Genomic DNA, 121,896 nt, shown 5'->3' on the forward strand with positions numbered 1-121,896 from the left:
AACCAGAAAAATTTAATTATATCATACAAGAATACAATGAAATGGCTAATGACGAAAAAACAATCGAAGCTGTTTATAATTCCAAACCTAGGTTTATAGATGGATTACAGACCGACAAAAGGTCTACCTTTTATGAGTATAAACCAACCTCTCAACAAAAGAATGTAGCTTCTAGCCCGCAAACGAAAAAAAAGAATACGAAAGTAAAAAACGACGATAAAAACGTTGATGAAGATTCTGTAAGTAGCAATGCAGACAAAGTATTGGTGTCTATTTCTGTCATTGGATTTACATTACTACTAATCGCGTTATAAATAAATTCTTACAAGTGATTTTTCTATTTGTATATATTTTATTTATTCTACATTTTTTATAAGACTATTATTTTTTTTGAAGAAATAAATATTAATAATGTTTTTCAGTTCTTATACATATAATAATAATTTTGGAACAAAAATCTTCCATTGTAAATAGTCAATTAGTTTTGGTGCAATAAGTCGGCATTGTTAAATGATGTTATGTGATGTTTTTGTATTGAACAGTTATAGGCAAACTGAATTTAATCTATATGTTGCTGCATGCAGATTCACATTTTTTAATAATAAAAAACTGAAGATTTTTTAGTGCAAAAAGTCCTACCAACATCTGATAAAATTAGAGCGGAAATTTGACCAAAATTAATATTTTTTTTTCATAATAGTTTAGATTTTGTAATTACAAAAAATTATCGAATATCTTCCACAAATATACTACGATACAACATCAACTTATAGCTAAAGGTCCAAAACTTTTAAACCGGAAATATTAAATCGACGTAAAACAATTTATTCAAAAATCTGGTTCTAATCAGTACACTTTTACATAAAAAGTCATAGATTGGCGTTGTATCACATCAACATTACAAAAAAAATTGAACGTATTATATCACTAAGTTGAATCCTATCTACTCATAATCCAAAAAATACATAGAAGATATTGGTGAAATAAAAACACAGAGCAATGAATTTTTTGAAAACTTTCAACAGAAAAGGTATAATATCAAATCTACTAGTCTCTGATGTTTTTTCTTTAAAGCATTTAGTACAGATTAAACAAAAATAAAGCTATTTTTAAATAGTAATTTATTATTTCATATGAAGATATTTGGTCAATAATATAGCTTTTTTTACAAGTATGTGAATGCACAGTTTACAATACGATTATGTGTATTTTTTTCTGTCGTTAATGACAAAATGGTTAAATTGCGATGTTACCCCCCACCCCTAAAAAAATAAAAAAAAAGGGGAAAAAATAAAAAAAAGGGGAAAAAATAAAAAAGGGGAAAACTAAAATTTATTCAATTAATTCAAAATCAAATCCAGGGGTTAAATCGTAATTTAAAAACCATATATTTTGAACTTCAAAAAAGCATAACATTCTTTCAAGTAGTGATTCTCTATAAATTAACTTAAAACGAGCTATATAAAGTTTTCGAATTAAATTCATTAAAGAACCATGGCTTGTTCCTTCTTTGCGCAATTCCCTTTTAATTACAGACCACATTCCCTCAATTGTTTGGGTGTGGGCGCCTGTTGTTGGATTTACAAAATTTTGGCTATGATTTACTTTTAAATGTAAATAGTAATAATCCGGACATAGTTCCGAAAACCCTTCATAACCTCGCCAACAATCAGTAATATTTGTAGATCCAGGTGCGATTTTTCGTTTTATTAATTCGACAAGAGTATTTCTTGATCGATTTTCAACAATTTCGAAAAAAAAAGAATTGCTGTCTCCTCTTACAACTCCACCAACGGCCCAAACTTGGTATTGAAGGATTCTACCGTTATGGTTTTTACTTTTAACAAGCAATGTCTCGTCTATTTCAACTACGCAGTTTAAACCTCCTATGATTTTGTTTTTTATGTAGTTGAAATAGGATAAGAATACAGCGTTATTAAAACGCGTAAACCAGCGAGATACGGTACTACTATCTATATCCAATTCGATAGTAGCCGAAACATTGCTTACACCTTTAACCCATTCACACAGCAAAATTAAAAGATCTTCGATATCTAATCTAGAACTTTTAAAAATGCTTTCTTTGTAAATGTTACCCTTGTTTGAGCATTTTCTCCCATTTCGTCGTAAGTAACAACGATATTTGTCCAAATTATTTCTAATTTTGGTCATGGGAGTCATGCACTTATTGCACATTGGTACCTTTAATATATTTTTTTCAAGAAGAAATAATAATAATTCCTCTTTTTTATATATTAATTTTCTAAAATTCTTTATGTTCATTTTAGGGGTATAATTTTTCCTCTTTTTTTTTATTTTCCCCCTTTTTTTATTTTTTTCCCCTTTTTTATTTTTTCCCCTTTTTTATTTTTTCCCCTTTTTTTTATTTTTTCCCCTTTTTTTTATTTTTTTAGGGGTGGGGGGGTAACATCGCAATTTAACCGACAAAATTTATCAAATTTAGGAAACGACTTTTTTATATCAATTCCCATTATAACAGCAGTAAAACCTCATTATTGTCTTATATTGTCAACTTATCTCCATATTTATATGAGGAAATTGAATTCTAAAACGTCGCACTTACTTAATTGTTGACTTTTAACAGGATTAATTGATACAATTGCTTAAACTAATCATGAATTTTTCGATTTTAAATCCAAAATTGCATTTGACCTCTATATTATGTATTTATTTTAAAATTTGTGTCGATATTATTTTTTTCATGTATATATATATTTCAAAGTCCAAAAAAAAATATGTTCTAATCTTTGTTGTCGTTTAGAATATGAACAATGCCCTGATAATAGTGTTCGCCCCGAAAACCAGGTACCGATATATATATATATATAGCAATAACTTGCCGGATTAGGACATATCTTGAAAACTCGCTCTCAAATCTCTTATTAAATATTATATAATTTTTCAAAGACGATTATAATATCATAACCACATAGTAATGGGCGCGAATGTTTTTTTTTCAAACGAATGGTTAGCAAAAAAAATATATTAGAATCTTACTTATTAAATCACATCCTGATTATATGAGAAAATTTTTGAAGAAATATATTAAAAAATTTAACTTCTTTTTAGAGCACTAAGTGAAATAAATAGGACAAATTTGTGAATTTCCAATAAATTTACCCTTATAAACATCATAAAGTTAATTTGGGGCTGTATTGTGTACTGCCTAAGAATAAAAGGCATCAATTTAAAAAAGAGTAATGACCACGATACCTCTTAAATTTTAAATCTTACTAACTCATTTATGTGTTTTTTAAAAAATTGGAATAAACCCCAATTAAAAAATGAAGTAACAATGTTCTATCGACTTGAAACCAAGGACTAAACACATAAGATATTATATACCTTTTATGATACTTCTAACTCTTCTTGGATCGTATAAAAAATTAAATGGAATATAAAGCGGTTGTATCTGTATTTTTGGACAAATCATCTTTAATATAACATTAATATTTCTTGTTAAGGTACAATTGTATATTTTATTCTATTCATATTAATATTCCGGTTGTAAAGTAATTTTGGACTTTATCTTATTCTTCAACAAGCCTATAAAATATTTTTGTTAAGACATAAAGTACTTTTCATATATATATTAGAAAAACTGTTTTAGCTAGGGGCGTTTATTAGAAATGATTAATATATTATCAATTGGGTTTATAATTGAAAAAATCTATTCTTTAAGAAACTATAATAATTAAAGATTATATTAGTACAAAAAAATTGTATTTTTGTAAATAAAAGAAACATCTAGATTGAAACCGCACAATTAAAACTTAATAGCTATAACAATTTAAGAAATATAAATGTGAAATTTAAACCTTTCTTTCACTCTGTATTGTAATCCACCTGATGGTATAATTTGTAATATATTTTAGCATGAAAAAGTACTTCGTACTTGTATTTCGTGAAAAGATTTTAGATCTAACATAAAGCATATATTCGTAAAAAGTTCTTGTGAACTATTGCAAGCATCAGTTTTTTTATTTTTTCTATAAAAAATTACTATATTTCAAAGGTATTCTCATATAATTTCTGGATAAATACATCATTATAAAGATAAACGAAATAATATGCACAGAAGCGACTTTTCTATAAATCCATGATACTTAACTCTATAACAACTCTTGATTCATTTTTACACAAACTAGTAGTCCGTAACGTCTGATATAAAATCGATCTCGACCTAACTAATATCTTTAGAAATATGAAATTAAGCAATAATTGAACTAATTTCAGACAACTAATGATATCAATGGTGATGAAAACATTCATATCTTTATAGCATTATCCTTGGATATAGTAGACACAAGTTTGTTTATTCGTGCAGCTTTCAGACTTTTAGGAATTTTTAAATATATATAATAGTTAAATAAAATATTGTTTTCCTGAAATAAGAATAGTAGTAGAATTAATAATTCTATTTAGCTAATTTACAAAGCCATCGTTACTAGAGAAGAGATGTTTAGATGCCTTTATAATATATATACAAGATATAAATAGATTCTCGATGTACACAAACCATATTACTGATAATTATTTAGAATTCACAAAATAGAAGAGATATTAAATATTATTTCAATAAAAAATCTAAAAATGCTTTTTCGTCATTTTTATAGTACTGTTTTGATTATATCAAATTATAATACAAAAACTATATACTAAAGCGTAAGTATTTCTCTTTTGGCGTAAAGTTTTATAATTAAATGTTACTTATAGACTGAAATTCATCTCTAATTTAATATGAAAAGTTTGCAGCTAGTAAATTTTGTTTATGTTACAAAGCTATATCTTATGAGAACATAAAAATGAAAATGAATGAGTAAAGATAATCATAATTTAGATTTGAGTAACTTCTATGCAACTGCCAAATCATGAAAGCGGGAATCTCCTTATGAGCTAGATATATTTGACGAGAGGTAAGACATCTTATATTTTAAAAAACAAATTTCATATTATATTTAAATTATCAAAATTATACATAGAATTTTTAAAACAAAGCGATATTTTCTCACATAGATAATCCTTTTTGCCACAAATAAAAAGATAGAATATTGTTAGGAATGACAAATGAAAAAAAACAAAAATACTTATCTAAGATGACAATTCCACGTGTTTTCAACAAAAATAACTATTTTAGAACTAAAAGTTGATAATATGTTACATAAAAATTAATGAATAAAAAACATGCGGAAGAATATTCGATAAGCCCTTTATCTACTTTTAATCAAAGTATTTATGAGTTTTTTATGTTTGTCTGGTTAAATAATGATTTCCCTTCGTTTTATTCGTTAGAGACAAATACATAAGTTTCAAGGGCATGGAATTTAAAATACATCGTACTCTTTTTTACCGATATTTCATCATAAATTCAGGCGACCTTTATAAATGAAATAATGATTGCAAAGTTCTTTTATAAAACTAATAAAATGAAATAGAATATAACAACGTGTTCATATTTGTGAGACTACGATAATATCATGGGAATACGGAAATATAGCGTGAAGTACTTGATTTTAATCTGGGTATTTATCAAAGGGGATTTAATATGTAACTTACATTCTTACATTGCTTTGTAAGTGGCCATCAAATTTTAAAATTCCAGAGTTGATTAAAAAAAATATACAATAAAACACACAGAAAAGCAAACAAGGCAATTAGATCCCGTAAACGATATAAGCTTTTGTTAAAGATATTTTCCCCGTGATTGTAATACAAAATCAAAAAGGAACACGCCAACGAAGTAATAACAGATACTAAATTACAATTATTCGTATCACAATATCAAAGATGGAGAAGATGATTTTTTTTGTATTAGACAAGTGATAATTTGAGAAATTAGAGATATTTGTTAAGATTTGAATAGTTCAAAATTAATATAAATGTTCTTATATAGTATAAACAACCCGCATTATATTAGAGATTTGAATATAAGACGCAATCTGTGGCAACATGATAAACCCCCTATCGCTGTTTCAACTCCCAAATTTATAATGATGGAATATGCTTCTATTTCTTTGAATCTAATGAAATTATCTAAGAATATACTTTCTAAGATTTTTAACATAAAAACAGAAAGATCAACATTTAAAAAACTAAGACACCTCTACTCTGTATGTATTTATGTCGTTACTCGAACATATAATGGCCAATATGCCGAAGTGTTCTTTAGAATATTGTTGTTAACGGATAATTTTAATTATTCCGTTTGAATTCAACCCAGACACTATCGCGATTTGGGCAGGAGGAATGTAAAATCTTGTTTTGATGAGCTCCCGTCATATATTTGTATAAAACAGATAGATATTTAATAAAATCGGTAGCAAAAACTGACAATCTGTGTAAAGGCAAGAAAGCTATTCATTGCAGCAATAATGTTGGGCTTAATATAGAATACAATAACAGTAAACGTTTTAATAAAAATCATAACTATTACTTTTGATCGACATTCATAAAAATGCAACAGCCAAGAGACTACAATGCAATTGTGAGAAAGAGAACCCTTTCCTTGCAAAAAAACCTTCATTACTATTAAATGCCAAATTTAATGTTAGTATATGAAAAGGGCTGTGACATATCTTTTTTTCAAATGTAATTATATGCAATCATCTTGTTTACAAGGCTACAAATAATTTTTATTTAAACGATTTTGTATGTTTTTACAACTTTTACTTTAAATTCTTATGGGTATTCTGCCACAATTTTTTTATAAAATATTTGTACTTCATTTTCGGCAAATATCACTTATATTTTTTTATAATCCTTTCATTAGTTTGTTTCAACTTTTATGATTGCATGTTCGCATAAATATTAGTGCATAAATCAATATGCCCTACGTATTTTTAACATATTGAACAAAATCAGTCCTACAGAAATATTCTAAATATCTATGTATTCACCAAAAACAAAAAATCAATAAATTATTGAATATTCTTATTCGATCATACAACTATACCTAAACATAAATAAAGCAGGCATAATTTACAATATATACTATATGTAAAATCTTTTTCTTTGGGAACAATTCATTGAACTTTGAATTGAACCTAAAAAAACTAGCACACTAATAAAACATCTTGTGCAAATAAGTTAATATATAATTAAGTCATGTTTAAAAATTAATTACATTATGTAATTCACCTTTAAAACAGACATAAAGGTATTATAGTATGCTTTTGGGGTTTTAACTTGTGTTTCGACTCTATGCTTCAAATATTTACTTTGTTGTTTTTGTTTTCATGTAATTTTTTACTGTTTTGTAATTTTAGAATCAAAAATCAAAGACAATAATTAATTCTGTTTAAGTGTACACGATCATAGTTTTTTGAAATTCTTTTACAAGAATATTTAAGTATCATTTTTTTTTTTTGCAATCCATCCTAATTTAACTAGCAAAAAAAACCTCGATTTTTATATTAGAAGAACCCCCAGATTCCATTTTTTTCTATTATCATTCAGGAAATAATGTAAAACAAATTGATAGATAACTATATTGTAAAAGAAGGTACGATATTCTTAATTTTGTAATATTTATGAGATACAGCCCTTACTTTTTTATTAGCTCTTGAAAAATACATATATAATTTTTTATCCTGTGTAAGGTGTGAAACTAATTTCTGCAATATCATGCATTTATTGGCTTAATTATGTTTTTTTAGTACTTATAAAGAATTATGATATAGAAATGGGCCAAATAAACTCTTACGGCATTTTTATTATTATCTATGAAGCACGTTGGTGAATTATACTTAACAAACAGCCCCTTGTAAAATAATTACAGATGAGTGTAATGATACGTAAAAATGAAGCACTGAAAAGAAAAATTCGTCATATTAAAAACAATAGGCAGGAGGAATTATGTGGATAATATCGATATTTAAATGATTTTGAAATAAGGCTCGAATGTTTTAAAGAAATGCAATATTTGAAGGTCTACATAACAGTTACAAAAAATAATTATTGGTGCCATTACTAAAGGCTTATTCGTAGTTAGCTGCTATTTCTTGGATGTACAAGAAAATAAATGAAAGACATTATGTACGATATTGAGTATTTGTTTGGAAAAAAACATAATTTTTGAGCTATAACTACATCTAACGTTCCACAAGAATATCACATAAATATATGATGATCTAAAATATCACGGAAAATAGTTTTTATGAGTCCTAAATTTTTGATGAGTTTGTTTTAAATAAAAGAAATTCAATTACTCTAATTTGAAAAATGAATTGGAAATTGATTTTAAACATTAAGGGGGAAAAAGATAATTATTCAAAGACATAAACTGGATAAATTTTGAAAATCTAATACAGAAAAAAAGCAACTTTCATAAATCCGCATAAGTTGATTTTTTATATTTAAGAATAGTTCTAAAGTTTTCTAGGCTACCAACGACGCATAAAGAGATAATCTGATATACATGAGAAATTGAAAAAACAAGACATATCTTAATATGAACTGGTTCAGATTTCATTTGTAGTATACATTGCATCATATAATAGCCTCATGCTTTTACCGTGTCATGAACATTGATATCTAGACTCTGGCCCTTTCATAATTTTTAATAATTTTTTTCTTTTTATATTTTTTAAATTCATGGAACGTTCGTTAAACAACAAAGTCCTCGAAAAAAACCACTTAACAAAATTTTTAATTATACTTTTAAAACTAAATTACCAAAAAATAAATAAAAATAAAAATGTTTATTGTAAAAGAGACGGAATTGTAAAAAATAAAATTATAATATTTATGCAAAAAAGACACAATCAGCTAAGAAAGAAAAGCTCCGAGTAGATAAAAACTTATCCTAAAAAAGAAAAATCATTAATAATTGCATTATATGCCAGCATGCCTTCACGGCCTCTCCTGTAGTCAAAAGTTATTCCCGTGGTCTGTAATCCTAAAAATAAAATAAAAATTTAAAGTGTAAAAAACCGAATTAGCAAAGACAAGAAAACCCACCGGACATTAAAAATTCATGTTTTTCTTTGCTTGTAAGAGGTAGATATAAACCATGCCCTGGACCAGAATTATTTGAGTGTGACCCTTTCAGAACGGTGACGTTTGATTCTTGTTCACTATACATCCCATATACATGTCGGTGTAGCAATCTCCGCCGTAACCATTAGACTTGGCTTTAGGAGAATGATTCATTTAAGCCTCAAATCGCGTCTTGAATGACCTTTCGGTGAAAAACTTAAAGGAAAATATTTTAATAACTTGAATGGAGACATTGTCGTACAAGCTTAAAGGTGTATACAATTATCTGTATCCGCACACGCCTCCTATACTCCGTCACATTGCCAGCTCAGCATTTTATTGGGCTCCGTTGAACATTAGTCTTTACTACTTTTGGTCCCGTGTTACAGAATACGATAGAATGGGGTTCGGGGTAAGATTTTGCTCCACTTCGTTAAACTTTTAGGTTTACTTTGGAAACACATTTTAGATGCACCTGCCATAGTCCAAACTAGACTATGCGTTGCAGATATTTTTATGTATTGATACTTTATCACAAGCGTAATGTTGTTTTTGGTCGTAAGATTGTTTCAACACATGATTATTATCTCCTTATTGCTATAAGCATTTAATTTCATTAAATAAATTAATTGTTGTCGTGTACATTTTCTAAATCCCGACTGTTCCAACTGCATCATATTAAACCCCTTAAAGCCACATGTATTCGAACCTGACACGTCAATGGCGAGCTCCGCCTCTGACCACTAAACTAAAGCTCTTTTAAAGATAAAATACTTTGTTGCTTCTTATTTCATTTTATTCAATCTTCACTTTATGTTATACACTTAAAGACAATATTAACATCTGTTTCTATTAAAATGCTCTGTATCTATCTGTGTTATTAATTTAAAATTTAGTTTAATAGACAAATACACATATGCCTGCATTTTTTATTAATTCAAAATATGAGATAAAATAAAAAATAAAAATGTTTATTGTAAAAAGACAGAATCAGCAAAACGAAGAAAAGCCACCAAGCCACCAAAAACTCCACCAACCAGAAAAACATCAATAATTGCGTTTACACGCCAGCATACCTCAACGACCTCGCTTGTGGGAGAAAAATTTGTTCCCGTAAGTAACAGATCCTTAGTCATTTCTGACTAAAAAAAAAAAAAAAAAAATTAAAATAAAATTATTTATTGTAAAAAGACAGAATCAGCAAAACGAAGAAAAGCCACCAAGCCACCAAGCCACCAAAAACTCCACTAATAAAAAAAAAATCATCAATAAGTGCGCTTACACGCCAGCATACCTTAACGGCCTCGCTTGTAGGAGAAAAGTTTGTTCCCATAGGATACATCCTTAGTCATAATATGACTAGAGACCCACTTTCATGGGTAAAAAATTAAAATTGTTTATTGTAAAAAAGACAGAATCAGCAAAACGAAGAAAAGTCACCAAGCCACCAAAAACTCCACCAACCAGAAAAACATCAATAATTGCGATTACGCGCCAGCATACCTCAACGGCCTTGCTTGTAGGAGAAAAATTTGTTCCCGTAGGTAACAGATCCTTAGTCATCTCTGACTACATATTTCGCGGACCTGACGAAAACACAACGCCTGGTTCAATACACCATTTAAGAACACGACTCAGTTCAGCGGAACAATACAGCTTCAGTATCATGCAGCATCTCCCAGGTTAAAAATATGAAGAATGACTCGAAAGTTAACGGTGTCCTTCTCGCCAGCAATGGGTCTCCCACCCCTAGAGTATAGCTGGCCCTACTTACCAACCAGCAGCCGAAGGTTGGTAAGACTTAGAGATCTGCACCAAAAAATAAAAAAAATAAAATTGTTTATTGTAAAAAAAAGACAGAATCAGCAAAACGAAGAAAAGCCTCCAAGCCACCAAAAACTCCACTAATAAAGAAAAAATCATCAATAAGTGCGCTTACACGCCAGCATACCATAACGGCCTCGCTTGTAGGAGAAAAGTTTGTTCCCATAGGATACATCCTTAGTCATAATATGACTAGAGACCCACTTTCATGGGTAAAAAATTAAAATTGTTTATTGTAAAAAAGACAGAATCAGCAAAACGAAGAAAAGTCACCAAGCCACCAAAAACTCCACCAACCAGAAAAACATCAATAATTGCGATTACACGCCAGCATACCTCAACGGCCTTGCTTGTAGGAGAAAAATTTGTTCCCGTAGGTAACAGATCCTTAGTCATCTCTGACTACATATTTCGCGGACCTGACGAAAACACAACGCCTGGTTCAATACACCATTTAAGAACACGACTCAGTTCAGCGGAACAATACAGCTTCAGTATCATGCAGCATCTCCCAGGTTAAAAATATGAAGAATGACTCGAAAGTTAACGGTGTCCTTCTCGCCAGCAATGGGTCTCCCACCCCTAGAGTATAGCTGACCCTACTTACCAACCAGCAGCCGAAGGTTGGTAAGACTTAGAGATCTGCACCAAAAAATAAAAAAAATAAAATTGTTTATTGTAAAAAAAAGACAGAATCAGCAAAACGAAGAAAAGCCTCCAAGCCACCAAAAACTCCACTAATAAAGAAAAAATCATCAATAAGTGCGCTTACACGCCAGCATACCTTAACGGCCTCGCTTGTAGGAGAAAAGTTTGTTCCCATAGGATACATCCTTAGTCATAATATGACTAGAGACCCACTTTCATGGGTCTGATGAAAAACGAAAACGCCTGGCTCAATACACCATTTAAGAACACGACTCAGTTCAGCGGAACAATACAGCATCAGTATCATGCCCGACCTCTCCCAGGTCAAATATATTTATTATATAAGTTTTCTTGTTAATAAATCAACGTCTCTTTCTTCTATTTCTAGATCTTCATTTTTTTAATTATTCTATATTAATTACCTTGTTTCGTTATCTCCTTAAGTTTCTTTTCAAATATAATTCTTCTAGAGACAACCATTCTATCTAAGAACTCTATAGTCCAACAAAGTTCTTTTATCTTATCTGGGTTATTTTTTAGTCCGATTTTATTACCAAGGAGTTGTTTGGTTTTTTCTCGGATATTTGTTTTTGAACAAGTCAGTAGAGGCAGTTTATTTTCAAAAGATGTTCTAATGTCAGTAAAACAGACGCACTCCAACAGAAAGTGTTCTAAATTTTCTTGTGGCCCATCACACAAAAAGCATTTGTTTCTATAACTCATTGTTGTGACATTCTCATGTCATTGTTTACTTTATATTTTTATTATTAAATACCCCTTAACTTGGATATGTCTAACATGGTGGAGAATATTTCAAAACAAGACATAGTGAAGTTACTGGCTGATCTCACCATACAAATAACTGGTAAAGATCTGGAAGCCACTTTAAAAAAACTAGAAAGAAAGAAAGTTTTCAAATCCTTAACGGATGAAGAAAAAATTGAGGAAATTTTGGACAAAGCAGATGTGGCTATAATCGAAGCCCATGAACGTTTAGAAAGGGATAAAAAACTAAGAAAGATTTCTTACGAAGCATGGAAGGAAATTATGTTTTCCATTTTTAACAAAAAAATATCTAAAAGAGAATTCTTGAGAGAATTCCAGAAAAAGGAAGAAACCTGTCATGAATTTTTTATAAGGATGAGAAAATTGGGAGAGGCTATTATTGATGATGATGAGCTTATATTAGAGATTAGTTACCTCGGATTGAGGAAGTTGAGAGAGGAGTGTGAACAAGCAACACTTAAGTTTAAAAAAATTGATGAAGAATTCCTAGATACTATAAGGAAAATGGAGGTAATTAAGAGAGAAGCTTATTTCAGAAGACTAAATACAAAACCAAGCGGCGCAACGAGAACAGACCAAAAAAGACAGCTGAATAACGTCGAACGGTCGATGAAATTATTAAAGAAAATTTAGTTTATATCAAGGGTCTTCAGTTTAGGGCTATTTTTGATACAGGATCGGAATATAGTTTTATAACAAAACCGATACAAGCACTCTTGCAGATTAGAGCATCTTTTTTGAAAACGCCGATAACTTTATACACCTGCCTATTAGAAGAGTTTACGATAGATAAATATGTGGAAATAGAATTTGAGCACAGCAAAGAACGCTACAAAGAGAAGTTTTATATTTTACCAAAGCGGAATGATAAGACGGTGATAATAGGACGTAAATGGATGAGAACACCAAAGACCTTAAATCCTATCAGTGTAGTAACCGATTTTAATGAAGAAATAAATAAATTATGTGCGTGGAAGAACGAAGGAATAAAGGGATTTGAATGTAATATAGATACTGAGGATGGTAAAAAGGTTGTAGATAAGTCATACCGAATACCCCAAGCATGGGAAGGGAAAATTGAAAAAGAAATACAGAGATTATTATCCAACAACTATATTAGAGAATCTCACTCTACGTGGTTAAATAACGTTAGACCCGTCGAAAAAAAAGATGGAAGTATAAGGCTTACAATAAATTTAATCAAACTGAACAAAATAGTGGCTCTAGATAGTTATACGCTACCAAGGATAGAAGAGCTTATTTACCGCCTGGGAAAAAGCAGATATTTTACTAAGATAGATTTGAAGGAGGCATTCTTTCAGGTAAAGCTAAAAGAGGACGACATGATGAAAACGGCTTTCAGGATAAAAAACAGGACATATGAATACACTAGGATGCCTATGGGGTTCAAGAACTCCCCAGCAATATTTCAAAGAATAGTTGATAAAGTTCTTAAGCAAGAAATTGGGAGATGTTGTTTCGCCTATGTGGATGATATTCTAATTTATACTGAAACAATTGAAGAGCATAAAAAGGCTGTGGGAAGAGTTTGTAAACTACTTAACAACGCAGGATTCTCAGCAAACAGGGAAAAAATGGAAATAATGAAAAAAGAGATAAATTTTTTAGGTCACAATATAACATATAATAAGATAACTCCATTGACAGATAATACTGAAGGTATAAAAAAATATACAACCCCGAGGAATGTAGATGAGGTACGAAAATTTTTAGGCATTGTTAATTATTACAGAAAATTTATAAAGGATTGCGCAGAGATATGCTACCCACTAGTGATATTATTAAAAAAGAAACAACCGTTCATTTGGGAAAAAGAGCAAGAAACGGCATTTCAAACTTTGAAAGATGCATTAATATCGGATTTATGCTTGTATCAACCTGACTTTACACGAGACTTTGTTTTAACAACAGACGCATCGAACACGGGATTAGGTGCCGTACTTAGCCAGGAAATAGACGGGCAAGAAAGGCCAATTGCCTTCGCCTCAAGGCAATTACGGCAGGCTGAAGGAAATTATACGATCACAGAAAAGGAAATGTTAGCCACACTTTGGGCAATGGAACATTTTAAATATTTCCTCCTCGGAAGGAAATTTACAATTTACACGGATCATAAGGCACTGGAAGCCTTAAACTGTAAGGGAGAGATAAATTCTCCTAGGATAATAAGATGGATAGAACGATTACAGATGTACGATTTTATAATACGATACAAAACACCTACCGATTTGGAGCACGTTGATGCTCTCTCGAGGCATTACGGGACAATAAATGTTATTGAAGAAAAGGAAATTGTTGATATGATCATGAAGGTACACGAAAAATTAGTTCATAGAGGCGCAAAAGCTACTCATGAACAAATAAATAAAGAACAATGTAATCAAAGTATAACACTAAAGAAGGTAGGAGATGTTTTAAAAAGATGTTATAAATGCAAAGAGTATAATCCGGCGAGAATTAAAGGATTCAGGCATGTGGAAGCATTTGAACCCGGAGAAAAAGTCGCTTTTGACATCATAGGACCGATAGAAGATAGATTTATATTCACGGCTATAGACTATTTCTCAAGATTCGCATTTGCAAAAGTATTCAAGACGAAAAGTAGTGATAACATATTGATGTTTTTGGAAATTGTACACAAAAAGGTGAATATACAGACACTGATATCAGACGGCGCAAAAGAAAATATAAGTAAAAAGATACGAAATTGGTCATTAGAGAATAAAATAAGACAACATATTACCTCGCCCTACCATCATTGTTCAAATGGTAGAATAGAGAGATTTAATAGAACTGTGGGCGAAGGAATAAATAAGCAGGATAAGAGCACCAGACTGTCTAAAAGAGTCGATAAGATGATTAAGGCGTATAATTGTATAAGTCATAGAGCAACGGGGATGCCCCCAATAGAAGCATTAGATCTAGAAAATATCCCAGAAGTTAAAAGGAAACATTTTGAAAACCGAATAAATAGATACAAGAGTTTATTCAAGAAACCTAAATATAAAAAGTTAGAACTTAGAGATTTGTTCATTATACAAGACCATATACACAAATACAAAGGACAACCAAAGTTTGTAGGAACAGGAGAAGTTATAGGCATTTTGACTAACGATACATATGAAATCAATAGTAAAGGGAAAATAAGTAAAAGGCACGCTACGCAGCTGAAAAAAATCGACGAAGACGATTATTTCTTATAGAGGGAGGGATGTTGTGACATTCTCATGTCATTGTTTACTTTATATTTTTATTATTAAATACCCCTTAACTTGGATATGTCTAACACTCATTGGTATTCTTTTTGAATATGCTATTGCTGAGGACCACTTTACTAGATTACATCTCAATCTAGTATATGTTCTAATTTTTCTATTGTTTATTTTGTTCATGACATATTTTATTTGTGAATTTCTTATGTCATATTGGTTTGCTATTGATGCAGCTAAAGAAGTATTTAGAGTTCTTCGACTTCTTAGTACATCAATTATTTTTGTAGTGATAAATCTACTATCACTTGATTCATAATCGTTGCCGACAAATCGTTTTAACCATCTTTTGTTCTTGAACACCAGGAAGTTTTTCTTTCTTTCGGATTAATTGAAATTATATCCAATATGATTGTCTTATTGTGTTTCCACTTGTTGTATGCTCTAAATCTACTTAGAGCTGCTTGTATATGAATTCGTTCGATACTGAACTCGTCCATTACTCTATCTAGTGGAACTAATACTCTTTTGAATATCATTCTGATAGATTTTCTTAAGATCCTGTTAATCTTACCTGCTCTTGTACTTGACATTCCCCACAATTCACTGCCATACATTAATGTGGGTACTAGTACACATTTTATTAAGATCGCCTTGAAGTAGAGATTGATGCTGCTATTCATCAACTTGGGCATCACTGCGTCTAAGGCTTTCTTGCCACGCATTGCTGCGTCTTTGACCAAGTGTTCTTCTAGCGTGTTTCTTTTAATTAAGACACCTAGATATCTGTATTCAGTGACTTCCTCAATCACACCAAAGTCTGTACTGAGAGAATACAAACTTCGGAATTCTTGTATGTTAGAATGAGCATTCCATTCTAATATTCCGCTTTTTGTGCAGTTAATCTTCATTCTGTTATTAACCGCCCAATTAGAAATTCTATTGATCTTATTATTAAGATCATCAATGTTGTTTCCGAAGACAACAATATCATCTGCGAACATCAGTCCCGGAACTCTAGTATTTGGTCTTGGGATCAAAACTCCTTCTCTGCCGTCAAAAATATCATTGATGAATATATTGAATAGCATTGGAGAACAAGGGCACCCTTGTCTCACTCCTTTTTTGTAGCTATAACCACTTGACGTGTCACCACCAATTTTCACACGCATGGTGGTATATTTATAAATATCCTTTATTGTATTGATTAAATACAATGGGATATTAAGTTTTGTAAGCTTCTCAAATAATAAGTCATGACTTACATTATCATAAGCTTTTTCAAAGTCAATGAAACACATTATTGTGTTCAGGCCTCCGAATTCTCTTCTTCTCACTATTTCTAGTAAAGATGTAATCTGATTCATACACTCTTCACCTGCTCGGAATCCTGCTTGGTATCTAGAGAGTATATCTTGTTCTTCGACAAATTGAGTTAACCTGTCATTTATTATCTTGAGATAGATCTTACTAATTGTGTTAATTAAAGAGATTCCCCTATAATTATTCAGATCTGTCTCATCTCCTTTTTTGTGAAGGCAAATTATGTTTGCCATGCTCCAATATTCAGGAGTACTATTTCCACAAATATATTTATTAAATTCATGTAGCACGAATTTAAAGAATTTATCTTCTACTGCTCTAGTCAGTAAGTGTTTGTATAGCTCGGTTGGAATCTCATCAGGACCGGCTGCTTTGTTATTTCCACATTTCTTCAGTGCGGATAGAAATTCTTCATCTGTTATCTCTGGGGGAAGATCAACAAGATCTACTTTATCATAGACATTGACATCTATATCATTCTCTGACGCCAATTCGGCGTAAAATTTATTCGCTATTTCTAGCTTTTTTGCTCGGCAAGTCTGAAGAAGCTTATTGTGGTCAATTAGAGCCACTTGATCCAAACGAATGGAAACACTTCTATTTTTCAGCCATTGCAGAATTCTCGGGATCTGTTACTTTTAAAGAGCTTTATTCCTCTTAAAGCCCAAAGTTTCGATCTATCTTTGCGAATCAACTTTTTAGTTTCGTCAACTCTCTTTTTGAGATATTCGAATCTAATTGAGTTGATTTCATTGTAATTTTTCATAACAGCTCTTGCTGCTAGACGTTTTTCTTTGAAGACTTTTAAATATCTCCATCTCATTGTAAGTCCAGTATGGACTCTTCTCTTTTTGTAAATCTTCAAAGATGTACAAACTTTTTGAATAATCTCAGGAAGATTATTCATGTTTAATTGTTGATTACACAACTTCTTTTTAAGCTTTTTAATCACTTTTGGATTTTCCAGCATCTTCTTATCATAAACTAGTTGATCTGAGATCTTATCAACGGCAAGTTTAATTTTTCTTTTGAGCACTAAGTGATCACTTAATACCCAAGACTTGGATATAATGATCTTCTCATTATCATTACTTTTTAGTCGAAAGATGGTATCAGTTTTCCTCTTAGATCTTTTACCATCTTTGAGGATCCTTGTACCATCGTTGCTGTTATATTTTATTGTAACTGGCAAACCAACTACATTTAGTTTTTTCTTGAGACTAGAACTCTGCATATTCATATCTCCCATCACTATGATCTCACTATAGTTATTTCTGAAATTCTCTTTTTCTAAGAGAAATAATAATCTGGCCAAGACTTCTCTCTTGAGATCCTTGTCTTGTGGTACGTAGACATTTAAGATTAGATACTTAATCCAATTGCCTGCTGACCTAAACTCAACTTCAGTTTGCAGAATATTTGAGTCGGTGCCTTTTTTGGAACATCTGATTGCTCCATTATTTCTAACCAGAGTTATTAATCCTGGTTTATTTTTCCCACCACTAGGTGTTTCAACTGTAGCGTATTTTTCAAGTTTCAAAGGTCTTGTAGATTGTCTCCAAGTTTCTTGTAAACACAAAATTTCTGGTTTCTCCTTCTTAAGAAAAAACTCAAGTTCTTCTCTCTTATTAGAGAGATGATTAATGTTTAGACTTAAGAGTTTTATGTTATCTTTATTCTTTTTATTTACTTTACTAGATTTCATTAGTTCTTTTCTATTATCATTTAAACTTTAAAGCCTTTAGCTTCAACTGTCTTAATCAATAAATTTGCGTATAGTTTTTCAACTATTATTTTTGTAAAAGAAGTGTCTCTTCGTCTATACTTTCTTGCTGTAATGATGGAATTCTCCAAGGAGAGTTCTTCTTACATAAGTCTTTAAGGAGATCTTTCACTCCATAAGGAATTCTTTGTATCTTGACAATACAATATTGTTCTTGTACTTTCTTCCACCACATATTCTTTCTAATAGAAAAATATTTGAGACTATTTAGTCTTGTTGGCGTTTTAAAAGTATTTTTAATCTGATTAAATCCAATTGAATTATGAATTTTTTTATTTAAAGATTTAAAAATAGATTTTCTGTTATAAGAAAATAGTTTCCTATAATAGCAGGACTTTAGTAAAGATACATTATTCATTATTAAAGTCCTTGGATTCTCGGGCAGGCTCACCCATCATATTTTCTAAATAAATGAAAGATTCATGGTTTGGTTTTTCTTTATTTAATTCTTTAGTTATGTACCTACATGCTTTCACAAGTGGTACAAACTTTTTATGTGTTCCGGAGAGTCTCAGTAGTTCTCCTAGAACAATTTATTTATTAGAAGATAAGAATCCAGCGAAGAATTCTTCATCATCGCAGATGTCGGAACCTACAAATCTTTATTTAATTTTTTTAAGTACCTTTTGGCACACGTTTTCTCTAATCATCATGAGTACTACTTCTGACTCTTTAAATTGTTTTATAAGAGTGATATCTTTGCTTTGCACTTCCATCATCGCTGCCCAGGCATCTCTAGATTGGGGTTTCCCGTCCAAACCGAGTCCAGACACAAGAGCTAACTTGAACTTGCATTTAGAGATGTATCTACCACCCTTAATAATTTTCATGAGAGCTTCGTCTGATAGCCCCTCAGCCCAGTTTTTCTTTGGTAAAACTGAGCTTCCCCTTTTCTGAGATTTCTCACCTTTTTTGTTCTCCATTTTGGGGGTATAATTTTTTTTACGATTTTGTAATCTTTCTTTTTTCATGATCTTTTTTAGGAATGATAAATTTTCTCCTTAAAACTTCATAAATAGTATTTTTGGGCACTTTTAAATTGCCACTAGTTTCTACTTCAAGTGATTTAAATCTATTAAAGTTGGTTTTATTTGTGGTTTTACCACTTCTGTTTTTCTTCAAGTCTATCTGGACTTTGGGCTTGAATGTGTGTTTGACAGATGTCCATCCGTCTTCATTTGTATGGTAAAGTTTTACTCCATTCTTAGGAGCTTTTCTTTTACCAGCTATAATAGCAGAGATAGTTGACAGATGTCTAACTACTGCTTTTTACTTAAAAGAAGCTATATCTAGCTTAACATCTTTTGTTTTAATATTTTTATTAATTATAGTATTTGTAGATGTCTTTGAAACATCTATACATTTTCATTTGCCATCTTCGGACAATCGATCTTCTTCTTCTACTTTGACAGTAGAGTCGATGTTTTTGACATTAATCAAAAAATCTTCCTTTATAATTTCTAATTTAGAAATATCATTATTTCCAGTAGCTAACTGAAAAGTTTCGCTACTGGTATCATTTGGAACATCGGAGTTATTATCCTTTTGTTCTACACATTCTTTTGAGTGATTCTCAATCATTATGTGGTATAATGGATCATACCACATGATTGTTAAAAACCAATAAATACTTAAACGCTGATGCTTCTTCGGAACGATCAGTTATGGTCGACTATTATTGGTCAGCCAAATCTTATTTCTTCCTATTGGTTACCATGTATATAAATAAAGAAATTCCATGAACAAACATGGTACAACTACAAACACTCTTCCTTCTACAAATCAGATAAATAAAACTCTTTCCATAACAATAAACAATCCTTTCACTCTAACTCTTTTAACTCCGGTTTTCACGGCTCCCCAAACCGTAGCATCATTGAATGCTTTCTTTCTACAGGCAAGCTCCCCGGTAAACACGCCACATTATCTCAATTTTATTTTTTGATGCTTCAGTAATTTGATCACTGTCATCCATCAGATTATTTTTAATAAAATTTTTTAGTTTGATGTTTAGTCTTTCTAGCTCGTCATGGAAGAGCTCTGTTGTACCTCCTGCGGAAGTACAACTCCAATAAAGATAAGTTAAACCTATAATGTTTATTTCTTATATCTTCCATACCCCTAAGTATGGAATTTTCTTTTATATTTTTTTATTGTTTATTTACAGGGCAAACAAATCAAGAAATGTCAAAAATGATATGTTTGACATGTGGGGTACCACATCCTACCCTCTTCTTTTAATGTCTTTTATGTGGATCCAATTTCCTCCTTCGTTCACTCTGGCCCAGATTCCCTTGTTTCCAATTTCTTTGATTGTGTGTGGTCCTTTATACTGTTCATCCATCTTACCTGCGTTGAATTCTTTAATAAATACTTTTTCGTTTATTTGTAATTTTTTATCATTATTAAGGTTTGGTATAATGGGAGTTGTTTTATTTTTAGGCTCTTTGTTGGTGGTTTGCCTTTTGAATGGGTCAAAGAAACTGTATTTTTTCTCCAGTTCGAATGGTGAGCATCCGATTTTTCTTTTATAATTGACGTTTAGCTTGATGTTGATTTTATTTGTTGTTTCTCTGATGTTATTAGATCTATTCATTCTTAAGCACTCAGCTATTATGCTGTTTTGTCTTTCGGCCATTCCGTTACTTTGTGGATGATATATTGGGGTGTTTATAAGTTTAATTCCCCTACAGTTTCCGTATTTTTCTTTTAGTTTTTTGCCTGTGAATTGAGTGCCGTTGTCCATGATAATTTTTTCCGGCTGTTGGAATTCTTGTATCCATTTATCTATACATTTTATTATGGTATCTTCCGTGATGTTTTACAGTAGGTATACCCTTGAGACTCTTGAATAGACATCTGTTATGGACAGATAATATGCCTTGTGATGAATATCTTCATAAATGAAGTTTTCGAGTTCAAATGGTCCAAATATGTCCATTGCAACCGTTCCGTACATTTTATCGGAGGTTATTTGTAATTTCTGAATTTTTACTTTTTCTTTCTTGTTTAGGTTGCATATTTTGCAGTTTTTTGTTACATTAATTATCTTGCTTTTTATTCCGTTGATGCTGTAAAAGGGAGATAAATTTTTGTTCAATACGACTATTCCTGGGTGACCAGCAATTTCATGTATCTTTTTTAGAAAGTTTTCGGATTCGGAGTTTTTAATTATTATTTTATCATCTTTGTTCTTTTTCCAGTTTTTTGTCCCAGATTTATTTTCAGATATTTTCTCTGCATATAAGTCTATTGTATTTATTAGATCGTTTTCGTACTTAGCTTTTTCTGTTCTGAAACATCTTGATAGATGATCTGCTACGGTGTTGTCTTCATTAGTGTGATGACTTTTATTAATGAATGTGAAACATCATCACATTAATCATTTAGTTTATAATATTTTCTCAAACTAAATGTCATTCATTTGTTTGTTTGTTTACAAACAATTAAATATTTAAAATATTTAAAAATAGCCCCTCACCAAAAAAAAAAAGGATGATGAACCATAAAAATAATAAATCTCAAAATAGTAAAAATAACATGTACAAACAACAATTAAATAATCTCATTGAGACGTACCTCCGCTTGGGGTACGTCAAGTTGAATTCAACGAGTGAAATCCCAAGCAAGGTGAAACTGTCGAAATACCAAGGGAAGCAGGCAGAAAAACTAAAAGGAAAATATATTACATTTGAAACCAAAATAGAAGGTTTAGAACAAAGGTTCACTACAGACATCTATTACATTGAAGATATACGGTCAATAGATATTATAGAATGGTTAAAAGAGATCGAGAAAATCTCAGAAGAAAACCAATGGAATTCTAAACAGCTCATGATGGTAATTAGGAAAATGAGTAAAGACTCATTGATCGAGCAAGAGAGGATAGTGGAAGATTTTTTCTCCACACGCGATTATCTGATCGGTCTTAGATTTCCGATAGAACATAGCAGAAGCATATTAACAGAACTAGCTTCTATTAAACAATTAAGCTATGAAACCATCCAAGAATACATCCAAGAAATTAAAGAACTAGTTAACATTTATGCCGTAATAAATAAACTCTCAAAAACAGAGTTCAATAGACGAGTAGAAGAGACTTTTTACAATGGACTTGGTCCATATACAGATGGAGAGCTTTTCAAGCATGATTTTAAAGACTATAAAGATGCAATTAGATTTCTTTACACGTTAGAAAAGAAAATAGTATCTAAACAAGTAATACTAGAGAAGAAAGTTTTAGATCCTATAAGGAAAGAACCCTATAAAGGGACTTTAGAGGTAGTAAGCAATAACAAGTGGTGCAAATACCACAAGAAGAATGATCACGATTCAAAGGATTGCGAGACTTACCAGAAATTTATAAACGAAAAAATTAAGAATAGGGATGAAAAACAGAAAGGAGAGACTAGGAACTTGATTATTAGCGAGAAAGGAATAAATACTAAAACACCCGAACTACAAGGGGTAATTAAAAAATACCAAACGTCATTTTTTATGGACTCGGGAGCTTCAAGGAACTTCATAAAAAGAGAAGTTGCCCTTAAGCTAAAAATACCTATCGTCGAGGATTCTCCAATAACTATAAAATACGGAAATGATGACATGGAAGAGTGTACTGAGACAGTTAATGAGGAAATTAAAATAATAGGAGCTAAGTCAAGCCACGTAGTTAAATTTTACTTACTGAATAACTTACCAGTCGAATTTGTATTAGGAAACGAATTTCTTAGTAGTAACGAAGTAATAATGAATTATAAGAATCAGACTATAATAATCAACGGTGATGTGATCAGTACAAAGAACCAAGAAGACAGTGAATCAGACATCGAAGATTTAGATAAAATTTTAATTGAAAGCCTGTGTCTGTCTTTAGAAAATCTTAATAACGACGAATTAAAACGTTATATTTATTCATATGTAAAAACCAATTCTTCTTATAAACAAATAAAAATAGCACCGATAGAAATAAGGATGAGACAAGACATTAAAACACCTAAACCAAAATTCTACAGTGTTCCACATAAACATACAGTCGGAGCTAAACGAGAACTACGAAGGTTACTAGAAAATGATATAATCGAACTCTCAGATTCGCCATATGCCAGCCCGGCATTTTTAATAGAAAAAAAGAATAAAGATTTGAGACTGGTGGTCGATTATAGAGAAATAAACGAATATGTCATAGATGAGGTTGCGGCAATACCCAATATAACAGAAAATATTATGCAAATGGGAAGCGCTAAATGGTATACAAAAATCGATCTGAAGAACGGTTTCAACCAACTATACATAAAACCCGAAAGTCGGAAATTTACGGCGTTTACATTATTGGGAAGACAATACCAATACAAAAGGGTCCCATTTGGAATTCGTTCAGGACCTTAAATTTTTCAAAAAACAATCATCAAAATACTAGAAGACATAGATAATATATTTGTTTACATTGATGATATAATAGCCTTTTCACCAGACCTTAAAAGTCATATAAAAACCGTGTCAAAAATTTTAAGAAGACTCAAAAGTTATGAAGTAGCAATAAATTTTGAAAAAAGCGAGTTTTTTACTAATAATACCACGATACTAGGAAACGTGATTTGTGAAAATACTATGAAACCAGAACTAACGAGCATTCAGAAATTGTTAGCACTCAGAAACCCTAAATCAAAAAAGGAGCTGCAAAGAATAATTGGCATAATGAACTGGTACAGACCTTATGTTTCTAACTTGAGTGATAAAATTGCGAACATTACAGAACTGCTTAAGAACACAAATACAGGAATACTTTGGACTGACAAACACAAAGATATAGTAGCGCAAATCGCAGTTGATATTAGTAAAGCTACACTTAAGTTACCAGACTACACGAAGAAATTTGTTATACAGTGCGACGCTTCGAATAATGGCATAGGAGGTGTACTCTTTCAAGAAGGAGGAATACTTGGATACTACAGCAAAAGCTAAACAGTACCGAAAAGAACTATTCAATAGTCGAAAAGGAATTATTTGCTATTATTAAGACGTTAAATCATTTCAGAAATATCATATTAGGTTACTATGTAGAGGTATCTACTGATAATAAAAACTGTTTACTACCGAACAAGCAAATATCTAGCAGGATTGAAAGGTGGAAGTTAATATTGAACCAGTTCAATATCAAAATAACGTCCATATCTGGCACAAAGAACGTAATAGCTGACAGCTTATCTAGAAATTTGATATTAACGACAAGTCAAGAAGTTATAGACAAAACGAGATACTTAAATGAACTTAATCAGTTCGTTATGAAAACAAAAGAAACCCCCAATATTTGGGCTAAAGACAAGAAAAACAGAATAATAATAGATAATGATCAGTCAAGGAATTTTTTGGATTATATGCATCGAAGAACTATACACGTTGGATCTACAATTCTTTACAATAATATTAAGCATATATTCAAAGTTACAGGTGTAAAAAAGTTAATTAAAGAAATTACAAGTAACTGTATCAATTGCATCAGAACGAAAAATAATAAGAAAAAAAACCGATCTTATAATAGTATTGTAGCCTCTGCACCATTCGAAAAGATATCGAGTGACATCTATGGACCATTTAGTCTAGAGAACTACATACATAACGGTACATGTCATAAGGGATATTATATCACTATTATAGACGTATATACGAGAACGCTAAGAGTATACTTTACATATAAGGTTACAGCGGAGCGTATAATTACATGTATTAAAGACTGGATAGAAGTTTATGGAAGGCCTAAGACCTTTATATCTGATAATGGAACTCAATATGATTCAGAGAAGTTAATTAAATATTGTGCAGAGCACGAAATACAAAAGATAGCAACTCCTATATATCACCCAAGTAGTAATGGTATCAGTGAGAGGCTGAACCAAACAATCACGCAATGCCTCAGGTTATATAAAGGTAGAAATCTGAAATCAGTATCAGAAGGAATCCACATAAGACATAACCACAACTATAATACTGCACTTAAAGTATCTCCAACTACCTTTTTAATAGGACACAGTCCATATGATCCTTTCGGGATTAAAAGTGATAAATTACAAACTAGCTGTAGAGAAAATACCGAGAAGTCGGGCGGAAATAGGAAGTCCCCAGTTTTCAAAATAGGTCAACAAGTTTTCGTGAGAAACTTTAAAGCAAAGAAATTAGATGATCAATATTTAGGACCGGTGACAGTAACTAACGCAGGAAAGAAAGGAAAGTGGTATAAGTTAGAGGGATTTGAAAATGAAATACATGAAGATGACATCAAATTCGGCGGAGTGGGCAGGATGTGATGACTTTTATTAATGAATGTGAAACATCATCACATTAATCATTTAGTTTATAATATTTTCTCAAACTAAATGTCATTCATTTGTTTGTTTGTTTACAAACAATTAAATATTTAAAATATTTAAAAATAGCCCCTCACCAAAAAAAAAAAGGATGATGAACCATAAAAATAATAAATCTCAAAATAGTAAAAATAACATGTACAAACAACAATTAAATAATCTCATTGAGACGTACCTCCGCTTGGGGTACGTCAATTAGCTATTTGTTTTATACTGTAGTTGTATTCTAGCATCATCGCGTCCCATCTTTCTATTCTTCTGCTTATTTTGCTTTTAAAAAGGCAGTTCCTATTATCCGTGTGTATTTCTACATAATTTCCAAGTATAATGTTTCTACATTTGTCCATTGCGTAGACTATCGCGAAGTATTCTTTCTCTACTATTGTGTAGTTTCTTTCTGTTTTATTGAACTTCATGCTTATATTTAGTATTATTCCGTGTTCCTGTGATAATACTGCTCCCATTCCGAGTTCTGAGGCGTCGCAGTGTAGTGTAAATTTTTTGCTATAGTCTGGTAGTACTAGGTAGCTTTTATTTTTTAGTTTGTCTATTAGCTTATTTATCGTTGAATTGTCTTCTTTAGTTAGTTTAACTATCTGTTCTTTCCCTTTTAGTTTTTCTGTTAAATTTAAAATTTCTAAGCTTAAATTTGGGATGTATTTCCTATACCAATTGAATATTCCTATTATTTTCTGTAGGTCTTTTTTGGTTTTACATTTCATGTTTTCGATTAGTTTACTGTCTTTAGTGAGAGGGTACATTTTACCGTTAAAGATTCTTGTTCCTAGAATTTCTGTGTCTTTGGTGCAGAATTCTGATTTAGCGAAGTTTACAATTACGTTGTGCTTCTGTAGCCTTGTAAATAATTCTTTGAGTGTGTTCAGATGAGACTCGTAGTCCTTCGTGGCTATAATTATGTCGTCTATGTATACCGATATATTTTTGATTCCGAAGAGTATTTTGGTTCATTGTTTTCTGGAATGCTTTGGGGCCATTTTTTAATCCGAAAGGGAGTCTTTTGTATCTGAATGTTTTGCCGAATATAGAGAATGCTGTCCATTTCCTGCTTTCTTCTGTTAGGAGTAATTGGTTAAATCCATTCGTCAGGTCCAATTTGCTTATTACTTCGCTTTTTCCGATTTGATAAATGATATCGTCCATCTTTGGAATTATTTCTACTTCGTCTTCGATAAAGTTATTAATTTCTCTGTAGTCTATTACTAGTCTTATCTTGCCGTTTTTCTTTTTCTTAAAGAATGCGGGGCTGGTGTTCCTTTCGTTGCATTCCTCGATTATATTAGAGTCCAATAGTCGTTCTATTTCTAGTATTGCGTCTTCTTTGTAGTTTGAAGGTACTGCATAATTAATTTTCTTAAGCTTTATGTTGTTTTTAGACACTTGTAATTTGACTTGATCTGTGTTTATTGGGTCGCTTTCTTTAATTTTGCTTTTATAGTCATCTATGATTTTATGTAATCTTGCTTCATCTTTTGTAATGAGTGTTTTCTCAAAAGGTTTTTGGAATTCTGTTTCTTCTTGATTAGTTTTCATACTCATGGTTGAGTTGTTCCAAATTATTTTCCTTCTTGTAAAGTCAAGTATAATTTCATTTCTCGATATAAAGTCTCTGCCAAGTAATATATTAACCGGTAAGTTTTGTAATAGATATAATTCTATTTTACATGTTTCGTTTTTCCCCTTCGGCTGTAATTCTAATTCTATTAACGTACTGGTGGTTTCGTTTGATTTATTTCCAAACATTACCTGGATCTCTTTACTTTCTCTGGTGGTAAGATTCCATTGTTCTACGAGGTCTGCTTTGATGAAGTTTAATCCTGCTCCACAGTCTAGAGTTCCTGTTGACTCGTGTTTCTTATTGATTATGAGTGGAATGTCGAGTTGTTCGACAATAGTAGGATTTTCTAAAATAACGTAGTTTAAAGAGTTTTTATTTTCTCTGGGTTCTGAAATCTTCCTCGTTGTATTCTTTAGGTTCAAGTTGGTATCGGGAGCTACTGTCTTCTTGTTGAGGTTAAATTTTTCGTTTTTAACTTTGCTAATATTTGATCGATTTGTTTCGTTGCTTTGCCCGCAATCTCTCGTTGTATGTCCCAGAGTTTTGTGGACTTTACACCACTTTTTCATGAATCTTATACTTGAGATGTTGTTTATCTTCCTCGGTATGTTAAATCTTGTTATGATGTTTTCTTCCATTCTTTTCAGGGCTAATATGATTTCAAGTGGTGTTTCGAGGTTTTGTATCTCAAGATATCTTACCGTTTCTAAGTTAAGTCCTCTGTAAATGGATTCCTTTGATCTTCGTTCGTATTCTTTCTGGCTGCAATTAGATACCTTACTGTAGATGGTTACTCGTTTCATGATTTCGTTTATGTAGTTATCAAAGAAAATGTAGTCAGTTTGTTTTAGATTATCCAGTTCTACTATTAAGTTCTCGACTCTCTTCTGTGAGAACACCTGTGAAATGATGTAGTTCTTGTTTTCTTCGTAGTTATCTTTCAAATTGGCTTTGTCTATAATCTGATCTTCAATGAGATCGAATAAAAATAGCTTTTTTGTCTCTTCGTTCCATTGATTCCTTTGGAAAATTTCTTCAATTTTCTTAAACCATCCTAGTAGATCGATTTCGTAGATATCGTCAATCATTTCTACATTTTTGGTGATTCCTAGGTCCACTTCACCTGTCTTAATTCTTATAGAGACTACTTTTGCTTCTTGAGTTTTAGAATTGTGTCCTGCGATTTCTTTTCCTCGCGTGGGTTGGAGTTCATGATGTTTGTACTCTCTTATTGAATTCAATCTGTCGTACCTCCTGCGGAAGTACAACTCCAATAAAGATAAGTTAAACCTATAATGTTTATTTCTTATATCTTCCATACCCCTAAGTATGGAATTTTCTTTTATAATTTTTTATTGTTTATTTACAGGGCAAACAAATCAAGAAATGTCAAAAATGATATGTTTGACATGTGAGATACCACAAGCTCCAAATATGTCTGCTGAATCAATACTAATTCAGTAGTGCTGGATAAAAAAATAAAATAAAATAAAATTGTTTATTGTAAAAAAAAGACAGAATCAGCAAAACGAACAAAAGCTTCCAAGCCACCAAAAACTCCACTAATAAAGAAAAAATCATCAATAAGTGCGCTTACACGCCAGCATACCTTAACGGCCTCGCTTGTAGGAGAAAAGTTTGTTCCCATAGGATACATCCTTAGTCATAATATGACTAGAGACCCACTTTCATGGGTCTGATGAAAAACGAAAACGCCTGGCTCAATACACCATTTAAGAACACGACTCAGTTCAGCGGAACAATACAGCATCAGTATCATGCCCGACCTCTCCCAGGTCAAAAGGTTGGTAAGACTTAGAAATTTGCACCTAAAAAAAAATTAAAATTAAAATTGTTTATTGTAAAAAAGACAGAATCAGCAAAACGAAGAAAAGCCACCAAGCCACCAAAAACTCCACCAACCAGAAAAACATCAATAATTGCGATTACACGCCAGCATACCTCAACGGCCTCGCTTGTAGGAGAAAAATTTGTTCCCGTAGGTAACAGAACCTTAGTCATCTCTGACTACAAATTTCGCGGACCTGACGAAAACACAACGCCTGGTTCAATACACCATTTAAGAACACGACTCAGTTCAGCGGAACAATACAGCTTCAGTATCATGCCCAACCTCTCCCAGGTTAAAAATATGAAGAATTACTCGAAAGTTAACGGTGTCCTTCTCACCAGCAATGGGTCTCCCACCCCTAGAGTATAGCTAAAAAAAAAATAAAAAAATAAAATTGTTTATTGTAAAAAAAAGACAGAATCAGCAAAACGAAGAAAAGCCTCCAAGCCACCAAAAACTCCACCAACCAGAAAAACATCAATAATTGCGATTACACGCCAGCATACCTCAACGGCCTCGCTTGTAGGAGAAAAATTTGTTCCCGTAGGTAACAGATCCTTAGTCATCTCTGACTACATATTTCGCGGACCTGACGAAAACACAACGCCTGGTTCAATACACCATTTAAGAACACGACTCAGTTCAGCGGAACAATACAGCTTCAGTATCATGCCCAACCTCTCCCAGGTTAAAAATATGAAGAAATACTCGAAAGTTAACGGTGTTCTTCTCACCAGCAATGGGTCTCCCACCCCTAGAGTATAGCTGACCCTACTTACCAACCAGCAGCCGAAGGTTGGTAAGACTTAGAGATCTGCACCAAAAAAAAAAAAATAAAATTGTTTATTGTAAAAAAGACAGAATCAGCAAAACGAAGAAAAGCCACCAAGCCACCAAAAACTTTAGAGATCTGCACCTAGTTAAAAAACATCGGTCCCACCCTCCGCGACGTGGACGCTCTCTTATAGTATACAACACCTACTATGCATACAAAAAAAGCAGTAACCTCAAAATGTCGGCATACACCTTCATTCTTACAGTTCTGCTTAAAAGAGTAGCATTCTCCTATATATATCTTTGAGCTACGCTTCAGGCTTAAGAGGCTTTCAGCCTTAATCGAAACGACGTAGCTAAGCAACATAACTTAATAGTTAATCGCACTACCAGTGGTCATCACTTAGAGTTCCTCTCGTACTATCAAAGTTCACTCAAAAATACTTACAGTAGGGTAAAACTAACCTGTCTCACGACGGTCTAAACCCATCTCACGTTCCTCATTACCGGGTGAACAATCCAACACTTCGTAACATATACACTACGATGATCAGAAGAGACGACATCGAAGAATCAAAAAGCAGAGTCGCTATGATCGCTTGCCTGCTACAAGCCAGTTATCCCTGTGGTAACTTTTCAATCACCCAATACATAATGAATGTAATTGGGATCGCTAGGCCAAGGTTTCCCTACTAAATACAGTCATATGCATAAAGTAAAGCAGATTTATTCCCTTATAATAAACTGATGGTTACCATCCATCATTCATCTACCTTAGGACAGCTGTGTTACTTTTTAACAGCTGTACCGCCCCAGCCAAACTCCCCATATATTCTAATAAATAAATATTCAAACATACTAGTGGTTTCACAATACTTCTCCCACCTCTCTACAATATACCGAATATTTATTAAAACATACTAAAGTCAAGCTCAACAGGGTCTTCTTTCCCCGCTGATAAATAACAAGCCCGTTCCCTTGTCTCGTGGTTTCACAAAATTGTAAGTAGGGACAGTAGGAATCTCGTTGCTCCATTCATGCGCGTCACCAATTAAATGACGAGGCATTTGGCTACCTTAAGAGAGTCATAGTTACTCCCGCCGTTTACATTCGCTTACACAACTTTAACAATAAATGCACTGGGCAGAATTCACTTCTTGTAAATACAAAAAGCTATGTTTTTAATAAACAGTCAGATTCCTTACATAGTAAAAGTTCTAGCATGCTAGAGCCAATCTTTATCCCAAAGTTACAGATCTAATTTGCCGAATTCCCTTACTTACTTTAATTTAAAATATTTGTTATGATACAAAGACACCTGATGCGGTATAGGTACGGTTAAAATTATTTTATTTTTATCAAGTATATATAATTAACTATTTCTTATCATGACAATCCATAGTTAAAATAAAATTTAATTCATTTATCTTAAATTTATTGAAATATACTGTCATTATCAAGTTGCCTTATAATAATTTAATAAAGAATTATTAATCTTTTTTGTTTTTAAAAATAACACCGATTCACTTCAATAATAATTGAAAACCCTAGTCTATATCTATACAAATATATTGTTACTGCCTCCAAGATCGGCTCATTTGTTTCTTCTATATATACTCACATATATACTTCAATACAAACAAATTGCACAGCTACCTAAATATTCATTAGAAACATCTCATAAAAGTAGTAATCTTCTTCCATTTTATACAATAATACATTCGGTAGGTACGTTGTAACACGTTTCTTAGCGGATTTCTACTTCCATAACAACCGCCCTACTGTCTCAATGTATTCATCATATTTATGGTATAATATCTACTATTTAGAATATTTAATGTTTCATAAGGTTCATCCCTTTTTGCACATCATTCTTACAATCATGTGCCCACTAGTTATACAATAGATTCATTATATAAATTTAATTTATATAATTCCATAGAATTAAAGATTTTTCATAGTTAAAAAACTATAACAGTGTCCTACATCTATGTCCTATATAATAATAACTGCTGTCCTGAGAGACATTTCGCTGTGAACCAGCTACCACACAGTTCGATTGGTCTTTCGCCACTATACACATCTTAAATCATCGATTTGCACGTCAGAATGATTATGGTCTTCCAATAAACTGTTGTTTATCTTCAACCAGAACATGTATAGTTCACTGTGTTTCGGGTCTTATAATTATAACTAATCAAGTTAATAAAGATTAAAAAATTTAATTTTTATCTTGCTATAATTATAATCTCCTTGGTCCGTGTTTCAAGACGGGTCCTTAAAAATAAGGCTAAACTCCACACATTTTCACAAGTTCCTTCGCAGTACTTATTTTCTATCGGTATACCATTATATTTAACCTTAGATATTTCATTCTACCTTTATTCAAACTGCACTACCAAGCAGCTCTACTCAAGTACATTATTCTATTCTATTAATAACGAATATAATATTCTCTATAAATATAATTAATAGAATAAACCATTTACAACTCCAATTAAGGATTACAATGGAGGGTCTTTTCTTGTTCACTCGCTGCTACTAAAGAAATCCTAGTTAGTTTCTTTTCCTCCTTTTAATGATATGCTTAAGTTCAAAGGGTTATCAATACATTATAAATATATTAATTAGGTAAATAATATAATTTCGTATTCTATTACGACCTTCATCGTTATGGTATCCTATTGATCCCATGTGTGGGTAAAGTAATAATCACTAATCAATTTAAATTTAACTTATTATGATCCTGCTAATGGTTCTCCAACAGCAACCATGTTACGACTTATATCAGATCTAATACATATTGTTCAAGTAGTTTTCACTAATTTCACAACACATATCATCTTAGATAGCGACGGGCGGTGTGTACAAAGAACAGGGACACATTCAATTCTACTTATTTAATAAAATTTACTAGCAATTCCAAGTTCAAATATCTCTTACAAAATATTATCCCATAAAGATTATATATCTATTGTATTGCGCGTGCAGCCCAAAATGTCTGAGGGCATAACGGACCTGTTTTAATCCTTTCCTTCCTACACTGATTGTGTCTGTCTATTAATAAAAGGGTCTCACGTCTTGTTGAAATTAATCAAAACTTCACAGCATCCATTGAAAACGGCCATGCACCACTATTATCATTCTCAGATTATATATCTTCTCTGAATAATAAAATATTGGTAAGTTACCTCGCGTTGAGTCAAATTAAGCCGCACAATCCACTCCTTGTGGTATTCTTCCGTCAATTTCTTTAATTTTCAATCTTGCGATCATACTATCCCCAGAGCCAAAAAACTCAAATTTCTATCATCTAATACAATTAATATCATATCACATCGTCGGCATAGTTTACTGCTGGAACTACAATGGTATCTAATCATCTTCGCTCCTCCAGCTTACGTCCTTGTTCAAAAAATACATACAAGTGTACAGCTTTCGCTTCTGTTCGTCCAGTCAGGGTCGTCACATTTCATCTCTCTCCCAACTATACAGTACACCTCATATTGCTTCTTAAATATAAACTACGGACTTTTTAACTGCATCAATCATCATACACACTCTTGGAACAAGTATTACCGCGGCTGCTGGCACTTGATTTGCCCTCCAATTAATCACCTCATATACTTTTACAATATGAAACAATAGAATATTACTTCCCATAACTGCCTCAGATAAAATCCATAGGTCAAGTTTCGCCCCTGCTGCAATCCTTAGACTTAGTAGCCGTCTCTCAGGCTCCTTCTCCGGAATATTACAAAGTAATACCGTTACCCGTCATTGCCTTGTTAAGCCATTACCTTAACAACTAGCTGATAGGTCTCACTCTTACTGTATATGTCTTATGCTACACTTTAACGCAGCTATACTAATTTAATACATTAAATAAAATGAGTATTACTGAGCAGTCCATTTTTCCATATCAAAAACATGCATGGGTTAATCTTAAGGAATAGCGTCTACGTCAGGCAGAATCAACCTGGTGTTGTGTAAAAAAATTAATATATTTGATTTTAATCAGTATTTATGAAAATATTAGAAATAAATATATTTCTTAATACAAATTCTTATAATATAAAATATGAAAACTATAATTGTTTAAAAATACTTAAAAAATGATATAATATCAGATTGGATGAAATAAAATTTTACAAGGGTAAAAAATTATTTTAATAAATCAGCAAATGATTGATTAATCACTGATTCACTGATCAAAATTGTGATCTGAGATTAGCAACATTTATAATTGTGTAAAAATTGTATAAAAAACATGAAATCTAAATGATGCTTTATAAAGAGTTGAATCTACATGATACTACAGTATTATACATAACACAACTTATACTGACAATTTATCTTAAATCATGATAATTCTGATAATTAAATGATTTAATATCTAATTCTCATATATAAAATTATATTGTCTATTATACATACGTTTTGTTTATTTGTCGACCAAACAACAAAACAAGAAACTTGACATCTATATATGATATCCCAAATATCATAAAAATGGTTTAGAAATATTTCCCGCCAAATTCTTCCAGTTTTCCCTCCAACATTTATTTAATCATTTTATCCGGAGAGGGGTACGGAGTAATGGAAAGAAAATTTAAAATTAACAATAAAAACATTTTACATACTTTCCTCAGTGGTGGATACCACACTATATAATGATAGATGCCAAATTGACGTCGACTTATACATAATAAAAATATTATATAAACTTTTCCATGGTGAGTTTGTGATGTATAATACAAATAAATGCATCATGTATAATTGTATATTAATTTATGTAGTATAAAGTACATATGCTCTTAAAATATATTTTTATTTCTTCACTTACTGATAGCTTCATTGGCCTTGTTCCTATTTGATTACATGCACTTCTTTTTTTATTTTTAATGTATGTTTTAACAAGAATACTTATTGTTTGTATTTTACATTATAAATATATTCCTAAAGTTTTTTTATTGACTTTTGCCGGTCAGTGATAAGATGTTTGACAGATTTATTTTATGTGATATGTCATTATGACATTACAGTAGACCTACAAAAATATAAAGTTATACAGGTTTATTTTGTTAGCTTTTGATAAATACAAACAAAAGTAGTGGATTTTCTTAAATATAAACATTGAGCCACAAAATTAACATATAAAACGATGAAACACATAAAAAAATTATAAATCAACATACCATCATGACCAGTCCACTTATTTGGCCGCGACAAAAAGATTAATATTTTTTTTGGGGGATAATTTTTAAGACATTTACATATAATTTTACTTAAAGAGGTGTTGTAAATGTATATAACCAACGTGGGAAATCGATGTAGCTGTTACAAGAATTGTAAATTTTTTAAAGTAATATCTCATCCTTTTTTGAAAATGTTTTTAATGATTTATGCAGGCAAACAAATCTCTACTTGTAAAAATATGTTTCGTCAATATTTGATCGGATACTATAGCAAGAAATTATAAAAAAACATATATTTCTAAAATATTGAGTTTCTCATTGATATATATGTTTTAAACTATTTAAATACTCAAGAATAACATTAAATTATTTTTTCTCTCGGTGATCTATTTAATTTGACTGTAATTAACAATATTTACAAGTAACCCCCGTTTAGTGAAAACTTCAATTTAAATTTATAAGATTATGTTTCTGAATTTGTAAAACGTCTTTGTGTCTCTCGGGATATATTGTCTCCAACAAAAAATTAGAAAATATTAACAAAATGCATTTTAATGTCTAAAAAAAGAAAACAATAATTTTTTAGAAATAGGCTCTTGATTTAATAAAGAAAATTTTTTTTGTCAAAAACAGTCGTATAAATATAAAATAAATAGATTCCGATTATAAATTAAAAATATGAAAATAATTTTTGCATTAGATTAGTGAAATAAAAAAATATACAATTGAGAATTGTCTCATGGCTTTAGGTTTTTTGCGAAGCGACCCAAAAAACTCTAGAATTGGGCTATAAGGGCTTATTTCTACTTCCGTACTTTATTTTCTAAATTTTCTCTGGGTTCCAAATTCATTTTATGTATGTTGTCTGTATCATGTCTCACTGCAGTCTTCTAGCTCTAGTTCAATTGCATATATACTGTGGTGTTTGAACAATAACATATAACGTATTTTACAGTTCATACGTTTTCTATAAGCTTTATTTATTTTTGCTATAAACAATGACAACTAAATATGGTTTCAATAGCTAAAGAAATCATTGTATCGTTAATCTTTTTGTCGCAATGTATGAGATACAGAACTTACAACCGAGTTTTGATTTCTAATAAAACACTAGTAGAATCTGATTCTATTTTCATTTAGATTAAAACCAATCCAAAATGTTTTTAGGTCTTTATTATCGTAAAAAATCTAATACTTCATTTTAAACTATAATTAATTTCATTTATGCGAAATTATTATACGCCATATAAAATGTGTAAACTTCGTGCTCTTTTTAATTTATACGTCAATATGTTACAGTATAGTAGAATTTGAATTATGGATTTTTATATTATAAATTATAATTTTTTCTGGATTATTTTTATATTGGCGATAATTATATTATAGATATTTGGCTTTTGTGTAACATATCTTTACATTGAAATACGAAGAAGTAAAAAACAATGACAGAATGTACATAGTTGTTTGTCTAAACACCCTAACGGTTTCAGGCATTTAATAGGATGCTTAAACTTCCTATTTGAGTTCAGATTTATGTGGTTCGTGTTAAAAATCTTTCCAAAATAAAAATTACTGCAATATCTTTTTTATCTAAATTTTTTTTAGACATAAAGAGCCGATTCGATTATTTTTAAAAAAATATTTGTTTTAGAAACAGGATCAATTACATTGTATTGTCCAGACAAACATAAACACCTTATGTTGGACTTCCAATATCTATTTACATATAACATTTATGCATTTTCTCATATTATAAAGTTTTTCTTGAATAAAGTAGTCATTATTCATCATATAAAAACAATAATCGTGTAAGACACTCCCGTTACTAGTATTTTAATTCCCTTTGTACAACTCGACTTTCATCATCTTCAATAAGACCTTTGCATCCTTTTAAAAAATTTGAAATATCCTGGATAAATTTTCAATTTGTTATTTTTATATTTTTTTTATGATAGTATTATTGTTTTAATTTTTAATTATTGTTTTTTCTTAATATTTTAAAAGTACACTAGCGTATGCATTCTTTTTTTTATAAAGCTATCAACTTGATTCGTTCTTCTTCTTGTTTTTTATTTAAACTTCTACCTGTGCTGGGTGAATTTAAAAAGGAAAGATCATGGTTTCTAAAAAAGTAGAAATTACATCTAAGCAAAACTTAAATAGAAAATTAAATCATACCAACCTAAAAACAATAATAAGGTATCTTTTAAATGTTTTAGGTTCAATTGTTTTATACTAATTATACACATTTTTATGAGTAATATGTTTTCGTTTTTTTTGTGGAAATGTTAAAAAAATTCTAAAAAATGTCTTTATGATATATTGGATTTAAGTTTTACAAAAACATAATTCGAATAAAGATGTATAAAAATATAATACATGCTCTTCGAAAAATCAGTTTGAGAATCTCAACTAGATTAAATCTTAATGACACAATAAGTATGAAGTTATAAAATTGGTGTGTATTGAAAGACGAAAAAAATAAAAACCATTTAACAATATTGGTGTAATATAGTAGAAGTAGATATATAAAAAATATAATGCCATCATTGACTTTATAGCCACAAAAATGGGTTTGTATAAAAATAAAAAGTTTAATCAGAGTTTGTTAATCTGAAATAGATGTGACTTATAGTAATAATGATCTAAAGGTGAAATGAATCCAAAATATATCATATCCTAATTTGTAAGTACAAAAAACTTATACCTTAATGCCGATGCTTTTAAGTCTCATGATATGATGTATACCCTGGTCCCTACGAAATATATCATAAAATATATCGTAGAACTCATTCAAAACGAATTAAAACATAAAATTTAAATTTAATTGATATATTACTGTACATAACGAACTGTCAATTACAAAATACAAAATGATGATTTAAAATAAATATATCATTTCTAAATCTTTCTAATTTCATTTAATTTTACGTCTAGTAATACGTAGACCTTTTACAACAAAAAAATGATTTTATAAGTATATAAGCCAAGAAAAAAAAATATGATTAAGATAAATTTTAGTAAAAAATATGCTAAACGAAGTTTTTATGTAGATTAGTATTATTATGTTTGTTCGAGCAAATATCAATTAGAAATAAACTCTATTAATAATGATTTTCATAAAAAATAAATAGTGCATATTTCACGCTTGTAAACGACATGAGTTCTTTACAAAGACACATTATTATAAGATTCAAATTCAAACTTTTAAGTTATTACTTTAATAGTAATATATCAGAAAAAAAAGAAGTGTTAAAGAAAAGTGTTTTTTTGTGTATTGAGAAAATATGTTACACTAAGTATTTATTTAATTTCTAAATCTTATGAGATGCAATTGAAGCATTTCCTTATCTTTATTACATACTTCTTCAAGTACTAACTTTCTACATGTTATGTCAACGTGATACATCTTATGATTTATCATCACAAATAATAAATCATCGTCAGTTATATATAGACACACGGGCATATGATGCTTGGAACTGAGTTTACTAGTAATTTGATAGAGTAGGAATGGATCATATAATTTTCTAGGAATTTTCAACAGTTTACCATCACATTTGTCAATTACTATTTCTTTTTTTGTGTGTTGATATGTGTGTTCATTTTCTGCTAAAGAAATATTATCATCTTCGACTGTCTTAAATTCAAAAGATTTTGATTTTATTGTCGTCGTTTTATTTTTTCTTTCTTCATCGGCATAAAAAAATTCTTGAAAATATTCATTATGTTCGATAGTAGGAGGTACTAAGCAATTATCTATTTTCACGTCACAATATTCTTCCGAGGTTTGAATATAAATGTCGGAAGAAGACTCGCTTTCTTGTCTTGATCCATGAGATTCTTCGTAGTGTTCATTATCACAACATGATCGTGAGGATAAGCAATATGAGCGATTATCACAAGGTCGTCGCTTATGATACTTATCATTGTATGAGTTTTTATCAATACAACATCTTTTTGTTTTAAAACAATGCTGTTTATAATCATAACTGCAGCACGGTCTTTTATTTAAATGACATCTACAATTATTTTTACGATCATTGGTGCAAGCTCTCGGTCGTGTCTGTTTACAGCACGATCTCTTGTCAATGTAACAGCATGAACCTTTATATCTTTCAAATTGACGGGGCGCTGAATCTTGAGTTAGAAAACACTTTTTGGATTCTGTCATTTTACCTTCATGATCTTTAATGTTACAGAATGATGTTGTTTCTTGCGTATTACAACACGACACGTGAGGTTGGCTTTTCATTGTAAAACCAGATTTGTTGACTAGCATCTGATTGCACGAGCATGGGCTTTCGGCAATTTTATCTGCACTACAACAGGTCTTGGATTCTATATTCTTTGCTCCGCAACATGATTTAGGTCTCTCTTCCTTAATAGCACAACATTCTTTAGTAGATTCACCTAGTATTTTAGGTCTACATGGACAATCTCCTATGCACATTGCGTATTTACTACTGATTCTGTCTTTGATGTATGGGACAAGAGCTCCATTAGAATACAATACCATGGTCTCGGGGCAATCTTCCCACCCAAATACATAGGCCTTTTCAATGTTCATTTTATTCAATAAGTTTACCATGGCATTGATATTTGTAGAATTAGCTACAACCCCTCGTCTACCTACAGCCTTACAAATATCTTCGGGTATTTGTTCGCATGTTCCTTCTGCAATGACAGCAGTAAATGGTCTTATTGTTTCAATGAAAACAATGAGCAAGTTCACGAAAAACATATTGGGGTTAAATTTTTTTCTTTATTTATAGTTTTATTTGTTTGTTTAAATAACTTTTTAATCAACAAACTTAAACAATTTTACATATAAACTCAAACAATTTTACAATATTACAAACAAACTCAAACAATATTGCAAACAAACTTAAACAATTTTACAATGGAACTTAAACAATATCGCACACAAACATAAACAATGAAACAAATTTATTAATACAAAAGATTATAATGTAGATATAAATTTAACGGGACAAATATGACAAGTCATGTTTTTAACATGATAACAAAAGTAAAATAAGTGATGTTATGAAAAACGATTCCCACCACCAAGTTGATATTGTCGGTATTTATCCTTAATTCTATTTAAAGAAATTATTGTGCTAGTTGACAACATAAATTTTAGTTAATTATTGAGTTCTGTACGTCTATGATATTTTAAAGAATAAATTCCTGATGAATCTCTATTGTTGTGACTATATGTATGTTATTTTTGTACCATACAACACACAATGAATGTTTATTGTTTATTTCGCATCATTTTTTAATTTTTCAAAGAACCAAAACAAAGAAATGATAGCTATAGATCTGTGTACATATAATTATACGAGTTAGAATTAAAATTAAATTAAACTAGAAAGATACTACAAAATCAAATATTGATTCGATGTATAAATCAAACATTGTAGAATCTGAAATATTTTAATCGATACATGACCGCCAGGAACCTGCATTTAAAATTAAAAAAAGGAAAAATAAAAAAATTTATACAAAAAGACTTGCGATTTATTTTAGATCAAAAAAAGATCTTGATTTATACATCGATTTTTGGTATTTTTTAAGACAGAAGCACATTAAAAGGTACTCATAGTGTTCGTCCTATTTATTCCATTCCTATCGAATATATTTCTTGAAACGAAAACAAATTCTTATTGTTTGGTATTGTGTCTCGGGATCGTATAAGTAAACGAAATTGACGGCGTGGTTTATAGTCCTGAGCTTATCAGCGCGATTTGTCTATGCAGCAACATATGTTCTCCATTGATCAGTAACCACAATAGAACATGATAATATATTATATTACATTACCTCAAGGAGAAAAGCCGCATTTATACAGCAAACAAAACAAGTAAGGGACCCGCCATTTATGCATTATTCAATTCTTTTAAATGTACTTTAATTTTTTTCCATGTAAAAAAACTCATCTGTTTTTCAAATATTGGTTTTTTTTGTATAAAGGGTCGTTTCAAATTTTCAATGCGGGTTCCAAACGGTAGTGTACCATTTTTTCTTCTCCTTGTGTTTTTTTGATTACATTGACAAGGTTTACGATGTTTAAGACATTGAACAATTGATTCGTTTTATTTGGGCCATTGATATTTACCTTTTATAGCATGAAGCATTGTAGCTTTTCCACCATGGTTTGTAAGCTTTTTATATGCATCCTAAGGAAGCGCTGGCCTATCTTCGACTGGCGATAAGTTCTTTGTTTTTGTGTCATTTACTTAATAATACTGTGTACTTTTAGAATCGATGAGCTCATCTTTTGGGCACTTCAAATCGTTAGTTCGGTTTGACGGTTCATAAATTCTATTTAATACATCAGCCTCAATGATTTTTGTGCCTTTCTTGTAGTGTATCGGGGAACCAAAGCTTTAAAGTTTTTACCCTATGTTCTAATTTCATATTATATAATATATGTTTAGTTTAGGAACTGTGTGGGCAGTGTATTTGATTATTAATTTAAAACCAAGTCCAAGGATATAGTTTATAGTGCTATATTCCCCAAGCCATTGCTAGATATTTTTCATAGTTAATAAGTATTTTATTCGCTTCAGGCAGTTTTTTAGATCCCCAATCAATAGTCATAAGTTCACCAACTTTTAATTCTTTAAGGCCGCACTTGATTCCGTTATTAGAAGTAATTTTTGTAAGAACAATAAGTTTTGTAAAGTCTGTTACGTTTTTTGCTATGACAGAATTTATCTATAGTTTTATGTTGCAAAATGCGTCTCACATTCTTCATTCCATTAAAATTAATCTTTGTTTTAAAGACCATCAAGTGCATCATATAATGGTTGCGAAATTGTTGCTAGCCGTACAAATATTTCGTATGGTAATTAGCAAATCCTAGTTTTTTTTGTAGGTTTTTCTTATTTTTGGTACTTTAAAATCTAAAATCTTTCTCTGATGTTCTCTTTTTGGTCTTTGAGTTGACTCGTTGATCTTAGATGCCAAAAGTTTACTTTTGTACATTTATAATGCATTTTTTTCCACAACTTATTGTAGAACTTCTAAAAAGCTCTAATCAGCTCTTTTTCGGATCGCCATATACAATTATGTCGTCTATATAGGCCTTTTATTCATTTTTCATGATATCGCATAAGATGTTGTCCATTATCTTATGAAAAATTGCATGTAAATTCTTAAAACCTTATGGCATTTTAGCACTTTGATACAAATTGTTCTTAAATAAAGGGATGTTTTAAATTTATCCTTAGGATCAATTTAAATTTGGAAAAATTTATCCGTTAGGTTTAATACTGTGAAAATCTTTTTGCTCTGTGTCATATCGATAGCATCATTTATTTTTGGGATCGAGTAATTCTTGAGTTAAGTTGCGATGTTACCACCCCACCCCCCTAAAAAAATAAAAAAAAGACAAAACTAAAATTTATTCAATCAATTCAAAATCAAATTCGGGCGCTAAATCGTAATTTAAAAATGATATATTATCAATCTCAAAAAAGCATAACATTCTTTCAAGTAGTGATTCAATATGAATTAACTTAAAACGAGCTATATAAAGTTTTCGAATGAGATTCTTTAAAGAACCATGGCTTGTTCCTTCTTTGCGCAATTCCCTTTTAGTTACAGACCACATTCCCTCAATTGTTTGGGTGTGGGCGCCAGTTGTTGGATTTACAAAATTTTGGCTATGATTTACAGTTAAATGTAAATAGCTATAATCCGGACATAGTTCCGAGAACCCTTCATAACCCCGCCAACAATCAGTAATAATTGTAGATCCGGGTGCGATTTTTCGTTTTATTAATTCGACGAGAGTATTTCTTGATCGATTTTTAACAATTGCGAAAAAAAAGAATTGCTGTCTCCTCTTACAACTCCACCAACAGCCCAAACTTGGTATTGAAGGATTCTACCGTTATGGCTTTTACTTTTAACAAGCAATATCTCGTCTATTTCAACTACGCAATTTAGACCTCCTTTGGTTTTGTTTTGAAGGTAGTTGAAATAGGATAAGAATACAGCGTTATTAAAACGAGAAAACCAGCGAGATACGGCACTACTATCTATATCCAATTCGATAGTAGCCGAAACATTGCTTACCCCTTTAACCCATTCACACAGCAAAATTAAAAGATCTTCGATATCCAATCTAGAACTTTTAAATGCTTTCTTTGTAAATGTTACCTTTGTTTAACCATTTTCTCCCATTTCGTCGTAAGTAACAACGATATTTGTCCAAATTATTTTTAATTTTGGTCATGGGTTTTATGCACTAATTGCACATCGATACCCTTAATATATTTTTTTCAAGAAGAAATATAAATAATTCCTCTTTTTTATATATTAGTTTTCATAAAATTTTTGAAGTTCATTTTAGGGGTATAATTTTATTCCTTTTTTATTTTTTCCCCTTTTTTTATTTCCCCCCTTTTTTTTATTTTTTTAGGGGGGGTAACATCACAACTTAACCCTTAATAGCCTGATTTACGAAAAAGTTTTTTTTTATATAACTGTATTTGCTTGATGGTCTAGATGAAGGGAAAAATAGCTAAAAAAATCACAATATTTATTTTACATATTTATTTAGAACAAAAAACAGGTCTCAATTTTGATACTTCAGGCATTAACCCTTAATAACAGAGAGTTTCAATTTTAAAACAAATCTTTTAAACCGAATGTTCACATTACTATTCGTTTTTTTATGGGTTGGCTGTACGTATTTTACTGTTGTTTAATATTTTTCAACGTAATTAAAAAAAACGAATAGTAATGTGAACATTCGGTTTAAAAGATTGGCATCAAATTTGAAACTCTAGATTATTAAGGGTAAACCAATTCTTATCCTCTACGATTTTATTTACACCATCTGTTGTTACAGATATTCTATATTTCCATCGGGGGTTTTTTACTGGGGGCATGATTGCATCATGGCCAGGTTGTCTTTTTATATAACCTGAATTTAGTAGCTTTGTAAATGGTTTTTAGTTACCTTCTATGTCAAATTTGGCATATTTCTTTTTTTAATATTGACTTAGGTCCCTTCTTTTGTATTTATTGTGGTTATTATTTTATTAGAACCTTCTGATGGTTCATATTAAAGACTTTTCAACATTCTTCCCAAGTTCACCTATCTCATGTTTCAATTTTTTTACATTTACAATAAATGGGTTATTAATCAAAAGAGGAACTAATTATTGGTCATAATGTTGATGTTGGTCGTTATTTGGATGTTATATAAGTTGCAAATATTTCTACGTATTCCGTTAAAATGTTTTCTTTTCCAAAAATATTTGTTACAGTATTCACTTTTATTTTGTTGTTAAGAAATCTCTTTTCTTCTACCAGCTTCCTACTACAAAAATTATAATTACTTCCTATATCTACTACTGCATTAATTTTATCGCATGCAATACATACTTTCGTTGTCTTGACTTCTCCTAGTGGTGATGGAGAATTTAATTAAATTTTTTTTGAATACATTTTAGATCTTCTTCCAAGAGATATTTGTTAATTCTTTTCTGCTTAATGCTAAACCTATGGAATTTTCATTTTTTATAATTTTCTTTTTTTCATTATGTATTCTCTCCTCCTTAATAATTCTATCTTATATAAGTAATCCTTGTATAGAGACTGGTTATAAAAGTAGCCTCTAAATGTTATAAATTCCTTTATAATTAAAAATGCCCTTAAATTTTTTAATTGGCGATCTCTTCCTCATACCCAAATCATTAGCAATAGTTATAATTCTTGCTAATCATTCACTCACTGGTTCATTTAACTTTTGTCTAGCTTCTAGTAATTTAAAAAGTGTAATTTTTCTTTGTCATTTTTTTCAATTGCCCTTTTAGTTAACTTCAATTTACGTTTATAGATTTTTCTATTTGTGTAAGTAGTATTTGGGCCTCCCTCTCAAAAATCATAAGAAGATTGAAATCTTCTTTTTGTCTTGGATAATATTATGGGGTTATACTGTAACTTCAAATATTTCAGGTCTGCCTTGGCCTTAACAATTCTGAATGTTAATCCTTTCATTTCCAGTTCCGTACCAGTGCCATGTTGAGGGAGTATACAAGCGAAAGAGGTTTATTTATTATATAGTATTGTTAAAGATAATTGTAAGTTAAGGGTTAAATTTATTAAATATATATTTTCAACATCCCCTCGCTAAATTTAGAATTGGGCGATGAAATTATTTTTACTACTTCCTACGCCTACTACTTGGCTCTCATAATTAAATTGCATTTTTATGTTAACTGACCATGGGCTGCGCTTTACTCCATCGCGTCTTACTATCCCTTCTAGTACTGGTCTTCGCGGTACTTTTTTTCCCTGTTATAATACATAAAGTCTATGGGCATGTGATTATTCTTTACACATGTCTTCTCAACAATGGAATCGAAATTTCCCCGCCTATATCATTCTTCGACTACAACACAATTTCTTTTTGATTTTCTTCTCTTTTATATCTCTCTGGATTTTTGAACATTGGTGGTTCAGCTATCTTGCCACGATAGCTTTAATGTGAATAATGGGATTACCACTACACTCAATCTCGACAATTCTTATGCCAGATCTTATTACAGTCAATACTGTTTCTCCATAACTCTTCATAGCTACTCTACGTCTTCACCTATCCGGGTTCCTCGAACGATGCAGCCATCACCTTCTCTTCTGTTAGACAACCAACCATCCCCATTCTAACCTAAACTGCATTTTTTTACGTCTCATGCCTTGACGTAACTTACAACCTCTTTTTTTGTTTTTGTTTAAATTCAATAATTTTATTCTAAACCACGCTAAAGATAATTGTAAGTTAAGGGTTAATTTTATTAAATATATATTCTCAACACAGTTGATTAAATTGTAACTGGCTCTACTTTTAATCCATTCAATCTTTCTCTCGTCATCCATATTCTTAAGGAATAATAACAACTCAAGTCTTCGTATCTTATTTACAATGTTAACTTCAAATCTTTTTATATGGGTTTTAACTCATCCTTCACCATGTTAATATGTTAATTGTTGTTATTCATCCAAAAAATCCGAGGGTACATATACAATATTTAAACTTGTAAAAACACATGCGAAGAAAGATAAAGAACATAATTATATAAAGAACGAATTGTTGCGTTTTTAAAAACTTTGGGTCTAAATTATTAATAGTAAAGTCTAATATAAAAATTGGATGAAGTTATATCATTAAGAGTTAGTGTGAATAGTGATTATAGAATAATCTAAAATTAAATGTGATGAAGTATTAATATATAAAATACCAGAAAATGTTAACGAGCTACGTAAATTTTAATTTTGCCAGGATGTTGTAGAAAGTTTTTAGGAAATTATGTTATGATGACAATAGCGCTTACGCCCCCACTGAAAAATAGAAGAAACGGGATTGGACTGAATAAACAAAATGCATATTAAATGAATTGGAGGGCGAATTGAAAAATATGAAAGAGTGAAAATTTTTTGATTATACAGGGTATTCCGCCCGAGAACTGATGCTGCAGATGCGTAAATTTGTGCAATATAATTACAAACAAAAAAAGAAGGTAAATGGGAACCTATTCAGTGGGCTTCTAAAAATTTGAGACCACCAAAAAGAAAATACGGTGTTTTAAAAAAGAAATGTTAAAGGGGGGGGGGTTAGAAAAGGTTAAATAAGAATAAGAGGTAGAAAATTTGAACTACAGAAAGATCATAAATTTTAGCTGTAATCAAATCTAAAAATTGTTTTAATAATAAAATAATCCGCTAAATGTGAAACTTCTAGATAACAACCTTACATTTAAAACATTCATAGATGAATCAATGACGGGGAAATTCTTAAGCAAACAATTTAACTATGAAGCTAATAAATAAAATAAAAGATTATTGTCGATATTTAATAGTTTATTAGATTTTTCGTCTCTTCCTCCCATCTTGCTTGGGGGTAAAATATTTAAGTTTAAAATATTAAAATATTGATAAATGTCAAACATGTCAGATAATAGAAGCCCTTGAGCTTCTACGACAATTATAATAAAACAAATTTTAGGTAAAGAAGTCAAAAATATTAAAGAAGTAAATGAAATAAATTTGTGGGAATATCATCTGAACAAATAACGATAGTCTCAACTTGGAAACAGGAGATGAGTTAATTAATAATAAACATTCGGAGCTCAATCACAGATGAATAAATGGTACTTCTCATGAGTTTAAAAGAAATGCATTTGTTGGGATAAAAACATGGGTTTAATTATTATAAAATATTTAAAGAAACGACATGTCAAATATGTCAAAACAATGACACCATATATTTGACATGTGTAGCACTTCTTACAGCATTAATTAGATATGCAAGAAAACACAAATAATATATTGAGAGCATGCGAAACGTACAGGCAGATTTACGGAAAAAACGGAGGAAAGTTAGAGTTTTTGACACCACAAGAACAGCAGAAAACTTTAGTATTAATATCATGGGAATAGGAGATTTAAAAACCAATGTTCTTATAGGAATTTTCTTTTATACGTGCTATGCGTATAATACCGTGTTTGATAGAAGAATTAGTAGTAATGTAGTAAAGACAATGGAAAACTGGTTTAAAGGTGGGGAGGGGTGTACCTGAGGAGATAATTAGTTTATGTAAAAAGCATTTATTAGTTTAGAATTTGAAAGATTTTGTAGTGTTAATAAGATATGATATCAAAAGAATAAGGTTGAAAGTCATGATAGCAATGGAAGAAATGTTTAACAGAGCTGTGCGAGAATATATACTTATGTAAACTTAAGGTAAAAAAAAGAAATTGAAAACGCAAAAATGTATATAACATAACGAACCACAGTGGGTAAAATGTAGTCAAACAATAAAATGGGGAATGTACAGTTTCGAAAAGCCATGAATGCAAAATTAAAGGTTGTGAGTATTAAAAAAGTTTAAGAAGAGATTAAAAAAAGACTTGTAGCGTGAGATGAGATTCTTGTAGCGAAGAGAGAATGTTTATCAGGCGAATAAAGATGATAAAGGAAGATAGATGAACAATTCAGTGAAAATAGAAGATGACAATGATGCGTATTTATAAGGTACTAGGATTGTACAGAAAGAAATAGTAGAAATTTAGTTTTATAAGGTCTGTGTTAAAACACAAAAAGGTTGTAAGGTAAATGTCGATGAGCTAACCGTCTTGAGATGGGGATGTGGGGTTTAACCACAAAATATACAGGTAAACATTAATAACAAAATTCAACTCTGTATTCTGTCAGGCGAACCACCCGAGTTTATTTCAACATGTGTAAAGTAGACTAAGTCCTTATACAAGAAAATTGCACGAAATTTTTATAAGGGTAGACAAAACAAAGAAAATTTCTATGGGAAGCCAATCTACAGAAGATCTTTGGGCCGAAATGATGTTTGTAAAAAAAACATAATAGCTAACAAAAAAGAATAAAAATGTAGGGTATATTAATAATAACAAACATTATAAAATTACAGTACCACCGACAGTTTAATATATCTCAATGTTAAAATTATAATGTTGTGGCAGTATAAATTTTAGATCCTTCTGTATCGCCTCATGAAAACATTCTAAAAAACTAACTTTCCTCGATCTACTAATTCGCCACTGACAGTGCCGCATACTAATTAGACACAGTTAGTTTGTTTTTAAAGATCTGTTATCATGTAGACTATCAAAAGAGGACGAACAATCAGGGGTTTAAAATAAGGCCAATTGTAGCTGAATTAGCAATATGAATCTTTAAACTACAATTGGGTTAACTATGTAATGTAATCGCAGAGAGTACTAATTTGTTACGTCTTTCGTAGGGAAACCCTTAGGCAGAATTTTCTTATATAGATTCTGTAAATAGAACCTAAAAAGCTTGTACAACAAAAAAAACTTGTCTCAAATACCTCAAATTACAATTTTTTTAAATGTAAGTCGTTTTGATACCTTTTATATGTAAAATGGACTTTTGTGCATTTTTAAGGCAATTTTGTTGTCAATTGTTGTGTCAACTCCTAAAAATTTATTTTTCACATAAATGCTGTCGGAATCGAACTAAGACAAAAAATGTTTAAACATTTCTTTGTTTTCATCCCAAAAGTGCACAATTTTTTATTATCGGCGCATCTATAAGTAAAAAACAACGAAACTGTCAAAAATATTTTTATATACGCTGTACCATTAATTGTTTTTTATAATTTTTGATATGATCGATTTGTATTGGAAATTTTCTAAAACTTTTAAAAGGCAATTTTTAATTTTATGTTGTAATTTCTAAAGCAATTTATTTTTTCGCATTATAATGTCGCACACTGGTATATCGTAATTGACTGAGAATGTAAAACTAAAAGAAAATGTTGTAAATTCTTTTGTAAATAAAAATATATTTTAAATACTTTCAGAAAAAAAGTCTGTTAATATAATAAAAAATAGCAGATTTTTCAGTAGGTCTATGTCTTTCTAGTAATTTCCATAAATAATAATAATAAATTCTCAACCAGGACTTTAAATGAATGCTAGGATCTAGTTGTTCATAATGTTTATCAAAGAATGTGATTGTGGTAAAATATAATTGTTGATGTTGCATGTAAAATTAATCAAGCATTCACTAAAGCTTCAATTGTCTTTTAACAGTAAGACATCACATTTTAAAAGATTGATTTGATTAATAACAATGGCGATAACTAGCTTATTTATTTTTTTGGTTATAAGGGATATTTAATGCAGTTGAATTATAAGCAAAGTCTTGAAGAATCTTTTTTACAAATAATTTAAGTTGTAATTAGCTAAAAGTTGTTATTAAAATTACTTATATCAATTGTAAATTTGCGTAAGTATCTCACAAATTATTTATTTGACAAAAAATACAGCTATGGTCCAAAACTAATGAGTGATATGATTTTTTGCTAAAAATTGATATTAGACTTTACTATGGCTTATTTTAACATACTTTTATTTAAATCTTTTTCCTATAATACTTTCTTTCATAACTTCAGAAAATTCTATCCAGGCACTGAATACTCCGAAGAAAAAATATAAAAAGAATATAGGAAACACGAGTTCAATATTCATTTCTAAATTTTTCATATCTTTGACTTCTTCGTCGTATTCTTCCCCGCTAAATTTTATGCCCATAAATATATCTCTTGCATGTTTCATAAAAAATTGAATCTTAGGTGGAATATTAACGACGAAACTCAATTTATATTTAGCCCAATCGGTTTCGTATTTAATATGTTCCTGAAAATAATCATAAAGATCTCCTTCTAAAGGTATAGTATACCTGTGGTCAAACCCCTTTAAACATTGTTCCAAATTTGCTATATGCTTTTTTAGCATTTCTTTCTTAATATTTGGTCTCCTGGCTGTTTTTACAGTAAAAAGAAAAAGGCATAAAGTATCCATTTGTTGGGATGATATGTCATGTCTTTTAAATATCATTTTAAATTGACATTTATGCAAAATATGATAATTACATCTGTCAGAAATATGATCATAAGGATATAGTTATTTATGAAAAGTATAATAGTATATTCTAAAATCAAAAGTAATATCTACACAATGATGGCGAAAACAATGATTAGATACATAATATTTCATTACATTTATATATGTATCTAAGTCTTATCAAGTTTACGTTCCTACATTCAATTTTTATTATTTTTTAATTCTTGATGTGCTGCTCTAAATTATTTCACAATAGTTTAAAATCATTACAATGATGTTTTTTTACTCATCGTCACGTTTGTATTTAATCAAAAAGTGTTCTTGTAAAAAAAAATCAAATTACTTGATACCATTATACAACATTTTCTTAGTTATATAAAATTGATTGCAAAAAATCGTAGTTTTGGCTTTATAATGCCTATTTAGATGATAATGTATTATAATTTATAGCTTTCGAACGACTGAAGGTAAAATCTTAAACTTAATTACAACCAAACGTTTATATAATATTAACATTCTCTAGACCTCCAATTTCTTTGTAATTCTAAAATGACGGTATGCTTGACACAATTTATACGATAATGTTGATTTTATGCAAATTTTATTGAATTTTCTAGTATGAGATGAAAATGAACCTCACATAAGGAACATAAAATTCTATAATTAAAGCCAAACAAATATACGGTATAAAAATTTTTAAATTTTTTTAACTTGCCTAGACGCATGTTTTAAGATACCACTAGACTTGGCTACATAAATTGATCGTTGTTTATCTATATAGGTTTCTGATGTGATTAAGAGCATATAAATTTTTAAGCACAATTTATATGCAGAATTGACATCCTCTTTTTTTTTAACTACATGTTTTCACTAACAACTCTGCATTTAGAGTACTTTTTTTTGCAGTCACAACATCACGATCATTTTGTAAAGGATACTATCTGTATAACACATGTTTTATTAAACTTACGCACTACAAATGTGCATATAATACTCGAGTCTTCCCATTTTAGGCAGTTGTCATAGGCACCTAACAGAGTCTTAGAATAAAACTAAACACAAAGTAATTTTATACACTAGACCGTTTTTTAGTATTTTAATTAGTCTCAATGTAAATAATTATTAATTGTGAGACGTTTTTTAGACGTAAATCTTGCGTATATGCAAGTCACATAATTTTATGATTTAACTTAATAATATTTGTAAACAGTTTCTTTTAATAAGGTTTTTTTTAAACATCATATAAAAATCTAAAAAATACTCATCAGAATATTAAACAGCTTTTTACGCTCATTCTTACTTTCGCATACGTAGCCACGAGTCTAGCAATATTCAATTTATCTTTGTTGATCATATTTTTACCTCGATTACAAAGACGAACTACTTAGGTGGTTTCAGCACATTGCAAAGATGCATTGAGGTCAAGATTGACATTCACAATCCGTATTCTTTAACCATTTTGTTACAGCCCTATTTTATGTCAAAACACAAAGATCTATTTTTTCTGGGATATGCAGTTAATAAATTGTATTTTTCTAAAAAAAAAACTTCTTCAGATTTTTATTTTTTGCTATTTTTTTCTCTGGTTTTTTACAAGCATTTCGACAATGTTTCTCTTTTATCTTAGTAAACACAATGATATTTGCTTATGTATTGTGTATTTATTTCAAAAGAAATGTTTTTGGTAGTTTTATATTGGCTCAAGCATTTTCAATGCTTCTTAAAACATTGTTAATTATCCTTTTGAGGCCATATTTATTATGTAGTAGAAAATAAATATAATAACTAAAATGTCTTTTTGTATAACTAAACCTAACATTAAACCACTTATATAGGATTTGCAGGGTTCTGGTTCTACTATTCAAGCAACCCGATTCGTGCGCCAAGTTTCGACATAAAAAAAATTTAATATTAAGCAACCGTTTTTATCAGGCAACGAAAAACTTACATTCCCGATTTACGACATGTACTCGTTTCTTTATGTAACGTTAAGAGCCCAACCCTGTATTTATAATAAGATTTACTATAAATAAAATACTATAGACGCAATACATATAAAAGAAGAGACAACAGATGAAAGGGATTTTAACACAAAAAAGCACACAATCGGCCACCAATCATATCATAAAGTGTGGTACCCTCTAGTAAGGAAGCCAAAAGAAAATATTACAAAAATAGGGATCGAAAGTAAGTTTGTGTTTTAACTGTTTTATTTATGTTGGATCATTTTTTATGGTTCCCATATTAGTTGTATTGTCATATTGATGTTTTCTGTCCTTTCCATTTTATTGTATCCTTCTTTAAATATTTTTTTATTAATAAAAAAATAATTTCTAGAAAATGGAAAAATGAGGGTAAAGAGAGAGCAGGAGAAAAAAACCAACAAAAATTTAATACAAACCTCCGAAGCAAACGGGGACAAATTAGAACAGGAAACAAAGAGCAGGGGCCAGAACACACTAGTGGGCCACTCTCTCCACTTCTGAGACTCTTGCAACAGTACTTGTGAGTACCGAGGCGAGTGAAGAAGAGTGGCCACAAAGAGTATTTCTATCAATTTTAAATAGATTTGGTAGAATGCCAAGAGGAGGGTGGAATAAAGCTACCAGGTTCTTCTGTAAAAAATTTGGGTCTAACATGAGTTCACTAGAATTCAAGGGCAAAGCGAAGAAAGCGCTCACTAGTAATAGTGGTAGACAAATGACGGCCCGGGAATTCACAGTGAACCCTACCAAAAGAAGAAAAGCCGAAACTGTCTCGAAAGAAGAGAATAGTTTTTTTGAAACCGAGCTTTTCCTGAAAGCACAAATATTGTTCTTGGAGAAACTTAGTTGTATTCGGAACACATGTGTGGACCAGGTAGAAAGAACAATAAAAATTCATTCCTTGAAGGTTGATCTGTTGAAACTTGATGCTACAGTCAAGGCGGTAGATAGTCATGTTAGATATCATCCCTCTCATAACATGACAGAGATAAAAAGGATACTGCAAGCTGCACAGATCTGCCATCAGAAATTGCGAGTAAGAAGCATAAACCTTCGTCTTGGAAAGAAAGTATCTTGAAAAAGATTACTGAGATCGAAGACAAGGTAGTGCTTATCTAAAAAGCCAAGGCTTTTGATAAACTCTCAAATGAGATAGAGCGTGAAGTCAAAAAGGTAATGCGTGAACTCAACATGCTTGCATGTTTACACCAAGATACCCTGAAGCTATTGCTATACTCAACGAGAGGAAAGCCATATACTCAAAAAAACTAGAGGGCGCAGACCGACGCAGAGAGTATAGGCGTTTAAAATCAAAACTTTGAACTATATAGAAGCAATTTCTATTGAAAACTCAAGTGTGCCAATGAGGTTACTCATAATGTAAGCAAAGAAGATATTAGCTCATTCTGGTCTACCATATGAAATAAGAAAGAGCAATCCGAAGACTGCAATAGTTTCGAGGAGTATCTTCTAGAATACATTCCCGATAGCCAAGATCAGATCACTTTCCCAACCTTGCTTAAATTTGTAGATATTATTAAATATTTACCAAATTGGAAGGCTGCACGCCGTGATGGAATCTTCAATTTCTTTATTAAGAAGTGTGAGCTCTACATCCTTTCTTTTACAAGATTGTTAAGGAAGTATGCCCGGATGGGGAAGAACCCGAAGCTTGGTTCTACAAAGGGATTACTTATTTAATACCCAAAAGTACCTCGAATAGTGGTAACGACTTCAGACCTATTACCTGTATGTCGAATCTCTACAAGCTTACAACGAAATGCACTGCGAAAGTAATGCAGCTAATTGTAGAAAGTAGAGGGCTACTAGCAGAGAACCAACTTGGGGCAGTTAGACAAGTTTAAGGAGCAAAAGAACAAGCTATGATTAATATAGCAGTTAATAAGGAGCATGATAACATGTTGAAGCCATGTGGATAGATGTAAGGAAAGCCTACGACTCCGTAGACCATTATTATCTATTAACGTGCATTAGCAAGTTAAATCTCCCCCAATGAATAAGTAAATTCTTAGAAGTCACTGTTAAAAGATGACACGTTGAGATAAAATCAGGATCGGAAACGATACTGAATAAGAAGATTGAAAAGGGCATACTACAAGGTGATTCCTTGTCGCCGCTTTTGTTTGTACTATGTATGGACCGTTGAGCAGGAAACTCTATTCAACTTACCCAAAAGTAGGAATACAGACTCACGAATTTGTTTATGTAACAAACCATCTTCTATTTATTGATGATCTTAAGCTCTTCGCAGAGAACGATGACGTTTTAAAACTGATGAAAGAGGAAACTAAAAAGGGTTTCTCATCTGTAGATTTAGAAATGAACAGAAGTAAGTCTGCAACTAACTGTAGTGATTGTAGTGAAGATGCAGTAGTACTAGAAGGGCATCAAGGATACAAATACCTTTGAATAACAGAGGATGCCTCTAGTGCTGTCAAAAGAGAGACTTTTGAAAAAGTAAGAAATGAGATCCTACAGAGGGTTGAAAAACTGTGCAAGACTCAATTAAATGGTAAGAATATGATTCGAGCTATAAACGAGCGTGCAATAATAGTAACAAACTATCATGTAGAATTAAAATTAGAACCAATAGATTTCAAAAATCTTGATTTTGATATCCGACTGGTATGTATTAAGTACAAGTTTTATCTACAGCCATTTTGCAAGGAAAGAACATGCATACTCTTATCCGAAAAAGAAAAACCCTTTATAATTATAAGAGAAAAGCGAAAATATGCTTCTGAATATTTATAAAACATTAGAGGGGTCTAGAAATAGCACACTAAGGCGGGCAGCGATACTTAAAGTAGAGGCGAAAGCAAATCCCACTTGTTTACAATTAACGAGCATCTAAGGATTAGGTATAGCTTTGTAGGAGAGATAACCCAGAAGATGCTAATCGAATTCCAAAATGAAGCGCGTTACAACAAAATTAACATAAGGACAAACCATGGAAAGTTGTCTGAAGCTAGGGACAATGATTTAGTAAGCTTTAGGGAGTTTCTACCTTTCTGGTTAAAGGAAACAATCAGGCTAGATTCGAAGCAATTTATTGCTTCCTACAGGATAAAAATATCTTCTGTGGACAAGAGGGGTAATGTCCATATTGCGGATCTCACAGGAAGACCGTATATCATTTAGCTACCAAGTGCGATCGAATGCTGGGTTTTGATTATATGAAAAGACACAATGAGGTAGTTAGATGCATTCATCTCTTACTATGTATTAAATATGGGGTTAAGAAGACAAAGAAAATACGTGGACACTTAGTACAAGAGATCATGGAAAATGATCGTGCAGAAATAAGAGTAGATACTAGAATATTCACTAGTATAAAGGTGATCCATGAGAAGCCATGATATTCTTGTGTTTGACAAGAATAAGAAAGAAATTTTAATAGTTGAAGTTGGTATAACCAACCAGGGTCGACTTACTATAGTTGAGAATAAAAAACTAAGAAAATATGACCTTTTTGCAAATGAACTGGGACTAATACATAAATTCCGGACTAGAATAGTTCCTTATGTAATGACATGGGATGGAGTAGGGGCGAAATATCACAGAAAGTACATCAGGGAGCTAGAAATCCAACCCTACCTGGAAGCATACATCCAGTCTATTGTGATGAAGAAGACTCTAGAGTCCATCTCTTTGGAACGACGACGAGGATACGATCAGGAGGATGCAGGAGAAGAAGAAGTGGCCAGAGCTGTAGCCGCACTAGCAAATATGGCGACTGTTAAAGAAATGGTGTCGGCAAAGGGGAATGAAGCTGAAAAAGTAAAGTTTGAAAACATTAATAATTCCACAGAAACCAAAGTCTATGAAGAGCTAAATCCCATGAGCGATACCGGGGAAAGCTGTGCTATAATATCTAATTTTAATGACAAATTAACTCAATAAATCTTTTATATTATCTAGAAAATGCATTATTATGCAATCTTGAAATAAATTAAAAAAGAAAAGAAATTTAACAATTATGTGGTAGAATATCACATCAAGATAGCAAAAAGAAACGATAAACATCAACCCTATCATAACTGAAGGATTGGAAATCTTGACGACGCAATCGTGCTCTTAATTATGCTTCTAACATGGCTTATCGAGCGATATCAAATTCGTTCCACTTTTATAGCCATGCGTATCTTTTTTTGTAAGTAAAAGAAGATGAGGTTTTTTGATACAATGCAGAAGTTTTTATGTACAGAGTTTTCCTCTAACTGATATTCCAAGATCTTACCCATCTAAACATCATTTATAAATATAAAATATTTTATTTGGGCATAATAATATCTTACTTACTAAGCACTTTTCACAAGATGTCTTACACGTCTCGTCTTACAGTTTTCGGAGTTTCTTCTTGAATTCCTGCAATGGACTCTCAAATACTCCTTGCTGATCAGTATCGAGCCCATGTCTGACTGACATAGCCGGGCTTTCTAAAGTCATTTTAAGGACTGAAGTTTGTATATAAGCTTCAGTTCTGGGTTCTGATATGATTTATGAAATTAATTATTTCATTCAAGTCTTGCGTATCAGTTCTAACCTCGCCGTTGAAAAACAATTAGTACCAATACTCATATGTTGATACAACTATAGACTGCGTATATATTTTTGCCGCGACGTAAATGATTCGATTAGAGTTATTATCTACATACAGAGCGTACTCGCCTTCTTCTCGCGCATACTCGTTAAGGCTCCCATAATCTACGTTTTATGTACTGAATTTGACACTAAATCTTATTAAATTTCTGCCGGTGTTCGCAAAATCGTGTAGAATAGTTTTCCTGGTATTCCGCTTGCACTTAGTCTAATACACAAGTTAAGTCGCTGATTTTTTTTTGGTGCAATGCCAAAGGTCTTTTATAACCTAAATTGTATTTACATTCATTGTAGTAGTAAAGAATTTACAATTTTTGGATTTAATTGTGTTTAAACAAAAAGTTGCCTTTAAGACTGAACGCATACAATTTAATGTACAAACGCTGTGATGTATATTACTACATCACATAGGCAGCTGTCAAAACGATCAGAGGTCAAGACTATCAACCGGCGAAATACTCAATTGGCCTGTAAAAAAGAGTTACACAAACATCCAAACAAACGAAAGTTGCATGGTCGATACTACATTCATAAGTACGCCAATGTTTGTGTTTAGTGTTGACAAAAAATAATAAATTAAAAATAAAATATAAAAGAAAACTTTCAAATAAGAGTACGCAAAAGTGAACAAAATCGACCTTTAAATAATCACAGCAAAGATTATAATAAACATAATTAAAGTAATTACATAAAAAACGATATAAAGTTTTACTATAAAATTGGCCATGTGCCCCGGATACATGACAACGTATATACATTTTTTTCATTCTAAAGTACAAACTTCCTAGTCGTAAAAAAATGAATTATGCTTGTCAGTTATCAAGCCCGTTATTTGTATTATATTAAATTGAGAACACTAAGTCGGCGTTTTAATCTACCATAAATAGTTTATATTGCTTTTTTCCAAATCACCAGGCAAATTGTAATGCGTTTTGTGTTTTAAGATGAAATGCTATTTGAAATATAGCATTAGTGTTTTGCTTTTTTTCTGTGCTTATTCTTTACGCCTTAAATATTGTCGTTTCTTCGATGATTTTTTTTACAAATATATTTCCAAATTGTAAGCTATCTTATTTTTCATGGGATACTATTATAAATAGCTATTTTATGGATCTTTGTATCTATACAGATGAACAACGAACTATCTCATAAAATTTAATGAAGTGTTAAGTTAATTCTTGTATATTAATTTTAGTTTAGAATAAACAATTCTAGTTTTGTAGTAATAGTCCTAATATAACGCACGATAGTTATAAAATACTATTTCAGATGTCGAAATTTTAAATAAAAATGGAATATATGATATGATATAGTCTTCTAATATTATCCCGCATTTTGTAAAGTTATACTATTGGCAATTAAATATGTATCGGCAATCTCTGTTTTTTGGCGCACAACAAACAACCTCCCATAATGCTTTAACTTTTCCGCTGTCTAGACGTATAAAAATTATAAAATTTATTGTAAAACTACATATTTCTAATATAATTTATTAATGGTTGCTTTCCCTCGTCTTACGTGTTACTAAATGGACTTATATATCCTCTGTCATGCGTTTTTGGTTCTTCATGTCTGATCAAAAGCTACCTTTTCTTAATACCTGTCACATTAACATTTATTAAACGCCTTATATAGTAAGTGTATTTAACTCTTACTGTTTTAATTTAACCAAGTTCAATTTGTCACTTTATCATAAAGATTGCATGTAAAAATATATTTTTTTTAAATATAATCACAACATCAACAATAAATTAAAAAATTATAAAAAACTAATGAAGTTTTTTATTTTTTGTTAAGATTATTGTTTCAAATATTGACTTTGAAAAATAAAATCATTTTCTTATTTTTTTTCTAAAATTAATTTTTTAACGAGAAGGAAATGATGACACGCAGAGGAAAATGGAAACCTTATTTGAGGTTTTAAACTATACAAAATTTGATTTCGGCCGCATGTTGAAGAAGTTTTTTGCAAGAAAAACACCATTATAAAAAACAAAGTAAAGAGTATATTCGGGATTTTTATGATTTTTTCATAATACATCAAATACATATAAAAATAATTTTAGAATACTATATACTAGATATTTTCTTTCTGTTTTGTCTAGATATCACCAGATATGCATTGCGTAAGTTATAATCTTTTTTATTCAAAAAAGAAATTTAAATGCGTCTAATTTAAAATAATTTAAAAATAGAAAAAAACTTATCTTTAAAATGAATTTACTAGACAGTTAAACTGTAAAAAAATGTTAATGAAATAATTATATAAATATATGTGGTTGAAAACTAAATCGTTGCACCGTTGTCAAAAGGAAATAATATGTGCACATATTGCTATTAGTTAAAGTTCAAAAATAATTTATGAGAAACTATGGCTTTTGCTTTAGTATTGCATATGAATTAGCTTAAAATTTGCGAAATAAAAGGTAATATCTAGTTGGAAAGTTTTTCTACACGGAGTACAACGCCGTGTAGATGTTACTTTATTTAAATTTAAAGAACGGATAAAAATTTTTCGACTTTTATTGAAGAAATCAAGTAAATTAAAAAAGCAATTTGAAGCTTGCTAACAGCTATCACTAAAACATGTGATTTATATATTTTTAAAGGCTTATGTATTTTTTACGTACCTATAGTTTTACAATCAAAAACTCTAAACATTTAGATAATTGTATAGAAATACAATTGAAATCATGAAACACTAGAAAAGGTAATTACAAAGAATCATTGAACAAAATATAACAGAATAATTCTAGTACGTATTATGTTTCAACAAATTAGAATGTTTTTTGATATCACAATATTAGCATATAGTCTGTAGAACTTCTTCAAAAAGACTATTCATTTATAAGACAAAAAATTAAGCCACTAAGTATTGAAAATATAAAAAAAATGTATATATATTGCATAAAAACTTTTGTATAAAAACAATTTGAAGACTACAGCAGCAGTGAATTTTAAAATATGGGCAAATTTAAACTTTCCACAAAATTCGAACATAAAGATTGAAGATATATTTGTTGGGAACAAATAAAAAAAGTAGTATACGTCTAAAGGCGGCGCTTTACAAATAATAAAAGTCAGAACGCCTATTGCAAATAGTTTATTTTACAGGGAATGAGCAAGTGAGCACCAGAAAGTCTTTTGTCAATTTGTCCAAAATAAACAGACATCTATATCCTAGCAATTTATTGCTATATATATATGATGAAAATCTTTGCTGTGTCCAAAGGGACAATTTTCCTACCATGGGTACCTGAATAAGACAGCTGATAATTCAGATAGCTAGAATATCAAATATGAAAATAAGATAATATGAAAAGAGACAATGTAGTATAAGAAAATTTTCCCCTTATATTATGTATTAGATATGGCCATGAAGTTTAAAATATACGCTGACACATAGTGCAGGAAAACATGGTCATAATTAGATAAGGTGAGATAGACGGGCGCAACAGTCTGGCCCGGACTTTTTTTCTCACAAAAAATGCGTCAAAAGAAAATAAAATATTTTATAACAAACTCATTTAAAAAACTATAATTAAATGAAAAAGTATCTATAACTCTAGATATTTTATAAAATGCAAATAAAAACGGCATTTAACTCTTAAAAAAATATCGGTATATTATATTCTCAGACATTTTTTACGTACACAATTCACATTAAGATGTGATCGGACTCATTCTATTAAATTAGTAGTTTTTCCTCTATGTTTTCATAACCTTTATCAAAACAACGCGGCGCTCGTCTTTGATTGATTCGACTATTTTGGGCTAGAATCAATGACTTCAAAGTCAACAAGTCAAATCATTTTTTTATATATTTTTTAGAAACGTATCATTATAAGCATAATACATTCCTATATTATTCCGGTTCTTACTTTCAATGTTCGTGCATCTATTGTCATACTAATCAAGTCAATTTTCAATAATGTCATATCTTCGGTCGCAAAACTAAAAAATTTTCACTTTTAATTGTCGTTTCGGTGTCCTTTTTCACTTCATACCTCAATTTTTAATTTTTGCTATTTTCTTTTTTTAATGATTTGTAGGTTATTTTTAGCTTCGAAGACGTTAGAAGTATCACATATGAAATTTTATAGGTAAATCAAGGGTTTTCTCGATTAAAAAATACAACCTATACCCATAAATATCAATAGCTATTCGCTAGTATAGAAATTGTTAAATTAAACCTAAACTTTATTTCTACGTCCTTCCATCCCGAAATTTGTACTTGTAGCATTCAATTTAAGAATTGTCTGCATTTATATTCTCCGCGATTATTCCGTAAATTTTAATGTTATTTTTTCATTTAATTGTATCAATTCATATTTTACCATCCATTTGGTTCTTAGGTATGTTTGACACATTGTCAAGAGATTAGATATACTGTAAGTCGAAGCTCTTTTAAAATATTTAATAACTCAAAAAAAGTTAATTTTGTGCTGATACAAATCTGTATAATATCGACTTCTAACTATATTATTCGCTAACACTTACTTACATTAGGTTTGTTTTTAGATTTGAAACATAAAAAAATGGGGAGTCTGGGCTCTGACCGTTGGGAGATGTTTACGATAAATTTTACAAGTATACTAATAAGTTATCATTAGGTCAATGCTTTTTTGTTTATGTAAAAATAAAAGAGAAATGTCGATAGTTGAAGTTACTATAACTAACTGGATCGGCTTATTTTATTCGAGAAGAAAAGCTCGCACGTGAAATTTTTGCAAACTACGCGGTTTAATACATAATCCGTACAACAATAGTCCCATATGTAATGATATAGAACAAATTAGAGACCAAATACAACAAAAAAAACATTGGTAGCTGTTAAGCCATCGGACATGTGGCACATAACCAGTCTATTGTGCGGGGAAAGATTTTAGTATCTACTTTTGGAATAAACGACGAAAATTTTATTAGAAGATGCCGGAGAGAAAAGGCTACCAGATATATAAGTGCATTAGCTTGAAGGCAACTGCAAAAATGGTGTTTGTAGAAGGGGAGACTAGTATATTATAGAGCTTGAAAACACAAAAGATACCCACTGACAAAATCTGTGAGGAGCAAAATCCAAGAACGACACCAAAAATATATATGACAATAGTATTAATATAAAAGAAAAAATGGACTTAATAGTGTATTTAAATAAAACAAAATGGTTGTGGCTATGTTCATATACTTCAAAGTATTTACAAAAAAACGTTTCATATTATGATGGAACACCTCTTGTCTTTTTTCTTTATCTTCAACTTCGCATTAGCAGCGTAGTCAATGAGATATAAGGGCTTTTAAAAATTTTATCCCTATAAAAATATCTTTAAGCCCATCACATTTATGCGCAATGGTTAAACTTTATGCTCTATATGTACATGTATCCTAGAATGGGATTTTTCCGCGGCTTAATCTACGTTTTCTGTATATATAGATGGAAGTGTGGTATTACAACCACATGTAAAATTCCATTTTCCCAAAATGGAATTTCTTAAATATTTTTTTTAAAAAATATTATTTTTCGACCCCAACAAAAAGAAAGAAGTAGATGCAGAAAAACAACAATAAACATTTTTTAAATAATAAACAAACAAGGCCCAAGGAGCCGTTTACAAGTAGTTTGCTAGAGGCCTACTTTCAACGAGGGTTCATCCCTCGTGACCACCTCAAGTTGAATTCAACGAGGAAAACTCATATCAAAGATGAAAAGAAAGAAAAAGAACATACAGAATTTGAAAAAAATATACAAGGAACTGCAGTTAAGAGCAAAGTAAAAATTTATAACATTTATGATATTCAACAAGATTTAACCATAAATCAACTCCAAAAATTTGAGATGTTAGCTAAAGCAAATGATTGGAATGACGAACAAATGGCTTTGATTTACATGGATTGTATACACGATCCAAGAAAAGATTATTTACCATCAGATTCTTATATTGCATTAAGAAAGTCACTGTTGAATTTTATTTATCCACCGGAACAAAAAAGACATGCGATACGTGAATTAGATAATACAAGCCAAATAAGTTATTTTAGTATCAAAGAATATAAAGAAACAATCGAGGAAAGACTTAACAGTTATTCATATTATAATGATCTAAAAAAAAGAGAAGCCCTGCATAAAATGGAAGAAGTATTTTTAAAGGGACTAGGAGATTTCACACATTTAGAATTAACAAGACAAAATATGATAAGTAAGGAAATTTATGAAATTTATAATTACCTTGTTCTAATAGAAAATGAAATTTTAACTAAAGTCGAGAAACCCAATACCCATTATGAAAAAGAAAATTTTGATTATAACAGAAATACTCAATTTAATAACCCGAAATGGTGCTCACTTCATAAGAGTAACTATACTCATGATACCAGGCGTTGTTACGCCTTACAGAATAAAAAAAGATTGCCTGAATTTGCAGATCACAAGGATAAAAATATGATTATTAAACAACGTAGCCAATGTCCCGAAGACATTACTGTAATAGGAAAAATAGGTAATAGGATGTGAAAATGCTATTAGATAGCGGATCAAGGAGAAATTATATTACTAAAAGCGCAGTTAATGAATTTAATTTAAAGAAAGAAGAATGTGCTAGAATTAAAACCATTTTTGGAAATAATGAAACAGCAGAATCCAATGAAATGGTCAATACTGTTGTTACGATAAAAGAAAAACCTTTTGAAGTAAAATTTTGCGTTTTAGAAAAATTACCCGTTAATTTTGTTCTAGGGAACGAATTTCTTGACATGCATTGTGCAAAGTTAGATTACGCCGAAGGAACGGTAGAATTAGATGGACTACGAATTGACATGGTACATAAAGAGGGAAATGCTGAGGAATTGCTAGATAAAGAAATAGTTAATAAATTATGTCAGGTTAGCGAAAGCGAAGAATTTAATAAACTATTAGACTTCTATATTAAAGAAAACAAAAAATTTACCTCTATGAAAACAAACCTAGCTTCGTTTAATGTAATACAACCAGTTTTAAAAACAAAGAAGATTACCTATACAGTTCCATTTAAATATATTGAAAAGGCGAAAATGGAAATTAAAAGACTTTTAGATGCAGATATAATTGAAAAGAGTTCTTCTGATATAATAAGCCCTGCATTTTTTATAGAAAAGAAAAATAAAGATTTACGTTTAGTAGTAGATTATAGGGAAGTAAATAAAGCTTTACAAGATGACCCATGGATATTGCCCAAAATTGAGGATTGTCTAACAATAATGGGATCTAACAAATTTTTTACGCAGATTGATTTAAGTAACGGATTTAATCAGATAAAAATAGATGAACAAAGCAAGAAATATACATCGTTTTTTTTATTAGGACAACAGTGGCAATACAAGAGAATTCCCTTTGGAATTAAGCCCGGTCCAAAATTATTTCAAAGAAATATTTCAAACATTTTAGGAGATTTCGATAATGTATTTGTTTTCATAGATGATATTGTGATTTATAATAAAACAAAAGAAAGTCATTTAATTTCCGTAGAAAAAATACTAGAAACTTTATATAGCAAAAATGTCCAAATAAATTTCGAAAAATCGAAGTTTTTTCAACCAGAAATTGAAGTTTTGGGTTACAAAATAAATCACGAAGGAATTTTTCCAAAAACTAATTATTTAAATAATAGAATATTCGAGAAAGAAATAAGAACGAAAAAGGATTTACAAAAACTGTTAGGAGTGATAAACTGGTACAGAAAGTTTATTCCAGATCTTTCGATAAGGATTAATAAATTAACAGATATGTTAAAAAACAAGAATGAAAATAAAATTAAAATAACGACCGAAATGAGAAAGGAAGTTGACAGAATTAAAGAGTGGATTTTAGGTAATCATATGTTATCATTTCCCGATTACAATGGTAAATTTACATTACACGTTGACGCGAGCGAAATAGGTTTAGGAAGTACACTAACACAAAAGGATAAAATCATTAGATATTATAGTAAAAAATTTTCTGGTCCAGAATTAAATTACAGTATTGTTGAGAAGGAATTTTTGGCAATTGTTTTATCTATGCTCAATTTTAAAAACATAATCCAAGGATCTTATGTAGAGATTTATACTGATAGTAAAAATTGTATCTATGAAAATAAAATAGAAACATCAAGAATCAATAGATGGAAATTGTTGTTAAATGAATTTAGTTTTTCACTAAATCATATAGATGGTAATAAAAATTGTATGGCAGATAATCTATCAAGAAATTTCATTGGAATCGGAAATAATGAAAACAATAATCACGAAGAAATTATTAAACTAAACCAAGAATGTTGTCTCAGAGACAAAAACGGTAACTTTATATTTGATAAAGAAAAGCGCTACATAGTTAAATTTAACCAAGTAAAAAAATTTATATCATTTATGCATGAATTTGGACTTCATAGAGGAATTTCTACCCTATATTACAATATAAAGCGCTATTACTATATAAAACGAATCTTTAAAGAAATAAGAAATACCATTAGCCAATGTAAAATTTGTGGAATTTATAAAAATAAGCATCCTAAAAAATATATCACTGGTAATATAGTAGCACAAAGAAAATTTGAAAAGGTAAGTACCGATATTTTCGGCCCTTTTAGTCTTGATAATTTTATTACTTCAGAAAGGAAAGAGGTAGGATATATCCTTACCATGACGGATATATATTCCCGATATACTAAACTTTATTTCTTATACACTATAAATTCAGACTCGGTGTTAAGATGTTTTGAAAATTGGATTACAACTTTTGGGAAACCAACATCTATAATTTCAGACAATGGACGCCAGTTTATAAGTAACACAACTAAAGATTATTTAATAAAAGAAAAAATACTACATACCTTGATACCCTCATACACACCAAGCTCTAATGGTGTATCGGAAGCAATAAATAAAACAATTTCATTCGCCCTGAGCTTCAACAAAGGTTTAAATATACGAGAAGTCGTTATGAAGGCAGAAAATGCGATTAATTTCAATTATAATAGAACGATAAAATCTTCTCCATTTTCAATCATTAATGGATTTAATATTTATGACCCATTACAGAGAGATTACAATCATATTAGTGTCTTAAAAGAAGAAAAAATCTATTTGGTAAAAGTTGGAGACATTTGTAGGGAAAGAATATATAATGCTAAAAAATTAGGACCAAAATGGAGCAAGAGGAAGAAGGTATTATGTGTTGGCAATAAAGGGTACTGGATTAAACTGAAGGGAAATAGTGGATGGACGCATATTAAGAACATTAAACTCTAAGGGGGCAGAATGTGGTATTACAACCACATGTAAAATTCCATTTTCCCAAAATGGAATTTCTTAAATATTTTTTTTAAAAAATATTATTTTTCGACCCCAACAAAAAGAAAGAAGTAGATGCAGAAAAACAACAATAAACATTTTTTAAATAATAAACAAACAAGGCCCAAGGAGCCGTTTACAAGTAGTTTGCTAGAGGCCTACTTTCAACGAGGGTTCATCCCTCGTGACCACCTCAGGAAGTTATAGTAAATTTATAACGTGTAAAAAATCCTTGTTAATAGTAAATCCTTAGATAAATTGTGATTGAATATTTTGCAAAAATAGCACATTAATAATTAAAATAATAATAATTTAATTTGAATATGAAAGATTAAATTCATTACGAGATGAAATTCTCAAATATAGCGCTAAATTATATTATTGTTTGGAGGTTTATGTCAACGAGTAATTTATCTCTTTTATTAAATTCAGTATCCATATGGGTACTCATATACTTTGATTTTATAGAACAATTTAAAGATCCTTTAGGCAAATTGAATTTTAATTCTTGTTTTAAATTATCTTAGTTTTATGTATCAAGAGCACGTGTTTTGTGCATTACGTATTACCATGTTTGTGTTTATTACTTTATTATTGTAATATCGATCTATGTTTTTTAAAAAACTATTCTTATTATTTAAAAAAGTCAAATTATAATTTCACCCTCGCCAATAAGATGAACTATTGTGTGTATATGTTAAATATATTTACATAATTATTTAAAGTTTAGTGCAAAAACACCAGTAAATTTTTTTTGTTCAAGCCTCAATGTTTTTCAATATAAAAATTTTAAAGCCTCAGAGAGCTTATTTTGTAACATCTAGCCTTTTATAATTTTTTGAAGTTATCAACCACTTGCTCTTAAAAATAGTACAATGGATTAAATATACCAGAAATACAAGCTAATAAGGCAGGAGAAGCCGCTTATAAAAATAAAGTGCGTGTAGAAAAATCTTTATAAGTTGATGGTGGGAAATAAGCTACAATAAAGTTGATGCTTAAAAAAGTTTTCTATTTTATATGGTAAAGTTTTTTTTTGAATACGGTTTAATTAAATGAAAATTAAGGTTTCTTTTACTAAAAAAAATTTGCTATATGTTGTATTTTGGGATTTAGTGATCATGGCGAATTTATATAAAATATTCGTATTGTATAAAGAAAAGAAAAAAAAAGAGATGTTTAAGTTATGTTTATTTTATTCGTTGTTTTATTTTCCTTAATTGTTTTTTTATCATCTATGTTTTATCAAAAAAAGTCAAAAGAGGAAAGAATATGAGATTACTAGATTTTATGAACGAGAGATTGTTTAGAAAACTTATTTTAGCAGACTATTTGGCCAATTTCTACTCATATTTAACCGTATAATATAGATTTTTTTTACTTTTCTCATGTTAATCGTTGATCGAGACGACTGTAGGGATGAAGGAAGTAGAACTACATAGTAGAAAATGACCATAATACGAGATAATTTATTTCGATATGTAATGAACATAACAGTAAATATAATTGAAAAAAATTTATTCAAATTTGCATTTCACAGATGCCTAAATTCAAAAATTATATCTATTTTTTATCTTTGCGTCATTATAATATTATTATTGTAAAAAAGGTTTTTGATTAGATTATGTGGTTTAAAACAGACTTTGATATGGTTAAAATTATTTTTATAGTATTTACATTAAATCGTCTTCAGAGGAATTCTTGATTTTTATAGACCAATGTTTATAAATAAAATGTTTGTGCTCTTTCAATCATTCTTAGGCCTTATATTACATCCCCCTTACAAGATTTGTTATGGACTTCCGAAAGCAAATTCCATCACTTTTATAATTGATTTCTTCTTCACAATGCCGTTTTAGACAATATAACTTACTAAAAATAATATGCCTAGACCAAGAAGTTAAAGGATGTCATTTCAATTTGAAATTTGGTTTTATGGTTATATTGAGTTTTTTTTTGGTTTTCGCACCTTCACATTCTTTCGCTTTGATTTATGAAAAACAGGATTAAAAACAAAAAAATCTAGATTTAAATTAGTAAGCGGGCTAAAGTAAAAATTATACGTTTTTTGGAATACTGTTTTTAAAAATATTTTTTACGAGCACAAGGTTGTACTATAATTAAAAACGCTTTTAAAAATGTTTTATGTAAATTTTAAATGGTAAATAGAAATTTGTATGGTGGTTAATTTTACAAATTGTATTGTTTTTCCTCATTTTCTTAAAAACGACCTTTATAAAAAATGTTTCATATAACTTCTATGAAAAAATAGGCATTAAACTACATTATATGCAATACTAATCAATCAGATATTAGAACGAATTTTATGTGAGATTGCTCATCGTCTAGTCTTTTATCCACTTGCTTTATTAAAAAGAAAGAAAAATTCAAAAATTAATTTTTTAAAATGATCGCACAATTCTTTTGTAGATTTTAATATGTCGAATACGTCATATAATAATTTTATGGCGCTTTTAATTAAACTACTTTTCGTTTTGAAATTATATTTCAAACATAAAGCAATAAACTATAACATAAACAGAAAATTTTAATTGCAGAGCTGTACCTTTAATATTTAGCATCATTTGAATTATTGACGTGAATATTCCTAAAAAATCTTTCTAAATCTTTTATAGAGCTATATAAAAAATTTCACCCCAAAACTTACTTTTTCATATTATTTATTAAATAATGTACGAAAAAATATTTTATTTTAAAATATTCAATATTACCCGATATTTAATCAATATTCTTTATAATTATGCAAAAATATCATATAAATTTGTCCTCATGTTGATTCATTTCTTTATTTTAAGTTTATAAAATTTAAAGAAGTTTCTGAACAGGATGAATTAAATTTAGATATATCAGAAATACAAGGAACTAAAAAAGAAATCGCTCTTCACAAGCTACAAAGTGCTTTTGAATTGCATCATGACAGGCGGAATTTGATTGATGATACTAGTATTGAAATTGGCGGGTTAAATGGATACTTGGTCCATTTGCGAAATAATTTTCTAATATTTGGTTAGATAGCATTAAAAACATTTGCAAAAGGTCGGAAGAGGATCCGTAATTAGTTGTGTTATTAGACTTGGTAATAAAAGCCGAGGAGTGTACAAACTATTCGTTAAAGATGCAAAAGGAAAGATAATATCAGAAAACAACAATGGCGAAGTCGAGTTTTATGTTTTGGTCGTATTTTTTGTCCTGATGCGTATACTAAGCCATTTGATGATATGAACACTGAATTAAAAAACAAAATAAGTCATAGGTGAGCAGCAATTAAAAGTTACAAGATTTTCTAAAAGAAAATATATTTAATTAAACTCGTTCTAATTTTTTTACACGATTTGACAATAGTTTTTGAAATAATTTCAATAACTTTACACTTTTTCGCAAAATCTCAAAATTTTTATATTTTCACTACATGCACATTTACAAAAATTTATAGACATACACAACACATGATTCCAATGCATTCTTAAAGCAAAATCTTCTCTTAATATTAACATAAAGCATGATTTAGATAGTATTGATGGTTTAGAAAATAAGTCAAGCGAGGTCTAAATCTTGTTCTATTTGAAAAAAGATGTAAAGAAATAAATGATTCATAGAAAGTTATTTTATGTTACAATAACTTTAAAAAAGTTGAAAAAAATATGATTTTTTTTCTTAATTAAAGAAATTATCACGACGACAGATTGTTGTTTTGTATTTATGTGACAATATATGCATCAAATAAGATTTAAAAAATATTTAATCCTATTCGCATTCTAAGTCCCTTTTTAGGTAAAAATGCTAAAAATTAAATGTATTTATTTATCATAATGGAGGTAAAAATTATCAAAATATATAACATCCCCCCTCCAAGACGGTTAGTCTCACTTTATCCTTAACCCAAGCAGACTTTTTAGATCATAGTGCCTTTTCTTTACATATCTTCCATTTACTAACTTAACTATATAAGAATCATTGCCACATCTCTCTATAATTTTCCCACTCTCTAAAAACCTACCTTTCGAATATTTATCCGCACCTTTCAAGTTTTCCTTCTTAGCTACTCTCACGTACTCACCTACTTTAAATTTTTCCCGTTTCCCCATGTTAAACAGTTTTCCATATTTCCCCTGTGGGCTATTTTCAATCATTACATGTCCAGTTTTATCCTCTGTCGCTTCTATTGGTGTACATTTTAGTGCCGTGTGGTAAAACTCATATTATATTTTTCAATGCTTCCCATGACCTTCTCTGCAAATGTACCTTCTTTAGTCTTCAGAATGCTCTCTCGCAGCGTACCTATAACCCTCTCGACTCTGCCATTACTCCTGTGTGATTCGACACTTACTTTTCTATGTTTAATTTCTAGTCTGTTACACAACTCTCTAAACCCCTCATTGATAAATTCTCGCCCATTATCCGTTATAATCTCTTCGGGCTTTTTTCCTTGTTCACACAACTTACTTAAAAATTCTGTCACATTCTTTCCAGTCTTGTTCTCCATTACCGTGCCCCATACTCTTCGAGTGTAATAATCTATCGCAACCAATACGTATTTACCTGCGTCTCTAAAATCAATGAGATCCAAGGCAACCTTTTCTAAATAACGTGTAGTATCTACAAACTCACATCCACCGAGTCTTTTTCTATTATATATTTGACATTGTACACACTTTCGAATTGTCTCATTTATGTCCTTCTTTATTCCGGGCCAAGAAAATCTTTCCCGCATCGCGTAATATACACTTGTCATACATCTATGTCCAACTTTTTCGTGGTATTCCTGCATCAAACTTTCCCTTGACTCTTCTGGTGGTATCTCGACTTTCCGTCCTGAATCAAATCTCCAATATTTTTTTCCTTCTGCGTCATCGACGTGCGCTTTCCATTTACCCTCTATCTGCTTGGCGGTCCTTTCTCTGATTTTCTTTTTCTTTTCATCGTCTTCCATATGTATCCTGCTTAACGCGTCAGCCACCACCATTTCTTCTGGTTTCTTATATTCTATGGTGAAGTCAAATTCCTGGATCTTTTCAATCCATCTATTTATTCTATTGTTATTAAAACACGGTTTATTTCTAATCTCAACCAAGGCTTTATGGTCCGTCTCGATTTTAAACTTCCTACCGCGCAACTCGTATTCAAATCTTTTTATCCCCCAAAATACCGCGTACATTTCTTTCTCCGATATAGTATATCTGGTCTCTGTAGGTGTTAACTTTTTTGAACTCCATTGGATTGCTACCCATTTATCTTTATCGTTCTTCTGAAGTAACACGGCTCCTATCCCTACATTGCTCGCGTCCGTTCTCAATATAAATTCCTTCCTATAATCAGGCAATCTAAGTTTCCCCATCGCTCTCAAAACATCTTTCAGCTCTAAAAACTCTCTATTCATTTCAACCGTCCATTCCCACTTCTTATCTTTACCTCTCAAGCTATCTGTCAGATGAATAGTTAATCCCGCGTAATTCTTTATAAAGTTCCTAAACCATCCTGTCATTCCTAGGAATCTTCGTGTTTCACTTACACTTGTCGGCTGCGGGAATTCCAACGCCTCGTTCTTCTTTATTTCATTCGCTTCAATATCTGTACCATTCAATGTGACTCCTAAGAGCTTAACTAACTGTTGGCTAAACTGTATCTTCTCAATATTTAATCTCATTTTATGTCTTTTTAATCTTTCCAATGCTTCTATAACTAGCTTGTCATGCCTTCTTTTAGTTCTAGCGTGTATAACGATGTCGTCCATATATACCTCCACTCCTTCTCCTTGTAAATCTTCAAATATTTGGTTCATTATTCGTTGTAAAATCTGCGGGGAATTTTTATATCCCATTACCATACTGTTCCATTCATATACCTTTCTGTTAAATTCAAAGGCCGTTTTGTGCTTATCCTCTTCTTCAATCTCTACGTGGTAAAAGCCTTCCTTCAGATCTATAACGGTAAACCATTTAGACCCCTGTGTGGCTCTAACGATGTCCCTAATATTTGACAACTCATACGGATCTTTTTCAACTAAGTCATTTAAACTCATTAGATTACTTACAAGCCTTACTCCTCCGTTAGGTTTTACTATAGCTCTAATTGGGTTCCTCCACTCGGATGTTGATCTTCTTATAATCTTTCTTTCTTCCAAACTTTTTATATATTTTTCAGTTTTTTCCATCAACGCCTGTGGGATAGTTTGTCCTCTTTTAACTACTTTTTTCCCTGGTGGCGTCTCAATTTTACATTTCTCTATCTTACAGTGTACGATCTCTTCCTGCTGCAAGTCAAAAATTTCTCTAAACTTCGCTTTTATATCTTCAATGACAAGGCCCTCTTCTATTCTATCCTCTCTCATTCCTCTCCTTTTTGAATTTTGTTTACGTTTTGCTTCTCCGCATTTCCTATATTCTTGTGCGCTAAGTTCTGTGCTTGTAGATCCACTCTCTTCATGAACAATTAAATACTTGTTAAAATGTTTATTTTTATTATCTTCTTCTTTCCTCTTCCTTACGAAGCAATCTCTTGCCATGTGCCCAAATCTACCACAGTAAAAACAATCTCTACTTCTTACTCTCGTAGTTTCTTCCCTTATTTTTCTTAATGTTCCTCTGTTTGCCAGCTCCTCTCGAACTGTTCCTCTAACCGACTCTGCAATTATTTCCATCATCTTACTTTTGTCTTCTTCTTCCTTCTTTTTTAATTCGTCCTTTCTAACCTCCTTTTCCATTTCTTCAATAATTAAGGACCAACTATCTTCTTTTTTAATTCTTTCTACCATAAAGTTCTTTACTTCTTCCGAACCCATTTCATAAATTCTTGCCTTCCATAGAGACTCATCTACTCCATCCAACTCTAGCTTATAAACTATTCTTTTAATTTCTTGTAACATTATTCTGGCCTCTTGACCACAGCCATCACTTGTTGACTCTCGATTTGGTATCGCCCCCATGTATTTATTTATCATAATGGAGGTAAAAATTATCAAAATATATAACATTAAATGCCAAAAACAAAGACGCCATGCGACTGCCGATGCGTTTTAAATTAGGTTAAATACATAAAATAACATTATGTAACATGTATTTTTATCAATCAGTGACAGAACAATCACATGTTTTGAGGATGTTTTTTACTTTTTAATTTTTTTTGTCAGTCGAACATCCAATAAAAATTTCAATAAGTTTTTACCACCTTTTAACATAAAAACATTACCAATTTAAATATTTTTTCAATATAACTACTAGTGAAGACGACATTAGCAGGTGTCAGGCATGAATAATAATAGGTTTAGAGAAGTTATATCTCTATAAAGCACTTACAGAAATATTTTTTATAGAATTAATTTTTTTTTAAATAATTAGATCATATGGCCACACAATGTGATCGTATGCTTTCACATGATTACATGAGATGGCAGAATGAGGCACTGCGATGCATCCACCTGCAGTAGTGTAAGACGTATGGTCTATCCCATGCCAAAAGAATTAGAAATCATTCAGTCCAGGAATGTGTAGCTAATGAGTATGTTGAGATACGAGTCGATAGTAGGATACATTCAAGTATTAAAATAAAGTATAACAAGCCTGATATACTAATTGTAGACAAGTTGAGGAAAGAAGTGATCGTTGTAGAAGTTGAAATCACAATTTTTAACAACCTCCATGCTGTAGAAACAGAAAAGAAACATAAATACGACTTGCTCGCAAATCATGTGGCTTCTTTCTACAAATAAAAGCCGAAAATTATTTCTTATGTGATGACGTGGGATGGAATAGTAACTAATTTTCACCGTACGCATATCAAAGTGCTCAGATTAGAACCCTGAACGGAAGCATATATACAGTCAAGAGTCCTTAAAATGACTCTAGAAAGACTAACTATGTCAGCCAGACATGGGCTTGATACAGATCAGGAAGGGGTTTTCGAGAGCCCAATGAGTGAATCTCAGAAGGAAGTCCTGGAACTGCCAGATGAGACTGCAAGCGTATCTTGTGAAAAGTAATTAATAAGCCGAATATTATACCCAAATAAATTATTTATCATTTTTTAAATAATTAATGTTCCATATGAAAGGATTAATTTATCTTAAACAATCAATGTTTCTAAAAATTATTAATTTTTCTTAAATAATCAATAATTCTTATGTAATAATTAATTTTTAAACAATCAATGTTCTTATAAAAATTTTTAATTTTATAAACAAATGATAATTTTCTCTATACTAAATGTTTCTTATTAAATTTTTTTAATTATTTTTTTGTTTGATATATTTTAGTGCATTTTTCCCTGCCACACATCCAGATGCTGCCGCTGTCACTGCTTGCCTATATTTTTTATCAAACACATCTCCACACGCATAAATCCCTTCTTCTTCAGTTTGACATTTTTCATCCACTTTTATATATTTATCATCACTTAAAATATTTGAAAAGTTTTCCTCTATAAATTGGGTATTGGGCGTATGCCCAATACCAAAGAATAACCCGTCTAGTTCTATTTTTTTATTATTGTCTAATAAAATATATTCTAATTTATCTGTACCATGGGCAGATTTCAAATTATACGGAGTTAATATTTTTATATTGTCAGTATTTTTCACTTCTTGTAGTTTATCAGGTCTACATCTAAATTCTTCTCTCCTGTGTATTAAATAAACCTTTTTACATATTTTTGATAAAAATAAGACTTCTTCCATGGCCGAGTCTCCTCCTCCAATTACACAAGTTATTTTGTCTTTATAGAAATATCCATCACATACGGCGCATGCACTAATTCCTTTTTGCCATAGTTCATTGTCTCCTGTTCCTTCCACATAGAGTCTTTTTGCTGACGCCCCAGTGCTTATTATTATACATTCTGTTTTGTAAGTAATCTTCTTAGTCTTGACTAAGAAGATCCCTTCTTCTTTTTGTATATTGATGACTGTCCTGTCTATTTGTCTTATTCCTAGTTTTTCTACTTGTTCGTACATTGTAGTCATGAGATCTGGTCCTTGTACTCCTTTAGGGTACCCTGGGTAATTATCAACATGTGTTGTAGTAGTGAGTTGCCCTCCTGGTCCTATGCTGCCTATGAATCCACCTCTTAACATTAGTGGGTTCATTTCTTGTGTGTAGATTGCGGCGGAGTATGCAGCTGGTCCACTGCCAATTATTATTATTTTTTCGATCATATTAGGGTAAGAAAAATATTTTAATTGTTTATTAATGAGTTTTACATTTTATTAGTTTTCATATGAATTTGTTTGCACTACCTATAAAATCGTATACAAATGAAAACCTCGAATATATAAAAACTCATACACATATAAATTATATTTACAAACTCATACACATATAATTTATATTTACATAATACATCAAATACATATGTTTAAAATATGCATTAAATACATATATCTAAAATATACATATAGTTAAATATGATGAAATATTTTAGAAGTTTTTAAAATATTTTGTTTATTATTCAATCCTCTTTAAATGTTCATCCGTCTTTTTTATTACTTTCTCACTCTCTTCTGTTACTTTATTTATATCTTTTATTACTGACTTCTGTTTCTTTGCTTCTTTACTCTGTGACTCCGCCTCTTGTTTTATTCCTCTTACTGTATTCAATATATTTACTAATTCTTTATCCGTCTTATTCTGTCCTGGTACTAATTCGTCTATTTCTTTATATTCCTCATTTTGTATTTCTTCATTTTCTTCTACTTCATATTTCTTATTTTTAATTTCTTCTACTTCTTTACTCCCATTATCTTTTTTAAACCATTTACATATTGTTTCTATACATGCGAATCTACAAGTGAATATTGACCCTTCTCTTTCTATTTCGTCTGCTAGTTCTTCTCCTTTTTTCGCTTCTTTATGAATATTCACTGCACTTGTTTTTGCATTTTCTAGTACTTCTCCTTGTCTTTTAAATTCTTCTGATGCTTGTTTCTGGTCTATTGCTGCTTGTCCAAGTTGTTGTCTTATATCTTTTGCTTGTTCGTAGTTTTCATCTTTTATTCGTCTTGCTTCTTCTACTATACTGTTGTCATCTTCTTGTAGATTCTTTTCTTCTTGTTTCTTCTGTTTTTGTTTCTGTGCTTTTGTAGTGTCGTAGATGTCGCCCATAAAAAAACAAAAAAAAATCCAAAAAATATTATAAATCCTAAATAATAAAAATATGTATAAAGTATGAATATTATAAAGTGTAAATATTATATGTATAAAGTGTGAATATTATATATTGTATACAATGAATCAATATGTACAATACAATAAATCATTGTATACAATATATAATATTATACAATAAATCATATTTTACAATAAATCTTCATTACACTTTATATCTTTGATAATATTATTATTAATTCGTCTAAGTCACAGTGTCTTAAAATATCATCCCCTTTCTTGACATAATTAATCTTCTTTATAAATTCCTTTACATCTTCCCTTAATTCTATCCTCATCCCAAATGAAAATATCTTCTTACTGATCTCATAAGGACTTACTGCCTCTTTATCTTCTTTGATCTTTTTATCTTCTTCTTTCTCTGTCTTCTTAGTATTCAGAAGATTAAAGAAATCTTCCCCGTATTTAAATTCATATTTCAAGATCTCTTCGTCTCCTACTTCATATTTCTTGACATACATCAGTGCATTATTGTAGTCCCCTGTTTTAAGGAGGAAGTTTACTAGTTCTTGTTTCAGATATTTAGAGTCTGTCTCTTCTATACCACTAGTGTATATTTTAGTGACTATGTCTTTATTACTGGTGTACTTGTACTCGTAGTCTGCTATATTCTTGTATATGACGTCATTTACTAGACCCTTGATCTTGAGATTTATAAATTCCTTCCTGAAGGGGATGAGTCCTTGTCTTTTGAGAATTAAAGAGAGGTGATTCATAATGAGGATACTTAAGAAATCAGGGATGTCTTCTCTGTCATTTTTTCTTTTTAAATTCACCATATCATACTTACTTAATTCTATGTAATCTTGATCTACTAATTCTAAATTAATTAGTTCATTATTTGTTAGTTTATTATTTGTTAGTTCTTTGTTGTTTATTATTCTATATTGATGATATATCTTAAGAAATATGCCCGTAGTATTTTCTATTCCTAATCTTACTATTTCTCTCGCTTCTTCATATTTATTATTCTTTATTAAATATTCACTAAAATTAAAATATGTCTCTTCATCTTTATAATTAAAATATATCGACTCTTTATACAAGAAACATATTCTTTTATGAAACATGTCTTCATGAAGCTTAAGTGGATTCTCTAATTCTATTTTCATATCCTTGGCTTTTTTAATATGATGATAAAAAGACAAAGTATTCTGGTACATAAGAAATGTCTCTTGTAGGATCTTCTTAGCCTGGGGCTTGTTATATTCCAATTCGAACTCTTCATAGTCGGCGTATAATTCTGGTAGACTGTGCATTGGGACTTGTAAGATGTGGATGAATGTATTTCTCATTCTTTCTATCTTGGTATTCTCGTCTGATAAATTATTTAGCATTTTGAGATATTTCTTGTAGAGCGGGGCGGAGTTCTGACTGTAGCCTATTTTTATAAGAATCTTTTCTAGGAGAAATAAGTCCATGGAAGATTGTAAGTAAGACTGGATGATTTTTATATCGTAGACTTCTTGGATGATATGATCATCTAAGTCATGATCATGGATTGTGTCTTTATTTATGAACATAAGAGGGGCCTAAAAAGGAAAGTAGAAAATGTCATGATGTATTTTAAAATGTCTTCTAGAGACATTTAGAAAGCACAAAAGTTAATACATTTGTATGGATAGTAGACATAGTCAATAAAAGGCGAAATAGTCTCGACTTTTTTACCCCTCTTCATGATCGTGTTTAGAGATCTCTGTGACACTTATTCTCATTTCTCCCCCTCAGATTTATACACTAATTTCATGAAGTACAAGTCCCAGTATATCCCCTCTTCTGTATCTGACCCCAATATTCTGCTATGTTACAAATACACCTTCTTTTATGTCTTCACTGACTCAAAGGTCAAAATCAAGACATTCTGTGGGGACAAAATCAAAGAGAAGATCTTTAAGACTTGTCTCAGGGAAGTGAGGAATAATATGAAGGAATATAAAAAAACAGTGGAGGGGAAAAGTCAAAATGAATTTACGCCCATTTGTAATTTATATTCTCTCCATAAATGAAATATATCTTGATTCTTAAATATCTTTTGATTAGTCACAATATATCTTAATTTATTATGATCAGTCATGATATTTATTATATTATTATGATCTATCATATATTTTTATTATATTACTTTGATCTATCATATATTTTTATCTTGGTCTCTTTTTATCTTGATTTTTTATCCCCTTCTTATGTCGTCCCCTTTGGCTTCCCTCACTACTGACTTTGATAATCTTAAAGATTACTTCATAAAATACAAGAAATACATCACTGGTATTCTCGGGTACAAAATAGACCTCAAAGAAGACAAAATAATCCTCAGTTCTTTATACTCATTTGATAGTGAAGACCTCTTAATATTTAATATTAATAAGGAAAACATAGAATTAGTGAACAATTCATTTGCCAGTCAGTTTAACAATGAAATACAAATTTATCTTGTGAAGGGAGGGAGTGTGCCTGCTTTCTTGTCAGCAGTGACACTTAACTTGTTCAATCAGAAGACATTCACATAATTAAATTATTCATTCTTTTCTAGTTGTAGTATATTAGTAAGCAACATCTTACATATCATATAAGTAGTATTGTATCTTACTTCTTAAATATTGTAGTATTATATCTTGCATATTATATCTTACATATCATATCTTGCATATATAAGTAGTATTATATCTTGCATATATAAGTTGTATTATATCTTACATATATTAGTAGTGTTATATATCATAAAATTTTACTAGCAATGATTATTCTGTTTAACAACATTCTTCTACTTCTTTCTTTCTTGTTATTAGTGTTGATATAAATCTACTTATAATATAACTCCCTATTATATAAACATTCCCAGTCATAGTAAGCATCATCAACAAATATCTAAACAAATGACAATACGCAATAAATAAGGAACATCTAAGATCTCTCATAAATCCACTCTTTTTCTTCTTACTAATTCTATATAGAAATATATCATTTATAATACTGAATATTACTATAGTAATATTCAGTATTATAAATCCTAATGGAGATATCGTATTTTTAAAGAAAACATTTCTCATAGAAATATCGGAATTCAATAGGATCGAACAATGCATGAATAAATGGAAAAATCTGGTCTATTTATAGTTTTTTGCATAAACAAATTATTTAAGAATTTGTTTGTTTTTACATACAAAAATAATTTAAAATAATTCTAAAAAAATTATGGATTTGAAATTGAAAATCAAACATAATATTTTAAAACATGATAAGTCTTAGAAATAAGTACAATAAATTTGCATATTTTTATAAATTAAAAATATATAATCTTTTTTATACATATTTATTTTTTTGAAATTTGCATATTTAATTAGATCAGAAAATGACTATTAATAATTCCCATTTTATTTAGAATATTAAATATTTGCTTGTTTTTATGGAGTGACTATAAGACATTCCTATTTTCTTTGACATTTCTTACTGTTAATTTTTTTGCTTATTTTTTTCCCCCTTAAATGTTTATACCAGGAATCTTCGTATCTCACAGAAGAGCTCTAAGAAGAATTAGACATACTCAAGCACTCATTAAAATCAACAATGTAGTCAATAAAGAGCAGGCTAAGAATTATATTGGTCATGTAGTGGTCAGTAAAAGATTAAATGATGATAAAACTCCAAGAGATGTAGAAGGAGTAGTCATTGGAGTACATGGGAATAAAGGACTAGTAAGAGTCAAGTTTGAGAGAAATATGCCGGCTAAAAGTGTTACTAATGTGGTAGAAGTCAGATTAGTAAAAAAAGAAATAAATTAAAAATTTAGTATAAAGATGGTGTTTATTATACTTAATTATGTTAACTTCTAATATAAAATGTAATAAATATATATTTTATAGCTGAAACATTTGAAAGTTAAGTCTCATTCTAAAATTTACCATATTTAGAACTTACGTCTTATTCTAAATTAGCTATATTTAGAACTTACGTCTTATTCTAAATTGGCCATATTTAAAACTCAAGTCTCATTCTAAATTGGCCATATTTAAAACTCAAGTCGTTGTCTAAATGAGCCATATCAGAACTTAAGTCGCCGTCTAAAATGTACCATATTCAGAACTTGTCTAAAAACTGCAGATTTAGAAAGATAAAATCTTCCATATTTAAAATAATGCACGGAATTGTTATTAATGTGTCTATGTTTCATGATGTATGCTCTATATTAAATATGAGTACTCGATTGCATTTTTTATTAATTTATAAGCAAATGTAATTTATTTTAGAAGAGACAACGAATCTATTACGATTTTTTGAAATGTATAAACTTAAATTTTGTATTTCTATAGTTTGCAAATAAAAATTTGTATAAATCTACATCTAAATATACTTTATATGGTACATATATTATTATAATATTGACGCAGGAGAATAAGAAGCGGCTAGAGCTGTAAGCGCACTAGAACATTTGGCGACTGCTAAAGAAATGATTCGTTGAAGTTGAATGAAGCTGAAAATTTGGAGTTAAAAAACGAAAATAATTCTACAGAAACTTAGTCTGTGAAGAGCTGAATTCACTGAGCGATACTGGAACAAGCTGTGCTACAAATAATTAAACTTAAGGAAAAATAAATAAAGTATAATATTGGCACTACTAATATTATTTTACTAAACTAAAATGTCAAAAATGAGCGGAATGGATTTTGGAGCGTTATGTGTAGAGTGAGCATTTATTAAAATTTTTAAATGAATAAAAAATAAAAACACAAGGGATTGAACAATATTCTCATTATAGGAAAAAAGATACACATAAGAAGGTATTACAGTTTTATGTAAAATAACACGAGCTTATAAATTTATTTTTTGAAGAATATAGATTATTAAACGAAAACTATTTTATGATTTAAATTGTATCGTCGCACGTGATGTAAATAATTGATAATATAAATGTCTTCGCTTATATATTTAAGTCTCTTATAACATTTCTATGCATTATTTAGTCCTCAAGCGGCCTTTCGTATCCCTAAAAAGACTATTAAAAAATTTAATATATTCGATATAGAGAAAGTTTGTTTATTTGTATCTGATATCAGTTATAAGAGTGATAAAAAAACCTTGTTTGTAATATTTACATGACCATTGGGGCTTTTTTAATCATTTAATTGTATCACAATTTTTTTTTGTATAAATATTGGTATTTTACTTGCTTGTGCATGTTTCCGGTCTTTTAAATATCAATCCTAATGTTTTGACATATGATTTTTTTCCAGGTTGAAGAAATAACAATAATTTATTTATTTTTATAAAAAATTTGCTTTTCATTGTATAATCAAACTCAACATAAAAAACCATTTCAAAATGATTGTTGTCTGGGAAAAATATATAGAACTAAAGATATATATATCACTTAGATATAAATAAATCGAAAGAAATGACGTAATTTAATGTAATAAAAAAACAAACAAACAAAATATAAAATTTAGCTAAAATCTAATAAGATAACAAAAACCTCGTATAATAAATACCACCGTGGTAACAAAAACTTCCTAAACAAACATAATTTTTTTTTAAGTTTATAATGGCAGAACCGTTAACTATTACAAAATACGCAGACATTTGAAGATCCACGTATTAATTAATTTTATATAAATATCAATTTCTCATTAATCCCCTATGAATATAAATTTTTTATGTTTTTTAAACATATTACTGTTAATAAAAACATCTGATGTTTTATCGAAAGAAAACAAGGTCACAGTTAAAACTGATGAGGTTGTAGTTCAAGAAAACAAGGTTGCAGTTGAAAATGATGAGGTTCTTGTTCAAGAAGACAAAACCACAGTTAAAAATAATGAGGTTGTAGTTAAGGATGATAAGACCGTAGTTTTAGAAGGAAAAACTGTGTTTAAAGATGACAAGTCTCTAATTAAAGCAGCAGAAAAGGTAGAAGAAAATCCATCACAGTTAGTTTCTGACGAAAATCACGAAGATAGAGATGCTTATAATGAAAATGTATACGTAACTTTAACTGATTTTGTTGATAAAATATCTAACTTGATGTCTATCCAGTATGACTGGCAAAAAGAAGTGTTAATAATGATATTTACAACTTTTTATGGGCAAGCCGGTGTTAAGACTCTTCTATACACTGCCGCTGGTTTACATAATACTTCTAATTTTACAGTATTGGTCGATCCTAATGATAGTTCTAAGTATAGGAGTAGAGGACTACTACAAATTCAACATGAAAGTAATTATCGAACACTTACCTTTTTATCAAATAAAGTGGATTATTTAAGTAACCCGGATCAACTCGAAGCCCTTAGTCAATCAGTTATAGGTGACACTGTTAAATTTTATGAGTATATGCTAAGAGATACATATACATTTAGGAATTATGTAAGAGTAATGGGATTAGGTGATTATGATCACATCAAAGATAGGCCTGATATAGTGAATTTTGAAAAGATTTTTACCAATTTAAAAAAACTCTTTAGAGACGTTCCAGGAGAAATTAGCAAGGACTGAATTAAACTATTATTTTAAATTTTATATAGCAATATTTACTTTTAATATCAATTTATTAAAAAAATCTACATTATTTTGCCCGTAAGTAGAAGCTGTATCGTAAATGAAACTGTCATGCGGTAAACCTACGCTGACCATCAGAATTCCCAGTCATAATGAATTCTGCATTTGTTTAGCACAAATGAGATATTTGACACTTCCAGTAATTTTACAATTATGTTACAAATATGCGTTCTACACATATTTGTACGACTTTTGTTCTATATTTATTTCCCGCCCAAAATGGTACATTTTGGAGGGAAACGTTTAGAATGCATATTTAAGCAAATACCCTGAGAAGGGCAGAATGAGTAATAAACGTTTAATTAATAATTCATCTTCTTTAAGTAAGCCCGCCAAGTATTGTCTAGAGACTAACTCGACAACAGAAACATTTATAATTAAATAAAGGAGATGGATAAATTTTCTTGCTTGATATCGTGTATTGTAAGCATAAAAAGAATAAAGACATACACTTATTGATTATGCTACTACAAACCAATGGATTAAATGATCAATAAAAACAATGATTCAATATTTTAGTTGTTGTAAACATCGTTTATAAAAAATTTGTTTTATATCATTTACTTTTTAAAAAAATTTGATAAAAGAAGAATTAGTAATAACTCATATTCGCATGCATCTGTCATTTTATGGGTCTGTCATGCGGTAAACCCACGCTGACCATTAGAATCCCTAAACCCAAAGACTTTTGACATGCGTTCGGAATAAATTAAATGTTTGACACTTTTTGGTGTACAAACATTTATGACGTAAATATGTGTCTTACACATATTTCTACAATTTCTGTTTTCTTTTTATTTCCCTCCAAAATGGAAATATGTTTAATTAATATTTGCTAAAAAGTATTTAAGCAAATTGCCCCAAGAAGGGCACGATGAGTAATAAACGTTTAATTGATAATTCATCTTCTTTAAGTAAGCCCGCCAAGTATTGTCTAGAGACTAACTCGACAACAAGTGGCGACAACGGAGAGATTTCAGAAAAAGATTCCCTTGGCCTGGTAATGGAAGGATTGAAGAATTTAGCACTAACTGACAAACTGAGTGAATTCAATGGTTATGAGAATGAGGATCCCAAGGCCTTTCTAGATCAATTTCTGGCATTTGAGACAAAATGGGCTGCAAATTATCTGCACCATAAGATTACGAGTATGCTGAAAGGAAAAGCAAGCCTGTGGTTTAAAGCCCACGAAAAGAAATTGGAAACCTATAAAAAATTTATTGAAGGCTTTAAAAAGAGATTCGTCAAGGAAGTAAAAGTTACAGAGAACGCAGAGTTCTTTTGGAGATGTATCCAGGAAGGACCCAAGACCTCAGATGTAATCTCTTATTACTATAGTTTACGAATTTACGGAGAAGAAAATGAACTTTTATATACAAGAGCTAAGGAAAGAATCGTGGAGTTAGTAGAGGATGAACATTTTAGATTTCATCTCAACACGTGTGAAAATTGGGACGAACTTGAAGCCTACCTGGAAGAAAACGAAAAGCCGATGAATAAAAAATTACGTTATTTCGGAAGAAAGCAAAGCATTACTACATTTCCAAGAAAAGAATTTGCAAAGAGAGATCAACCCGTTAACAAAGTAGTCGCAGAGTCGACAGGGCGATCAATATCCGACGGAATGAGGAAAGTCCTTAGTATCTCAGCTAAGGTGAAGAATCAGGAAGATAATAGACCAAGAATTGAGTTGGTCTATGGCGATAATATTGTGAATGCACTTTTAGACACAGGAGCTACAGTGACGGTAATTAAAAAAGCAGTAGCGGTACAACTCGACGCTCCCATTCAGAAAGAAGCCGGAGAAATTAAGGGCTTAAAGGGAGGGCGTCAGATTGTAGGTAGATGTTACCTAAACATAAAAAAGAAAGGTGAAAAACAGCCGAAAGGTTTTAATTTCTTAGTAGTCGAAGATATGGAGGAATCGATGTTGTTAGGCATTGAGGAGATTCGAAGACTAAATCTATTTTCATATCTTGCTCAGAAGAAGCAAAAAGATAAAATCACAAACAAAAATATTGTAATGGAAGCTAAGTTTGAAAACGAAGTAATAGAATCCTGTACTGATATTCAAGAATTATTAGAAGACATTGATTGCGACGAAGACAATACCAAACAAGAATTTAAAGACTTGATATCTGAATTTGGAGGCGTGTTTCAGGATGAAAATAAACAGATAAATATTGATATAGAACATGCAATCGAGCTGATGGAGGGTTCCAAAATGTCTATATGTCCTAAGTATAAACGATCTCCGGAAGAACATGAGACAATTAGGACAGAGGTTCAGAAATTCCTAACTCAAGGTTTGATTGAAGAAAGCCAGAGCCCATATGTGTCACCAGTGGTACTAGTAAAAAAAAAGGATGGTGGGTTGAGATTTTGCATCGACTTTAGAAGACTAAATAAAATTACTATACCATACGAATATCCGATCCCGCGTATCGACGAAACTTTGGATCAATTGCAAGGCGCAAGAATTTTCAGTGTAATGGATGTAGAAGCAGCTTACAATCAAGTAACAGTTAAAAAGGAGGACCGATTTAAAACAGCATTTTACACTAGAGAAGGAGTTTTTCAATGGAAAAAGATGCCGTTTGGGCTTATTAACGCCCCCTTTACATTTCAAAGAATAATGAATAAATATTTTAAACAGTATATGCATAAATGCGTCATGGTTTATTTGGATGATATTCTAGTATTTTCAAAAGATCACAAATCTCACTTAATACATCTGAGACAGATTCTCGAAATTATCAGAAAAATAGGATTTAAGTTAAATAAAAAAAAATGTAAGTTTGTGCAGGAAAAAGTCGAATTCCTAGGTTATGAGGTAATTAACGGTAAAGTAGAAATACCGTTACAACAAAAAATGAAAACTATGGAATGGAAGACACCGCAGACAAAGAAGGATATCCGGGCATTTAACGGATTTTCGGCATTCTTCAATAGGTTTATCAAGGATTATGCACAAAAGATGTTACCCCTATATGAATTACTAAAAGGAAAGGAAAAAACTAAGTTTGTTCTAAGCGAAGAAGCATCAGAAGCTTTTGAGATAATGAAAGCAGAAATAAGAAAGGCGTCGGGATTACTTTTACCTAACTTTGATAAAAGGTTTTATATCGACACTGATGCATCGAACTTGGCAATAGGAGCCGTATTATCTCAATTGGATGACTACGAAAATAAATTAATGCCTGTAATCTGTTTCTCGTTGAAGCTTTCAGCTGAAAAAATTAATTATACAGTGACCGAAAAAGAGTGTTTGGCAGTAATTTGGGCGGTTAAAAAGCTTCGAGTATACCTTACTAGAGAATTTACCATAAGAACTGATCATCAGGCCTTGAAATGGCTGTTAAATTTGAAAGAAACATCAGGAAGGTTAATGAGGTGGATACTCACTCTTCAAGAATATAATTATAAGATCGAATACCTACCAGGAAAGATCAACGTGATCGCAGACGCAATGAGTAGGATAGTGATGAATGTCGCTGAAGAGAGACCCAAGGAAATTTCAGAGGAAGCTAAATTGGAAGCTATTATGAGAAGTCATAATGACTGTGGACACGGTGGTGTGGATGCCACGTATACCTTATTGAGAAAGGACTTAATCTGGAAAGGGATGTATAATGAAGTAAGAGATATTTTAAAATCATGTTCTGTTTGCAATAAATTCTCACGAGGCGTAAAAAATTTACAGAAAATAAGACTCCCTTTAACTAATCCACTGGACAAAGTTGGAATCGATCTCGTTGGACCTCTCCCAAAATCGGAAAACGGCAATAAATTTATAATTATTGCAACGGATTATATAACGAGATGGTGTGAAGCTGAGGCGATAAAAACAAAATCGGCGAACGTTATAGCTGAATTTCTTGTAAACAAAATATTTTTACAATATGGCCCTCCAAAAGAACTGTTGTCAGACCAAGGAACTGAATTTACCAATTCACTGGTTAAAAGAGTGTGCAACATGATGAGCACCAAGAAATCGTTTACCTCGAGCTACAATCCTAAATGTAATGGATTAGCCGAGAGAACAAATCAGACTCTGATAGGAAAACTAGCAAAGATAGTGGACGGGCGTTGGAAAGAATGGGATGAGTACTTACCATATGCCGTATACGCATATAGAATATCTCCAAGAAGATCAACGGGACATTCTCCATATGAATTATTATTTGGTAGAGCACCTAATCGGGTTGTTAATGAGAATAAGTTATTCTCAGAGGTTGAAGAAGATAATAACTTAATTATTGAGCGACTAAATCAATTTCGAGATACATTATTAAACTTAGAACGAGAAATTAGACTGACGGAAATGGACAGAGTGAAACCAGAACAAGATTCTGAAGACTTAAAGCTAAACGATTATGTAAGAAGAAGGAAACAACCAAATGAACGTTTAAATAAACTAGATAACAGGTTCGATGGTTTTTTTAGAATTATTAAAGTTGGAAGAAATGGCAACTATGATATTGAAGACGTTTTAGGAAAAAGATTTTCAGTCAATCGAAAGGATATCATGAAAGTTGAGGAATCTGATCCAGCAGAGTGGATCACTTCTAAGAGGGGAAGTATGTCATGCGGTAAACCCACGCTGACCATTAGAATCCCTAAACCCAAAGACTTTTGACATGCGTTCGGAATAAATTAAATGTTTGACACTTTTTGGTGTACAAACATTTATGACGTAAATATGTGTCTTACACATATTTCTACAATTTCTGTTTTCTTTTTATTTCCCTCCAAAATGGAAATATGTTTAATTAATATTTGCTAAAAAGTATTTAAGCAAATTGCCCCAAGAAGGGCACGATGAGTAATAAACGTTTAATTAATAATTCATCTTCTTTAAGTAAGCCCGCCAAGTATTGTCTAGAGACTAACTCGACAACAGGGTCAATACCGTAATTTAAAACCATAATAGAATTGTGAAAATTTTAAATTAGTATTTTTTGTACACAATTCATTAATGTTAATTTTAATTTCAATTTTTTTATACTTAAGTTAAATCTAAATAATAAATAACAATGTATGGTGATAAAATGATAAAAAATCGAAAAACATATTGCATAGTGCGATTCAAATTTTTTTTTCTAAATTAACTTCTTAATCATCTCCATAGTTTTGTTATTGTTAACACGTGTAATGTGGAGTTGTAAGCGTTTGTGAGGAGCTTAAATTATAAGTACGGCCCTAGTTGTAAGTAAATACATTTGTTTTTAACAACATTGTGTATTTTTTATCATTTGCACCCGGTGTAATACACGATTTTATTGTTGTTCTGTTTTTTTATATATTTTGTGTACCCTTCATTTATATATTTTTATTGTGAAAAATAAACAATTGATTTTAGAAAGGCAAAAAGCTGTTGTATAAAGAAACATACATACTTTAAACGCGTAGCCTTCGCGCGGACTCAACAAATATTATATATATTATAAGATACGACCCAACATTGATTTATATCAAAAAAAGAAAGCGGTATTTAAATATCAACGGATGATTGTGATGATATAATATAAATAAATATTCAAACAGTGTTATAAAATTACAGTTTTATGTTTTTAAATTTTTTTTTTTGTATTTTCAAAGTAATTTACTTTGCTAAATAATAATATCACCTTTCTATTATACTAAGTATGCGAGTTAATTTTCTAATGATAGGCATAAATCTAATTCAAAATTTTTATGGGGTATTTTTCTGAAGTTTTATGTCTTCGAAATTTACCTTTTTTATTAAATTTATAATGTTCTGTTTTGGTTTTATGTGAGCGTAAAAAATATTTTATAATTGTTATAGTATATCATTCTATATACTTTTTAAAATATTAAGGTAAAAAATTTCCCTTTTAAAAAAAATAATTTGTTTCAGTATATATTTCCACGTTATGTAGACTCTAGTCATTATATAAGATTAATTGTAATGTAAATGATAGTTTAGGAATTTATTTTAATATTGCATTATTGTGGTTTATAATACAATATACAAGATCAAGCATAAAATTTATTTGTTTAATGATAATTTCCCTTCTTAATATATTTAAAAAGTATATATTCTTTAATATTAGCCTTAACATACATAAAGTGTTCATATGGAGTTTTTTCTCTAGATAATTAAATAATATGTAATAGTTATTAATTATTTTGTTAAAAAAACTATAGAAAGCAAATATAAAATATTTTTTATAATTTCTATACATTTTTGAGCAAAATTGGTGTTTTATAGCACATTGTACATAATTTACCCTTATCTTTATCTTTATATTTTTTTATGATAAATTGCAGACTTCATGTTTTTTATATATTTGAGTACTCCAGATATTAATATCTTCTAAAATAAACAAATTTTAATGTTTTTTGGTTAACGTGTTCCAATTTATCTACAAATAAACAAAAAGGATTTTAATACAAAAAAAAATTATGCATAACAAAGAAAATAATATAAATACTACAAAAAACTTTAAGCAAGATTGTTTTATTAAACAAACAAACAAATTGTTTTTTTTTTGTTGTTGTTGCTAATAAAGTAATCGATGCCAGTTAAAAATGAAATCATTTTTATTAAATTTTGATTTAAATTAATTTCTTATAAATTTAATTTCTCTGTTAACCCTCACAATTAATATGAGACTTTTACCTTTTATTAACATTCTGTTATTAGTAAGGTCATCGAACGTTTCTAAAAATAAAAAAAATGAATATGTTGCTATTCATAAATCAAATGACACTATAGATACAAACATTGATATTGTAAAAGATGAAAATGTTTTAAAAGAAGCTGAAAATGTTTCCAGAGAAAACTCAGACGATAAAAAAGAAGGAGGGATTTTAAACTGTCTATATAGGTATTTTGAAGACGAAATTTTGTGGTTTAGATGCATGGGGGAATATTTCTATTCATTTTTCAGATGAAGCACCAATAATAAAAAAATCCTTATTGACAAACACTATTTATATATTTAACTAAGAATTTAGACAATTATATTTTGTTTACATTTGCACTTCTCTATTATGTAACTAACAAAATATATATTTTATCGTTTGTTATGTTAAATTTTTAAGGATAAGTTTAACGAATTATTAATACTTATGAGTACTAGACAAAGTTTTTTTTTTACAAATTAAGAGATATGTCTTTTTTTGCTAAAAACGAATTTTAATACATTCATTGCAATGCTGCTTTGATTTTATTGCAAGAAGGCAAACGTTTTCAAAAACATGATTTTTTTAAAGTTTTATTTTTCACATTTTTGAGAATATGTTTGATTCAATTACATTCATCGTTGCGATATTAAATTATGTCTAAATAATATAGTATTCTTGGCCGACGTAGGCGTAAATTATATAAATCTTTTTATAAGTAAAAATGCTGTTGAAAAGGGCACTTACAATACGCGCATTTAGCCCCCGCTAAAAATTTTAGAAACACGAAATGAGTCAAAAAAATGTGCAATGATTGGGCCCCCAAAACGAACTACACTATTGTGAATCAATAAAGTACCTGCATTAATTAAAAGAATATGATGCATCTAAATCAATGTTACTAGCCCCGATCTGTGTTCCCAATTATGGCTTTTTTAGATGTAAACATAATTGGGCGAAAAAAACTACGTTGAAAGTTTTTTTATATTGTTAAAATTTCAAACTACTAAATTTATGCAATCACAAATAAAAATAACAAAAAAACAATGTTACCTTAATCAGTTTTAAAATTCTTATAACAATTTCACTTGATTTATCGATAGTTTTTGAAAATAACAAGTTTATTCTATAAAAGAACTTGTACGTACTGCGTAATATTTGAATATACTCTTATAATGTTTAACAAGCCCATTCCATTAAAATTTTTTACAATCCTATTAACGAGACATTATAATATATGATTCATTTAATAATCGCAAATCTACTTCTTTCTTGTGTGTTCCTAATATTTTTCTATCTATTTGTATGCATAATCGATTTTTTTTTGTCATACTAATTTGTTTAATAGTACAAAAAAAATTCCAAGGTTGTACTTATTTTTTTTATCAAGACTGTTTGAATTTTATGTTATGAGAAGTTTGTTTCTTTTCACTTACATAAATTATGAACATAGAAAGGAAATGTTAACAATACCCTTAAGAACCAAGACCAAAAAAATGGTTTAAAGCCAAAGTTCCCCTTTAAGGGGCCATCCAGTTCTTAAGTTAAATAAAACATATTAAGTTTTGAAAAAATGTATTTGCACAATATGTGCTACTATGTGTTACACCACTTGTGAATTATGCGGTCCCCCCCTTTTACACAAGACCTTTATTCCACGCTTGATTTTTCTTCGGAAAGCTCATAATTCAGCTTTATTCAAGTTGCTTTGTGGTATTTTATTTTGTCGAACTAACTTTTATCTGCTCAGGTAATTTGACAATCAGCTGTATTTAGTATTTTTGTGATCATTTTATAAAAAAGTCTTGTAGTTTTTTTATTTACGTGGACATATAGTTGTATAAATATGCAAATACGACAATAATTGTCTTTATTTTTATTTTTTGCTCATAAAATAAGATTATGTTAAATAAAAGTATATACATTTACATGTATTACATAAATCTTTGGACAAATTTTTAATAAAATCTACTTGAAATGTATGAATGATACAAAAAATGACCGCTGGTATCTATTTTTTCTTTTTGCGTCAAGTATTTGTAAAATTTTAGTAATGAAAGAAAAAATGAATAATTATGTGGATAAGAAGTTTTGAATTTTCACGGACTGCTTCTGTTTTTATAAAATCGTAGGAAGACAAATATATTTTGCCTTTTAAGCCAAGACAAAAAGATTATACTGTTTAAAAAAAATAATCAATAAAATCACATAAATTTAGGCATATAGCAAATTGAGACTTTTTGCCCGTAAAATGCGCCGTTCGAAAAAAAATACCGCTTATAAAGACATATGGGGAGATAAGACGTTTTTATTTTTGTCAAATTAAATTTATGACGATAAAAAAAAGTGTAACCTATGAGTTTTAAAAGGTTACAAAGGGGTCAATCAAAAAGAACTTAAGTATTAGAACAAGATGTAATGCAGACTATATTGGTCGTAGTTTATATTACGATATCAATTGTGCATAGATTTTGTTTAAATATTGTAGATTACGTTGAAAATTCAGAAGATGATTTACTTGATGATAAATTGGCTACACAAAAAAATTAAAATACTCTTTTTTACTGTTTGAATATTTAATAATACTTTTCACTGAAAACGCAGAAAATCTGATCAAGTCCCACAAAACCATGTCAGATGTATGAAAAATACATGTTTTGGTCGAGTGAGTTACCTGAACTCGAGAACAGGCAGGACTATGCAATTAAATAATATAAAGGTGGGTAGATCCTATTTTATTGACAAGAGGTATAGTAGGGGGAAAAGATCAGAGTAAGGAAATTGTTGCCTGGTCATATAATAATTTAAGTCAATCTTCTACCAGGTAAACATTCTCTTTCTTATGTTCAAAGGTTTCATTAGAGAGATAACTGACCAATCTAATTCGGAAAATCGTATGATTTGATTAATAATGAAAAGCATATGAGAATTAAATTAACAGCATAATGTATATAGCCCCACTTTATAAATTATAAAAAAAATTCAGATCTATATGCTTTAAGAAACTACAACTTTTTTTAATGAATTATCATGATGCTCTATGTATCTATACTCAGACAGCGACTAAAAGAATGAAATTAAGAAGTATATAGGAAGTGAATTTTACAAGGTATAATTACGTACAGTTGTATTTTACATTTGGGAAGTCATAATGTATCAAAAAATATTCTCTATTATAACCCTAGTTACATAAATCTATATTGTAACATATCTGTTATATTATAATTTGGTTAAACTTTGTAAATTAATTATATTTAATAAAATACATACTATATATCTCAATTACAGAGTAAATAGTAAGCATTGTAAAATTGTAGTTATAATATCTTCTCAATTTTTTTTTCAACAATTATGTAAATGAAACATAAACAAAACAAAAAAATCGGGACTAGTTGTAAACTGTAATTAAGACGAACTATTATGTTTGTATATTGGTATGACATCATTGAAGATGTTTTTTTTTGTTTTTACCTCTTGAAATTGACTCTGCTGTCAAGGCACAATTAATTACAATGTAAATAATTTAACGCCTGCGGTTCACTAAAATATGCAGACAAAACATTAACTCAATTTAAAATTGATTTTATATACAAATTTATTTCATTTTATTTTATTCTTACTTTTTTTTTCAATAATCAAAAAAAAGATAAAAATGAAGGGCTATATGTGTCTTGTAGTATATATATGCTCTTCAAGTATTATGTAGTGTATTTATTAAATTTCAGACTCTTTTAATATATTTTGTAAAGTGCTAGGAGCATAGATAAATAAAAAAATTTTAAGTATAAAATTTCTGGTTTATAAATGAAAAAAACGGGTGTAATATACAACATTAAAATAAAATGAAACGGATTTAATTCTTAAAACCATTCTACTCCACTCACTTCATCCGTTTTAAGTCGTGTATACAACTTTGCAAATCAAAGATCAATATATATTTTCAAGTTATGAGACATATTTGCAAAGTGTCAAAAAATACGCCGATCAAGTAAATTCATCACCAAATCGAACTTTCTTAAAGTACTATCAAAAAAACAACATATTACCATATCGGATAAGATAGTTTTAAGTCAATAATGCTATATTAAAATTATCTTGACAAAATATTTAGCGGAAATTTTTTATTCATGAGAAAAAGTTATAAATTTTATTATTTAATAAAAAGACATAAATTTACAAGTGTAAACTAAGGAAATTGATGTAATTTTGTACATTTTATTTCAAAGCTATGGAAGAAAATACCTTTGAATCTCCTCACTAACAATTTAAAATTGTTTTCTCCTTTTTGAGTGTTTCTTTTCATAAAACACACTTAATAGCGAAATAATTGTTACGCCCTATGTCTAAATGTCTAGACCCTTCCTTTTTTAAGCGAAGGTAATTGAAGTACACGATACCCATAAATGCATTTTGCTTTACAATGATCAGTGTCGAAAAATAAAGTATTATTAATAACCCCTCTGTAAGGCACATTCTAATTGTTAGTAATTTTTTCGATTAACTTTTGTACGTTGTATCATATCTAAACCCCCTTGCTAGTAGTTCAATACTAATTAAAAAGAAATTAGGCATCTAACTAGCTAGTGCAAAATACAGTTAGAGTTTACGAATTGTATTAAAATTTTTATTTTTTGCAAAGACAATTAGTATTTCGAAGGTACAACACAAATATGTAAATGTAAGTCAAAGAAAAACTTAAAGTAAGTGTTGCATTTTTATTCCTAAGCTCGAGATGTCGAACCTAAATAATTGTATATAGTATTTTTGCACGGAAAAAACTAAAGATATAGGTAAATAGTTACTTTTTCGTTTTTGGTGCTCTTAGTGCGACTAATTGTTAGATTCTCATTATACGAGAAAAATAGTCAATTTCATAAAACAGGAGGTTTTAAAGGGTTACGTGCCTATTAAACAGTGGTTCTTTTAAAATGACAAATAATTTGAATGATGAAAGCTCAAAAAATTGTACTTTATTTGTATTACCATTGCTACGGGGTAAACCATTAAAAATTTTAGAAATACTAATTCATATTATTCAAACTATGTTTATTTTTTATAAAATATTTTATAGGTATTTGTACAACGAAATGAAAATACAACCTTCCTTATAGCAGTATCATATTCGACAAAAATTTATTGTAATCTATGTGAAATATTATGAAATAAAACCATAAAAAACTTTTATAACTTGCGGGGTCGATTTGATGCAAATGGGAGGTTTTTTATTTATTAAAGAAAATAAAATACACAATTTTTTAGAAATATTTTTATGTCGAAAAAAAATACTAGCTCTTCAAATTTTATAAATTTTTGTAACGTAAGGCAATAAAATAAAAAAAATCAATATTTATTAGTAAAAAAACTCCTACACTAGATTAGCAAAGTTTTTTAAAATGAAATATTAAAAAAAAGTTTTTAAAAAAGATAATCAGAACTTAGATTACACCTTTGTGCAATCAAATATTCCTCATCTTAAAAATCTCTCTGTATCGTTAATAATCTCAAAATCCTTTTCTTTGATTTCTGGTCTTATTAATATTCCTTGTGGTTTTGTATATTCATCGCTTGGTTTTACTTTATCATCTTTATTGACATTTACAAGTGTCAAGAATAGATAATATACCGTTAGTAAGATCAGGAATATTATAATAAGACTAAAAGATCTCAAGATCATTAGGAAATTTACTTATATTACTTTTAGTTAATAGTTTAGAAACTAACAAATCGACTCCAACTTGTTATGCATGTTACAACTTCTGACATATTAATTCTATATTTGAAATTTTATAATTGAAACACAAAATTACAAATTAGATTTTCGGGAATGTAAAAGATTTTTAAAATAAATAGAAGCTACCTTACATCGTCTATAAATATTTAAAATATAAAATTACAACAATTTTTGACCAGCTTATGGTATAGTAAGTCAAAAACGAAGTAGATTGTATCAAGAATTACACAAATAAATGTTTATGTAAAATTTATTTTATTTTTGAATATTAATTTTACAATTTTGAGATTAGTTTCATAAATTTTTCACGTTCTAAAATCTATTAACGGCTGTAATTGCGTTTCATAATATCATTGATTGAGATGTTTTTGCGAAATCTTATTCTTTAAAATAATAACAAAATAAAAGCCATACAATTGAACATAATATATTTATTGATTCACGACCGATGACGTGTCCAAACAAATAAAAAGTTCAAAAAGAACTTATAAAGAGATAAAAAAAATAATCTTGACGTGAAACAGTTTTATATCCTATGTATTATGTAATTTAACCATTTTCAACAAGTTTAGACATAAAAATCATAACTTTTTTTACCCCATGGTAGCCATAAAATACCTATGTGAACTACTTTTAAATCATCCTGATACTTATTATTATTACATAAATGCTCTTATACAGCCCCAAGACATAGTTATATATAATCCCAAACATCATGACGCGATAGATTTATTTTTTATCGAATTTGATGAATCTATTTTAATTATAAAAAGAGGCTTTGAACTTGTTAAAACAGTTGAAAGAATCAATTTATCTTTTTCTAGCTTATTATCAATTATCGAAAAAGTATTGACAAATATTTTAGATCGAGATTATATAAGATACAGTCGCGTTCTAGTAGTTTTTGATGATACAAAATCAGAGAAACTTAGGGAAGCTGGATTTCTTATAAGTTTATTTAAAATGATACCATTTTTGGATTCTGTGATCATTCAAGAAACATTCGATGAAAAATGTGATTGGACCACTTCTCATAAAAAATATAAAATAACAGATTTATCATTGGGACTATGCCTGTTACACTTCATAAATTTTGCTTATATTTTAGATCAAAAATCTACAATAACTGGCACTATTCGTTTTGCAGATGATGCAGTTTTAGGAGTGAGAGGATTTAAAAATTTTATATCCGCAAATAGAAGTATACATGAGTATGTAAAATGGTTACGAAAATTATTTGCTGAAGATAGTGAAAATTACGTATTATTTGGCAAAGATGGTACAAAATTTCACGACCTTCTTTGGCAGTTGCAAGAGAATAAATCAATATCCGATGATTTTTTTATTGAAATCGTACAATTATTGTATCATATGGAAACAAGTTCCTTTTGCTATAAAAAAGTTGATTTAGAATATCTTGATACTATACAAGTAACAGATAATAAGAAGCTAATTGAATATATAAAAACAGGAAAAGTAGATGAAAAGGTATATACATCCGATAAGTTCCATACTATAATCACGGATTGTAACCTTCCAAACTTCTCAGTAAAAGAAAATGCACAGTGTTTTATGCAATTTAATTGTTGGGCAGAAAAAAAAGGATCTTATGAACATGAATTCAATGATTTCATACCATTTTATCGAACCAATCAGAACAAAGGTTTCGACATTTACAAAAAAGTATTCAAGAGTTAGATTTCCGGATCTTAAAACCGAAGATGGTTTGTATGATGGCGAACCCAAATCCTATGCTATGAGTCTTAAGAAATATAAAAACCTTCTTCAAAACATTTCAGCAAAAGCATTCTACGCAATGGAAGGATGTCTACTTATGAAAATATTTAATAATTATGAAAATTACGAAAAGAGAAGAGAAGATTTTCGTAGTATTTTTAATGCTGATGGGCCTGAAAAATATTTGATGTACGGCCATCTAGTAAATGATAGTGTGATTCCGTGTTTCGAGGATTATAGATCACCCCGTCATCAATTAATAAGTGATCCTTGTTATTATCCAAAAAATGCGTCTAGACCTAGATCATCTAAGAAATACACTTCTAACTCAAGAATTCCAAATGACAATGTCTTAGGAGATTACAAAATGGACATTGATTGGTATATAGAAAATTTTTTATTTATATTTATGTATTTTAAATACGAAGGTTTTTACGCTTTGACTGTTTTATTTGCCTTCAATATAATTGATATGCCTTATGATGATATTAAAAGTAAATTTACGCATTACTTTGATGAAAATGTAATTACGCATTTTTCAAGATTAGAACCTCTTAGAAAAAATAAAGCTTTATATAAAAATCAGGATGGTGTATTAAGTAATGTGTATACATCAAAGGATTATCAGAAAGTTATTGAATATTTTTGTAATAAAGTAAAAGAGGATTGGATGACTTACGGTGGCCTAGATAAACAGATTTGTTCACATTTTTATAACGAAACATTTTGTTCTAAGACTATATCTGATACTAAAACCAAAACTGGTTCTCTGGTAGAAACAAGTAAGGGTCGTGTAGTGAATATTACAACCCCAAACCATTATACTTTTGAACTTTTAGCTCGTGCAAATGTAAAAATCCCTTATTCTACTATTGGTACTTCCGAATGAAAATTTTTTATTTTAAAATTTGATTAATAACTAATTAATAATTTATTTTTCATGATATGCCCACTTAAGTTTTTCATACATGCATCTCCAATTTTGTATATCTAAGTGATTCGGATTTTCTATCCAACTTTGAATTCTAAAGGATCTCATCATATTGTCAAATGTATAAATTCCTCTAAGTTTTTCTTTCCAGAATTTAATTGTATCACATACTGTATCGTATCTTGGTATTGCAAGTAATTTGGGACATTCAATATAATCATTACACGATAATTCAGATAAATAGGCATAATTTTCATATCCTCTAATCATCAACAATCCTCTAGATTTATATTTGTCATTGCTACATCTTTCTTCAAATGTCTTATAATAAGAAGTATTATGAAGACTAGAAGCCACAAATAAAGCTAGTTTGTTTTTATCTTTTCGCCCAATACATTCCCATATATAATAAAGTATACATTTTAATAGTTCGTAATCTGTATATGTGAAATCATATCTGAATGTTTTTATCGTCTTCTCGACAAATCTTTCGAAATTCCAACTATAATGACATGGTTTATCGTAGGAATATTCTTTGTATGAGGATTTTTTAGATCTGTTGCAACAATCTGTATTTAATGCTCTATAATCTCCAAAGTTACTGCATGAAACTAGAGATATCAGTAATAGAGATAACATAAAATCGAAGAATTTTTTTTCTTTTATACTTTTAATTTTTAGTTTGTTTGTTTAAACGAACAAACCAACTATTTATGATGAAGAATACTGAACAGTAAATATAAATTTTTTTAGAAAAAAAACTGATGCAAAAAATATGTTATTTAATTTCAATATTTGTTTTATACAAATATAGTGTATTTTGTTAAAACAACAATATTTGAATTTTTTTTTATCGTGTAATTGTAGGCTTTGTTACAAAAATAATACTCATTTAAATTTTAAAAAAAATTTAACATTTGCTGTTCTAACTTATGTTTTATTGTTGTAACTTTCTGTATAATGTCCATACCTAAAGCAGCTTAAGTTATAGCCATATTAATTCTTTTTGCTTGCAATATTTTCACTTTTTACATTATTTACGGACTTTTAGGTAAATTTTTTTTTATGTTCTAATTTCTGTTTATCTATATGTACACTTTTTTATTTTAATTTTTGATTGACAAGCCAAAGCATTGACGTTTCATTACGGAATTATGTATATTTTAATATTATGCCCCATTATAAATTTTTAAATTTTCACTTAAAGAAAAAAAACAAAATACAAGCTTCATTCATTGTTTATTTTGAAGAAATGGTTTAAATTAGTAGAGTATTTTTTGGAATGGAAAAAAACAACCTTTTGCATTATGACATCAGTAAAACTGATTTCTAAATTTATGTTAAATTTGTTATTTTCCATTTTTAACTTTAGGCCATTTAATATTTTTTTGCAATTTTTGACTTTAAAAGAATATAGCTTTGGATTTTTTAATAAAAGACAAAAAATTTAAACCTTATAATTAGAAAAGTAAATTAAAGAAAAATTAAATATGTGGGGTTAACACATAGCTAATCTAATGATAGTATTAAAATTTTTCATGCAGATCATATTTAATATTGCATAAAAACGGAAGTATTTAATCATTAAAAAAAAACTATGGAAAAATGACTAAAATTTATAAAAAAATTTCTTATGATCAGGTAAAATAGATTGAGAATTTAAATTGATTGAAAACAACTACATAAATATCTTTTTGGATAGTCAAAATGTTTTAATACAATAAAGTCAAGTAGATATAGTCTTCTAAGCATTTTATACTTGAAAATCGGGGCGCTGTGGATTTAAAAATTTTCTTTTAAATATATAATACTAATTGTTTTAATTATAGGCTTCATCTAAATGAGATAAATATTAAGACATAATAAAAGTTTTAATACTTAGTAATGACTTAGAATATACCAAACATATTATTTTGTGAAATGGTCTTATTTTACAATTCATTTTGCGCATTTAAAAGGTCGATTCGTTTTCGTTCATTCTTTTTGCTTTTTTCTAAAAAATTTAAAATATATTATTTGTTTTTTTCTTAATTACGGCCATATCTACTGTAAAGCACCGGAACTCGTCAGCTCTCCGAAGTTAAGCCAGTAAGAGCCTTGTAAGTACTGAGATGGGAGACCGCTCGGAAAAGCAGGGTGCTGTAATTTTTGAAAATTTGATAAGGTGCAATTCATTTTATTTGTCCACATATCTTTTTTATTGCATGATAAAATCAAAAAAAATGACCCTTTTGACATTATTCCTCCGTATACATATATTTTTATTTTTGAAAGTCAAGGTAGTGAAAATAAAATTTATAAAACAAAAACAAGAATTTCATAGGCCTTATATTGAAAATTGACTCAATAATCACAATAACAGTTTATAATGATATAAAATTCTTTTAAACAGTGTTTAATATCTCAAAGTATCATATTTTTTACTTGTATTAATATTACACTTGCCAAGGTATAATAAATTTTCATGTTTTTTAATAATTCACATTTGTATTCTTTCTTCTATTCAAATCTTATACTAAGTTTTTTAATACATATAATTTTACGCACCTTGCCTTATAAACATCTTTAAGATGTATAATATCGATTTTGTGAATAGTAAGAAATAAATTCTATTATTAAAGTATATATTTCTAAGATAATTGCACTTACAACATCCCAATAAGTTATAATAAATTGATTAAGACTTCTCTTTTTTGCGTATAAAATGTATAATAAAGAGATGTCATGACCTTTTAGGTCGAAGAAAGATTGCAAATAAAAATGTGTTAAATTTACCAATATGTTATATTCTTGTAATTTTATTTTATTTTGCTCATCCACATTTTCCACTTAGACTTTCAAAAATTATGCTAAAAATAAAATCTAAAATTTTTAAAATTGAATATGACCTTGATTCGTGACATTACGCCTTAGAAAAAATATACTACGCACAATTGAGCTTGCTTTTATAAATTTGACTAAAAGAATAAAAGGTTGCATTTTATATTTATAATACTTTATTAATTGTTTCTACCCCTTCTTTACTTACAATTTTGATTTCTATATTAGAAATATCCACAGAGCATCTTTGTTTTAAAACATAAAAACATTTCTGTATTATTTTTATTCCGTCTTCTTTGGTTATATTCTTATGATATTCCTTGTCAAGCACACCGTAGCAAAAATAAGTAGAAATTCCTACAGCCATAAAATCATTCTCATGCAAAGATCCATATAAATCTACGCTGTATAACTCAGGGCCGTCTTGTGACAGTCCACCTACTAAAAAATAACAATTTTTAGGATGTGATCTTAAGTTGTCATATAAAGTCTTCTGGATTACATTGGCAGTCACCTTAGGAGTAATTTCTACATTATTCTGTATCTCTTCGTAAATTAACTTCTCATTGATAAAAGACGAAGTTCTAAAAGCATCTCCTTGGTCGCCCAAGTAGGTAAAAACCACCTTATTGTTTATATTGTAAAATTTATCTTCTTCCCTTTTAAGAACTAAATATGAATTCTTTACACTAGAATCAGTTCCTATAATGACAAAATCATTGCCTTTTAGAGCTACAGAAGATTCCATTTTGTTTTTAGGGTAGAAAATAACAAAAAATAGTAAGACGAAAAAAATCAAACTAAGATATGAAATATCCAGTAGTAACACATAAAACAGAAATGATTTATTAATGAGAATAGAAAAATGTAATATTTGTTTAAATAAATAAATTGAAGAGGCGTCTTTATTGTTTGAGATAGAATATAAAAAAATCTACAAGAGAGTGTAATGACTTGAAGACAAAGTAAATGGAGCATTTCCACTTTGTACACCCTACATATATAAATATCAATTTTAGAAAATATCCCTGATTTTCGGAATTCGAGGCGGACAGAACGAGAAGAAAAAAAATCGAAAAAAATTTATAAAAAAACAACATAATAACTAAAAATAAACAAATTGTATTTTTATTTTACTATCTACTTGATTAACTCTGTTTTTATTATACATTTATATGTATAATACTAAAAAACATTATTGTATATGTATAATGAACATTTCAACACGACTAAATTTTAATGTTATTAATTAAAAATAAGTAAAAAATTTAATAATATTAATAAATGAAATCAACTGTACAGCAGTTTATTTTCTATAGTTTACAATTCCGAATTGCGCGATGTATATAAATGATTTAAAAAACATAAAGTAATGTTTAACTTCTTCATTCGTCTGTAAAAACCAATAAATTAACAAAAATACTAATTTTTTATACATAGTCAAAAATAATAATAACTGGCTTGGTTTTTTCCCAGGGGCATCAAAATTATTTTAACTTGTTATGATGCAGATGGAACAACTCAGATGATGAAAATGTCCACATTATCATTAAATATGATCAATGAAACTTGTGTGCGTCGAGCCACAAGGGAATTGTGCTCTAGTGTTAAATGCTTTTGAGGCTGAAAAAACAGTAATCCTCTCGTAATGACTTAATGATACATAAAAGCATCTGATACGTATGGCATGCGCCTTCTAAATTAAGATCATAAGTTGACTAAGAGATCAGACGAAGTAGAGCAGTAGAAAGTCTTCCGGACCCTATTCTACAAGATTCTTTAGCACGGCGCAGAAAATTATGGGAGAATGGTGATCAACGCAGCCCAATAAAAATGCCGGGCTGGGGATGTGGTCGTGTAAGGAGCCGTGTGTGCGATACAGATGATTGTAGGGACCTTTGAGTCAGTACGATGATGTCTCTCCTCGGGTTATAGATAACCATGCCCGTTAAGTATATCGCGCTGTGAGGTCACTCTGGACGCGATTTGAGGTATAAATGGAAAGTGTTCTCCTGTTCAAAGTTCAATGGATACAACGGAGTTTGCTGCACAGTCAAGTCATAAAGAAAGTTTTGTGAGTAAGAATCGTACAGTGCTAGTTGGCAAAAAATCACACACAAATATATCTGGACCCTATGTAAGGTTACCCTCTACCCCTTATTTATAAGAAAAAAAATATTTATAATAAAATGTGCTATAAACAAATAAAGTTCAAAATTTTTTATACTATAAAAAACATTCTTATTTATAATATGTTGTAAATCCAAAGTATGCAGTTTTTAACGACTGCTTTTTTATTACTTCCATTTTAACATGGTCTCAAAAAATTTCATACCTCTTAAATTTTGTTTACTCTACTTATTTGTTTAAAAAAAAATTTCAACCCCCTGTATGTTCCAATATATACTTTTGATAGTATGTACTAAAAGTATTAATCAAACAACTCAAATGAAAAATTTGCATTCGAATATTATGCTACAATATATCAATGAGGAAACTTTATCCAACACAATTACGGATGAGAAAAATCTTCCATTTAAAAAGAGAAAAGGAATGTTAAATACTAAATTGACGTATAACATGCCCTTTAATACAAGTAATTATCCTTTCAAACGTCCCCATGAACAAAATAAAGATGATTATAGCCCAAGTGTTAAACGTATATGCAATAAAATTCTTACACATTTAGATGATTCTAATGAGGAAAACGAAAGAAATGCAACCTTTAAGACTGATTATGACTTGTCATTAAAAGAATTGCAAGATCAAATATGCGACTGGAAACAGAATGACCAAAAAACTATGAGAGAATACGTAACAATAGTACGTGATAAATGCACCGAAGAGTTAAAAATATACTTCGATAGAAGAATCAAAATTTACCGAATGGTGTCCAAGTTTAGAAGTACCATCAAAAAAGAGATTCTTATAAATAAAATTAAGAAGTATATAAAAAGTGTTTCTACAAATGACAAACAAAAAGAACTATTATATTATAATTTCGATATTTATATAAATTGCTATAATTTCATCGCAAGCATGACCCCCAACCAAACACAAAGATACCTACACGAAAGTCCTATTGTAATTTCAATATACAAGAAATTAATTAATCGACTTGACATCATATTTAATAAGTTTAAAATATTATCATCTTTTGAAAATTTTAAATTAAATTTAGAAAAAATACCTTCGAAACCATTTACTAAAGATGAATTGTTGGGACTTAAGTTCTTGGAGGAAGATTTTAGGGATTTGTTTAAAAATTTAAGTACTATTTATGAGTACAGCTTAGAAATAATTAAAAGCCTTACAACTTGCAGAGAAAAATATGGAATAAAAATGAAATAATCTGAAAACATCTTTTACTCTTTATACATATAAATTTCATTGTAAAAAAGCAATTAACGCGAGGTATTATTACTAGTACAAAAAGATTATGTTCATTTTTTCATAATTTCCATTTTTGGAAATAGGCCATTCGACCGGTATATTCCAAAAATTGAAAATTTATTTAATTTTATTCGTCGCACATACAATTGATAAAATAAGACGACCTAATAACAATGATTTCTAAAGAAAAACAAACCGACCACTACCCTTGTGACTTAATACCAAGGAAGAGCGATTACACTAGGGATGAATAAATATCGCGTATCCATGACCAATGCAGCAAATTAATTTTTAGTAGAGTATTATCATCATTGAATTGTATTTGCTTTGAGGTAGCTCCTCCGCGGTTCTTCAACCCCATTTAGTTTTTTTAAAACTGCGTTTAAGGTAATATAATAATTAGCCTTTTCTTTTATGACACATAATAGAAACATTTAAACTTCTACGTATACAGATAGTATAAGCACATTACTAAATAGAAATTTAATATACAAAACCATATAATTATCAACCTAAATAAAATCACAGACAGGGGCAAAATTCAGCAATAACGTATAAAATATTGGGTAAAATTTTTTAGAAAATTATAAGAATAGGAAATTTCAAAAAACCTAAACTGAAATGTTAAATAAAAATGTTGTTAAATTGATGCCAAAATACGTAAAAAATATCAGCAACATATTTAAATACGCTTATAGGGATCTTGACGTCCATTATTTGAAATCATACAGAGAGGTTAATTAGATATTAAAATATACCTATGGGAATATGTCCTACACCTAATGAGCATAGAGGCTTCTATGGCCTCACTTTGCTTCGACGGGTTATAGATCCCCATTTTCAATTTTTAAAATGTTTGGCTGTGATTCGGTGGGTTATAATTCCTATAATAGCCTTTCAAGATAATATAGGTCCTCTACATATCCATTATTATGGTAAGGATTTAAGATGTATATCCTTCAATAAGATCGAAGGTATTGCATCTTCGTTTCATTTTTAGTAATCACGCTATCCCCTTTTTTGTATTAGTTCTTTCCACTATTACGAAAAGTTAAAACCCCTTTGACTAATCATCCTCTATAGTATTAATTTGCACTAATTTTACATTTGTCTATCTTTAATCGATTTAATTGCTCTATATGTTCTAAGTTATTTAAATATTTAATTAAGGTAATTTTTCTGATGAACTTCTGACGTTTTGTACGTTACAACTAATCTTTGTTTATATGAGTCACTTTACCCACGCAATATCCAGAATATAACAGTTAATAATGTAAGTAAATGATCTATCTTACTATTATATAGTTAGATTTTTTTAAATAAAAAAAATGGCTTGCTTTTTGGAATTGATCATTAATAACAAGCAGTTTCGTTTAAACCTTTGAATGAATCTCAACTACAGATTGTACATTTCTATTTCTTGTACGATAACCAGATATAGAATTCTTTATACTCTGTATTACATAGGTTTCCTTTTATTTTTAAACAAATGACAATTTTTTGAAAAAATTTGATCTTTGTCATTTTTTATACATTAATGCTGATTTGGGCCGGATAGGCATTTTGTAGACCATTTTAGATTTTATTTGCAAAAGTTATTTATATTTCATTAAAATTCTACGAATTTTATCTTTATGCACTTCAGAAATAACATATTTAATATCAATAAAAAAATTCTGCCATGATTTAATGAACTGTAATGTGGCAAATTTCAACAAATCCAAGTCTTTTTTTATTGGATATTTAAAATAACATACCTGAGATTTGTCTTTCTTAAAGTGCATTCGATAGTTGATATTGTGTATTTGAGAAAATGTTATTCTACTACTTTCTTTTCTGTAAAATATTTGAAAAATGATAAATATTTATATATTTAATTTTGATTAAATAGTGTTTCTATTGTTTAAATACGGGGCTTAGACTATCGAGATTTCAATCACAAAATGTAGTTATAGTTTTTATCATGCAATTATATTAATGTTGCTAGACTTATATTCCCCGCACAAGTTTGATTAAATGATAGTAGTTATAAGGATGCTGGGAGGAATGTCCTTGGAAAACAAGTAGGAACGATATATTATGTTTGATAAACAGAAAGAAAGAGAAATAAAAGAAAACCATTTTTAATGTCTTGTTGTAGAAAGACATTAAAATAAATACAATTTTTATTTATATACATTTTTTATCTGTACTTCATATGTCAGATTAACAATGGCGATTTTCTTTATTCTAACATATAGGCAATTTTAATTTTTAAATCTTGTTTATATTGTTTTTATCGTTTTGTTGTTCCATTTTATAATCATTTTTAATATTTATTATACATTCCGAATAATATAGACGGGATTGTTGTTTGTTTTCCTCTTCTGTTATATATATTGTGCATTCAGAATTATACAGAAATATCTCTTGTTCTTTATCCTCATTTGGGTTCATGTTTCTTGCAATTCCCTTTGGCCTTACAGTTATAACACCATTTCCTATAATATTATTTTCTTTTGTAGTTATATTTACATTCGATACTACTAAATTATTGTTGCCATTAGATGTAGAAGACATATAGGATAAATAATAAAATATTTGACCGACGATTCCGTACAGCAAAAACATGGGGTAAAAAATTTGCATCATTATATAAATATAAACAAACAAACGATTTATTTCCTTTTTCTTTATAAAAAAGTTGATTATTATTAATTCATATTGTATTAATTTATAACTTAAAATCTGTGTTGTTATTGTTTATACACATTTTTTTTCTGTTTACTATGCACTAAAAATTTATTCGATAATAATTTCAAAGTAAATACGAAATATTTTGAACAAAGTCTTTTCAAATGAATAATTGATAGAATTCGATCTATTATTACAGGGTTTTGCATTTCTATATTCCCATAAAAATAAGAAATTTCAATAATAATAAAAAATGTTTAGTAAATAAAATCTTCTCTTGCTCTTGCCTTTTCTAGCCAGCCTATCATATTTCTGTAAAACGCAGGACACTCACGGTTATAATCTAAACTCAAAACGTTCTCAATAATTGTTTAAATTAGACTTTCTGATGAATGAAATGATGAAAATCTTGCCTTGAGCATTGAAAAAAACTCTTCAATGGGATATAGTTGTGGTGAATAAGAAGGCAGAAATTTGTGATTAATGCCTAGATTATTTAATTTTTGTAAAACTTTCCGCGAATGATGAAAACTGGCATTATCCATTATAAGAACTTCACCTGGATTATTTCTAAAAAACATAAAAAATTTATTTTTAACAAAGTTTATAAAATTCTCGGAACTATATGCTCCGCGTTTATACTCAAATGCCAATAATCCATTTATAGTAATTACACACATACAGCTTATATTTTGGCCACTATTTGCTGGCACATTTTTATAGGCTTTAGTATTCTTTTCTGAATATCCGCAACTTAGCATAGTATGAGCGTTAAACGCAGTTTCATCGAGAAAAACTAGGTTTTCGGCCGAGTACCTACTAATTTCGGAGGCATAAATACTTCTTTGGTTTATTTTGTCCAACGAGTTACGTTCAACAGGAATCAAACTGAGCCTTTTTCTTGTTATACCGAGTTTTTGAGTTTTCTCGATATTGAAGATTTTGACAAATTTACATTTGTTCGTATTTTAACTCATTAGAAATTTCCTGTAAAGTCATATCGTTTGCACAGTCAACTATGTTTTTAACAACCCGATCTGTATTCGAAAGCATTTCATTTTGATACAACTGCCGGAATAGACCTTGTAGGTTGATTGTGCTGGTTTCGAATAATAGATGCAACGGTTTTACGATGTAAATCAACCATAGTCGATATTTCGGCTATGGATCGCTTTTCATCTTTTGCCAATTCGAAAACGATATTATTTAATTCGTTGGTTATTGTTTTCCTTATTTTTCTTACCATTAAGGGGATTAAAAAATTCAAATTTTTATAAGAATATAGAAATGCAAACATGGGAATATAGAAATGCAAACAGGGGAATATAGAAATGCAAAAACCTGTATTCATATCGCTTTCAAAGACCAAATTATCCATCTTTTCATTAAATTTTTAAAAACATATTTAAATTAGAGGGATTAGTGATGTTATTATTTGATATTGTTTATAAAATCAATGATATATTTGGACTGAACAATCGAGGAACCCCAAATTTCTTACACGGTCTTATACAGGTATAAGAATCATCTACGTATATAACGACTATTATATCTTGTCAAGTTAAATATATAAATATTTTATAATACTTTCCCAAATAAAAAAATCATTATAATAATTTAGTTACAGATACATTTTGTACTTGTTTTGCTTAGACTTCGTTCTAATATAACTTTTTATCAAACAAGCAGTTTTGATATTAAAGTGCATTTTAGTCAATTGTAGAACATAAACAGCTATATATAACGAACTTATTGATGTATACAGATTGCAAACATATAAATATATTATTTTTTTTGCGCACTTTAATTGGTACAATTTACGATATACATTGAAAAAAAAATTATTTTTTGTTTATTCTAAGGTTTGATTAGAAATGTGTTATATAGGGTTCTAGTTGCTTATAAAATATGACATAACAATCTAAAATACTATTCTTTGTAGACTAATCTTTTTGTAACAAATCTCTTTTAAGCAGTAAGCATTTTACTTGAATTTTCTTGGTCCGCGGTATTTAAAAGCATTATGTTTTTTATATATTTAATTACAAAAAAAATTCTATAAATTATTCTCAGATTTCAAAGCCAATTTGTATAATGCGTTCTGTGTTTGTCACGGGAAAATCGTATTCTTTTAAACCAAAAAAACCAATGGTGCCTTAAAATTAAAGACATAATAATAATTAGAATGTATACAAGAATATGAACCAATTTTCTGTAAATTGAGAGTTTATCGAGAAGTATAATAGGTACATGACCGTTTGGAACCCGCTTTGGGAAAATAAACTTGCTTTGAAATTTTAAAGGACCCCCTTTAAAAAAATGGCAAAATTGGCAAAAACAATGTTTGTTGAGGCAGATGAGGTTTTTAGTGATGTAATGTATTTATACGTGGAATATAAAGAAAAGTTTATTTTGGAAACATTTGATGCTGAATCGGCGTGCGCCTTGCTCGTTTCTGTAACTAGTAGAATACTGCTTTTTCCTTGAGGTGATACAAGAAAATGTATAACCTGTTTCTATTATGATCTCTAATCAATGGGTAGCATATGATGTCACATTAGCTAAGCAAAGGGATGGAGCACAGTACTAAGAATCACTCCGTAAATGCCATAACCTCTAACCTCTAGCGATTCCGAGTCACAATATTATATAATTTAGTTGGTTTCGGCTCATTCCTATAAGAGATATTTGATCTTAACATAAACAAAGAAGAACACTATGAGTACCTTTTACAGTTTCACCAGGCTTTTCAAATTCCCAAAAATTAACGGATAAATTGTCTTCTGTCATTTTTTAAAATAAATCATCAAGTCCTTTTTTTATAACTTTTTTTTATTTTTCCCTTTTTTTGAATTTTTCAAAGCGGGTTTATTTTCCCAAAGCGGGTTCATTTTCCCAAAGCGGGTTCCAAACGGTCATGTACCGTATAATACTTAAAAAATGATAAATTATTATTATGTTGTTTCAAAGAACACTTTCACTATTTTCTACATTTTTCCTTTATCATTTTTAAAAAGCTTTACTTCTCTAATTTAATTGATCGAGCATTTAGATCTAAAAATCAATGTAAACTCCATTTGTTTAAATATTTCAAGTCGACAATTTGGAAGCGTTTACTGGCGTCTTGACATTTGAATCCTTCTTTGAGGTAGAAAACTGTGGTGTAATATTTTTTGTAGTTTTTTATCTATATAAACTTGTCAAGATCTAAGGATGTGATGTTATTTTGAGTTATCCCGAATCAGCCTTTTCAAATAATTTTTGTTATTTGTTGATTTTTCCAACCTCGCATTTTAGGATTTCGATTAAAAGAAATATCTAAAATACTATAAATACAGATATTTTTAAAGTAGCCTTGTTTTATACATTGCCTAGTTTTCTATATAGTTTATGCTAAACATATACAGCAGAAGATCTATTTTACAGAGTATTGATTACCTACATCTACAGATCATATATATATATATAAGGATTTCCACTTTTGTTCAGTTGTGTTTTTTGAACATCACGACAATTTATAAAAGGTGCCCTTGGCCGAGTGGTCGAAGGGATGTTCTCATTGACCAATGGGCTGGGTTCGAGTCCCAGGGGCACCAAATTGTTTCTACTTTCTATGATGCAGTTGGAACAACTCAGATGATGAAAATGTCCACGGTAATCATTAAGTTGATTCAATGAAACTTGTGTGTGTCCAGCCACAAGGGGATTAGCATCTAGTGTAGAAACGCACCTCAAGGCCAAAAAGCAGTATCGCCCTTTGGTGACTTAATAATAAATAAAAGTATCTAATAGGTACGGCCTAGTTGGAGCCCATGGCTGGTGACTCTAGAGTAGGATTCTAGAGCTAACTAAGAGACTAGACGAAGTAGAGCAGTAGAAAGTCTTCCGGACCCTATTCTACAAGATTCTTTAGCACGGCGCAGAAAATTATGGGAGAATGGTGATCAACGCAGCCCAATAAAAATGCCGGGCTGAGGATGTGGTCGTGTAAGGAGCCGTGTGTGCGATACAGATGATTGTAGGGACCTTTGAGTCAGTACGATGATGTCTCTCCTCGGGTTATAGATAACCATGCCCGTTAAGTATATCCGCTGTGAGGTCACTCTGGACGCGATTTGAGGTATAAATGGAAAGTGTTCTCCTGGAGCCAAAGTCCAATGGATACGGCGGAGCTTGCTGCACCGGCAAGTTATACGGAGGGAGTTTTAGTGAGTAAGAATCTCACAGTACCAGTTGGAAAAGGATCACACCTAAATCCCTCTGGTCCCTATGTAAGGTTTCTCCCTACCTCTTACTTGCAAAGAAAAAAAAAAAAAAAAAAGACAATTTATAAACTATAGACTATGATTTATTCCTCTATGGTTTTAAAAATTTTAATAAATATGCTCCTTACGAATCTTGTATATGATAAAATTTTTATCTACACAATTAAAAAAATTATTTAACATTGTATGTCTTTTCCTTGTGTTTATTGGATGGAAGATTTTAAATAATTATTAGTTCTTTCGATTATTCAAGGCATAAAATTTTTTGAACGTGTTTATTTGTTATATCTATTTCTTCGGTGTTGATTCTTTCAATTACTTCATTGCCGAATATTATTATAGTTTCTGGGCATTGTCGTATAACAAAAGTTATTACAAAGAAATACAAACAAGAAAGTTTAAAATGACTATAGAAAGCCTAACTATGTCAGTCAGACATGGACTTGATACTGATCAGGAAGGAGTATTTGAGAGTCCATTGCGTGGATTCCTGAAGGAACTCCGGGAACTGCTAGAAGAGACTGTAAGCGTATCTTGAAAAAAGTTGTTAGTAGGTAAGATATTTTATTCATGTTCAAATAAAGGATTTTATTACAAAGAAATGATATATGAAAGCTATTTCTACAAAAATCCTTTTATATCCCTAGTGTATTGTTTACGTCAATACTTTACAAAATAATCTACGTTAAACATCAAAATATGAAATAGTTATGTCGCTTTGAACAAACTATTTTTTTTAAAAATTAAATAGTTTTACGTTCATTTAGACCAGTTACGTCGGCGTTAGTTTTCCTCTATAAATTTTCAAGTCTCCAAGCCGCATGTTTTATACTTTAATATATATTTATTTTACTTATTTTTCATGTATCTTTATAGACTCTCTCTTAGAAACATAATTAAAATCTATGATCAATCTTAAACACTTAAAATATTTAAAATTGTACAAAAAGACTATTTTTTTCGAATTTGTAGGATTTTTTATTTTTATTTGATCTGATAAAAATCATACATCTACAACGAATTACAAAATGCTTTATTGTTATTGGCGCGCTTTACAATAACAAGTAAATATATTTTTTCGTCTTTATAAATTATACGATATGCTTTTGGTTTGTTATTGACACTACCCGCTGTTTGAATTTTAGATTTTTTTATTAATTGTATCTAAAAATACACTTTAGATTCCCCTATGTTAGGAAAACAAGTTCAAAACATTTAAAAATTTATAACTTTGTATTTTACTAATTATTAAAATATTGCTTCATTATTGTCATTTAAATGATCTTAATAAAAAAGTAACTGAACATTTCAATTGTTTTTTTCGTCACTCGAAGAAAACACATTACTTGGATGTCTATTATCTATTTCTATAAATTAGGCCATGATTCAATACATATTTTTGACGAAAATATCATGTAATGCTTAAAATTTTTAGATAAAAGATAATTACAATCACAGGAGTTGTATCCTCATTTGAGCAAACGTCGATAGCAATGTATTACGTCGTTTTATGGGTAAAAATTAAAAAAAAAGTCAATCAGTTAAATAAACGTTATATATACATTTTTTTAATTACATTTTAATTGTTCATAACACTTGATAACCAGTCACGAATAGATTGCTTCTTTTTAGGTATCATTCGAACTTCAATTTGAGCAGGTAAAGTAAAAATTTTTATAGTTGGATGCACTGAGGTGTTCGAAGCTTGGCCCTTAGATGTTTCTTTTGATTCATTAATTACAATAATCTTTTGGGTATTAAGAGACTCTGTCTTTGGTTGTACTAAATTTTTTTCTCTTGATACTTCTGTTGATAAATCTACAGGTTTTTCCTTTGTATTTTCTACAGGTTTTTTTGTTGGTAACTCTACGGGGTTTTCTGTTGGTAACTCTACAGTCTTTTCTACAGGGATTTCTGTTGGTAGTTCTACAGGCTTTTCTTTATTACTTTCTACGGTAATTTCTGCTGGTAACCTTGCAGGCTTTTCTGATGATATCTCTTCAGTCTTTTCTTTAGTAATTTCTACTGTCTTTTCTGTTGGTAACTCTACGGGGTTTTCTGTTGGTAACTCTACAGTCTTTTCTACAGGGATTTCTGTTGGTAGTTCTACAGGCTTTTCTTTATTACTTTCTACGGTAATTTCTGCTGGTAACCTTGCAGGCTTTTCTGATGATATCTCTTCAGTCTTTTCTTTAGTAATTTCTACAGTCTTTTCTGTTGGTAACTCTACGGGGATTTCTGTTAGTAACTCTACAGTCTTTTCTACAGGGATTTCTGTTGGTAGTTCTACAGGCTTTTCTTTATTACTTTCTACGGTAATTTCTGCTGGTAACCTTGCAGGCTTTTCTGATGATATCTCTTCAGTCTTTTCTTTAGTAATTTCTACAGTCTTTTCTGTTGGTAACTCTACGGGGATTTCTGTTGGTAACTCTACAGTCTTTTCTACAGGGATTTCTGTTGGTAGTTCTACAGGCTTTTCTTTATTACTTTCTACGGTAATTTCTGTTGGTAACCTTGCAGGCTTTTCTGATGATATCTCTTCAGTCTTTTCTTTAGTAATTTCTACAGTCTTTTCTGTTGGTAACTCTACGGGGTTTTCTGTTAGTAACTCTACAGTCTTTTCTACAGGGATTTCTGTTGGTAGTTCTACGGGCTTTTCTTTGTTACTTTCTACGGTAATTTCTGCTGGTAACCTTGCAGGCTTTTCTGATGATATCTCTTCAGTCTTTTCTTTAGTATTTTCTACAGTCTTTTCTGTTGGTAACTCTACATTTTTTTCTACAGGCTTTTCTTCTGGTAACTCTACATTTTTTTCTACAGGCTTTTCTTCTGGTAACTCTACAGTCTCTTCTACAGGTTTTTCTTTAGTAATTTCTACAGGTTTTTCTTTAGTAATTTCTACAGGTTTTTCTTTAGTAATTTCTACAGGCTTTTCTTTAGTAATTTCCGCTGGCCTTTCTTTAATAATTTCTACAGGCTTTTCTGATGACAAATCTACAGTCTTTTCTTTAATAATTTCTACAGGCTTTTCTTTAGTAATTTCTACAGGCTTTTTTGATGGTAACTCTACAGGCTTTTTTGATGGTAACTCTGCCGGCTTTTCTGATAGTAACTCAACAGGCTTTTTTGATTGGTTTTCTACAGGCTTTTCTTTATTACTTTCTACGGTAATTTCTACTGGTAACTCTACAGGCTTTTCTGATGATATCTCTTCAGTCTTTTCTTTAGTAATTTCTACAGTCTTTTCTGTTGGTAAATCTGCAGGCTTTTCCTCTGGTAACTCTATAGTCTTTTCTACAGGTTTTTCTTTAGTAATTTCCACCGGCTTTTCTTTAATAATTTCTACAGGCTTTTCTGATGACAACTCTACAGTCTTTTCTTTAATAATTTCTACAGGCTTTTCTTTAGTAATTTCTACAGGCTTTTCTGATGGTAACTCTACAGTCTTTTCTTTAGTAATTTCTACAGTCTTTTCTGAGGGTAACGCTACAGTCTTTTCTGCTGGTAACTCTACATTTTTTTTTACAGTCTTTTCTTCTGGTAACTCTACAGTCTCTTCTACAGTTTTTTCTTTAGTAATTTCTGCCGGCTTTTCTTTAGTAATTTCTACAGGTCTTTCTTCTGGTAACTCTACAGTCTCTTCTACAGGGTTTTCTGCTGGTAAATCTACAGGCTTTTCTATTGTTAACTCTACAGGCTTTTCTTTATTTATTTCTACGGGTATTTCTGTCGGTAACTTTACAAGCTTTTCTATTGGTAACTCTACAGGCTTTTCTTTATTATTTTTTTCGGGGATTTCTGTCGGTAACTCTACAGGCTTTTCAGTTGCTTTTTTTATAACCTTTTCATCCACAATAGTTTTTATGGATTCAGGCGGGCTCCCAGTAGTTGTAGCTTTTACATATGAGTTTAGTGCTATGCTAGAAACTATAATTAGATTAAATTTCATGTGGGGTACGATTTTTTTTTCTTTTATCTACTTTTTAATTTAGCAAACAAACAAAAAAACAAATAATTTTTTCTTGCTTAAGATATTGTTATTGCATTTATTATATGCTATTGAGAACTTTTCCGTTTTGTTTGTTATGAAATTTGTCATCGTGACGTGTGATATATGACAATAAATTATTTTTTTTTGGTTTTTTACAAGAGAAATTTGTGCTTTTTAAAATTTTTGTCGGCTATGATGTTTTACTAAATGCGTCACATAATACTAATTTTTAAAAATTTAATTTTCTATTCTACTAACGTGTAGTTTTTGTTGAGATCTTTTCTTTTTGTGATATAAGATTCAAAACAAATAGATCTCCTTAATTATTAAAATATTTTGGATATTATATACATTTACTAAGCTACCATGTTTAATTAAATTTGTATTACTTTTTTTGATAAAATTAAAACATTTAAATCTTTAAGTCTGTTGTTATTTTATTTGAATTGTACTCATATAAAATTGTAGAAATAAATTTTTTAATTTAATGTATTAAAAATTGACTAAAAATATACAAAACTAATTTTGTGATTTAAGCATGGTCTCATCTTTAGTTGTTTCGTTTATAAACTACTCGTCTTCTGATACCTGTCATCCAGCAAACGGTAGACATCAGACTTAATCATTATTTCCGATATATGTATAATACACAATCCTATAATGATGCCGTCCTTGAGCATTTTTTGGTGTTTGCACGTTTAATAAGATAAATATATTCTATAACTAGAGTAATTACATTCTTATCATCAAATATCTGAACTTCAGTTTGCATTATATAAATGACTAAAAGCTTTATTGTGTCTTTTTGGTACCTTTAGATTGTATATGCTTTTATAATATAGAATATAACAAGTGAGTTTGTTTTATTAGCAAACATAAAAGTTAATTTTTAATAATGTTACTACTAATTTAAAAATGGCGTGGTTTAAATATTTCATAATTATAAGGTTTAGATAAAGTTCTAAAATATAAACTTTGCTTTATAAAATACAAAACAATATTAATAGTTTTTTTATTTTTAAGATCTTTATTCATAAAATTAAGGGGGAAATATATAAATTTTGAAAGGCACCCGGGGTTTTCGTCCCGGTTTTAGGGGTTAAAAAAATAAAAAAAATAAAAAAAACGAACTTGTTTATTTTTTTATTTTTTACCCCTATGACCTGGCCAAAAAGGATCATTAAAAGCAACAGGAATATGGATCAAATAATAGATAAAAATCTATATATTTATAAAAAAAATAACAAAACTACTAAAAAGTGGCGTTGCAATGTACGAAGCTGTAATGCCAAAGCCTACAGTAGTATTGTTTACGTCAATAATTTCGAAACATTAATTATTTCTTCTGCTCATAATCATGAACCAAATCCTGAACTGGTCTGTAAGAAGAATAAAATAGATAAAATGAAACGGGAAATTATCGACAAAGATTCTCCTAGAAACATTCTTTCTGCCTTAAGAGGAGCTGGGGAAGAAACAATCGCCGCAATAGGTCCTATTGAGCCTATTGCAAGGATATTAAGGAATGCTCGGATGAATTCCTTTAATCCAAAACCATACGCCAACCAAAAATTGGGTTTATGTGTTGATTTTTTTTCAAACATACAGGCGAACAATGGTATCGATATGAGCCTGAAAATTACGGGAGTGACGAACCCAATGACAGTATAATAATTTTTTATACAGATTCGGCTATAGTAAAATTGGCTCTATATGACGTGTGGGCGATGGATGGGACCTTACGGTGGTTCCAATTTCATATTTTCAACTTTACACAGTAGTTTTATCCGTGATGCGCACGTATTTCCTATAATATTTGCAATTTTGAAAGAAAAAAGTTTTGAAACCTATTGTTTTTTTTTGTTTCAAATGTTAATGAAAAGGTTTCCAGAGCTCAACCCAAAGTTAATAAACCTGATTTTGAGTATGCTGCGATAAGAGCATTTTCTATAGTTTTCCCGAATTGTCAAATTTCAGGTTGTCTTTTTCACTTAGCTCAGGCTATTGTTAGGCGTGTTAAAAGTTCAGGACTTTCTTCTGTTTACACATGTTTACCTATGATGAAAAAGTTTGTTTTGTCTCTTACGGCACTTGCATATGTTGAATATGACGAAATATTGTCTACTTTTTTGGAACTAAAACAAGACAGAAATTTTCCTGAATGCTCGACTGAGTTATATTGCTATTTCTTTACAAATTATATTGATTTAGGATGCCGTTTTCGCGAATTTGTGGCACACGCGAAATAATATGGATATAGATTTTCCAAGAACGAATAATGCTATTGAAGGTTGGGTAATACCTTTAAAAACACATTTGGTACTAGTCGCTACAGTTTTTATCAATTAATGAGCAAGTTAAAAAATGAAGAAGATATAGTTAGAATGAAGATATTCCAACAAACAGTTTTAAATCATGTTTTCGAACGTAAACAAGAATACATAGATAAAAAGATTTAAATAGCTAATTTTTTGAATAAAACTGTGGATGAAGGGTTTGGTGCAGATTTTGTCTTTGAAATTATTGAAATATTAAAGTTTCATTTTTATTTTTTTCGCCACAAGTTTCGTTCCGGTCACCGTTTAATCATCTATACGACAACGATGAAAATATAGTAGCATATTATAACTTATTTAACACTATTGATAAAATAGAATCTATATTAATAAGAATTTAATAATTTATAGCTATAAAACACTACTTGACTTCAGAATGAAAACATAAAAAATAATAGATTGAAGACAGGAAAATAATATAAAAAGAAGTGCTATGCAAATATTTGATATTTAGTATGAAACATACTACTAGTCTTTGAAACTATACTAATATTTGAAAAAACTATACAGATTTATTAAAAGGAGTGTCATTTTCTGAATAAAAACAGCAGTTCTTTCTGTTTCCGGATTTCATCGTGATAACTACAGAAGGTTGCGATTCTTTTGTATTTTCATTCGTAGTTTCAATAGTATTGTCGCTCTTTGATGCCGAAGAAATAGCAAATACTTGAAGAATAATACTTAACAAAGCACCAAATGAAAGTTTCATTGGGGTAAATTGAATTTTTTCTTTTATAGACAATTAATGTAAACAAACAATCTACTATTAAAAATTTACATCTATTAAAAATAAGGACAATAAACAGTCAAAAGGTCCTTTACAAAATAACATATTAAAATAAGATAGAAGTAGTAAACAAACAAACAATTTTTTAAAAATTGAAGTAGTAAACAAACAAACATCTTTTTGCAAATGTCAAAATTTTTAATAGTATAATCAGGAAGCAAACAATAATTTTTCTTTTTAGATGTCAATTTGACCAATTTCCACTTTACGCCTCCCTACATATATAAATACCAATTTTTAAAAAATATCCCTTTTTTTGAAAAACCAAAATGTAAAAAAAGGAGGGGAAAATAAATAATTTATAAAGTAGAAAAAATAGTTTTATTAGGAGAAAGGATACTATTAGCCCACGCATTTAGGGCGCTACGATTTTTTTTCGAACCCCAAAAATGAAGTGCAAAAAAAGGAGGAGAAAGTAGGGGACAAAAAATACTGACCACTTTCGATAGTTAAAATTCTTAATAATAACATAAAACGACTTCTCTAAATTTTTAAACCACGTTTTATCCTTTCTTTGGGTTTCAATATATGATTTACATTTTAACAATTTATAAAAATTTCTTAAATTCTTAATAAATAATTCTCTTTAAAATGATCGAGAAGTACAAAAATATCGAAGTAATCATAGATGCATTATTAGAAATTAAATTAACCACTATTTTTTGTCCACTTTGGATTGGTAATTTAAAAAAGATGCAAAAAACATCAAATAAACTCATTTGTTCAACAAGAACTTGTAGAAAATATATTATTATTACAAACGAAAAGCATTTTTCAACTCACGATTACCATGGTTAAAAATATGTCAAGGGATTTTTTTGTTTATTGATAATAACCTTTTAAAAATATAAAAAATATATAATCTATAAGTAGAAAAACAATTAATGCAATTATTAGTGATGTTAGCAAAAAAGTCACGGTAACAAGAAGATTGGAGGACCAGGTATCATTGTAGAGATTGACGAATCTAAATATACAAAAGAATTACAATAAAGGACACAAAGTTGAAGGTGTTTGGGTACTTGGAATGGTCGAAAGGACAAAAGAAGGGGGTATAGTCTTACTTAAGGTAAAAAATAAGAAAGCTGAAACTTTGGAAGGTTTTATCAAAGAGTACGTACTGCCTGGCTCCATAATCTATACAGATTATTGGAAAGAATACTAAAATCTATCAAAAATATAAATATATGACCACTAGAGGTCTATAATTCAATCGGTTTTGTAAATCCAATTGATGGAGTCCATACAAATACGATCGAAGAAACTTGGTCTGCAATAAAAAGAGTAATACCGATAAAAAATTGAACAGAAAATGATATAAATTGCTTTTTAAATATTTTTGCATTCAAAAAAAACAATTTATATAACCCCGTACTAATTTTATAAAAAAAAGTTTTAACTATAAAACTTGGTTTAAAAATTAGATTAAAGTCGTTTTATTTTATTATTAAGAATTTTAACTATCGAAGTGGTCAGTATTTTTTATCTTCTACTTTCTTCTCTTTTTTTAGCAATTCATTTTCGGGGTTCGAAAAAAAAATTGTAACGTCTCAAATGCTTGGGCTGATAGTTATCTTGAGCCGTTTTATTTAGTTCTAATTTAATCATATTATATGTAAAACATAAGATAAAACTGATTTAATAATTAATTTTTCTAAATTATGGTCAAATAGATGTTAAATACATTAAATATATTATTATTTTATGTCATTATAATTAGATTCTAATGCTTATAATAATGTTTTAATTATTTTTATGCTGTTTAAAACAGATTTTTTTTGTTATGATAATTTTTACTATGCATAAAAAATTGGTGTTTTTGTTAATTTATTAGTTTTTATAGACCAACGAAGATTCAAAATCTCATATTTATGTTCTTTAAATCATTCATATGTATTATATAACATAAAAATTGTAAGCTATAGTAAAAAAAAACTGGCATACGATTATTTTCATAAATTAATATTAATATATGATTTTACTCAATTTTAATTTATGACATTATAATTTAGTTGCGTATAATGTTCATTATAAATACAATAATATTTCTTATTTTTATCAGAAAATTTTTATAAGTACAGATTTAATCAAGTGTAAAGTAAAATGAAGAAACAAAAAGAAATTAAAAAACGAAAAAATAATTTGTTTATTTTTAGTTATTTTCTTGTTTTATAAATTTTTTTTTTTGAGATTTTCTCCTCACGTTCTGCCCGCTTTGAATTTCAAAAATCAGTGAAATTTTTTAAAAATTGGTATTATATATGTAGGGGGGCGTAAAGTTGAAATGCTCCGTCAATTTTTTTAAGGAAATAGCATAAAAAATAAAATGTCTTCTATTGAAATGTGGGATATACAATGTAGATATAAAATGAAAGGAGCAAGTTTATGCTTCCTGGCATTAGTAAAACCAGATACACATTTTAAACACTTAAGCTATAAAGGGGTTTGAAAGTTTCTGTTTGATTAAAAACTTTTAAAAAAGCATTTTTTCATGAATATAATGATTTATCTGAATTACATTGTTCTAATATATACATCGTAAAAAAAAATACTATCTACAATAATAAATACTTAAGTTTATTTACACATTGCATTTCAACATTGGTTAAATATTCTATGGTGGGGCATATTACAATTTATGATTGTATAAAAATGTCAACAAAGTTTCTACGTATATGATAAACGTTATAAACAAACGGTACCATTGTCTTTACTTTTTAGTAAAAAATTATTACTTATTGAGATAACACCCAAACTAACCAATTCTATAACATAGTTTCCTCATTGGAATCATGGAAAGAATACTAGATTTTTATATTGTAATTATTGTGTCTTCATCTGTTTTTTAGACCATTTTTTTCATAGAGTTGATGTTAATCGACTATTATTTATATATGGATCAAATACAATTTGAAATATGGTAAATAAACGTTATCGTTGATAGCAGGAACAAAACCAATTTATATCAAATTATAATATTCATATTTTACTAAAGCAGATAAATATTATGTTGGACAAAACCACTAATTTTTTTTTCTATTTGATGACGTCCATGATTGTCCATTTAACTGTCAAACGATCCTGGCATTTTTAAATAGATAACATACATATAAAAGCATAGTTAAACTAATAACACACCCATAAAACCTTCGGGCAAATATTCTAGTA

General features: G+C 29.7%; 21 protein-coding genes and 3 non-coding genes across 24 annotated transcripts; 11 read left to right on the forward strand and 13 right to left on the reverse strand.

Annotated features, from left to right (window-relative positions):
* Window positions 1-30,379: 30,379 nt before the first annotated feature.
* On the reverse strand, window positions 30,380-32,862 carry VNE69_12804. The gene has a single exon (XR_010574027.1). It is a non-coding gene; the product is annotated as a 5.8S-23S ribosomal RNA (ribosomal RNA).
* Window positions 32,863-32,896: 34 nt separating this feature from the next.
* On the reverse strand, window positions 32,897-34,141 carry VNE69_12805. Its single transcript, XR_010574028.1, has one exon. It is a non-coding gene; the product is annotated as an 18S ribosomal RNA (ribosomal RNA).
* Window positions 34,142-47,714: 13,573 nt separating this feature from the next.
* On the forward strand, window positions 47,715-47,957 carry VNE69_12151 (uncharacterized protein; the record flags this gene model as incomplete). Its single annotated transcript, XM_065475239.1, has 1 exon — window positions 47,715-47,957. The coding sequence occupies one exon, from the start codon at window positions 47,715-47,717 to the stop codon at window positions 47,955-47,957; it is 243 nt and encodes an 80-aa protein (XP_065331311.1).
* A 2,329-nt stretch (window positions 47,958-50,286) lies between these two features.
* On the reverse strand, window positions 50,287-50,739 carry VNE69_12152 (uncharacterized protein; the record flags this gene model as incomplete). The annotated part of the gene is made up of 1 exon (XM_065475240.1): window positions 50,287-50,739. One exon carries the CDS (start codon window positions 50,737-50,739, stop codon window positions 50,287-50,289), a length of 453 nt encoding a protein of 150 aa, XP_065331312.1.
* A 17,338-nt stretch (window positions 50,740-68,077) lies between these two features.
* On the forward strand, window positions 68,078-69,967 carry VNE69_12153 (uncharacterized protein; the record flags this gene model as incomplete). Its single annotated transcript, XM_065475241.1, has 3 exons — window positions 68,078-68,117; window positions 69,522-69,669; window positions 69,835-69,967. 3 exons carry the CDS (start codon window positions 68,078-68,080, stop codon window positions 69,965-69,967), a joined length of 321 nt encoding a protein of 106 aa, XP_065331313.1.
* Window positions 69,968-74,928: 4,961 nt separating this feature from the next.
* Window positions 74,929-75,855, reverse strand: VNE69_12154 (thioredoxin reductase; the record flags this gene model as incomplete). Its single annotated transcript, XM_065475242.1, has 1 exon — window positions 74,929-75,855. One exon carries the CDS (start codon window positions 75,853-75,855, stop codon window positions 74,929-74,931), a length of 927 nt encoding a protein of 308 aa, XP_065331314.1.
* Window positions 75,856-76,144: 289 nt separating this feature from the next.
* VNE69_12155 (uncharacterized protein) lies at window positions 76,145-76,801 on the reverse strand (the record flags this gene model as incomplete). The annotated part of the gene is made up of 1 exon (XM_065475243.1): window positions 76,145-76,801. One exon carries the CDS (start codon window positions 76,799-76,801, stop codon window positions 76,145-76,147), a length of 657 nt encoding a protein of 218 aa, XP_065331315.1.
* Window positions 76,802-77,016: 215 nt separating this feature from the next.
* VNE69_12156 (cleavage stimulation factor 77) lies at window positions 77,017-78,387 on the reverse strand (the record flags this gene model as incomplete). Its single annotated transcript, XM_065475244.1, has 1 exon — window positions 77,017-78,387. One exon carries the CDS (start codon window positions 78,385-78,387, stop codon window positions 77,017-77,019), a length of 1,371 nt encoding a protein of 456 aa, XP_065331316.1.
* Window positions 78,388-78,540: 153 nt separating this feature from the next.
* VNE69_12157 (uncharacterized protein) lies at window positions 78,541-78,870 on the forward strand (the record flags this gene model as incomplete). The annotated part of the gene is made up of 1 exon (XM_065475245.1): window positions 78,541-78,870. The coding sequence occupies one exon, from the start codon at window positions 78,541-78,543 to the stop codon at window positions 78,868-78,870; it is 330 nt and encodes a 109-aa protein (XP_065331317.1).
* A 177-nt stretch (window positions 78,871-79,047) lies between these two features.
* VNE69_12158 (mitotic spindle assembly checkpoint protein MAD1 (MD1L1)) lies at window positions 79,048-79,371 on the forward strand (the record flags this gene model as incomplete). The annotated part of the gene is made up of 1 exon (XM_065475246.1): window positions 79,048-79,371. The coding sequence occupies one exon, from the start codon at window positions 79,048-79,050 to the stop codon at window positions 79,369-79,371; it is 324 nt and encodes a 107-aa protein (XP_065331318.1).
* A 240-nt stretch (window positions 79,372-79,611) lies between these two features.
* On the reverse strand, window positions 79,612-79,947 carry VNE69_12159 (uncharacterized protein; the record flags this gene model as incomplete). The annotated part of the gene is made up of 1 exon (XM_065475247.1): window positions 79,612-79,947. The coding sequence occupies one exon, from the start codon at window positions 79,945-79,947 to the stop codon at window positions 79,612-79,614; it is 336 nt and encodes a 111-aa protein (XP_065331319.1).
* Window positions 79,948-80,346: 399 nt separating this feature from the next.
* Window positions 80,347-80,643, forward strand: VNE69_12160 (ribosomal protein eL33; the record flags this gene model as incomplete). The annotated part of the gene is made up of 1 exon (XM_065475248.1): window positions 80,347-80,643. The coding sequence occupies one exon, from the start codon at window positions 80,347-80,349 to the stop codon at window positions 80,641-80,643; it is 297 nt and encodes a 98-aa protein (XP_065331320.1).
* Window positions 80,644-82,495: 1,852 nt separating this feature from the next.
* VNE69_12161 (spore wall protein 25-like) lies at window positions 82,496-83,350 on the forward strand (the record flags this gene model as incomplete). The annotated part of the gene is made up of 1 exon (XM_065475249.1): window positions 82,496-83,350. One exon carries the CDS (start codon window positions 82,496-82,498, stop codon window positions 83,348-83,350), a length of 855 nt encoding a protein of 284 aa, XP_065331321.1.
* Window positions 83,351-84,287: 937 nt separating this feature from the next.
* VNE69_12162 (reverse transcriptase) lies at window positions 84,288-85,725 on the forward strand (the record flags this gene model as incomplete). Its single annotated transcript, XM_065475250.1, has 2 exons — window positions 84,288-85,565; window positions 85,720-85,725. 2 exons carry the CDS (start codon window positions 84,288-84,290, stop codon window positions 85,723-85,725), a joined length of 1,284 nt encoding a protein of 427 aa, XP_065331322.1.
* A 4,321-nt stretch (window positions 85,726-90,046) lies between these two features.
* On the forward strand, window positions 90,047-90,334 carry VNE69_12163 (putative SP-containing protein; the record flags this gene model as incomplete). Its single annotated transcript, XM_065475251.1, has 1 exon — window positions 90,047-90,334. The coding sequence occupies one exon, from the start codon at window positions 90,047-90,049 to the stop codon at window positions 90,332-90,334; it is 288 nt and encodes a 95-aa protein (XP_065331323.1).
* A 5,197-nt stretch (window positions 90,335-95,531) lies between these two features.
* On the reverse strand, window positions 95,532-95,738 carry VNE69_12164 (putative SP-containing protein; the record flags this gene model as incomplete). The annotated part of the gene is made up of 1 exon (XM_065475252.1): window positions 95,532-95,738. One exon carries the CDS (start codon window positions 95,736-95,738, stop codon window positions 95,532-95,534), a length of 207 nt encoding a protein of 68 aa, XP_065331324.1.
* Window positions 95,739-96,395: 657 nt separating this feature from the next.
* Window positions 96,396-98,421, forward strand: VNE69_12165 (uncharacterized protein; the record flags this gene model as incomplete). Its single annotated transcript, XM_065475253.1, has 2 exons — window positions 96,396-97,283; window positions 97,459-98,421. 2 exons carry the CDS (start codon window positions 96,396-96,398, stop codon window positions 98,419-98,421), a joined length of 1,851 nt encoding a protein of 616 aa, XP_065331325.1.
* Window positions 98,422-98,463: 42 nt separating this feature from the next.
* On the reverse strand, window positions 98,464-99,102 carry VNE69_12166 (spore wall protein 25-like; the record flags this gene model as incomplete). The annotated part of the gene is made up of 1 exon (XM_065475254.1): window positions 98,464-99,102. The coding sequence occupies one exon, from the start codon at window positions 99,100-99,102 to the stop codon at window positions 98,464-98,466; it is 639 nt and encodes a 212-aa protein (XP_065331326.1).
* Window positions 99,103-100,494: 1,392 nt separating this feature from the next.
* VNE69_12806 lies at window positions 100,495-100,611 on the forward strand. Its single transcript, XR_010574029.1, has one exon. It is a non-coding gene; the product is annotated as a 5S ribosomal RNA (ribosomal RNA).
* An 838-nt stretch (window positions 100,612-101,449) lies between these two features.
* VNE69_12167 (proteasome subunit PSB4 (PSB4)) lies at window positions 101,450-102,031 on the reverse strand (the record flags this gene model as incomplete). Its single annotated transcript, XM_065475255.1, has 1 exon — window positions 101,450-102,031. One exon carries the CDS (start codon window positions 102,029-102,031, stop codon window positions 101,450-101,452), a length of 582 nt encoding a protein of 193 aa, XP_065331327.1.
* Window positions 102,032-103,863: 1,832 nt separating this feature from the next.
* Window positions 103,864-104,634, forward strand: VNE69_12168 (uncharacterized protein; the record flags this gene model as incomplete). The annotated part of the gene is made up of 1 exon (XM_065475256.1): window positions 103,864-104,634. One exon carries the CDS (start codon window positions 103,864-103,866, stop codon window positions 104,632-104,634), a length of 771 nt encoding a protein of 256 aa, XP_065331328.1.
* A 2,295-nt stretch (window positions 104,635-106,929) lies between these two features.
* On the reverse strand, window positions 106,930-107,286 carry VNE69_12169 (putative SP-containing protein; the record flags this gene model as incomplete). Its single annotated transcript, XM_065475257.1, has 1 exon — window positions 106,930-107,286. One exon carries the CDS (start codon window positions 107,284-107,286, stop codon window positions 106,930-106,932), a length of 357 nt encoding a protein of 118 aa, XP_065331329.1.
* Window positions 107,287-113,193: 5,907 nt separating this feature from the next.
* VNE69_12170 (putative SP-containing protein) lies at window positions 113,194-115,563 on the reverse strand (the record flags this gene model as incomplete). Its single annotated transcript, XM_065475258.1, has 1 exon — window positions 113,194-115,563. One exon carries the CDS (start codon window positions 115,561-115,563, stop codon window positions 113,194-113,196), a length of 2,370 nt encoding a protein of 789 aa, XP_065331330.1.
* A 2,880-nt stretch (window positions 115,564-118,443) lies between these two features.
* Window positions 118,444-118,650, reverse strand: VNE69_12171 (putative SP-containing protein; the record flags this gene model as incomplete). The annotated part of the gene is made up of 1 exon (XM_065475259.1): window positions 118,444-118,650. The coding sequence occupies one exon, from the start codon at window positions 118,648-118,650 to the stop codon at window positions 118,444-118,446; it is 207 nt and encodes a 68-aa protein (XP_065331331.1).
* Window positions 118,651-121,896: the final 3,246 nt, after the last annotated feature.

Source organism: Vairimorpha necatrix, chromosome 12 (genome assembly GCF_036630325.1).
Source record: "Vairimorpha necatrix chromosome 12, complete sequence".
Classification (NCBI taxonomy): Eukaryota; Fungi; Microsporidia; family Nosematidae; genus Vairimorpha; species Vairimorpha necatrix.